This window comes from Condylostylus longicornis, unplaced genomic scaffold (genome assembly GCF_029603195.1).
Source record: "Condylostylus longicornis isolate FDR11 unplaced genomic scaffold, ASM2960319v2 ptg000008l, whole genome shotgun sequence".
NCBI lineage: Eukaryota > Metazoa > Arthropoda > Insecta > Diptera > Dolichopodidae > Condylostylus > Condylostylus longicornis.
In genome coordinates, this window is record NW_026577977.1 from 353925 (window position 1) to 498103 (window position 144179).

A 144179-nucleotide genomic window follows, 5' to 3' on the forward strand; every position below is an offset into this window, starting at 1 on the left:
CGATCCCGCCGAGGCAAGCCTGGGTGACTGGAGGCGGTCTCGAGGGCGGGTCTGTTCATTTTTACACGGACGGATCTAAACGTAACAACAGGGTAGCTGGGGGTCTATTCTGAGCAGTTGGATGTTGGGCTCTCCTTCCGTTTACCGGATCACTGCAGTGTCTTTCAGGCAGAAATGGTCGCGACTGAGGAGATCCTGCGCTGGGTTGGATATCTGCCGTTAACGTCAGTATTTTCACGGATAGCCAGGGCTCGATAAGGGTTTTGGAATCTGAGGTCCAGAACGGTGCAGGTCGTTTCTCAATGAGATGGCAAGGCAGTACGATATAATCTTGGTTTGGGTACCCGGACACTGTGGTGTTCCGGGGAATTGTGAGGCAAATGAGCTTGCGAGACATGGGACAACCTTCGGGATTCTACCTGAAAGGGAGAACCTGGGCATGCCTCTAAGCACGCATAAGCTGCTGCTACGCAAGCCGACAGTGGAGTGCACCAATCTCAGATAGGCAAATGGAACAACGTGTAACGCGACGAGGAAGCTGTGGCCATAGCTAGACTTGCGTCGCACAGGTGCCCTGATATCTCTTCGACGGGGGGATATCAGTGCTGTGATAGGGGTTCTGACGGGCCATTGCCCGGTTTTGCTTCTTCGATTGCGGATATAAATATTAGGGATGAGGGGCGGAAAAAGAGAAATCCGGCGGTGCCACAACGAGTCGGGATGGCCTATGTGTACCGTTAGTGGGGCCGCGTTAACCTAATCTAACCTAACGTACTCAAGTACATATAAATTAAAACGTTCGCATATGTCAAATGTATGCAATAAAAACTTAAAACTAATACGAATTGTACAAAATAAGGCTATCAAAAACCTGTTTGGGTACTAATGGAACCGCCACATGAGGTATACATTTAATCTACTAACAATTTAATAACAATCTACTATCATTGAATATAACAATAAATTACAAGTTCGCAACGCAGATGTATTCAATAATACAATATAAAAGCAAATGTGACATTCACTCTAAATAGTGACGAACATTCATATTATATAAGAAATGCGGGTAAAACTCACATAAATTCTTTCAGAATCAGTTTCAATCACCAGGATGCGGCATACAACAAATCTTTCACTGTTTGTAATGATGTTCCAGATATGATATGATAAAATTAGCATGGTATTAAATCTATGATTGGCATTTAATCTTTTTTTAATGTAAATTTTAATATCAATTTTTTAATAATGCTATTTTGATGTAATAATATTGTAGCATTAAATTTTCCGATTGAAATACATACATATGTATGTATTATGCTGTGTGAAACTGCAAAACATAACTAGCTATATAATTCCATTAGCACCCTTAGCATTTATAAGAATTTAATTTAAAAATTTTCAAAATTTCCTCTCGAATGCAAAGTTTAAAATGATTTTGAAGTACCAATCTTAATTTTGAAATTGGTAAAGATTTTACCAATTGAAATTGAAATTGATAAAGATTCTAACAAATTTCTTTTGTCATTTTGACAAAATATTTTTGAAAATATTATTTAGATTTTTAAATTAATTAAATATTTCAAAAATTTTTTAACATAAATTTGTAATTGCTGTTGTTTTTCTATTCAATCAATTTTTCAAAAAAAAAATAATTATTACTTGACATTGTCTTCGAGACATAAAAAAGATAAAATACTAACAATTTCCTGAAATGGGATCCATCTTGATATTGTTTACAAGACCCAAAATATATGTATATACATATTTATGTATGTATGTGCATATGTATGTTTGTAGGAAAAAAAAAATTTAATTTCTGTTATTATAGTCCATTGGCTTCCTCAATTTCTTGTCTTTATAAATACATTTTCTTCCTTTTTACTCATTTCATGATAATAATATTATGTAAAATAAACCCATTTATATTATGTACATAAATAGATATTATATTACGTTATGTAGACAAATATTAATGTATATACGTATATGTGTGTATATGTATATGAACACGGTTATTTTCTTGTTTGTTTTCATTTTAGTTTTATAATTCTGGTTATTTTTTATTTAAAAATAAAATATAAAAGGATTTCGCATCAGTCAAAAGTTCATCTGCAGAACATAAAGTCTTATCCCGTTTCGTAAGAGAAAATTTTATAATAGTTTTATAATACGTGTATATACATATAATTATAAGCTTGTAACCACATATGTTGTACATAAATTCATATACAAAAGCATAGCTGATAGGTGGAAAAATGCACGATCCTTTTTCCAATTTTTTTTCTTTTTTTGCTATTTTTACAATAATATTATATTATTACAAAATATTCAGAAAGTGTTGCTTATTTGTATAAATAAGAGTGCAAAACTCAGATGCAATTAAAAATAAAGGTTAAGTAAAATATATTACTCTTACATATTACACATTATTACTTGTAAGAGACGCCCACTTATGATACGCTTTAATTAGAATATTTTTGGTTTTTTCCCTATTTTCAATTATAGATATTTGAGAATTTGTCTATACCGGAAGGAAAATAAATATTATATATTTATATTTATTTATTTATTATTTTTTCCTTCTTTTATACAACAGTATGTACGAGTATAAGAAGAAATTTATTGTTAAATTTTTTATTATTTGGTTTCTTTTTCTAATTTTTAAATTTTGAAATCTTAGGTGGGAAGAACTTAAACCCTTAGGAAATTTTATATACATATGAAATTTTGGATTTATAATATTTCTGATTCTCGTTTTTTTCTTTTGTGATTTTTTTATAAAAGAAAATTTTTTAAATATTTTCTTTTCACATTTTCTGTCACAGGCCCTCAAGGTGTTTTTTATTTTTTGCCATTTTTTCTTCTCTTCTTTTTTGTTTTAAATATAAAAGGAATTTAATTTTTTTTTTTTTAGTTTTTATATTATTATTCAGGATCTATAAATGGTTGGCCAAACTGAGTAAAATGTGTTAAATATGATTTGAAGGCAAGTTGAAAAAAAAAAATTTTTTTCTATCAAAGATTAAAAATTTTATTCTTTCTCTTTTTGAATATTTTGGAAAATATTTTGTTGAAAACTTTTTTTTTTACATATATTTTGTATATATATTCTGTGAGAAATTTTTAATTTTATTGTTACTTTTACAATACACTGAAAATAAATAAATTAGATAAAATAATATTGTCGTCAAAGCGCTTTTGTGTTAGATTTAATCGAACAATTAAATCGGGATATTTAATAATTAAAATTGAATTTAGATAAATTGTGTTAAAGAACTGACAAGAACACGTAATTAGATTTTAAATTCTCAAATATATTAGAAATTATCTAAATTCATTATTAATGATAAAGCTTCTAATTATTGCTACCATTAATAAAACGCTGTTTTAGATGGAAACAACACTAAATCAAAGTTAATAAGGTTTTCTTGCAAAAATAGTAGTCAATAGTAGTTAGATTTACATACTAACACATTTTCTTACATTATTTATATAATATATTTTAGATTTGGAAATATTTTATTAATATGTATATAAGATCAAAAGTATTCTAATTCTAATTATATTTACTTCTTAGAAGTATAGTACAGTTGAAACTCATCGCAAGTGATCTTAATTAAAGATAATATATCGCCATAAAATTATTTATGATAGTGCCTTTTAAGCCATCTAAAAATTACTTTCGAAGCATTTTATACAATCACCAGTATTAAAATTCAATTCTTCTTTTTTCCTTAAAAACTATTTTTTTTTTATTTTTCAAACCTACAGGTTTTTCTAAATTTCTTCTAGCATTGATTATTGAATTTAAAATAACTAAGTATCCTGACAATAAGTGAAAAACCTCTGTGATATTTCGTGGGTGTGATATTTTTGGGAAATCTTTTACTATTCTTTTTATCTCGGTTCAAGTGTAGAACAAACATTTTACGTATATTTGATAATATATCTATGAATTTTAATTTTCCTGTTATGACATAGAAATATTTTAGATTTCGTATAAAATTCGAGAAATTATATTATATAATTTTTTTCTGTTTTGTATTAATGCTCGAAGGCTTGGAAATTGTTGTAAATATTCTGGTGGTTGCCCGAAAATTTTACAAAGAAAACAATTAAATTTGTGTAATATAAAATTCATCAGAGAAAACAAAATTATATATTTTTTTAAAAATATTTTAATGAAAGACGAAACTGAAAATTGATGCAAATTCCCGTAATATAAAAAAAAAAAATGTAAAAAAAATCTATTTTTATCTTCTTACGAGTATGTTTTTTGACTGTTCGCAAAGACTTCACTATTGTAAAAGAAAATTAAAATATTTTCTTATTTCTCGCTAACAATTAAATGTTACTATTAATAATTTTATGTTCAGTTTATTAGTAATTTCCCGATAATTTTCTATGCCACAGAAAGTAATTCGATCTTGTGTCCAAGACAATTATTTGAACCCTATACCAAATTTTTGTCACCTGCAACCCTAGAATATATTCCTATCGTAGAAAAAACTGAAATCACTAAGAGCATCAAATGACCTTTTAGAATCAATCTTCATTGCAAATAATTACTAAAAATCCCTTAAAACCTTTCTTAACGAAAGCACGTATACAATCTCTTTAAAAATGTTTTACATACATTTTAGCACAATTACACATACAGATAACTGTGTTATTTGAGGATATATGGAAACTTTTTAAACTAATTTCGTTAAAAATATATTTCATTAAATCTAGATTAATAACTTTAGTTATTAAGAGCTATATAAGAGGAGTAATAAAAGAAAAAAAAATAAACAAAATTGTAAAGAAAAAAAATTAAGAAAAAATCTTCGGTTAAATTAACTTTTCTAATTTATTTAAACTGTTTTCATGTCCTTTTCTAGCCGTTATTTTCGGTTTATATCTTCTTTAAAATATATAGTTATATATATATATATATATATATATAGATTACACATAAATGTACATAAAATTGTCTTTTGTCTTTATTGGTTTGTTGTAGTTAACAAATCGAAAACAGTGGTGTATTGTCTTCTAAATCATATTTATAAGAGATTAAAATTGCATAACTGATAGGCGTTGTAGTTTCAAAAAAATTTTTACAAAATTATTCCTTAAATCTTTTATTCTCCAGTCGTATATAAAAACTTTTTTCTATAATATCAAAGAGTGCACGAATTAGTTTAAAAGAAAGTTACTATAAAATGAAGAGTAAGAGTTTCAACAAGTTGAGTGAATCTGTATTAATAAAATAAAGAAAATATTATCCATTTACAAGCCATCCGCAGCTGGATCATATTTTTTTTTGTGGTTCTGTGAGCTTAGAATAAATATTTCAATAAGTACAAAAATTTACTATAAAGTTTGTTTTTTGTTATTTTTACTATATGGCTCGAAGTATGACTCTCGATTCGAAAGTAAAATGGAAAGAGCACGTTAAAAACAGAATTCTGAGCTGAATATCAAACTTAAAAAGATGTATTGACTGCTAAAAAGGCAATCCGAGCTCAATATTCACAATAAACTTTTACTCTACAACCAGGTTCTTAAGCTGTTTTCAGCCTTACAGTATTCAGCTTTGGGGATGTACCAAAGATGGCAAAAATAAAGTCATACAAATCTTAAGGTTCTCAGAATCATTGCTAATGCGACATAGTACGTAATTAACGGTATTCTGTATCGTAACCTGAATGTGTGTGCAGTCAAAGAAGATATCAGAAAACATGCAATCAATCATCAATCAATATTACTCCATCATAACAATCCCGAAATCCTGCAACTTTTAGATAAGGGTCAAGTGCCAAGCACCTTAAAAGTACGAGACCACTTGAATTCATAGGCTAAACAAAACTACATTTATAACATTGAAATCATCGATGGATGAAGCACCCATAAAGCCTATTTCAAGTCAGAAGAATTGCTACACAGGAAGTACTTTTTTAATTGCAATAAAATGAAAAAAAAAGTGTAAGGCTAAACTTTTTTAATACGAAATACAAAAATTGAAACGCTTTCGTATAATTTTATTCCATAATGAATACTTATTCGAGAATGATACCAAAGTTCTATATTTCTAAACATCGCTTACTGTCAGTGATTGTTGGAAAACAAAATCGTCCCTGACTATAAAGGGAAATCTGTTCGAAAATTTTATTACGTTACGCAACATAAAAAAAATGTTTTTTATTTTTTTTTTTCCTTTTTTTCCCTTCAATTTTTTTTTGTGCCCAGATTGTTAGTATTAAGAGCTCACAACAATGTCTCGTACGTCCACCTATAATCAATTTTCTTCACCATTGAGTTTTATACTAAGTTAAAAAAAAAGGAACAAAAAAAAAGAAAAAAATAAATAATAAAAAAATAAAATTTCATTTGTGCTTGTAGGAATATTCTAATTGTTTATATGTGTGTTCACTGTATAGAGTGTTGCTAGAAAGCTAGAAAAAAAACAATTTTTTTACATTACAGTAAGTTGAGATTTTAAAGGCTAAATCAAAGTATAGATAGAGCAGTTCATTTTATACATTTTATATGCCAACAAATTTATACTCTTATATTTAGTATGTAAATGGAGATCTGTATTAAATACACATACAATATCGCTACTATCAGATAATTTTATTTGAAATGGTTTACAAATATCCCCCGTTTTTTTTTCTCTTTATACTTAAAAATTGTGTATGTATATATAAAAAGCAAAATGATTAATTTCAAAATACTTAAAGCCTTCAATGACAGCATTGATAAGAGACTAAATTGAAAGTATGTACGCAATATATACATACTTATGCTTAAAAAATTTTTTTTTATAAAAAAAAATGTTATATTATGTGAGTATATAAATCCTATATTTATATATTGAGAACTAGTACATTTAAATCCTGATAGCTGTTGACAGAATTAAATTTAAAATATAGAAAATTTTTACTTTGGCAGTCTATTAAATATCATTATTAATAGTATACACATATAGATTTCTATATGTGTATAATTATATGTGTATATGTGTAAATGTATAATTATATAATGCTCATATTATATAAACTTTATTTTATACAAAAGCCGGGCAGTTATTGTTTCTGTGTATGTGTTATTTTTCCTTTTGGTTTTTTTCTTTATTTTTTATCTTAATATCATTAAAAGCCATGCATAATTCAAATATTTTATAAGAATATTCATCAAAATGACAACTTAAATTTAATTGTAATTAAAAAAAAAAAATATTGGCAGTTTTTAAGAAGATAATCGGCTTAAGCGCATAAAGTTTTCTATCATACAGTGTAATAATATAACGTACATATATAACTACATTTATACTATATTAATTTTTCAATTTGTTAGTATAAATAAGGAGGTAAAGTTAAGCTTTAATTTGTAACTCGATTTGAATTAAATTCCAACTTTTAAAATTTTAAAACGATTAATCTCAGTTAACTGGCGATCGTAACAGGAAACGGTCAAGGAAATCGGGGAGTAATATGCTCGGGAGGAGATAGCGCAGTTTTAAAGTTACCACAAATCACAAGATACCACAACTATACCCGTGAGAACATAATATAGGCATTTTTTTTCATAGTCATATACTCACCGTACAACTAGAAGGGTAATAACTACCATAAATGTTTTTATTCAAACGGAGATTTACGAGTGTTACGAGGTATCCTGCTTTCCGGTGAAATGTCAATCCGAGAAAATCATATAAAAGTCTTTAGGAAATGTCAATCCAATAAACAAATTTGTTACCAAAAATCAGATAGGCGGCTAATGAACAATTAAATATACATTTTCAGTGTATAGTAATTCAGAGAACAGTGATACTCACAGTACCATTTATAGGATAATTACAAGCGTAAATATAATTTAATAACCGCCAATTCTTACCTATCCAATTAAAATTCTACATATTTTGTATCATTGAAATTATACGGGAGAAATTCATAACTTGTATCGAAAAATTCTCAAAATTCACAAAATTCATTGAATCAAAACTAATAGTAATGGACAACGAAACAAGTTTTGTCAGTCCTGTTGTCATGGATTATAAGTGAAGGTAATGGAGCTGTTGAAAGAGTTGATTCCACTATCGTTGAAGTCAAAAAAAGCCTCGATGAAGAATATAAAAAGATGTGAAACAAAAAACGCAAAAAATACCTAAGTCATATCAAACTGGAAAAACAGTTTACGCCGCATTCAAGCAACCATCAGAGCTGGTTAAACATCTTTCAAATGGAAATTCTCACTTATCACATAAATTCAACCTAGGGGGCTACCAAACAGTTCTAGAATTTAGTTTCAAAAGTAGTTCATCAAATTATTAGAAAAAGTAAACTCAGATTCCAATTCGGCTATCTTATACAACAATTCTAAGTGTTAATGGCTGTTGTCGATTTTATTGTATTCGAACACAATAAAATCAACTGTCGCAATACTAGTCCTTACATGCTAAAATTTTAAAGGTATTTAAGAAGTATGAGTTTTTTTATTAATAAAAATAATTTCTCTATTATAGCCCTTAACTTACATATTATTTTATTTATTATAAGACAGAAGATTCCATTTATTTTCTATTTGATAACTTATTTTAGTACCAAAACATTTGTGTACGCTGTAGGTATGTACATAAAATTGTTCAATATTTTTTTATTTCACCTCACTTAGTATGTACACATACGTTGCTTTATTTTAAAACGCGTATACGATTAAATTTAATACTTTAATAGCCATTTAAACAAAGAAATTTTTACTCATCTTTAACTTTTTATACACAAGGTATACAATTTTTTAAGAAAATTCGGATTTAAAGAAAAGTTCATTTTGTTCGTGATTGCCAAAAGGAATATACACAAACACACAAACATATTATATAAGTGAAGAAATTCAACAAAAAAAAAAATTTCTCTTTGTTATTTACAATTTCAAAAATTGCAATAACTTAAATCGACTTTAGGGGTTGATTTTGTTTTTGGTTTTTCAAAAAAAAAAAAAAATCTTTTTCTTTCAAAAAATTCTTCTGTTTTCAACGTACCTTCATACATATTTGCTTTTATTACATATTTTTTTCTTATATTTATTTTCATTTTCTTGGTCTTTTCTCAAAATTTATTTATTTTTAGATTGAAATAGATCTAAATGTGCTGAAAATTCATGATAACAAAAAGTACCAACACCAACAAAAAGCAACAAAATTTTTAAGAAAAAAAAAAGAAGAATCGAAAATAAAAGCCCATCATAAGAATTTTATTTCGTGTATTATAAAAACTCTTCCAAGAATATATAAGGAACATATACAAATAGAATAAATTAAATAATAAAGAAACTTTAACAGAGTGAAAATAAATCTGGTTTAGGGATACACTCTGAACGATATAGAAAAGAAAACATTAAATTTATTGAAAGGTTTTTTTCAGCCAGTGTCTCAAAATATTTCTTTATGATATGAAAATTAAATATATCGTATATATGTCTGTACATGGTGTGTACAATTGCATACCAGTGCATCAATGTACTCTGTACGGCTTGTATTGTTAAACATTGTGAAATTAACACTTTCTTCCAAATACTTGAATTGATCTTATAAGTTGTTAAGATCCAATTCTTTTGGTTATGAATTATTCTGGTTATAACCCCCCCCCCCCCCAGTTATACTGAACATTTAACTGCCTGTTTTTTATTGTACTACACAATGCTAGCCCTTCAAAGTCGTTGTTCTTATTGGGTTTTCAACTAATCTAGAATTAGATTCAGACAATTCGTTCGAATTCTTGCCCTTCTATTTTGTTGTTCTGTATTTGTCTTTCAACTAATCTAAAATTAAACACATACATTTTGCATTCTCTGCCAACATGTTTTACTGCCGTGCCGTGTAATTTATGAAATCTAAATAGCGGATCCTTATAACGTTTTGTGAAGCGTTGCAGAATTTTCTAAAACAAAATAACGTCCCATTATAGTTTCGATACACTCTGTGAAATTATTTTTCATGCTTTTGTTTACTTTTAGAGGTAAAATCCAAAATATTTTCTTTATTTGTGAAAATAAAATATTGAAGTGGTGTACATATAACGTTATACTTATTTTATTATACTCGTATGCACTTTATATATACATTCACGAAAATATTGAGAAAAAGGCATATTACCAATAATTTAAGAATATTACCAATAATTTAAGAATACGTACATAATAATATACATTGCATGTATAAAAATTTTTCTCTAAAAATCATTTATATTTAAAAAGAAAAACCAAGAATATTGGGAAAATTTTTAGTAAAAAAAATTGTTTGAATTTAATCATTAAAAGTTTTCTTTAATTTTAATTGTATGCAATGTTCGAGTCTAATTATATTGACTTTTTTCTCTAGATCGCCTATTTTTTAAAAATTTCAAATTTTTTAAATAAAATAAAATAAAAAAAATTTAAATATTTTTGAATAATACGAGTAAAACTCAATTTTTAATTTTATAACAAAAAATCTCATTTTTCATTTCTATTTTACTTACCAATTACTTTCAAATGCAGAAACTGCAAAAATTAGAACTAATATAACGTTCGTGTTGATATTCAAAAGAGAGGATTTTGTATAAAAATTTCGATATTAAAAAAAAATTAATTATGATAAGTATCGGATTGTTTTTATGGGGTATACGATTTTAAAAAAGTATTACAAAACATCCTTATTTCTTATTTTTAAAACACCATTAAATGAAAAAGGATGCAATTTACTAATAAAATAATTCATTAAAAATATTATTCTTATATAGAACAGTAAAGGAAAATAAAAACCTTTGTTTTCCATTTAACGAAAACTTGAATTGAGTTACCAGAAACACAAAAAAAAAAAAATTTAATTTAGGAACAATTTCCTTTTAGGACATTTATATAAGGTAGTTACAAGAATTTCTTTATATTTGAAAATAATTTTAACAGCTCAACAAATAAACGCTTTTGTTTAAATTGTATTATACACTAGGGTAAATTCAATTGATTTCTTATAAAAATTTCATTACAGTAAAAGCGTAAAAACAATAAAATTAAAAAAAAGAAAGAAAAGCAGAAAACATTTTAAAAATTTCATTTCATTTTTATGCCCCATCCTTTATATAGAAATCAAAAAAGAAAAAAACAAGAAAAACCGCACTCCATTAACCTTTAAGTTAAAACGCAATTAAACAAAAAGAAAAATGAAATAAAATTTTGGGGGGGAAAAAAAGAAGGAAGAAAACTCTAAAGAAAAAAGTCACAAACCTGCCAATATTTTTTTAATTTAGCCATAAAATGTTCGTATTTTCTTTTTGTTGTTTCTTTGTATACTTTTTAAAAAGATACGCATAAAAATAAAATCTTTAGAATAAAAAGTTTTCTTAAAAGAATAGACCGGCGTGTGAAATCTTATTTGATCGGCTCTCTATTGAAGTGCCAACCGACAAAAAAAATAAAAAATAAATGATGGGGAATAAGAACAACACATCTTCTTCTATACCTACCTATCTCTCTATTTATATCAACCTACCTACTTAGACTCAACGCACATTGCTACTGCTGCTACTGTACAATAAATGAGAGCAAAAAAAAAAAATATTTTGAGTTGAGATAAATACTTATCACTCACTTATTTTATTTTGTCTTTTTATTGTTTTATTTTTATTATTATTTTATTTGTCATTTTCTTGTCGTTGCCTTTAATGTCCTTTTTTTTTTATTTGTAACTTTTTCCTTTTTTTATTATTTCATCAGTTTGGATATCCTTATTTAAAAATCTTTGAGCAAATAACACACATAAATATACACACACACATTGTAGATTTTAATACACAATTTTTTAATTTTGAGCGCAAATTGTAAAATTAGAAAGTGAAAGTGATTAAAATTAAATAAATTATACTAAATACATAAAATGAGCTATGAAATATAAACTAGAAATAGTTTGAATAATTATAACTTCACAATATACAAACAAATCAAGTCTGCTTTAATTATTTTATCGGCAATATTTTGATAAAGGTTATTTATTATATTGTAACTGTATGAATGTATTCAGTTCCACGGACATTTTATCTTAAATTATTGACGAACCTGATATTAATAAGCAACGTTTCTGATATAATTTCCAAATTTCAAATTTATTAAGGTTTTTTGAAAATACGTTCAATTTGATAAGATGGAAAAGCATAAGAAAACTGATATTTATTGCAAATTAATGAAAATGTGAAAATTATTAATCATTTTTGAGTATTGGATGCAGTTTACAGAGGTACACAACTGTTATACAATAATACCTGAATCTCTTTTCATTAACTTCAACCTTGTCAGCAATTTCACCTCTAAAGAAGTTATTTATGAAATAATAACACTACCCTCACAACTCACTAAGCTTTTGAAAAAAAAACTTGTGAATTCTTGCGACTCCAATATAAATGATAATACGCTTATTATAAAGATTTTTCAACTGTAGAGCTAAGTATGTATCCTTATTCATTTTAAAATAGAAAAAAAAATTAACTCCCATGATACGAGTATTGAGTAAGTAGGAGCTCTACTGTTAACAGTTTAGAAAACTGTTAATTTACAGTTTTTGTTCTGTTAGATTAACAGTTTTTTTTGTTTCTTCATTGAATGAAATGAAGAGTTTATAAAATATTGGAAAGAGCAGAAGTTTTTTTTTTTAAATATACTTAATTGTGTAATTAATCAAAGTTAATTAAATGAATTTTCGCATTTCTTGGGGAATCCTTTACTTGATATCTTTTCGTTCTCTTTAGTTTTAATTGAAAAATTATTGTTAAATTGTCATCTTTTCAATACGGTAATTTCAAATTTTTTTTTGTTAGTGTTTCCGATTTTGTTTTTTTTTAATAAATCCATTGACCATGAAAACATTACTTGTTTTATTTTTTATTTAAATCTTGTCAGAGCAAAACCGTAAATACGAGAAAAAAATAAACTTTATAACCTTAAAATACAAAAGAAAGAATACATAAGAAAAAAATAACAAAATATAAAAGGAATAAACGTAGAATATTTTGTCAACGGAAAACACTTTACAACACTACAAAAAAAAAAATCTACGCACCTATAGTTATTTAGGAAAATCTAATACAATTTTATAAAATGAAAAAAGAAATATAAAATTAAGAGTAGACACTTATATAATGCTACATAAAAAAGAAAAGAAGAAATGAAGGAGTTGGGGGAATGAACGTTCTTTATAATGATAACATTGAATAATGGTGTCTCATTTGGATTCAATTTTGTACCAGAAAATCATTTCTCCTTTTTTTCTTTTTCTTACACTTTTTTGTTTTTGTTATAATTTCGTTTCATCTTTACTATTGGTTATCTTCCGTTACAATATAATAAGAATTTAATTTCTTTCTTTCTTTAAAAATATTTCGTTTCTAGTTTTTCGGGAAAATTGAAACAAAGAATTTTATAGCATGTTTGGAATGAATTTTAAAATGAAATTAGTTTACTAATTTCATTCCATCCATCCGTCTGTCTGCTATTTCTTGTGATTGCTCATAAAACTTTTGCAGCATTTCCTGATTTTTCCGAGGAGGAGCTCCCAAAAGTTTTATAATTTTCTTTTTTTTTTGAAAATGACCATAGCATATTAAAAATGACTAATACAGAAAAATTTGGAAGAACTTTTTCTTCAGTGAATTAAATGGCGGTTAAAATTAATCATTTTGCCGAATAATTTTTTTTAATTTCATTTTTTAACAATTTCTAAGAATAGGTTTTACTATGAAGTAATACGTATTTTGTTCGTTATCCTTTCGCACTTTCGTTAGAAAATGTGCTACCAAACAAACCTTTGATCCGAAATTATTCATTTTACTTTTTTTAATATTTGGTTTTTTTTCCCTCTTTTTTCATTTCGCCTATAATTTTTGTCTTTGAAATTTAGAATGTCTCAGGTCTATTAAACATTTGATAAGGACTTGCAATATTAAAACATAAAGAGAAAATAAAACAAAAGAATAAAAAGGAATACATACCTCAAGAGATAAAAGAGTAAACGAGATATAAGATTGTAAAATTCAAATAGTGTGAACCACAATTTGTATACTCAGTAATAATATTAGAAATTCATTTGTTTTGATAGATCTATCATGGTCTCAAACTGGATTCGAAATTCATTTGGTTATCCATTACATGCGTCATTTAATATATGAACAATGACGAAAAGAATTAATTATAATAAAATAGCGATCTAGGGACCTGTGAAGAATATATCCCAGATCCGAGACAAAAATAACATTTTATTACTAGAAATCAATTTCAAAATTTACTAAGAGGGTATCCCATAATTGACCGGTAAAATAAACATTTTTCTCGCTTATTATTTTTCTCTATTTTTAAATCAAAGAGCGTTGAGGTTCTTTGTGCTCTAATGGATAAATTAAGAATAGTAGGAATATTTTTTTTATCACACTTAAACACTTATACAATTTCGCTATATAAGTAAATCTTTTGAGAACAAAAACAAAATTGAGAGAGAAAAAAAGGTCACTTCTTGCTACCATTTTTTATGGGTATTTAGATACTAAAAGGAAGACAAAATGTTAAAAAAAAAATTTAAAAACTAACATGAAACATTTTTTTTTTTAAATGTAATTTATACATGCATACATATATATGGGTACATGAGTGTGTGTATTATATATATATGTGTTTGAATTTAAATCCATTTTATTTTTTTTGAATTTCTTTTCTGTTATTATTTTTACTCAGTTTTCTTTTCTCCCTTTTGTTCTTTTCACATAAGTTTTCGAACTTGAAAATTATTATTGGATCCTGTTGAAAATTACATATAATATAAATAAAAAGGACAAAAGCATTAATAAAAAAATACAATAACAAATCAAAAGAATGAAAAAAAAATTAGAAAAATTGAAAAGAAATAAAAATTTTAGAAAATAAATTTAAAATGAAATATGAATTAAGGAAGAAAGATTTCTTCGTTCTTCAAACGAACATTTTTTTTTTCTTAAATATAATAAGGCTGAATCTAAACATACAAAATCATATATACGTGAATAAAATATTCATTCATATATATACATCATGCACAAATATATATATATATATATATGTATATCTAAATAATTTTTCATTTTATTTTAAAACATTAAAAATAGCTGAAAATCAAAAAAAAAAACAGTAATAAAATATTAAGAAATTGAATTTAATTTCAAAATTTATGAGGCATTTAATTGAATTTATTTAAAAATTAATTTATTAAAATGTAAAATTTATAATAAAAGAAATTAAAATATGAATATGTATAAGTATACGATAGAGGAGTTTATAACAACTTCTTACATTGTATTTAAAGGATAACAGAATATTATTGATTCTTATATAAAGAAATCTTTTTTCATACAAATTTTATGTATTATTAAATATAATTTTTTATTACAGAGAAAAATATGAATATATTTAAAAGGATATTCAATTACTTATTTTAATAATCTGAATCAATTATATTATTTAAATATTCATTAATAAATCACTATATCAATAGTATATTTTAAAATAAAAAGAAAATGATACAAATTTTATTAATTATTGCAATTATTTAAATTTAAATATATTATACATAAACATATAAATATAACATACATATATACATAGTACGTTATAGTATACGAGTTGTATAAGAATTTATTTTAGAAAGAAAAATATACCAATATAATGTCAAAGGAAAAGGCATATACAAATGGTGAGTTTATGAAAATTTTAAAAAATTTTTATATATTTTAAAAATTTTACGTATAGAACAAGCTCAAGGTACTTACATATTTATTTTAATAAATATGTAAGTTATATATAGAATTTATGTATAGAAACAAAAATGTATTTAATATAAAATGTAATATTAAATTAATAAGGATTAAGTTAAACGTTTTACACATCCTAAAATCAAATCGGATAAAAATATATAAAATATAAATTTTTATAAAATAAAGCCAAGTTTTCGCAAGTAACCCAAATCATTTGTGACGGAATCGCCACGACTCATATAATTACTAATAATACAGAATAAAATCGAATTAGAAATGAAAATGACACTCTCAATTTTAAACAATAAGGTGTTACTTAAATATTATATGTTACTATATGTAACTAATTTAATTAAAAACGAGAAAAAATAGAGTTGAGTTTGTCAACTCTGTGATACCCGTACGAATTTGTTATTCTATGTGCGAATAAATATGCCATAACTGCCTATGGGACAGTACTGTGTTTTTCGAAATCCTGTGTGTGCCAACATACTATTGAAGTTGTATGGCAGCTACCAGAAAGAGCCAAGTAATTTCAACAACTTTTATTGGACACATTTACCCTCCTAATATATTCGTTTGTGTGAAATTTCAATACCACAGCTTTTATAGTTTGTGAGATATAGCCAAATAAATTTTGAAGTTGTGTGGCAGGTACCCCAACCAGTACCCCGATCATGTCCAATTTAAATAGGGTTCTGGAACTTACTACAATAAATCAATTATGAAAATTTGGTGAACTTAGCTCATTAGTTTTTGGTTATCGCTGGGACGGACGGACGGACGGACAGACAGACAAAGCTAAATCGACTAAGATTTCGATGCTGATCAAAAATATTACACTTAAGTCTACATCTCAGAGCATTATTTCTCAGCGTTAGAAACGGTAAGGCAAATTTAGTATAACCTTCGAACATACGTTCGTACGGGTATAATGATTACGGCAGTTTACAATTTTTACGGGTTGTAAAACTTTAGATGAAATTTTATAATATAATTATATACATTATTTATACTGCATATGTTAATTTTTTTTAAAGTAAAGTAAATTCAGTCGATTGAACTGTTATACATTAAAATCTGATAAGAAAATCTCGGACTCAATATATGGCAGCCAAATTCGTTGTAGCTAATTTTACACCTTGCTCGTGTTTGCTTTTTTTATTTTTGAATCAATGTGCGATTGAACTTAATTATGGGGTATAAAAAACATTCATTACGTTTTATTAACTCAACAATTTGATTAAAATTTTGATAAACTATTAGACAAAAAATCTTATTATTTATTATGTAGACTTTTCTAAAGTTTTCCCTTATGATTCGCACCTATACATAACCTGATTATTTTCTAACCAAACTTAGAAAATAATATAATAATAAGTAAGAATAATATTATTCTTGTTTATTACCAATCTGTGTAATATTGTGTATATATGTATATGCACTTGTAAGACATAACAGGAAATTTATTTGCATAGAAGAATTAGAGGACAATAATTATTTTTTTAATATAATTCAAAAAAGCAAAAAGGATAATTTTAGTAATGTATGTATAACACAGCTATAGACATCAACATATGATGCACATGTAGAATATCATAAGTGTAATTAAATACTGCAATGATCATGGAAATAGATATTTTAATACCGTTATATGCAAGAATAAGTCAAATCATAATTTTTAGTTTTTTTATTTTTTTTTTATGTTCGGCTGTTCTGTTTTATCTATTTTAAAACTTATTCTTTTTTATGTATTTTCCAATTCGTGCATAAAATTCCATTTTCATTCAGCATATGTAAAAATACACTTTTTTTCACAGATTTAATTTTTCCATTCATTTTTTGTTTTCTTTATTTTTTATCCTTTGCTTTCATTTTTTAAATATTTATTTTCTTATATTTTTTTAAAATCCTAGAGATTATCAAATACAGCCATGTATTATGTATGAGTATGTATATGAGTATAACATTGATATACTGATCTTTTTTTTTTCATATCCTTTTTAAAAAACGATATTATAGCGACGACTTTAATAACAGAAAACAGCAATTAACTATAAAACCATCTGACTAGTTGTTTATGATTTTCATTATGGTAAATGAAAACTTCTCTTGTTAATTCTTTTCGTTTGTTTGTACAATGTACATACATACATGAATATATGAGTGTATTAATGTATATACATTTACATGTTGGCAAAAAAAAAAAAAAAACTTTGTATATACAAATGTAGGTGCCTCACTTTGTCACTGTTTTTAGTTCCGTCTTTTTTTGATTTTATTCATTTTTTTGCATTTGCTTTTTTTAATCCATTTTTTTTTTACATTGCCAATAACAAAATGTGATTTTAAAAAAAATTTGTTTTGGCAAATTTTTGTTCAATTGTACTTTGTAGAAAATTCAAAATTTTTAAATATAGCTACACATATATCAATAAGATTATTTACTTAAACAGAAAAAGTGACTAGATTAAAAGCAGGATATTTTTAGAAGGAAGTAAACGAAGGCTTATAATTTTAAATAATTTTGACTTATTCAATTTTTATTTAGGAAAAAATCTCATTGGCTCTTGAAATACAAGAAATTAAAAAATTTCGAATCCTTCCCATAATCTACTAATCAAGGTGATTTGATTAAAGAGATCAAATTACAATAGACTGTAATACAAATAATAGAATTACCAGTAATAATAGGAAATTTGGGCTCGAAAGAAGATTAAAAACACAACTTAAGTTGTATTCTTTTATTCACAGACATTAGACTTCGGACACACATTGTTAAATTAACTTGCACATATTGTTCTAAAATTTTCCAATATTGAAATATCGGGAATACCGAAAATAATAACAATTTTCTTTTCTTAAAACTTTTTGGATTCCTGTAAAAAAGAAAAAATTCATGAAAATTTTTTTTTTTTTTAAATAAAGGAAAAAAAAATAATTCTCATTCCTGTTTTGAGAATAACACAAAGCATAATGTGAAATCATTAAAAAGTTGCATTTTTGGAAATGTGCCAAAATTTTGTAACATACAAAAATTATTTGAATTATTGGGACAATCATGAAATATGTTACAAAAAAAAAAAGTCACTAAAAATTATTTTTGAATTATAAAAGATATTATTGGTTGACCTTGCTTGTTCTTATTCCACAATTCCACGGTTTGAACATGATTATAACATGTGGGAGAATCTTAAAATGTTCATTTTTTTTTCATTTTTTAGAAAACTTCTTATAATAAATAATATTCACAATAGATTGTTTAAAAAATAAAATCATTTGTAAATGAAAAAAAAAGCAGTTCCATCGTCAAAATTACATATCAGGACAAACTTTTGAATTTTGTCAACTCATGAAGGGAGATGTTTCTTTTTTAAACTACATATAGATATTAGATTGTATAAATGAGGTAGCAGTGCATTGCAAATATTTTGCATCATGACATCCTCACTTAAATTACCACCATGAAAATGTGTTTCCAGAAGGCGACCGCTTTGCTGCTGATTCTACGTGTAATTAACGTCCTCTCATAAGAATAATGTGCAAGGTACCACACACTCATAGTGCTGAACCAGAGGATATCTCGTTTCTAACTTTAATAATAAAATTTGCTGAATTCCTTGTATTAAATATTTTTAAATTTCTTTTAAATTTTATATTCTAGCAACGACCCACTTCTGTTCATTAAGTTGCACATTCGATCATAAGAATGGACGGCTTTGCACTTCTGCCAAATAAGCCAATATCTCGTTCTTCCGTGAAGTACACAGCTGTCACTAACAACCTTTTTAAATAGACCCAAGTACTAATGCAGGCTCTGAAATTAACATAATAGCAATATTTATTAAAAATAATAATCAACTAATCTATCTAAATAGTAATACATCTAATTAGAACGCTGCATACTCTTGGTGGGTCCTGCCTATAATCGCAAAATTACCTGTACATATCAAATTCACAATTCATTGATTTGTCTTCTATATAGCCAAGGTTCCTGTAAAACAGCTATACTGTCCCCTTTTTCTGGCCGCGAAAGCGGTTTTCAGACCTGTGCTTGAATACCTTTATAAGAATTGGAACAAAACGTTTCCAGGCTCTAGGCAAATCGGCAACATCTTGGAGTTTCAAAATAGCATCTCGCTTCTCGGCAATCATTACAGGGCCATATTATTTTTCTAGTACTAGTGTTCACACTAATATTTTATACGAAGTAACCATCGCTACTATCTTTTTGTTTATTTTTTACAAAAACAAACTCTCGATGTTCAAATTGAATAAGTGCGCCATAGTCCATTAAAATTAACTCAAGTAATTTTGGTACCATATGCATATTCTACGTTCTCTATATATTATATTCTATTAAAATATTGTAAAAATTTTATAATTTTAGAGCCGAAACAATATTCAATCCATTATATTTTAATTATTTTAATAATACCAATATTGTTTTATTAAATTTCATATATAAAAACTCAAACTTTGACATTCTTTTAGAAAAAAAAAAGTATGAAATTGCCCCTCGGAGGCACGACATACTTTCAGTTCGGTTTTTATTAAAATTTTCTGTTTATTTCCTTTCCAGTATTTTTTTTTCTCTTTTTATGTATTTTATTTTCTTCATTCTTGCTGCGATTACAATGTGCACACAACAAAATCCTGAAGGGTTTTTCAACCCAAATTATGCCGTCATGTCCCAACAGCAAAAAAAAAAGAAAAGAAAAGGAAAAACAAACAAAAACCATGGAAAAAAAAATAATAAAAAAATAAAAAAACAATCATATCTGCAGCGATGAAAAACCAAAAAAGAAAAAAAAACAAAAATTATACAAAAAAAATTAAAATAAATAAAGAAAATGTAGCTCAGTTAATTTAAAAGAATTAAAATATGACGGAAAAAGAACTAATAATTTTCTTTTCAGTGCTTTTTGGTTAAAGTATTCTTATAATATTAAATTTGAAAATTAAAGCTCTTTTTCTTATGACATTGACAAAAAACATTCATGTTAGATTTTCAAGTTTTTCACATATTATTTAAGAAATACAAACTCTGATTCAAGGATATGCGGTATAATTACGTGTAATTAAAAAATAAGCACATGCTAAAATAAATTAAGAAAACTTTTTTTTTTCAGAGATACGAGTTTTAATTACATGAAATTTCGCTTGATGTGGAAAAAACTGAAATTAATTTAGTAATACAACCGTATATTTTTAAATAAAATATTTCATAAAATAACAATTTTGTAACTAATTATTTAAAAGTTGAACACCTCGCGAATAGACCTTCTTTAATCACCATTATACAAATTATATCAATTTCGGCAACTTATTCGCTTAAAAGCATGATGCCACAATAAATAAAGACCCCAAAGTACTATGCTATGACGATTACGAAACCAGTATAAAAATAGGCGTTGTTGATAAATCAAAATTACAAAAGATATCAGTCGGAGTTCAATCGCAAAACACGTTTTATACTTTAAGAATTTGAAAATAGGCTTAGTCTTGTTACAACGTACCCTTAATAAAAAAATTAAGCATCAAATAATAAAAGGAATTGATTTCGGTTATCTAGAATTAGATTTTTATAAATTAAGATATTTTTGCTTTCAATTAGCATGCAATAGTCTTAATGTAAACCAATTAAGAAAAATCAAGAATTAACAAAAGCATTCTCATTTTCATATAGCCCACATAATTTTTACTAATTTTATATATTTTGTATAACAAGTAATATATTTAAAATAAATCTCAAATTTCAACACATGGGAATATCTTATGCCAGAAACATACCAAGATTATAGGGTACAATAGGTTTTAAAATACTTTAACATTATCTTACAAAAAAAAAAAAAAAATTTTTTTCTTGACTTTTTGAAGTTCGATTCTATTATCCATATATAATAATAATTTACATTCAATATACGTATGTAAGGACATTTTGAAAATATTTATTTTATATATTATGTATGTACATCAATATATTATTATTATTATTGTGCTATATACATACATAAATAATATTATAAATATAAAAGCAATTGTCCTTAAAAATTGAATGTCTCAATTCTTAAGCAAACTAACGTCACTAGAGATTTTATTCTTTTATCGAATTTGAAAACCAATTCTTAAATATTTGTGTATATATATATTTTAGTACATATTTGTATATATATATAGCTAATTTTATTATATTTTCAATGAAGAAATCCAATTTCTAAGAGGTGATGTTTTAAGAGAAATATGTTTACGTAATAAATCCATAAGGAAATCCATTTTATAAAAATATTTTACATTGCATTAATTTCTCGATGCATATAGGATGGAGGGGCTAGAACTCAGGTCAAAATTTCGTTTGATAGTATTAATGTTTTTTTATATTTTTCAAAAGTAATGAAATGAACTACGTATAAAGTGTTACTTATATTCTCTTTCATTAACACCATTCCATTTGTGTTTCGAAATAATCGATTTTAAAACAAATTTTTAATAAATTTGGCCAAAATTTGAAATCTATAGGAAGCAATGTGAAAAACAAATTTTCCGGTAATTTCTTCATACCTCTGTAGCTCAGCTGATAGAGCGTCTACCTCGAAAGTCTTAGGTTATTGGTTCGAGTCCAGTTCGAGGATAAAAATTTTTTAATTTCTCTGTCTTGACTCGTTCCTTTGATTACGTCATCCGTAAATTTCTTCATACGTTCTAGAGTTGTATGAAGAAATTTCCATTAGTTATTCGTATGGGAATTCATTTTTCGAATGCAAGAGAAAGAGAAAGAAAATTATGTCAAAATTATTTTTAAAAACAGTGAATTAAAGTGAAATAAAGTAAGCTTTTCGCATTTTTTACACCATTGAATAGTTTTCATAATGACACAAAAAAAAAATATCGGGAGACCTACACAATGTGGTCACTTCTAATTTATTTTTGGTATTAGATGCATATATCACATATAAATATTTACAAAATTATTTTTCTGTATAATAATGTACATACATATACACATAACACATATACGTATGTAAGTATAGCTTTGAAAAATAAATTTAAAACAAAGAAAAAATTTTTACGAATTTTTTAACATATTACATGTATTCTGCTGTTGAGCTACATTTAATAGCCGTTATATATGTTTATTATATACTCATAGTAGATATATCCCATGTAAACATTCGTTTAGCCCTATATTCTTAAAATGCACATACTATTATTATACGAATAGATCCTGAAAAAAAATCTAGTTATATAAGCAGCATTTAAATTTTCGTATTCCCTCTGGTAATACTTTAATAACAACCCAATGGTTTTAAAGATTGTTGTTTTTTTTATTCTTAAGATATAAGATATATTCAATAAAAGAAAAGTAAAAAAAAAAAAACAATAAACTTGTAAAAAACAGAAAAATATAAAAAATATAAAATTATAAGTAAAAAACAAAAAAAAAAAAATAATATAAAATAGAAATTATAAAAATACAATAGAATTGTAAATTTTTTTTCATTTTATTTTTTTACAATTCTATTCTCTTGGAAGGACATAATATAGAAAATAAAGAAATGAGAATAAAAGAAAAAAACAAAAACTACTGCTTAATTTCGAAATAAAAGAATGAATATAGTACATAGTATATAGAGAGAATGTGAATATATAAAATAAAATCACAGTCAGTGCAATACCCTCTGTGATGTACGACTGTAAAAAATTCCAAGTAGATTCTATATACTTAGAATATATATAGATAGTCAAAAAAAAATATATTATAAAAAATTATATATATATATATACTTTTTTTATTTGCAACATCTATTAATATAATAGTAATGGTAAATATATTATATATATAGCTTAATATATTATGTATTACAATGTAGACCCAAGTATATTAAAGAATTTAATACTTAAAATATCATCAGATATATACGGCGTTATATTTTCAATATGTTATGCAAATCTTTTAAAAGTAGCTCTCAAAATGTATAACAAATTTAAATTTTTCCAATTTAAATATTTTATATATTTGTAATAAAAATAAAATAAGAAGCTATTCAGTATGGCTTACATATGGATCAACATTGATTTCATAGGTGTTGCATAAAATTGATTCAATTGAAAAATTGGAAAAAATACATAGACATAAGCCCTTGCATCAATAATTTTTTACTTGAGTAAATAAGTTGATTTATCAAAAAATTTTAAAAATTTCTGTTGCACCTAGACTCAAAATGAATATTACTCATAAAAAAATGCATTTTTTACCAATAAGAAAAGTAAAATTAAAAAATTGTTAGTGCAATTGTGTCCGGAGGGCAGGAAACTATTAAATTAGTAAAAAATTAATTATAACTTTATATCATCAGTTTATTATTAAAAATTTTCTTTTTTCTTTTATTATTTAGGTAAATAAATTATACCTCATTAAATTGGAATTAGGTTAATTGAGTCTTGTTTCCGAATTTTTAGCGTATCATCTAATATTATTTTAGGGTTTTATTTCAGAGTTTAACATTAATAGATTACAAAGGAAACTAAATAGAACTCCAATACGTTTAGTGTGAATTGTTTTGAATAATTCTTCAAAAAATCAGTGAAAATTGTATTAAAAAACCAACTTGAACCACATAGAACCGACTACAGTCCGTTTCACATATAGCATACCATAAAACATTTTCAATTACATCATATATTTTAACTGATTGCTATATACACAATAATGGCTGTTATATTCGCGATTCAACTGATATGTGTTATTTTAATTGTATCACTTAATTTTTTTATTAATGTACATTCAAAATGCCTGTATTCAAAAATCTATTTAGAATCTGATATTCGGAAAGCTTGAAACACAAAAAAAAAAAACAAGAATTCATAAAGATTTTAATCCTGTTGTTTTCTAAAATAGAATTATACAAAAAAAAAATAAAATAAATCTAAATGAGTTAAGATTGAAATAAGTTGTATAAGGAAAAGAACTTATATCGTAAGGCATACTGAATTGATATCGTAAGCATGTCAAACTAAAAGCAATTGTAAAATTTATGTATGTATTGAATATGTGAAAAAAAAACCAAAAAGTAAGTAGTTGCAATTCTGAAAAGCTATAAGAAAAATCCTATATAACTGTGATTAACAAATCTTTTACGAAAGTTTTCTATAAAATAAATAATTTTTACCCTCTTTTTTGTAAATTTTTTGTTTTTTGCTATTATTCAGCCTTTTTAAATAACATTATGTATGTACATTTATCATAGTGTATGAAAATACAAAAAAAAACAGCCAACATATTATTTTACTTGTTAAAACTATGGTGGATTACATACGTACAAAATTTCATAATATAGTCTAGACTTTTAATATACCATGTGTAACGCGAACCCTATATCAAATATACGATAGAAAATGTGTACAAATAGACATACAAAATATTTTTTTAATAGCATGTTGAGTAATAAATTTGATGGTATAGTGATTTCGGTTTTCTAGTTTTTTTTTTTTTTTTTGGTACATGAAAGTTTATTGACTTATTAAATTAAAAATCTATGTCGACATTGATCCCATGCTATTTTAAGTAAGAATTTATACATGTTATATAGAATTCAAATGGATGATGGCTATCAATAAAATGATAAAATAAAAACAAAAACAAACAAATAAATATTATATGAAAATTTAGAGAAAATTCGAATGTAAAGTATTTTTTTTGTTCTTTTAAAATGAATTACCACAATTTTCATTTAAAATGTAATTTTAGATAGAAATAATAAATATTATTATAAAATAATTTCAAATGTCAGCCCATTTTTATCTCATTAAAATAATTCAGTTAATACCATGCTGTATTGCATATGTTGCGGAGAAATTTCGAGAAAATGAAGTTGTAAAGAAAGGAAATGCAGTTGTATGAAGAACTTTCCATTAAGTTAATATTGTTATAGTGTAATATGCGCATTACTTATTAATTCAACAACTATACTTTGTATTAATAATTCATAGTATTAGCGTACAATACCTATTTATATATTATAATATGTTCTTGTAATTGTGTGTTTCAAATAGAAGATTGCATATAGCATCTCAATGTAAAAAATACTTAGTAATCATGTGAATTACAGTATAAACCGCAATGTAAAGAACATTTCGGCGGTAATTACTTCATACCTCTGTAGCTAAATTGGTAGAGCGTCCGCCTAGAAAGCGGTAGGTCATTGGTTCGAGTCCAGTTCGAGGAGAAAAGTTTTTTAATTTTTCTAGCATTAACTCGTTCCTTTGATTACGTTATCCATCTGTTCTGCAGTTGTATGAAGAAGTTTCAATTAAGTTAATATATCAAGAAAAGGCCCAAAATAGAAAAAAGATTTAATTTGGCTGCTTTTTACAGAATTTCGAAAGTTATATGTTAACAATTTTAATGATATTTTTCATCATTTATAAATTATTATAATTAAAGCATAAGAAATTTAATTTGATTGTAGCACTGCCAACAACGCAAAAATATTTTCTTAAAACTCAAATTTCCATATTAAATTTTCAATATTCGTTAAGAATCTGTTGAAATTTTCTGTTGGGTATTGAAAATACAAAATTTTTTTTTTTGAGAATCGTTCGCTGTTCTTTGATGTTAAATATTTCTTAACTAAATAATCTTTCTTAAGATCTTATGTTAAATCAAGAATCTTAACTAAAGATTCTTGAATTGAATAAGAATATATGAAAAATAAAGATAATAACGAAATTCTCAAAATGTTCTAGTATTAAACCATTTGAGTTTTTTCCAAAAAAAAAATACTGTAAAACTTTTCAATTTCAGTAAAATTCTCATCAAAATTTTAGATAAAATGCATTTAAATATTCTTTAATTTAAATATTTATTAAAGAATAAACCATTGTTTCAAACCAATTGCACAAAGTAGTGAAAAAGAAAACTGACAAATTATTACAATTAATGACTGACAAATTACTTTTTTAAGTGGGTCATTTAGATAAAATATTACTATAAAATAAAATATATATGTATATAATATTTTCAATTGTTTAAAAAAATAAAACTAATCTAAAATAACTTTTTTTTTATAAATAACAAAAAAAAAATCATTCATTCTTTATATTGAGGTAAAGGATTTTTTATTTCTATGTTGTCATAATTAATATATTGTAGGGGGTTGGTCTTCAATAATTTTCTTTATATACTAATTGCTATCAACGCCATTTTAACTTATATTTCTCGTACTCAGATTTCTTTTCACTGTTATTCATTATTAAGACATCAAGAATGTTGAAACTTGTGCCAGCCAGATTGTTTTGAAACAAAAATAATAATTGATATTTTCAATTGGAATTATATCACATACAGTGTCGGATCCATCATATATATACAAACTAAGCATTTGTAATGAGCGGCGTTTAAAAAAACGTCATTCAAAAATTAAGAAAATAAAGCTAAATTTTAAAAAAAAATTTTTTTAAATTTTGTCCATTTCAGAGCGAAATAAACTTCATAATATTCTACCTTCATACAAGCATTATTTATGAAAGCTGAAAGTTTAATTTCAGGCTTTGATTCTATGACTAATCATGCATTTAGCATGATAAAGTTCCAAGAAAGTGATTTATTATGCGGAGTGCGCTACAGTTATATCATATTGTTGACTGCTTTGAAAGCGAACGCAATTATTGGAAACCGTTTAGGGTCCCGGATAAGTCAGAATCGGTTCTTTATATATATATATATAAATATATGAATAGGATATAATACGAATAGGTTACTTACATATTAATATAAGATTTCAGTTTGAATATTTTCTGCCTTCAAGCTATGATAATTGTATGCACAACACCTTCGAATGGTATACATTAATTATAACAGAATTTTCTACTCTATAATCCGATAATGTTATCATAATAATAACGTTAAACTAAATGACTAACAGTTCTCTATTTTTCTTAGAAACACAGCTGAATGTAAAGGTTCTCTCTCTCTAAACTGCCATTATCCTGCGCAGGATGTAAGCGATCACATGTCAATTATCAAGTAATCCTTGATAATATATTGGAGAATTCGTTCCTATCTGTAGCGGTGTGAAACAATTCTTGAGCCGTTCTTATTCCAGTCCAGTTTTTAATATTTCGAAGCCAGGACATTTGTTTTCTACCGACACCTCGTCTGCCTTCAATTTTACCTTGCATGATGAGCTGAAGGAGTTCATACTTTGACCCTCGCATTACATGGCCGAAATAAGACGTCTTTCTGTATTTGATGTTTTGAAGAAGTTGTCTTTCTGTATGCATCCGTCTCAAAACTTCCTCATTTGATACATGGTCTGTCCACGATATTCGCAACAATCTTCTATATATCCACATTTCAAAAGCTTCAATTTTGTTCATATGCCTTACTTTAAGTGTCCAAGATTCAGTACCATATAACAAAACAGACCAAACATAGCACTTAATAAACCTGAGACGAAGATACAAACTTATGCTTCTGTTGCACAAAATGTTTTTGAATTTTAAAAAAGCATTTCGGCCCATTTCAATGCGGCATTTTATCTCTTTACTACAGTTCCAGTCTTCCTCTAGCCAGCATCCAAGATATTTAAAACTGGAAACCCGTTCAATTGCCATATTATCTACTAGAATTGCAGCATTGTTGTAACTCGTTCTGTTTCGGCTTACGATCATAAATTTAGTCTTGGCGATATTAATTTTTAGATCGTACATTTTACTATGCTGGTGTACTTTATTGACTATATGTTGCAGATCTGCAAGGCTATCAGCTAATAAAGTGGTGTCGTCTGCGTAACGAATATTGTTGATGTATGTGCCATTAACTTTTATACCTTTATCTAAATTATACACCGCCTCTAAAAATATAGCTTCTGCATATATATTGAACAGCAGTGGTGACAAAATACATCCTTGACGGACTCCTCTTTGTATCTGTATTTCGCTGGTGATACCATCGTTGATTCGGATTTGAGCAGATTGATGCCAGTATAAATTTTGAATGCACCTAATATCCTTTTCATCTATACCCGTTTTCTCTAAGACTTCCATTAGTTTGTCATGCTGAACCTTATCAAAAGCCTTTTCATAATCAATGAAGCACAAGAATACGTCTTTTTTAACATCACAGCAATTCTGTATTAGTACGTTAATACTAAATAGAGCTTCTCGGGTGCCTGTTCCGTCTCTAAAACCAAATTGCGTTCTTCCCATGTGATGCTCGCACTTCTTATATATTCGACTATGAATTATTTTAAGAAATATTTTTAGACTATGACTCATCAAACTAATAAGTCTGTGATTATCGCAAGTTTTTGCATTGGTGGTTTTTGGTATTGCGATGAAAGTCGATTTCAGCCAGTCTTCTGAGAGATTTCCAGTGTTGTAGATATAGTTAAAGCATTTTTCAAGTAGTTCCAAATTTTCATCATCAATTAGCTTTATTATTTCAGCTGGTAACTCGTCGGGCCCTGGCGCTTTTTTGTTCTTTGATAGGCCAATAGCTTTGCGGATCTCGTCTTTAGTAATAGATGGTCCCGTCAGCTGGCTATTTTCCAAATTTACGTTTACAGCTGGTGTCCTACTTGGGTCTGAGAATAAATTTTGAATATAGTTTTCCCAACACCTTTTCCTTTCTTCTGGTTCGATGATTATTTGGTTATGTTGATTGACTAAAACTGTGGGAATCGTTTTGCGAAATATTCCAGATGTTTCTTTAATTTTTTTATGCATATTGAAATCATCGTGGCATCGCTGCAGTCTTTCGATTTCATTGCATTCATGATCTATCCAATTTTGTTTGGCTATTCTACATTTTGATACAATTTCTCGATGCAGCCGCTTGTATTCTGAATGGTTTTTATTACGATGTTTTCTTCTTTCATCCATTAATAAAAGTATTTCGGCAGTCATCCATTTCTGCTTGGCCAAAGATTTCTTAGTTCCCAGCACTCTTTTCGACACATCCTTCAGCACTTCTTTTGTTTCATTCCACAGGGCACCAGCGTTCACATTTTCTCTGTCGATACACCTTAGTTGTCTATTGATTTCAGTAGATAGTGTCGATTTAACCGTTTCGTTGTTAAGTCTTTCAATATCTATCCGTGGTGATCGATGTGACCTTCTAATTTTAGCCAGTTTGATTTTAATTTTTGCTAAAAGCAGATTGTGATTTGATGGGACGTCTGCACCTGGGTAGGTCGAAGCCTTCATAACAGATGTGGCGAATCTCTCGTTAATCAAGATATAGTCAATCTGATTTCTCACTACTCTTTCATTATTGTCTTGCGGCGATATCCAAGTGTATAACCTTCGAGGTGGTAAGCAAAACCAAGTATTGGTCACCTTAAAATTTTCCTCTTGGCAGAATTCAATTAAACGATCACCTCTTTCATTTCTGTCGCCTAGACCAAAGCTTCCAACTATGTCGTTGAGTTTTTCAGATCCAACTTTAGCGTTGAAATCTCCCATAATCAGGTTTATGTCATGCGGTTTTGTTAGTTTCAGCATCTCTTTGATATCGCAGTAGAATTGTTCGACTTCGTTATCATCTTTTTCTGCCGTTGGTGCATAAACCTGAATTATGTTTAGCGCTACAGGTTTGGCATTAATTTTTAAAAGCATTATCCTATCCGAGTGCGGTACGAATGCAGTAACACATTCAATAATATCCTTCGCTACTATTACCCCTACACCATTTCTGTGATTTTTCGTTTCATTGCCAGAGTAATAAAGTTTGGCTCCTTCTGTAGCACATTCACCAGAACTTGGCCACCAAGTTTCACTCACTCCTAGGATTTCGATCTTAAGTCTCTTCATTTCCTTGATAGTGTTTGCTAATTTCGATGTTTCATACAGGCCAGTTACATTCCAAGTTCCTATATTTAGTTTCTGCTTATTTTTGTTTTTACCTCCGGGGATTCTTAGCACCCTCGTGTTGCCGGAGACTGAGGGCCATAGGTTTATGTTGTTTTCCATGTGATTTTTTCTAGGGAACGGTACTTCAGTGGTTTCCCCTTGCCTTCTGAAGGGTATAAGTTTTCCTTCTTATGAAACTGCCGCCCCTTTGGGGTCAGACGCAGACCAGGGAGCCGCCCATTCTGGGTCAGCCGCTTCTGGATTTCGCAGTTGCTTCGGGAAGAAAATCTACACGAGGGAGTCTAGATAGCTATGCTATCAGGCCCACTATCCAGTTTTCATCCCTACTCCCTGCACGGTCTATCTATTGGCCTGTGTTACCAGTTTCCAGGGAGAACCACGAGGAGGTTGATAGATCCGGTTTTTCCCCCCAAATGTAAAGGTTGCAAACAAAAATTTATTTATTTTAAATATTTTTTAAAGAGCATATAATAAATTGGCACAATATTTGGCTACCTACAGTACTGATAGGTGGGCTAGTCACCTACCTAGCTATCTATCTGTGACTATAGAAACTAGGGCATGATAAATATCATGCACTAGTCCTATACTCCTTATAGGAGTGAAGAAGGAAAAAAAAAAAAAAACAGTACTGATATTCTTATTTGTCGACTTTTATAAATTATATAAAGAAATGTAAAGTCTATTAAAGTGTTATATGTATAAAAATTCAATTTAAATTTAATAAATTTTCTTTAAATTTAATTTAAATAATATTAATAGTATATTTAAATCTTATTAATAGCATTTATTCATCCAAATATACTTATGTATATATGTAAATATGATCTTAAGAAAATTTTCAATTGCATTCATTAAATTAAATTATAATTATATACAAAAAAATATTAAGAAGTATATAAGATACTATAAAGTATTTTTCATTTCATTCCTATATATTACGAGTATAATATCTTTTCATTAATTCGTAAAATGATTAAAGAAAATTTATATAAATATATATATATATGTATATTATATTATATAATATATAACCAATTATAAAAAATATTTTAGTACAAATAAAATCCAAATTGATTCGATAACCTTGAACGATTTATAAATTTTTATTTAAGTACATAATATTATAATATTATAATTTATATACACATAAATATGTATATTATATAATATATATGTATATTTTTTAATATAAATAAATGAAAATTATGTACAAATATTTATTATAAGCTCCCTATATAATTTTGTTTTTTTTTATTAAAGAAATTCTATCATAACAGAAAAGTATATTAAAATCAACAACAACATCTCGAGAATATAACTTTACTACTTATAGTAATTTTCCCGATTAATTTTTTACGTGCTCACCAAAAAGTTAAACTTGAATATTATGAGTAAAATATACTTGCAACAAAACGAAATTACTAGTCAGCAAGATGTAATTCTTATTAATTAATATAGATCAAATTAAATTATTAAATTTAAATGATACTCCCATAAGGCGGTCAGCGCCTTAGTGCCCTATTCAACATTTTTACAAAAATGAGTTATTATGTTCAATAGAGCTGTAATAGTCTAAAAAATTGTTCTATATTTTCAATATACTTAATTTACTCTTCTTTTCAATCTAATTTGACACAAGTTTTTTTTTAAAGCTTATGCTTTTTAAAAATTTTCTTAAAAATTAAATATTTAACATTTCAATCGCAATTTACTCGAAATGTAATTTTTGCAAGTAGGCCACTAATGCGATGAGCAGCTTAAATGGAATTAGATGTGAAGTTCATGTAATTTTTCAAAAAGGGTATTTTTAAGCTAGATTTTCGTTAATATTAAATTACAATAAGAAAAGTAATTGTTAAGAGCAGCTAACATCCTATACAAATAAAACCCATTTTTACCATAATTAGTATGATGGACAGGGATATTAAAAATTTTATTAATACGAAAACAACTGACACCATTAAACCGGTTAAACACCTGCAATATTAATAAAGTATCAGCAACAATTCTCTACTCTCGAGACTTTCTATTTGAGGGAGTAACAATCTATTTCTGTATGATAGGAGAATAATAGGATTTTCCGACTAAAAGTTCCGAACAGCGTACCTTAAGAAATTTTTTGAACTGTCCCAAATCTAATAATACGTTCACGGAATATATATAATGCATACACAATTTTTGTAAGCAACTCAAATTTAAATTCGTGTCTGACACAATAAAATACTGTAACTGCATTTCATTTATTAAAAGAAAAAATTCGGCAACAAGGATAGCACTGGTTTATTGAATAGTAAAAAGAAAACTTAAAATCTTCAAAATAATATCGGAAAATTAATTTACTTAATCTGATTTCTTCTTTTCTTTTCTAAACTAAATATTCTACAGTAATACTTTTTTTTTTTTTGAAACGTATCGGTAAAATCGGGAAAATAAAACTGAACGAGAAATTTAAAAAAGAAGGAAAACATTGAACGTAAATCCTCCTTTTTATTGCAATCAGCCCGTCACTGTATACTATTATGGAATAAATCGGAAAACATTTTTCATAAAAATTTGTGATTTTTCCTTTAACCTGCCCAGTAAATTGAGATTTCTTATCGTTTTCATTTCAGTTTTTTTTTCTTTTTTTCGTGTTATATTGGTGATGACACATTAAACTGTTTCTGAAAGTTTATGTTAGAAATATAATTTTTCCTTTTTTCTTTTTTCTTTTGCTTTATTTTATTTATTTTTTCTTTTCCCTATAATCTCAATTCTAATCATTTTCCTGTATTTTTTTTTTCTATTGAGTTTCTCTTGTATAATATTCGGGTTCTAGGTTTTTTTTTCTGTTTTTTTTTTTTCTTATAATTTTGCTTACTATATGGAAAGGAATTCATATTTATCCTTCCTTCAAAATATAATTTTATTTTTTCTGCTTTTTCTTAGAATTCATTTCTTTTCTTTCTTTTTTTTTTCATCTTTTACTCTTTTTGGTTCGTTTTGGGTGACCGACCTTATATTTTACGCTTTTTTGCACTTATTCTTATATTTTCATATAAAAGATCTCAAAGCAAAAAAAAAAACATAGAAAAAAGAAAAATTGTTTTTTTATATAAATGTAGCAAAAAAAAAAAAAAAATAACAAACAAAACAAAATATTTATGAAACAAGACTAAAAATTCCGGTTAGATTCAAAGGAGCAGCTATAACATTTTAACAAGAAAAAATCATTTGAAATATGAAAACGAGAAGGAAAACAGGAATCTGATATTTTCTATACGCAATTTCCTTTATGAAAAGGATAACACATTACAACAACATAATTTACAAAATACATCATTTATGTACATATAAAATATATAATAACATACGTACATATATGTAAATTGTATGTATGTTTGTGTTCATATGCATCTTCAGAGAAAATCAGAGAAAAGAATAAATAAAAAGAAAAAAAAGAAAAGCAAAAAACGAAAAAATAATGAAAAATCCTTTAGAAGAAAAAATTCAAAATGAGTAAAGGTCCTTGTGGGACATATAATATAGGAAAATAAAAAACAAAAAAAAACAAAAACAACAAAATACAAAATATTTCATGATTCACATAACTTTTTGTTTTTGTATTTTTTTTCCTGCTTTTGTTAGCCTATAAGGCGCACATGTTGCGTATCATAGCTACATAGTACGTACATATACAATATTATGAATATATATAGAGAGTGGGAAAAAGAATTCCATGGTATTGGCTGAACTTCATGGCGTTGATAACTAGCTGGTAATATTAAAAGTTTCATTTTTCTATTTTTATTATTTTTTTTCTTTCTCACTTATTTTTATTTTTTTTTTTTCTATCATAACTATACGTTTTTTTTTTTTGAAATTTTAGAATTGATTTAAAATAAAATATATAGAAACTTTTCATAACAATAATATTTTTTTATACAGTACAATTCGATTTATATGTATGTGTAAATATTTATAATATTTTTATAGGTAAAAGAGCCCGATAATTCAATAAAATAATAAGAGACAATGGAAAGCTATTGGAAACAATTCAATTAAAATAATTCAATTTAATTTTGAAAAGAAATCATTTTAGATTTTATTCATTTTATCACATAATGGCTTTAATGGTCTCTTGAACTATCAATATTAAGGCTTAGGCTAAAAATAATTTTGTATTTACAGATACAATTCATACAATATAAAATAAAGACACCATTAGTATTGAATTTAATTGACGATAAAAATCATTTTGTATAACTTATATTTTTTTTTGTTCTCTTACTCCACTTATGGGTATTCTGACCTTTCAACTTGATTTTAGAGTCAAGCTTCAGTTTTACAGGTCATTGAGTTAACTATTGAAGGTTATTGATAATAATTATCATAACAATTATTGTTGTCATTCAATGTCAAATATTATGGATACATGGACAACTATTTTTATATCAAATGTATTGTATATCAGGCTAAATAAAATTAGGTCCAATTATAATTGTAATCTGATCAGCATTTGCAACCGAGATACTTCAGTTAAAGGGCCACTGCACAACTGGTAGATATTGATTTTATATATCAATAAATATTTACTGAAGCAAAATTTTCTTTAGATAATTTATTATTCAATTGTTAAGATTAAAATATTAAGAATTTTTTTTTCGTAAGGGACTTCTGGGCCCTCTTTACATTTTCTCATAGAGTCTTATTTCCCATAAAATTAACACGATACCTAGGACCCTGACATTTTGCAGTATTGCAATTATTTCAACCCAAGGAGTTTCCATCTAGATCATAAAGCATCTTTCGAAAAAATTATTAAAAGAGAGTCTAAAAATTCACGCAATTTTCATTAAAACGTAGTAACGAATCAATTATTTAAATTTTTAACCAATCAAATATTAAATCTTCTGCCACTTTCTAAAATTTTAATCAACATTATTTTATTTAAATTTTTCATTTTAAGAAAAATAACGCCCAACAATATGCTAAAGTGTTCTTAAGCGTATCTATTCTATGATCATGTTATACTGTATGGACAAAATTGTATGCGATATTCGATACAGTTTAAGATTTTTTTTTTTAATATAATTGTAACTTTAAAAAATTTATACTATTAAATACATGATATATGATTTATAAGATACATGCGCCTTAATGTATGCATTTTATAAAAGTTAAATAACTTTAATAATATTTGACTTCGATATGGGATTTTTACACCAAAAAAAGTTTTTTTTTGTATTTTGTATTTTATAATTTTTGATTTAAAATTAATAACTAAACTTTTCTTGACAACGTTATGAATTTTTTATAATATGTTACACAAAAGGCTTTTGATTTTTAATTTGGGAATTTTAATGTCATATTTCATGTATAATATTCTGTTTATATACGCTTTACAATGTGATTTATGGTTTTCCTTTTTTTTATATTACACGTTTGTATATCTGTTAATTTTGAGTTCATATATAAAATATTCAAAAATTTTACAGATAGAATCAGTAAGATATCTTTAGTACACGTCAACATCAAAATTTTCTTTTTGGGCTTACATGTATATTAAATTCGAAAATTCAAAATTATAAGATCTTAATGTCTGCATGTTAATAAAATAAAAATTAGTAGTTGGAAAACATGAAAGCCCTTCCAGTTTATGGAAATAAATTCGTTCCTGAACAATACCCAAGGATTTGTTGCGGCAGCAAAGATTGATAATATACATATAATTTAATTATATATGCAATTAAATTTCGAACCTATAGAATTCTTAGTTATAATATTTCCGAACTTTGTATAATACTTTTGAAGCAATACATTTTTGAACGAGGTTGAAACAAAACGGCCTACATTTTGTATTTACGTTTTCCCTCCGGAAATGTATATTTTATGTAGGCTGCTTCTTTAGCTCACTATATTTCGGCTGCTTCTTTATATCACTTTAGATCAAATATATTTCGAATTATGTTACCGGCATTCCTATCCATTCTTGCGCCATTATGGAAAACACCACGGTATACATTCAGTTCTTCCACAACCAATTGCCCTTGTTTATAAATCAACGGTAAAACTCTTCCCTAGATCTCATTGGTATGTTTTAATTTGTTTTGTTGTATAAAAACTGTGTCTTTCTACAAAAATTTCATTGGCTCTAGTTTATTAACTATTTCAAGACAAAAAAAAATTCCAAAATTCATGCGGAAGTACTAAAATTTTCATTTCTTCTCAATTTTTTTATTATATGTATTAGAAAATATACTCTATGTGTACTGAGATAAATTCCAAGGATAACATATCTTTATTACTTAAAATAAATATAAAGCAACAAGTTCGTTTCTCATAATTCTCATTTATTATTTTTTTTTTTTCGTTTCTTTTTTCCAAAATATGAATATATAGAAGGGCATTCAATAGAATTATTAATTCCTTATAATAATTTTATTATAATATTCTACCTTCATGTTTGTATATAACATCAAATTAAAACAATTCCCATTAAAAAAAAAATGTGGGTTGTTTGCATCAAAGACAACAACAAGAAAATGTATATGGAAAAATTAAAATGTTGAAATATTTTATCTTTTTAAATCAAAATAACGTTTAAAACAAATTTTTGAAGACCGCACCTATCTATAATATTTAAAGAATTCTCTCTCTTTCTCTTTTATATTGAACTTTGTTTATGGTAGCTCTCTGTTATTTTAAAACGTCATACATTTCAGTATACATTCATTTATATAAAATACGTAAAAAAACACAACCAAACATACATACATGACGTACATATTTTATTGCGAGGAAAAAAAAAACGCCAAACAACAGAAAAACTTCCTGAATTATTCACAACATTGCAAAATAAATATCATTTGGTCTTCACATACTCTAATATTGTTATTCTACACACATAGTAGTTTAAACACAATTGTTTGTTATATAAATAAAAAAAAGAAAAAAATTCAAAAACCAAAAAGTACAAAATATAAAAATAAAATCGCGAAACTAAGAACGAATTCAAAAACTTTTATGTCAAAGGGAAAACAAGTTATGGGAAAATCTGGATGAAAAAAACTAACCGAAAAAAAAAAATTACAAAAGGGTGGAGAACACATTTAAAACAGTATAGTTAGTTAAAATAAAAATAATCTAAAATTTGCTTACTATATACATACATACATACACACATAAACGTATATATTGAAAATTTAATTTACTTTTCTACTCATGGTTTATTACCCATAGCATATACCAACCACCCAATCATCATAATAAAAAACAAAAAACTTTAACTGTTTAAAACCACAAACTTTTCGTTTTGTACAAAAAAACAAAAACTTAAAATATTGGAGAATTTTTATTTTGATATTATTATAATATTTTCTCTCTCACAATTTTATTATAGCGAGTAGAACGAGTACTCTTTAAAAATATTATTATATTAAATACTTATTGTCTCTCCCTGAAAAAAAAAGCTTTCTCAAGTAACAGTACAAATTACGTTACTAGAACATAATATACATGTATAATAAATTACATGAATTTAAATTGTGCAGAGAAAAAAAACAAGAAAGTATATCGCGATTGAATGTAGAAATTAATTAGAGCAGAATATTAGAGAATATTGTAGAGACTTTATTTTCAAATTGATAAAGAAAAATAATATTTTTAAATTTATAATTTATGCAAGTTCTTTACACTAAATGATTTATAAAAGCTTTCCTTTAAAATATGTAAAAAATTATTTATATAGAAATAAAGCTTAAAGTAAAAAAACTGCGCACTTCTGCAAAGTTCAACTTTCTGCATATAAGTTAATTATTTCTAGCAGACGAATATATTGATAAAAAAGAAAAAAGAATTGTAAACTTATCTAAATAAAGAGGAAAGCAGCATCCAAAAGAGAGTAAAAATTTGAGATTTTATACAATGTTAAAAAAATAAATTTTGCAGGAGTAAAATAAGCTTTTCATAACAGAATTAATGAACATGTATGGTCTCATTTTTTCAGTAAAATTTATGTGTACCAGGAAAAATCAAAAAAATCTCATCTCTTTGCGAAATGTTCTCTCTCTCTCTTCTTGTAATCTTTTTTTCCTTTTTCTGTATTTGTTTTTTGTTTTTGCCTTCCAACTTTCGCCTGTGGAAACATATAGAAAAAACATTTGTTTTTTTCTGTATTTCTTGTTCTTTTTTTTCATGACAACTCCTTAAATTGATGCTATAGGTTTTTTTTTTTATTTTACTTTTTCGAATACTATTTTTCGTATACGTATACTGTGATACTGTAATTGTTTCTGCTTTTACTACACCATATGCATGCGTACGTATTAAACAACACAAATTTGATACATTGAATGTGGAAAACAACTTTTTCATTGTAGTATTAGTTAAAAAATTTTTATGTAGGTATTCGGTTATTATGTTTTTGGTCAAATCAACTTGCAAAACAGAAAAAGAAAACCATAACAAGAACAAGAAAAAAATTGTTATTTAGCATCTCGAATACTATACTACAGGAAAATGTAAAACAAAAGGAAAACTTGTACAGAAAATTTTTTCTTAAAATATGTATAAAAAAAATAAAAGGAAACCCAGAATTCAGTTCTCAGTGAGATGTCACTGAAGTGCACAAAATTTGTAAATATACGTTGTTTATTTGTTGCTTTTTTTCTCGTTTTATTTTCCTAAATTGATTTTATATGTACAAAAACAAATTTTACGTCATTCCTATAATACGAAATTTTTATGGTTAAAAATAAATTGAAGTAAAAAAATAATTTAAGTAAATTTCATTAAAAACTTAATATTAAAATATGTGATTAAAAACTGATATTTTAAAATATTTTTCAATAAAAAATAATTTCCTGAAATAAAGAAAAATTTAATTGTTATTGCCAGTTTTATTTTTTTGTACCGAAATTTTACTAAAATTTCGCCGAATTTTATTAAGTATAACAAAATAATTTTTTTTTTTGGAAAATTGAATTTTTGAGTGTTGTGAATTTTTTATATAAAATTCTGTATAAAATTGAAAAATCAAATATATAAAAAAAAAAGAAAATTTTTTTTTTTTGAAAACTGTTTTACTTTCTAAAATTATAAACACTTATATATGTATGTATGTCATAGGCATATTAATAAAAAAATATTTTATATAGCTAGTTTTGTAATATTTGGCAATCAAAATTTTAATTTATATTGACAGTTTTTTGACATTAAAATTAACTTTTAAAACCTTCCAAACACAAAAAAGAAAAACATAAACGAAAATCTATATACATATTTTCAATTTTACATACACGTATACATACATACATATAAACAACAGGAAAATAAAGAATACTAAAAAAAAAAAAATACCAAAACATTGACTATCCTTTTTTATCACGTATACATACATCATGTACAATTCTGCTGTAACAGAATCTTTCATATTATACAAAAATAGTGTTATAAAATGAAATGTTAAAGAATAACGCAGAAACACCAACCAACAGTAAAAAAAAATTTGTATAAAGAAATTAAAATAAACTTTTATCATAAAATAATAATAACAATAATAAAAAAAATAAAAAGCATTTAAATTATATACTTATATACGTGTATAACAATTATATACAATACATTATAAGTAATAATATAGTATTTGTATAAAAGTATTTTAAAGTAAATGAGAATGTCAGAAAGAAGAAAGCTTTCAAAGTTCATCTTAAATTATGGTTGTTTTTATTCATATATATTATTTATATTTTATATTATATTTATTAAAATACAATGTGCTAATGGTAATCCGGATGCAAAACGATTATATGATGACTTATTAAGTAATTATAATCGTTTAATACGACCCGTTAGTAATAATACTGATACTGTTTTAGTTAAATTAGGTTTACGTTTATCACAATTAATTGATTTGGTAAGTATATATAATTTCAATTTTTATAAATATATAATTATATAACAATATGTATAACATTATCATATATATTTGCATACATACATATTATGTACATACATTCCATACCCCATACTTATAAGTTAAAGTATGTATATGCAAAACAATTACAATCACCAATAAAAAATACCCAATTTACGATACTATATTGAATAGTAAAATGGAAAAAAAAAAACAGGACTAAAAATAAAACGAAAGTAAAATGAAAAAATAAAAATCGACAGAAAAGCAACCACAATAGCACGTTAATTACTAGTTTTTACTTATTTTTTTCGTCCGGTTTTTTTTGTTCTTTTTGTTTTTATTTTTTCATGCCTTTTTAATGAATCAAAGCGCGTTGAATATTTTTTTATTGATTGATTGATTGACTGATGGTCAATAATATTGTGATAGTGATAATTCGATGAAATTAATTGATGAATTTTCTTGTTTTTTTTTTTTTTTTTGGTTTTTGCTCTCAGTTATTTTTTGGATATCTTTTTTGAAAAAAATATATGTATATTGAAAGGTACACGAATATTTATTTTAATTTTTTGCTTTTAACATTTTTGTAACTCTTTGTCCTTTTACGCATTATTGCCATAATGCTATTAGTTTTGTTGCAATCAACAATGTGAAAAACAGTAATTGTAAAGAAAATTAATATAAGAAAATGTTGAATTATAGTGTTACGCAGTTGAATGTGGCCCTTCTCTTTACATGTATAAACACATAATCAAATTATTATACTTGGCGTATAACACAATTAATTATTAAATGATAAGAAATATATAAGTTCTATTGAAAAGAATTGTGTTTAATTATTTTAAGAAAATGTTATACGTATAACAGATATATATATATAAGTTTTGTACATAATTCTGTAACTAGTAAAGTCAAAACGTGTTAAGATAACGAAAAATAATATTCTTATCTACTTGAAATTATTCTTATAATTATACAACAAATTTTTGCATATATTTAGGAGAAATATATAAAATTTAAATTCAGATCAGCTGTAAAACTATTCAGCAATTAAAATTATGTATTGCTAAATAAATATGTATTTTCGGATAAAGACATGGTTATGCTGATGACTGATCATAAATAAATTTAACTAGACTCAAATTACTTATTATTTGATGATAAGATTGCTGAATTATTATTAGGAATAAGTACAAAAATGAAAACTCAAATTTTGCTAATTTTAAAAAGCAATAATAAATCGAAAAAGAAGAGAATCAATATCGTAAACTATAAATTTAAAAAAAAAAAAAGAATGTTCATTCAGTAAATCGATATTCGAAGAAATTTTAAAATTTTGAATTCCCTTCGACTTCCTTAAAATATTACTTACCCTGCTCATGTAGTTTAACCCTTACTTTAAAATACATTTTTTTTTTTCAAAATATTTTGTTATTCTTATTTCTTCAGATTTCCCGCTAGTTACAAATTTTAGTTACAAATTTGCTGCATTTCCGAAAATGATTTTATCCTTTGATCTAATTAATTATAAATTCAAATTTAAATTCAATTTCACTCACGATTTTATCCAGCATGGTATGTTTTAAATAAAATGTGTATTGAATAAAAAATTAAAAAAATATTTCAATAAAAAAAATTAAAACAAATAACAAAATAAAATAAAAATATAAGATAAATTTTAAAACCTTATTTTTTTAATCCGTTTAAAATAATATTTAAATTAAAGCTAAATCAGATAAACTATTTTTCTATATCTCAATTGAAAAAAAAATGTATAATATTACAACAACATTACATATATTACATACATATACAAAATAAAGTTAATTAACCGAAATGTTTTTTTAAAAAAGTGTTATAAAAACTTTTCCCTTAATCATCTACATGCTTACATACACAAATTTTTCCAATATATATGCATTTACTCAGATATATAGTTCCTAGATACTATATCGTTACAAAGTAAAACCCTCATAATAATAAATTAATTATTTTTTTATTTGAAAAATATTTTCTTCCTGCAATTAGTTCTCACAATACGTTTATAATATTTTTAATGAATTTATTCTAAAAATAAAAACTTTTAGATTAATTATAAGAAATTTTAAATTATAGAGTGAATATATACAATGTTTTTTAGTTGAGACAGTAATTTTGTAGAAGTTACAATAGGGAAAATTTCAAACAAGTCTCATAAACCGAACAAAAACATTCTTTATTGATCTTAAACTCATATAATTCATAAAGAATTCTTTTCAATCGCAGGAGTTATAGGTAGCTGATGTGACACTTCCAAAACTTTAAGTACACTAATACAAAATTATATATTCTGAGTATAAAGAACTTAAAATAATCCATACATTTTAAAGAAACTGCCATACGTTATTAGTATAAATTGATTTATTAAAACTTTTACGCTTCTTAATTCCCTAGTTTTAGGAAATTGTTCTTTTCTATACGTACAAAATTTTTCCTATCTCATTAAAATTGGGTTAACCAATTCCAAAAACATATGTAGGTAATTTCAGTTAAATACTTTCTCTCCCACTGGTAAGGATTTTTGAATTTAATAAACAAAAATTTAAAAAGTTCAAACTTTCTTCAAAAATTAAAACGAAACAGAAATTTTAATTTTGTCAGTCAACATTAATTTCTAAGTCTGTTGTCTGTAAAATTTCAGTCAAAATTCCATATTTGAGTATAAGAAGTTACCCATAAAACATTGAAAATGCATTATTTTTTTTAACTTTAAACGCAATTAACTCAAAACAAGTTTTTTCAACTTAGCACAGTTTTCCTTAAAACCACAAAAAATTATCACGTTTTTAAACTAGAAGGAAGTATCTTATTATCCTTGAAGATAACTGTAATTGTTCCTTCCTTGCATATTGAAAAACATTAACTAAATTCATTTTTCTTTTTTTTTTCTCCTTTTTTTTTTAATTTCATTCTTTTCTTTTTTTTCCTACTTTTCGTTTCTCTGTTTAATGGAGCTTAAATATTTGTGTTCGTTTGTATGTATGCATATGATAATGTTGAAAAAAAAAACGAAGAGAAAAAAAAGCATAAAAAAAAAAACAAAAAATGAGTAAACGAAGAGCATCAAATGGAATATTTCTTCCTTGTCATGATTCTTGATGAAATCTAATATTGAAGAATTTTTCTCATATAATATTAAAATTTTCACAGCTAGAATTTTCTCTCCAGTTATTATATATTATATAGCTATGCATATCTCGAGAATATGAATATATAATATTATGAACGTGTATCATTTACATCTAGCGGAACCAACCATGAATACTTACAGTTGTTGTTGTTGTTTCTTTTACTCTTATTATATGAAATATTAGAATACACATATCTTTTTTTTTTGTTTTGTTCCCTTCATACCCAATTTTTTTGTTTTTTGTTCATGTAACTCGCAAGTGTAATATGGGAAAGTAATTTTACATGATAAAATATTCAAGTAAACAAAAAAAAAAAATTTTTTTAAAAAAAAAATAAAAAACAAAACCCGTTTTTTATTGTTATTTTTTGGTTTTTCGGGGAAAAAAAAAAGAAAAATAAAAATCGTAGGAAAATTTATTGCACGTCAAAAGCAACACTAAAAAATATTTAAAACAAAGAGAACTGAATGATGAATATGAGAATTATCCCGGTTAACAGTAGGTTTTTTTTTCAGTTTTTTTTTTTTTTTTAGGGGTTGACAAAATTAATATGGTGAAAATATTGGATTGTTACAGCTATATAGTTTATGCTCTTGTACGAGTGTCCTGAAATTTATGAAAGAGTTGTATTAAGAAAAAATTTTATCATTTGAATTTTGATTTTATAAAAACACTGAAAAAATTTAAGAAAATTGTTCAAAGTTTCTATTTTGCACCTCAATATTATATCGTTAGTCAAGTGAAAAATTAAAGTGCTTTATGAACTCTCACTATCATCGATTTAATTTTGTGTAATTGAAAAAAATCGATTCATTCACAAGTCGTGGAAAGACTTGGTTTCTTAGATTACAAAAATTATTTCAGAAATTTTGGTAACATTATAGATATGTTAATCGTAAAGTTTTTTTTTTTTTTTTTTTTTTTTTGTTTTTTTTTTCCCGAGAGGAAGGGTGAAAAATCTTGAAAGACACTGCCAGACGAAAAGCAGTAGTGTGGAACTTTAATCCACTAAAAAACACCCTCCGCAAAATAAACTATAAAACTAGTTGAAAACGACTAACCATTAATGTTGCTCTAACCTTTTTGATTATTTACAAGCTTTTGATCTGGCACAATAGCGTACTAAGTACTCATTGTTCCAGATAAAAAACTCTAAACTAACTCGAGAGGTCTCGTACGTTTAAGTCTCCTAACAAAGTTTTGATTGTCAACCAATCGAGCCGCCTCGATATTGACATGATTGGATAAACGCATTTTATGATTGGCTGCTTGCTTTTTAATTTCGTCTGTGATACTTAGGATCGTGAGATCCCTGTGTATATCGGCATTACGGACATACCAAGGGGCGTTTACAATGTCCCGTAATACTCTATTTTGAAATCTTTGTATAGATTGGATATGAGTCTGCCCAGCGCAGCCCCATAACTGAATACCGTAAGCCCAGACAGGCTTAAATATTTGATTATATATCAAAACTTTGTTGTATGTTGTCAATTTGGAACGCCTCCCCAAAAGCCATTCGAACTTTCAATATTCCTCCTCTAGTTGAGATCTCTTTTTCTTTATGTGCTCCTTCCATCTGAGCTTCGCGTCCAACGTCATTCCCAAATACTTCGCTGTGTTTGCGGACGGAATCAAGACGCCATTTATTCGAACCGAAAATGAATTGTCAACTTTCCTATTAGTGAAATTTACGTGTACTGATTTCAACTCGTTAAGTTTTATATTCCACTTTCTAGTCCATTTTGAGATCTCATCACTGGCCCTTTGCAATTTTTATGTAGATTCATTTTCATTTCGTAAAGTTGATAAAAAATTTGTGATACGTAATTCAATTAAAAAATATGTTGTATATCAAAATTAAAATAAAAATATTATTTTTTATAAAAGGAAAATCTCAAAAAATAATAAATAAAAATAAATAAAAAAATTTTGTGTTAAAATCAAAAATATATGGTCAAAAAGCAAAATCAAAAAAAAATTTAGGTATTAATTCCTTTCCAATTTTCAAAAAAATTAATTTTGGTCCTTTGAATAAGAATTCGATTGAATATGTGAATAACCTACAAATCTACCTAAAGGCATACAAGTATAAAATTCAATTATTTTATTTAAAGGAAATTTTCGCTATCTATTACATTCAGACTCACTATTATATTGAAAAAACCTGACCAATGGTGCAGCGGTTATGCCACCGGTTCTTTAAACGAAGTATCTCGGGTTCACATACTGGTCAGGTCACTATAATAATTATATTTAATATTATATATAGCTTAATATAAAATTTTATGAAATAAAATGCTTATACAAAAGTTATTACCCATATATCCATAATATTCTACATTACATACAAATAAAATAGAAAATAGTTAATATTAATAACCTTCAATATTTAATAAAAAAAACTACACTACGACAGGCCGGTCATCGTCTAGTTAACTCAATGACCTGTAAAACTGATACTTGACTAAAGTGAAAGGTCCTAATGCTCCCAAGAGGAGTAAGAAAGAAAAAATAAATTACATTGAAAAGCCATTCGTTTTAGTTTCTCAAATATTGCATTTGAAAACGCTTCTTTGTTTAGCGTTTTTTTAATGTTTATGGTCAACTCAATATCGGCCCGTTAATAAAATTAAAAGGTTATACAGTCATGAAACTAATGTTTTTTTTATATACAAAAAATTGCATCAATTCTTTTATAATTTATTTTCAATTTTTGAAAAATTAACAGCTTGTCAAAAAAAGGGAAGAGCTTTTTTCACTTTTATTCTATTAAAAATATTTTGCAATTTACGTTTTTTGTGTTTCATATAAAAAATATTTTAGGATTTAAATATAAACTCTTTAAAGATTTCCGGCTACACTTTACCACATCATATTTTTTATTTTTTTGACATAATAATATTAAAAGCCTTTGGACTTCATATATAAAATTGATGCTGATACACTAACGAAAAATTTTATTAAAAAAATATTTTTTTCTTTTTTTGCTGCTCAGATCAATTTTTTTATTTATTTATTACCGGCCGCATAGCATACACAGTTATAGTAAAGGAGAATATGTGATGGCACCAAATTTCTCATATCAAATTTTTGGCTGAAATGCGTTTCTTCATACTTGGAAAATTATTCTAAAATGCCAATGAATGATAGCGAGATGCCAGCAAAATAATGTTCTTCCGTGTATACAACAATTTCTGCTGAATCGACTTTGCGAAAATTTATATTTGAAATTGTTTTGGCTATGTTACGAATTGATTAACTTTTCTGATATATTAGATTACGGGAACTGGACGTTTACTACGGGCCAATTTCTTAGTATGCAAAGAAATAATAAAGAAATTTCCTCCAAATTTTATATTGTTAGAGTAATGAGCTAGTAAATTTTTTAGAATATAAGGACTCATAAACCAAATTATGACTGATTTTATTTGAACTGGTAAATTTTATGCAACATTTTAACAATGCAATCTTTTATATGCTGACCACATCCGTTTTTTTTTTCTGTTTTTGATATGTTAAAAGCAATGCTTTCAAATTTTTTTTGGAAAATAATAAATAAAATTTTAGGTGGAGGCATGGAAATTTCATTTATTTTTTAAAAATTAATCTTTTACCATACTGTGAACATACAAAATCGGAATACACCGAATTGGTTTTAAATAATGAATATAAAGAGGATGATGAAACCGTCAAATATTGCACAAATTGGGTTTTTATAATGTAATTTCATGGTGCTCTGCACCATTGAAATTCAATTCGAAATTTGCGTTTTCTATATGTTGCAAGAAATGAGCAATACATTTTCGAAAAGTTTATTATTTTGATCAAAAACAAGTAAATAACAAATAAATTTAGTGTAATAATTTATCAACAAATTGATCGAACTACTGAATGGAATATTTTATGAATATTGTAATGGATTCGAGCACGAAGACCTCAGCATTTCAAAAACCTTGGCAGCATTTAACCATCTACCAGTTAAAGCAGCCATCTTTGCAAAAGAAATTTATCCAAACCCTGATAAAAATTCCATTACTATTAATTAATCTTTCCATCAAGCCCTGATAAAAATTCCATTACTATTAATTAATCTTTCCATAAGCTTATAAGCTCAACCAAAATAAATAAAGGATCGGATACCAATTCCGCTGTTTTCCTTCCAAAAACAGATATGCGTAATAAGAACAAGGCAAAAAATTATTATAGGAAGATTTTCAAATAACGAAGTTAAACCAATAGTTTCAAGCCCATATTATTTTATTCGAAAAATAGCATTTTCAATTAAATTAATTAGATAATTACATAAAAAATATTTCTTTATTAATTAAATTATTTTCTTTATTTTCAAAATTCAATATTTATTTTTTATCTTAAAAGTGTAACCACTTTTGCAATTGAATAATTTTTGTAGATTCTTTAATTTTTTAATATTTACATAATTTATAAAATGAATTTTATAAAATTGTACAAAATATAAACTGCAAACCAAAATAAATTTAAACAACAAATACAAACGAAATAAAATAAATCTTTTTCACAAAAAAAAAAAAATAAAGCAATTCATACGAAAATTTTGGTTTTTTAAATCACAAAGTCAAAATAGTAAATATACTATTAACCGTCTATTTAAATTAACACACATTACACACTCACATGTACTTATCTAAATAAAAATGTCGTTATAACACTTATAGGCAGGCGTTAACACACCAAATATGAATTTTATACACTGTACTTAATGTTGTCATCATATGATAATAAACGTGACTTCAACAAAAAATTCAATTTTCTTCGTAAATTAAAATTTTCAAAAAATATCCTTGAATGCATTCACAATTCAAAATTAACAATCAAAAAGAGTAAAGCAAAAAAGTAAATATAAAGAAAAAAATATAAACTAAAAAAAAATTAAAAAAAAACAAAAAAAAAACTTGTTAAAGACAAGACAACAAAAACTGTATATGAGCGATAATTTCAAAAATGACTCTGTTTTTTTTTTCTTCCTCCTTCGTTCAGAACTATCTGCACACATGTATAAAACGTAACATACCTCTAAAATTATAAAGAAAAAAAAAACTTAAAAATACATTAGTGCTATAGGTACCTTTATCTCTTTTATAAAAATAAAATAGATCTTTAAATATCTCAGGCGAATTTACAGAGTGTTAAGGAATTAAAAGAGTAGTCTATGATAGTATTGCTGCAGAATAACTACAAAATTTAAGAATTTCGAAAGTTTTGTTAGAAAATTCTGGAATTCCAAAATTAATAATATAAAATATGTATTTTTTTTTCAAGTATTAAAAGAAGATTCGGATATTGTCCGGTCCCCAGCAGAAAAGAACTTCTTTTAATTTCAAAGCAGCTGAGTTATTAGATTAAAATCGCTGATGATTTCTAGATTTCTCTATGAATTTCAATAAAAAATTACAAAAGATTTTAAATTTGTATGAGTAGAGAAACATGGCACTGTAAAATGAAATTTGAAGCTCTGTTCATTTTCTGGAACCGGCTTAAAGACGTTGGTATCTGTAAAAGCATTTGTTATCTGACTCTTGCCCAACCCTATAATTCTCTTTTCATTGTGGAATATCATGTATGTCTCTTGTAAACATTACTGGCATAGTTTACTTTAGTACTCATATAAATCTAAACGTTCTGTAAAATAACACTATGAATAAAAAAAAAAACCAAAAAAAAAAATAAGAACAGAAAAAACGTATTTTTTTTTTTTATTATTGAAGAATGGTAAACGATATAATCGAAAAGTTAGTGGTGAAGTGCATTTATTGATTTTTAATGACTTTGAATAATTTATTTTGCAATTAAAGATTTTTTTAAATTGATTTTTTTTTTTTTACCTCTTTAAAAGCAATTTAAATTGATAATTGAATATTTGTACTCGTATAGTGCAGTAAAAAGGAAGTTTTATTTTTATTTTCTCATTTTAATGCAAGCAAGCAAAGTATTTTTAAATTAAATTTGATTTTTCTTTGTATTTATATTTGTAATGATTTTAAAAGTTTAAACATTCAATTTAATATCATTAAGATAATTAAATTAAAATATAGGCAATATTTTAGTAATTATAGAAATTTCTGTATAGTATAGGGAATTTTTTTAATTACGTCAGCAAATTTATTGTGTATGTATGCATTTATTTAAGTTAAAATCCTTAAAATTAGAACATTTCAAGCTCGGAATCAGTTTATAGTTTCCTATATGGAGAAAATTACAGTTTAAAATTAAGTATATTAGGTAATTAAATATATATTATTTTTTTACCTGAAAATGAAAAAGAAAGTGAGTAAACTTATTCTGGAGGCTAAGAATAAACATATCAACAATAGTGTAGAAAAAGCTGGAAATGACAGCCGAAAACTGTGGAACGTAATAAATTATACAATTAAAAATAATGATGATGAAATTAGCGACAGTATTTGTAATTTACTCAAACCAAATGGTGAATCAACTAATTCAGATACAGAAACCGCCAACTTATTAAATAAATATTTTAATGAAATTGGGGAAAAAATTTTAAATAATATCAGCACTAATAATATGCCGAATACAGTTCGAAATTCAATAAATCAAAGATCTGTATTTTTAGTACCGGTAACCGAAAATGAAATTGTTGAGATTACTTCAAATCTGAATAGGCATGCTGCACCAGGATCTGATGGAATAACAGTTAGCGACATTCAGCAATTAATACATATTATTAAAAAACCGTTATGTGATATGATAAATTTATGCCTCACTAACGGAATTTATCCTGAATGCTTGAAAAAGGCTGTAATTGTACCCATTCATAAAGGTGGAAAAAAAACGGACTGTGGTAATTATAGGCCAATATCTATACTAAATTCTATAAGTAAGATATATGAAAAGGCTATTAATAAACGAATCCGTAGCTTTGTTGAATCAACAATCGGCTTTGACAAAAATCAATATGGCTTCATAGAAGGAAGTGGAAGTGGTACTGACTCTGCTGTTTCGGTAACACTAGATCATGTATATGACGCTTTAGATGAAGGATATTACGTTGCGGGTGTTTTTATCGATTTAAGTAAAGCATTTGATGTGGTTAATCATAGCCGACTTCTAGAATTTCTTGAAGATTTGGGAATTAGAGGCACAGCAAATAGTTTATTCAGAAGTTACTTATCGAATAGAATGCATAGTGTGCGAATCAGAAACACGAAAAGCGCTGAATTACGTATAAACACGGGTGTACCACAAGGATCTCTATTGGGACCACTTCTGTATTTATTATATGTTATGAATCTTTCTAAATGTAACATGGAATCAAAGTACACAATATATGCTGACGACACAAACCTCATAGCAAAAGCAAAAACCTTGAGTGAATTAGAAAATATAGTAAATAAAGATATCACGGTCTATATGGATTGGCTCAGCGGCAATGGCCTTTGCATGAATGCTAAAAAAACGAATTATGTGGTATTTAAAAAACCAAAAAAAAAATATCATGAAATTACTATAAAAGCCGGGAATGATGTGATACAAAGAACGGAACATGTAAAATATCTGGGCATCTATATAGATGAAAATTTAAAATGGGATAAACATATTAAGCAGTTAAAAAAAAGTATTATTCCAATCACTATGGCAATTAAAAGAGCAGGTGGTGTTCCAGCTAAAGCAGCGAAATTAATATACAGCGGGCACATATTATCTAAAATTCGTTACAATATATGCAACTGGAGTATTTGTACTAAATTTCATATTAATCAAATGGGTGTAGTCATGAACAGAAGTTTAAAAACATTATATAATTCGAATCCAAGAATGGCCACTAAGGAACTATACATAAAAACAAATGAATTAGATATAAACCAGCTTATATATTTCGAGAAGTGCAAATATGTTTTCAAAATAACAAACAAAAAAATGAAAACATCGTTATTGATTCCAACAAGAGATACGGTACATAATTATAATACTGGGCAGAGAAGGCATCTCATGGTACCGAAAGCATGTACATCGATGAAGTTGAAAGGCCTAAAATGCAGTGCAATAAGAATATTTAATACATTACCGGATGACATCAAGAATTGTAAAGGAGTAAATGAATTCAAAACTAAATTAAGAAGATATATAAAAAATTTTAGAAAATAAAAACCAATTTGGATTTTTTATAAAAAATTAGTTTGTAAGATTAATTTTAGTTTTAATTTCTTATACACAATTTTATATGAATTGTCTGAAATTAAATAATAAATAAATAAATAAATAAATTTTTTAAAATTAAAGCATTTCAATTGATTAATTGACGATGTACTCTAGCAAATAAATTTCTGTAACATTTTTATGTTAATAATATGAAATGGTACGGTTCTCATGTGGTATCTTCATATATTTTCTCTCATCGAATAATACATTATCTTATTTTACAATAATACATTATTTTCAATAACCTTAGATAATTAAAGAATTTTGCATTCATGTATAAATTGAATTAAAACTTGGAGCTATCACATTGTTCGCCTAACTCATGTATATAATTTATACATATTAAATAAATATATTGGAATATCATTTAAATTTTATTATGTGACTGACAATATGCGATTTATTATGAGAAAATAAAATTTACTATGCAGTATTTCAAATCTCTAAAAGAAATACAAAAACACTTTCATCCCAAAACCTTTCAAATACCAATACAAACATAAATTCTACATAATATACGAGTATATGAATATAAAACTTGTAACATATACAAAAATATTGCATATAGTGTCTTATTTTAATGGTTAAGGAACTTTATAATTATTCAAATCTAAAAATATTAACATAACAGCATTAACGTCGACAAGAGATATTTAGTATAATTATATTTCACTTTATCGCATTTTTAAAAGTCTAGTCTTCAAATGTAATTATATTTTCCAAGTTGAATAAAATGCAAAAAGCAAAGAAAAAAAAAAAAAGAAACCATACAATTATCATATTTTCTTTGTAATAATTTTTTTTTTTTTTTGCTCTTATATACCTTTATCACAAATTGCTTTTAACAGCCTCTATATATTTCCTCTATTCTTCTTCGTCGCGTTTCTATATTATAAAATAATGGAATGAAAAATTAGATTGACGCAAACTACAAAGATAAAGAAAATATTGCAGGAATATAAAAATATTCATTAAAGAATTTTAGTTATGCATACATAGATGAAATATTTTATAATTTTTATATTCAATTTCATATATATTATACATAAGGGCATATACCCATAGTTTGAACTTATAAGGGAATATTCACTTAAGAATAAAATTTAATAAAATGAAAGAAAAATGCTGAAAAGTAGACGTTTTTTCCTATATAAAATATTATTTTTTAAATTAAATTTTAAAGTTTCATATCTTCATGATTACATAAAACAGGGTCATTATTAAAACATTATTCTTGAAAATATCTCTTCATATTAAATATTAATACTAATACTTAATATAATTCAATAATTCCGCATTTCAAAATATAAAAATTGTTTTGTAAATTGGGATGAACATTATTGTGATGAATATTTAAAAAAAAATTGCATAAATTAAGGCGAAATACTATCATAATACATATTATAAATTTACGTACATACCTATTATTACCGACCGCATTGTATACAATAAGGGAGGTTATGTGATAGCAACAAATTTTGCATACCGAGTTTTCGGCGAAACTCACTTCTCCGTAGTAGGGAAGCGTAAATAAACTATTTTCAGTAAAATTATCGATTTACCTCTCTGATTTTGATGAAATTTTATGTCTGAATTTATTTTGGCTACGTTACGAATTTATCAGCGACACGCAATATTAACTCACTCTTTTAGACGAACTAATTTTCTCTACCTAATTAAAATCTAAAACCATGTTGGCTATTCATCATTTGCCGCATTTTTTTTTTGAAAAGTATACAGAGAGGGTTATTCTACAGCGGGAAACTAATCCGCAACAAACGATGCGGATTTTTTTAATTAATACTTTTAGTAAATTTTTGAGATAAAAGTGATTAACTCAAAAATAAAGTATTTTATCTCAATTTTTTTTAAAATTCATTCATCACTTTTATAATTATTAGAATAAATATAACTTTTTATCCTTTTCATAAACATATACACGTATATATGGTTAAAAAAGAAGCAAAGAAATCAATCAAATTATCAATGCATTTATAATACCTATTATGTGGAAAATAATGAACATTTATTAGACATAGATTTCATCCACAAAAGAAAATAAAATCTGAACAGTATGCAAATCGATTATCCTTATCAAATGTTCATTCTTTTACTTTTTTTCAATATTTCTTTTGTTAATTGTTTTTTTTTGGTTCCTTTTGTTCCACTACATATATCTCGTTACTAGATTTCAAGTAGTTGACATTGTTATAAAAATATATCAAAGTGAATACATTTTAGGATAATAGTGTTAAAATATTATGTATAGGATGCATTTTTCGAAAGTTTACTTTGTCTATGATGAATTCATATAAAATATGTGTTGCTCTTTTGTGTGTGTGTGTATTGCATATAGTAAATCAAATTATTCAATTTGTATTGTTTTTTTTTACAGATTTTCAAATGTAATATACATAGTGCAAAATCAACAAAATTAAAAAATGCAAAAAAAATAAAAATTTTCAATAATAATAAATATCAAAGATTTTGTCATTTGCATTATACATATACACATACTAATAACAAGATTGCATGTATAAGTGACAATATTTTATATAAAGTGCTTGCATATTAGAATGAAAACGATAGGATGAGAGAATTTTCAATTTACTTTCTGTATGTACGAAGATTTGTGAAAATTTTTTACAAAAATTTATTTTTTCATTGTGATAGAAAAAGGATCACCATATATATTCTATATATATGTATATATGGTGGTGTTAAAGAAAAAAGGGATTTTAATTTAATATCGATTTCATTTTATTTAAATTTAATTAAATTTTCTCTTCAAAAAAATGAAACAGAGAAAATTAAAATCTTTTGAATTTGATATTTTAATAATTAATTTTTTTATACATATTAATTCATTCATAATAATTATTCAAAATAAAAATAAAGAAAATAAAAGAAATTAATTTTAATTCATTCGAATTATTTTAATTAATATATTCAAATTTTAATATTGGAAAACAATAAATTTGCATAAAATCGTTGATTTTCAAAATATAAAGTTGTTTTGTTATCTCAATACAATTTGCCACCCCCCTTACTGCATAAATTTCTAATATATTAATTTAAGAGATTATACAGCCAATAGGGGCGATTATAAGATATTTGTTTTCTTTTTAAAGAAATATTCTCTTACATTTTTTCGAAATTATTCGAATTCGTAGACCCGAATATTCGGCAATACGAATTATAAATTGAAAAGAAGGGGTAGATTTCACATATAAATCCCTTTTAGATTTCACAAATAAATCCAGCATGCGTGGATGTAATCACTTTTATCTTACGAAACTCCACTTTTAATAATATTTGAAAAATTTAATATATTTTTTGTACATTTTTTATGTAATTTGGCTTTATTCAGTTAATCTAAAGAATTTTTCATTTAATACTGAAATATTGTAGTTTTATGAGTTAGAATATACTTTGACTAAATAGAGTCGAGGTAATTTTACAAAATGTTATTTGATTCGTTCCTGGATATATTCTTTTGAAATGATTATTGAACTTGTGTTATAATAAAAATATATTTTTATTATAGTAATAAATCAAATTTTATGTAATACGTTGTTATACACAGTCATACACAGTTTACTTTTAAATACACAATATTATCACAATTAGGGCAATGTAGCAATATTTAATAGAACAATAATAATATATATATTTTTAATACATTTTAAAAATTATACATAAATATTTTTGATAAGTTTAACAATTAAAAAGTACTTTAACTTGAATTAGATATTTTTCAAAATTACAAAATATGATTACAAAGATCCAAGAGTTGAATTATTTCTGAGGGCAATTAAATAATCTTTCAATATTTCCTCTATTAAAGTTTCAAGTACAATTTGTTGCTAAAACAAAAAAAAAATAAAAAATTAACAAAATTTTCCCAATTTGTTTTTCGTTAAATAAAGCAACGAAAAAAATAATTTACCTGATCAGTTGGTACTTGTTGCTCAATTAGATTCGAAATCGCACCAAGTGAGTTTCCTAAATTAAAAGGTAAAGCTGAAAGGCCCATAACAGCCACTATTACCAAGAATAATGCTCTTAACTGAAACAAATTTTAAAAGCATGAGAAATAATCGTTTTAAATCAAATTACAAAATAATTACGAAAATCATTTTTGTGAGTAATGTGCCGCCAGTTAACTAAGCTCAACATTAACTAAAAATTTTTTTAAATAAACAACCTTATTTTATATCTTGTCACTTAATTCTATTTGAGTTATATCGACTTCTAAAGTAAATATTTAAGTGCTGGTTAAGTGTAATTTGAATGACAACGGGATTGTTTTTTATTGTGTAATTTGAAAAAAAACTTTATAGCTAATTAAATAAGCAGTGCATCTGTTTTGGGAAACAATTTTTTTAATTCTATCAAATTTTAATTATGCATTAAATTAACTTAGCTTTATTGAAATAAACTATTATGCAATGAAATTTTCATTATTTTATAATTAAGTAAAATTTGCAGTCAGTATAGTTATGAAACTATAACAGGTGTTACAAATAAGTTATACTCGAACCAGTGACTTAACGCTTTGTAGGGGGATGCTGTATTAACTGAACGGCAGAGGTCAATATAATTGTAGTTATTATTATGGCGCGTTCAATTTGAATAGGTATCAACATTTCAAACCTCTCACTCAGGTCTTTTAAAGATAATATTACTCTCTTTCTCTCAGACGCCATTTCGAAGTTTTTAATTTTTAAATAAAAAACACATGCATAGCCAAATTTTTAAAATGTCGCACTATATAGTTCCTTGTCTTCCATCTAAAAAGATTTTTTTCTTGTTTTTTCACTCCTGGGAGAGGCGTAGGGCTAGTGCATGATATCATAGATAGTAATGCCCCAGTTTCAATGCGCTATAGAGTTTTTAACTAAGTAGGTTTAGCCTGGCGTAGTGTTTTCTTTGTATTAAATTTTTAAGCTTATTAATATTTATTGTTTATTTTTCTTCGTTTTTTAATATTGAATTAATTATGAATATATGAATATTTAAGCTATAATATTGAATATAATTTTTATAGTGACCTGACCAGGGTTTGAACCCGAGGCCCGTCGGTTAAAGTACCGGTGCCATAATAACTTCACCAATGGTCAGGCAATCCAAAAAGTTAATTTTACCAAAATTTGAATCAGATTTTAATTTTGCTGGATTTAGTCTTTTTTTATATAGTAAACTTTAACCTTGATTCTTTTACTCTTTTACTTTAATGCAAAACACTAGTCTCCATAATTTGATTTTTAATAAGAATTTTTTATCTCAGAATACTTTATTTATAATAACAACTCATTTTCCTGACATATTTTACAAAACTATATTATGTGTTTATCTGCCATAATAATAGGGATAACCATAATAACCATAATATGGATAACCGTAACCATAACCGTAACAAGAAGCAAGTTGTGCCAATTCTTCAAATGGAGTAGAATTTATTTTATCATCATCACTCTTCAAAATATCAATTTGATTTGCATTATTATCAAAAGTGTCCCCTAAATTATTTGGTCCAAGTAAAGCTTCCTGTAATAATAGAAAAGGATATCAATTAAATTTAATATATAAACAGAACTTTAAATTTAACAGACAGAACTTTAAATTTAATTGAATTTAATAATTTTATAATTTTTACTTACTAGTTGATCAATTATTGTGGAGTCGATATCAGATTCAGTGTTTTGATTCAATTGATTTTCAAAATTAGTGACTACATTTTCTGATTCACTTGAAATTTGATTCGAAAATGGTTGTTCAGCTAAAAAATAATTACAATTAAAATTTTTAACAAAATATTAAAACTCACTTTAACACTTTATTCCTTACAATTAACTGCATTATTCAACAGAGTAGAATTTTGTATTTGTGTTGGCAATGCTGCCAGTCTTGCGATGGTAAACACCAATAATATTGCTGTTTTAATCTAGAATATACAAGGCACAAAAGAAAATACCTAGTTTATATGCTTTTCTTTTAGAATTTTTAAAAACAAAAAAATTTTTTACCAATATCATAGTAAAATTACAACTTTTAACTTTTACAAACTGAACTCCTTGAAATTCTTTTAAATTCTTTCAAAACCTTTTATACTAAAACTCATAGTGTACTAAACAATTATCAAAATTAACGAGCCAGAACGCATGTTAATTATTAAATTACAAATTTAAATAGAGACAAAAAGTCAGACAAATAGTCAGTGTAAATAAAGGTTAATACTATTTGCTAATTAGTTTTAGCAAGTATCGCATAACAATCATCTACAATTCTTAATATTGTTAGTATATTGTGAAATTATGAATTAATTTTTGAAAAAATTAAATAGAAATTTTCATAAAATTAAAATCATAAATATGACCCATAACACAAGGTCGTCAACACGAATATTGTCTAATGCTCTTAAAACGTTTAGAATATTTATTATGTAAGCAGGATTAAAACTCACACTATTACACTAAAAATAAAATATTTAATCTTCAACATTTTAAATAAGTATTAGATTTACTTAATGACTTGATTTTATTCGAATTACAATAAATTAAGAATCGTTTTTAAATTTAAAAAAATTACACTTTTTTCAAAAGAATTTCATTGGAATATTTTTGTGACTCTCATACAAATGTCATCACCTTATCTTTAATCTACTCAAATATTCAATGGAAATATTTCAAATATTATTTGAAAAAAAAAAATTTTTTTTGCATGTAAAGGTGAATGTAAATTTATTTGCTTTATAGAATATTGCAAAATAACAAGAAAATTTAGCTGCCTTATAATGCACATAGTAAAAATACTCAGATAATGCAGTGAATAATTACACAATGTTTTCTATGACTATGTAAACACAAATGTATTCTCTTACAATTTTTTAGTACATTTTTTTTAAAAGAAAGCATGTACCAGTTGTGCAAACATAGACTAAAATTCTAAATGCATTTTTTGTCTGCTTTTTACACTTCACTTATTAACAGAACGATTATCTCCAGAGAAAATCTAACATATTTAAACAAAAAATATTATAAATTAAAGCTGATTATTTTGAATATTGAAATTGTAGCCAATTTCAATGTATTTATAGTGTAATAGATAACAAGTTGAATCCGGTTTAATGCAATTAAACTGCTTATATATTTTATAATTTCCTGAAACACAAATTGTAATATTATTCACTTATCATATTAAAAAGCAGTGAAAATTCTTTGGAAGTACACGCAGTTTATGAGCTGTAGTGCTTCATATTTGGTTAATATACAAATATACAATAATGAACAAATCTATCAAATTGTTATAAATCAATAAGCAAAATAGTGCTAAAAAAATATATATCTGAAATACTGATTATAAAATTAAATAAGTACTGACCCTTAAATATAATTTTAATAAATAATAAAATTAATTCACATTTTCTTTATGTATATACTACAATAATATAGTTACATTAATATTTTTCATTTATATTTCAGAATTTAAAAGATCAAATTTTGACTACTAACGTTTGGTTAGAACATGTAAGTAAAAATTTACCATATTACTTTTAATGTATTCTACTTAAGAATATAGTATACCATTATGACGTCATTGTAATTTTATAGAATTAAACCGTAAAGTTTTTTTTTTTAATTTAATATTATATTAGGAATGGCAAGATCACAAATTTAAATGGGATCCATCGGAATATGGTGGTGTTACAGAATTATATGTACCGTCTGAACATATTTGGTTACCAGACATTGTATTATATAACAAGTAAGTGAGTTTTTAATTAATAATTTAAAAATTTTACATTGATTTTTTTTAAATTATAAAATTTGATTAAAATTTCTGGATTTAAGAAAAAAAGCACAAATTAAAAATCATTTTCGAAGTCAATTTATCCATTTTCTCTTCCCTAAAAAACGTTTAAGTTTATTGTTTTTCAATGATTCAATGTGCTCGAAATTTTTTCAAAAATTTTAACAACTCTTTCTTTCATTTTTAAAATGACATTGATTTTTTGTTATCTATATATTGAAAGATTATAATATTTTATTAAACTCAGACAACAAATCACGGCCCTATTCCGTATTAATTTTGTCTCTTTATAAAACCTTTCTAGAAGGTAGCATCATTCACACATTCCACTTTTGTATAAAATTTGTAAAATTTTGCAAAATTTTGTCAAGAAAATTAAGAAATCCTTGTTTTTCAACATAATTGTTTTCTTGTAGGTCCCCTTGTTTGCATACACAAAATTATTTAGAATAGATGAAAAATAACAAAAAATTTAATTTTATTTTAAAAAAATTTTTAAATTATTTAAATTGAATAAAAAATTAAAAAATTGAAAATATCTGCATATTAAAAGACCGAAAAATAGAAAAAACGGCCAACAAAATAATTTTCCAAAAAAAAAAAAAGAAATATAATTATTTTATCAAAATAAATAAAAGCAGAAACACCAGAGCAGAACAAGAAAAACATAAAATTTAGGCATTTCTTTGTAAAAGAAAATTTATTTTCCTTTTTCTTTTTTTTGCATTTATTTAAAGAATTTTTATGAAAATTCTTTATAATTTTTTCATAAATTTTTTTTTTATTCTGTCTTTTTTTCTCTGTTCTTCATTCATAATCCAAACCACAATCTGAAAATGGCAGGTAATTTAAAAAAAAAAGGAAAATATTCCTGAAATATGCAATTTTTCTTGTACACATTTTCATTATTCCCGTGTATGTTTTGACTCTCACTTATTTTTCTAAGTATTTTTCCTCTTTGATGCTACCAACTGTGAGCATTCATTTCTATTAAAATGTTTTTCTTTTTTGTTTGTGTAAATATTTTATGTTTTCTTCTCTTTTTTTATTCTCTCTTTCTACACATATAGATTAAGTGGATAAATTTTTCTTTTATATTATGTACAATATTTTTCTTAATTTACTATCAATGATTTGTATCTTGAACATAAAATGAAAATATTTTTCGGAAGAAATTTTTTGGTTTTTCTTACAAGAGATATTTTTTATGCTCTTGTACTTCTCTTACAAAAAAAAAACAAAAATTATCACAAAATAGCCACGTTAATTTTCAGTATCAAGAATGTGTATGTAAATATATTAATATGAACGAATATAGATAAATAAATAAAATGACAATAAGTACAGAGTGTCAACTTATGATATCCGTATAGTAAATGCAAGTAGGATTTGTAAAATATATGACAATGTACACTAAAAATAACATGCCGAGCTTTTAGTGGAAAATCGCTTCTCCTTAGCAGGGCAGCGTGAATATACTATCTTTAGAAGGATGTTTATCGGTCTTTTGGTTTGTCCGTTTGTCTGTGTGTCAGCCTGGCTGTGCGAATCAGTATTTTAAATTCGGCTGCCTCGATTTCACGTTTTTCTTCTATTTTCAAGAAAACTGCTGTAGCAGTTTGCTGTTTTTTCTTTTAATGAACTTTACTAAGGTATCGAAATTTTTTATTGGTTTCCACCATTTTTTTTTTCCCCCAAATAAACTAGTCGGTGAAGATATGAAATTGTCGTAACACTCTATAATAAATATTTTTCTATATAACTAGATAATAAACATAAAATAACCAAAATATATAAGTACATAAATTATATTTAGGTTTGACTTATTCAAAAAACACAAATAAATCCAAAATTTATACGAATTTTGTTATATAGTCAATCAAAATATCTATATATGAGGACATTATTAATTTATAAATATTTATACAATTACATTGTATTTTATTTTAATTTTTTTTTACCAAAAATATTATTTAATTTGTAGTGCTGATGGCGAATATGTTGTTACCACATTAACCAAAGCAATTTTACATTATACGGGTAAAGTTGTATGGACACCACCTGCAATTTTCAAATCATCATGTGAAATTGATGTACGATATTTTCCATTTGATCAACAAACATGTTTTATGAAATTTGGCTCTTGGACATATGATGGAGATCAGGTATATAAATACATGTATATATTTGATATTTAACAATTGTATATACAAAATAAATATAATTCAATAATGAGTATATATTTGATTATACATAACATAAACATATACCTATGAATGTAAGCATAATAAATGTAAACATATTTGCCGTTTGGTGTATAACCTCAATCAACATTTTTCTTATTTATTCAATAAAATTTTTTATGTTTAATTTTAGTTGTAAATCAAAAAACCAACAGTCATAGATAATTAAATTTGAGACAGATAAGTTTAAATTTCATTGTCATGCACCTGTAGGAAAATCTAAAGCCTACAGTTTTTTACGAAATATTTATTTCCATTCAGAAATTGTTTATTTCTAACTAAATTAGTTAAATATTTAGTTCTAGTATTTCTGGTTAAATCTTAAAATAATCAATGTTTATCCGAGACGTATGCAAAATTACCTGGAAATAATGAGAGATTATTTAAACCTCTAAAAGGGTATAAAATTTTCGAAGGAAATGTGCATTTTAAATGATATATGAGGGGCTCAGAAGCAGAGTGGCGTAAACCACAATGTGGATTATGCCACTTTGCTTTTGAAAAATCACAAAATTTTTACAAAATCAGAAAATTTTTACAAAACCAAAAGTACGTTTGTGAAAAATAAATAGGAAAAAAGCTATTTCGAAACTGGAAATTAACATTACTGATTTTAGAAGATGTACATAACCGATTGCAGGAAAAAAAAAAATTTTTTTTTATTTGTGGCTTACGCCACTCTGCTTCTGAGGCCCTTATATATGAAATGTTATAAACATTTCATGTATAAATCAGAATTCCATAACAATTATTAAAAGAAACTTTCACATTTTCACAAGCGCCTCATAATGTTACATTTTTGGAGAACAGAAAAAAAATCACATTTTCTAAGAATATAATATTGGTTTTACTTAAGAGAATTAAATCATTTTTAACTTATTCCAGTAAATATTCAGAAAATATTAAAATTATTACCGTAAGGCAATCACATTTTACAAGTTTTAAATTTAAAGAAAAAATTATGCTAGCTACCTTTATATTTACACATGCTAACAACCTTTACACATACGTTTTTAATTTGTTTTATGAAACACAATTCAACTAAATACACTATAGCATTAAGCGAAACCACACAATAAATAAAATCCGTACAGCAATACGTTCTATTTGATGTACGAGTAGAACTTACCAAAATAATATGTGGAATTTTTGATTAAATTCCTTTTTAAAACCAAATTAAAGAAAACACTAATTAATATTTTTAACAACATTATATGTGAATATGCCGCGAATTTAACCCAAAAAATTAAATATGTATACATGTATTTTATAAATATATAATGTGAAAAACTACAATTACATATCCAAAAAAAAAAATGAATCGATTACATAAATAATTGTGGTGGAAATAAATTACTGAATAATGTTTTTCCTTGTTATTTTTTTTTTTTTATATTACACCAGATCGATTTAAAGCACATCAATCAAAAGAATGATAAAGATAATAAAGTTGAAATTGGTATTGACTTACGTGAATATTATCCTAGTGTTGAATGGGATATATTAGGTGTTCCAGCTGAAAGACATGAAAAATATTATCCATGTTGTGCAGAACCATATCCAGGTAAGTAATTTAAAAAATTTTTAAATTAAAATTTCCGAAAATGTAAACAAAAAAAAAGGAAATTTTTCTTTTGTTATTTTGATTATTTTTTTTTTCCTTTATTTTTTTAATAAAAAAATTTTCTAAGTCAAAATATTTTCATATCAATAATTCCTTTAGAAAAATTAATATTTACTTCAGATGCGACAATATATTATATGGTATGAACATGTATGGGGTAGAAAATATATGGTAAATCCAAAAAAAAAATTCTAGTTTATGAATATTTTTCACGATTTTAATAAAATTAGATTAAGATCATTGGTTCTCATAATATTCATCTAAAATCCTTAAAACGTATAACATGGCTAAGCTAAATAAATACCTTTAAAATTTTCAAAATTATTTTTATAAAAAACAAATTATTGTGTATAATATTTATTCGAAACAGTATAATTATTTTTTTTCTGAACTATTGAGATAATGATAATGCTAGTAAGACAACGTGTGTTTAAGAACTCATGAGAATATCTTGGAATAAAATGGCTAAGCTAAACAAATTCATGTAGAATAAAAAATTTTTAATTGCAATCTATAATTTCTATATCTTCTAGAGTACATAAACAGAACAATTACCACAATTATATTTTTAAACTCAAATAATTCGTACATTTGGTAAGACTAAAATCAATTTTTGAAATGAAATTAATTCTTCTCCAACATCTTTCCAAAATCATAGCACTGATTAAATTTAAGAGTTAATTTACTGATATGGGGTTCATTCATAGTACAAAGAGGCTCATTCATAGTAGAATATGAAATCAATTTGGAATAAATTTGACTAAATTAAATTCTAAATACTACTGATATTAGTGATTCAAATCATTCCTCTTAGTTTCTAAATTAATTCTAACTCTGGTTGCAAAATACCAAATTACTTTCAACATTTTTAAATTGCCCAAAATATGAAAAACATATAAGATTATTTCTTATAAGAATATTAAAAAAAAACACACACACACATACTCAACACAAATAAAATTTTTTGATTAACTTATTTAATTATTTTACAAGAAAATGAATCGTTCATCATATTTTTTAACATGAAATCGTATAAAAATAATTATCTTTAATTATCTTAAAATGGTATGCAAAAAAATTAAATTAAAAAAAAAACGCAAAAATAAAAAAAAAAAAAATTATTTACTTTATCCTTTTTGTTTTTGTATTTTTATTCCTTTTTCACTTTCTCATTTATTTTTTTCCCTCTCATTTTATTAATATCTTATTGTTCTTTTTCTCTTTTTTTCTTGTTCTTGTTTTCTCTTCATTATATATTTTTAGATATATTTTTCAACATCACATTACGTCGTAAAACACTTTTTTATACCGTTAATTTAATTATACCATGTGTTGGTATATCATATCTATCAGTTTTAGTATTTTATTTACCAGCTGATTCCGGTGAAAAAATTGCTTTATGTATTAGTATCCTGTTGTCACAGACAATGTTCTTTTTATTGATATCGGAAATTATACCATCTACGTCATTAGCATTACCTTTATTAGGTAAATACCTTTTATTTACAATGTTACTGGTTGGTTTAAGTGTTCTAATAACAATTATAATATTAAATATACATTATCGTAAACCGAGTACCCATAAAATGGCACCATGGGTAAGAAAATTTTTCATAAAACGTTTACCAAAATTATTATTGATGCGTGTACCAAAAGATTTATTAAGAGATTTAGCAGCAAGTAAAATAAATTATGGTAAAAAAATTAATAGTTCAAAATTTGGTCAAGCATTAGTTGCTGAAATGCAATTAAATAGTGGTGCATCAAGTCCAGATTCAATACGTAGAATGCAAGGACGTGGTGGCTGTAATGGTATGCATTCAACAACTGCAACAAATAGGTAATTAATATTTATTTAAATTAATTTATTGTTTTTATATTTAAGAATAATTTTAATGAAAATTAAAATTTGGAAAGAAAGATTGGTCACATAAATTTTACCGCTATAGATAATATTTTCCAAAATACTCGTAGTTCATATTTTTTATATTTTTTCAATTTGCATTTTATTTTACATTATAATAACTTTAAACATTTAAGTCAACGTTTCAAAAGTAAATTTGATTTTCTTAATTGCTTCCAATTTGAAAAATTAAATTAAAATTAAAAAAAATTCATCTGATTTACAAAAATTCATGACAATAAAGCAAATCAAATTTATTTATTTTAAATTATGATTAAAATTTTCAATTTACTAAAAAACAAAAAAAAAACAGAAAAATTTTAAACAAAACAACTCACTTTAAGAAAATTTAACCACCAATATCAACAGTATGCAAACTATTTCTTAACCCAGCTCACTTCAACAATACTTCAAGTACGGTTTTTTCCCTAAAAATAAAAAAAAATAAAATTTTATAACACAGCAGATAAAGTTACTTTGTAACTTTTACATCTATACATACTTTAAAAATTGTCTTTAAAATTAATTACAATATTCCAAAAAAAAAAAAAAAGAAAAACGAAAAAAAAAGATAATAAGAAAAAGGTAACCAAGGGATATAAAACCCATTTCAAAAGGCTAAGGCTGGATATTATTATCCAGTCCAATTGAGGGCGCAGAACGAAAACAACAAAATTTTAATAAAACACCAAAAAAAAAAAACAAAATTCATGTACTTAAATATAAGAAAATGATTTTTTTTTTGAGCCAACGTAACAAGCAAAAATAAAAATTAAAAAAAAAAACGGATCCTTCATAATAATTTCCTTTTCCTTCAATTAATCTGTAATACTTAATACCAAGGTAATAAAACTTTTTAGCTGAATGTTTACTTTTTTCGTGTTTTATTATAAAAAAATAATAAAAAAATAAAAAATCTTTAGAAAAAATAAAAAAAAAATTTTTTTTTTTTGGTAAATTTAGAAAATTCCACAAAATAAATTATCACAATCTTGAGTAGAAGAAGAGTTATGTAAACATTTTAAGTATTAAAAAAAATAAAATAAAAATAATAATAATAAAATAAATCTTTCTATCTCTTTCTCGTTTCCATTTAATTTACTTTTTTTTTCCTCCCTTATATCTTTTTAATTTCTAATAATTTTTTTTTTTTATCCTTGTTTGTTTGTGCATTTCCCATTTATATTTTTTTCTTCTTAATTTTTTTTTGCTTTTTGTTTTTCCTATATAAATAGATTTAGTGGACTGGTTGGTGCATTAGGTAGCGGATTAGGTGCAATGAGTGGTTATAATGGACTACCATCTGTTTTATCTGGATTAGATGAATCCTTGAGTGATGTTGGACGTAAAAAATATCCTTTTGAATTGGAAAAAGCAATACATAATGTTATGTTCATACAACATCATATGCAACGTCAGGATGAATTTAATGCGGTACTTATCCATATTCATTTTATTATAAATTTATATATAAATGATAAAATATATATGCACATATGTATGTACATATGTATGCATAAATGTAAGATATATTTAAGAAATAAATTAAAAAATTTGTGTGTAATCACAATGTTTATACATTCGTTATACAAAAAATGAGGATATGTGCATATGTGTGGGTTTAGTCTTGTATATTTACAATTTGCTATTATGCCAAACATTTTATTTATTTTCGTTTTTTTTTTTTTGTTATAGAGATATATTATGGTATTTTAAATTGCTTTTTTGTGCAAGACGAGAGTCTTGATATAATACAAGTGCTCAAGAAGAGAAATTTTAACAATATTATATGTGTAGGGTTTTGATTCTTTTACAATGAATGAATTGCTTTTAAAAAATTTTAAATAATTTTTTGTATTTTATTCCCACATTTTGCTTCATTTAACTTAAGAAAAATTCTTCTAGATGTAAAATAACCATTCCTTTAATTCTTCATCAATAATTTATTCTCTATATTTAAAATGACATTTTTTGTTCCGCTTCGCCATATGTGATAATTAAGGGCCATTCTACTTATTACTAGTGGATGATTTTTAAAGTAATCTCTTATAATTTCACTCATAACTTCTATGAATTCAATTATCTAAGTACAATTTTTTAAACTATATTGTAATTTCAAACATATTTTTACATCAATTGGAATGAAAGTATATCAAAATTTATGAAAAACTATTTCAAAATCAATTATTCTCTTCATATAGTTTATTTTTTTAAACGAAGAGAAATAATTTTGTTTGCTGTAGTGTAGTATGTACATATATTTGAAGTTCTATGAATTTGCTTTTTGTTATTTTAAATTTAACATTTATTGCTAAAGTAATCGTTCATTTAGTAGCAGAATACTACTCAAAAACCATATTAAATATTTTATCATAAACCACAACCAAATTCATCGCATTCATTTGTGAAAAATAATCATATTTTCATACAGACTCATGTAGGTGAAAACGACGCATCGATGAATATTATACTCGTATGCATAAGATTATATACAGCCCCGGATTTATCATACATGCAAAGTATGCATTTGCAATGGGCGATAAAAAATAGGGGCGCCATTGAAAACTTAAAAAACCCCTAAATTTAAAAAAAAAAATTTTCACCCAAAAAAAAGGATTCCAAGTTTTTTTTTATACATCAATTTGTAGCGAAATTAACTTAATAAAATCTACCTACATGCAAACATAATATTTTGTTCCTACACATATTTTCTATTTGCACCATATAACAAAAAATGTTCATAGAATTAAAATTACTCATACATTTCTTTACTCTACACTACTCTTTCATTCTTATTTTTTATGTACTGTATATGCCTATAAACACAGAATATTATTTCACACAGCTGTATACATTCAAACGTTCATATATATAAGTGAAATCGTCTCATATAATATACATACATATATAGAAGCAATGTACGCAACAAATAAAAATATTCAAAAATACACATGTACACATAATTTATATTGTCTAATATGAATAAGATCAACACTCATGCGTACACATATAATTATCTCATAAAGCAAAATTTTTATTTTGCTGAGATTGCTCCCTATCAACACTCGCTCGTACACATATAATTATATCACAAAGCAATGTTTTTATTATGCTTAGTGGCTACACTCGTTCGTACACATTATATTTAAATTGTTTCATACATGCAAAATTTTATTTTTGCTTAGTTGGCGCCCACTCACCAAACAAACAAACACATTATTATAATGTATTACTTTTCTGTATACTATTGCATTAGTAAACAACAAGAACAAAACAAAAAAAACACAAATTAAGAATGAGAATAGAAAGAAATTAGAATAAAGTTGGGTCAAACCAATGGTTTGTATTGTAGCACTTTTCCCTTCAACAAGTGAAAATTCTGCTTTTAAATACAGTCTATGTATACCTATCAAACTATTAAAATTATTTTCATTCATTTACAAAACTATTTCTAGAATTGCATATATTTAGGATGATGCATTCATGCAGTGTTTGAAATAAAGCAAAAATTAATATAAAAAGGGGTTAACATAATGCTCGATTTTAAGGGTTAATTGTGTGAGTTAAGAGAAATAATTATATTTTTTAATTTCATGGAATTTACCGTTAGCTTTTTGCGTTTATAAAAATTTGGAAAAGCTTGCGGTTTCGGAAATATAAGGTGTCAAAAATTCAAATTTTACAAATTTCAAGAGGTGATAACTTGAGAGGGGGTGGAGATGGAAAAAAATTTTCTTCTAACGAAATGAACTATTTGTTAATGTCTAAAAGCTCCTAAAATTTCAAGCTTCTACAGGCTGGGGTCTAGAAGAAAAATGACATCAAAAATTTGGAAAAAAAGGACTTTAGATAACGGTAAATTTGAACGGCCATTTTGTTTTTCTAAAGTTTAAATATAGTATATCGCGCTAGGGGAAGCAAGCCACTGCCTTTCTGCGTTTGCAAAATTTCAAAAATGCTTATGGTTTCATTGCAACAAATATTTAAAAAAGGCCATTTTTAGGGTTTTGGGGGGGTATAACTTCTAGAGGGGGGGAGATAGGTAAAAATTTTGTTCTACGGAAATAAGTTTCTAGTAAAGATCTATGTACGTATTAAATTTCAGCTTTCTATCTTCAAGGGTGTAGAAGTTTTGTAAACAGACACACGGACAGACGGACGGACGGACGGACGGACGGACGGACGGACGGACGGACGGACGGACGGACGGACGGACGGACAGAGTGAAACTAATAAGCACTTTTTTCAAAAAATTTTTTGGAAAAGTGCTAAAAAGAGAATGAGAGCAATATTCTTAAATGATGGAAAGCATAGCTTGATATTGAGATTGTGTATACCAATATTTTGTTTTTGTTTAACAACAAAAAATTTTGAATGAATTTTAAAATTACATGATCGTTATGAATTTCTACTACTATGTTCTGCTTTCGTTTTTGAAAAAACTGTTATCAATCACAGAATTAAATTTTAATTGATAAAATCTACTACTTATATTGAATTGAAAAAATGTTGTTTAATAATCAAGTGAATGTTAAGAATTTTTATGCTGAATTGATGTAGTGTAAGTCATCCAAAAAATAAGACTAAATGAAATACGCAATAAATTCATAAATTTTACGAATAAAAATAAAAATAATTATAAGAATAAAAATAAAATTACGAATAAAAATAAAAATAATTTTTTACTTTTTTTCATATTCAAATAAGCTTTGAAAAAGTTCATTTGATATAATTTTCATAGAACCTTTTACAATAAGTTTCACTTACGTCAAAAAGTAAATTTTTTGGTTGTTAAAATCAAAAAATCAAGTTTAAGTGATTGATATAAATCTGATCATAACTTCATAAAAAAACGTACAGTTAAATAAATTACCTTGTTTTTGAATTTATAAAACAAAAAATTGAAAGTTTAGTTCCAGACTTTAATTCTATAATTCAGCACAATAAGGTTACAAGAAACTGCTTTATGATGCACAATGTGCAATGCCTATTAAATTTTGTTCACAGTAATAAAATAGGTGAAAAGGTTGAAGGGGGAGGGGGGGGGCGCACTTTTTAGGAACCGCTTAGGGCGACGAATACATCAGAACCGCGCCTGATTATATACATATATAATTGTAACATTTTATTCACTGTGACTAAATTTTAGCCATAGAATTTTTTTAATTTTATTATATTTTGTTATATAAAAAAATTACTAATTTCGATATAGCAGAAAACTATCATGATTCTAATCTTATAAATTGTGATATAATTTTTATACTTTCTTTATTGCAATACCAGAGGATGGTAAAATTCACTTAATATACAGTTTATAATTGTTTTAAATCATAATTTTTACAATGTAATTGAAAACTTAGTATATTAGATATTGTTGATTATTTCATTTTCACAATTCTAATATGAAAAGTTTTTAAAGTTTAGAACACTTTATATCTCCCCTATGTATATATATATATATGTATGATCTGTATAACAGTAACTATATAATAATTGTAAATTGACACAAATGATTTGAAAATTTTTTAAATAAATTACCTTTTAATATTAATAAATTATTAATATATTATTAATTAAGTGAACAAATGATAAGCACAAGCATAGTTAAAAATAAAACATAAAAAGAAATTCATAAAAATAAATAAGAAATTTTTAAGGAGATTCTCGCAAATGGTACAAGAATTTTGTCTAAAATATCTAAATAAATTTTGGAAAATTCGAAAAATATTTTCTTTATTTAAAATTAGAATATATTAGAAAAAATAAACAATAATAAAATTAAATGTATTATGCTCATTTAAAATAACACTTAGAATTAATTCAAAAAATAAAGTAGAAAAAAAAAATTAAATATAAAATCAGTTTGGCGGGAAGAGTACTCGTATATAAAGAATTATTATAGTTGAATAATGGATGGAATAACAGTGGTATTCTTTAAATTCATACTATAAAAATATCTCATCATATATACATATACATACACATTATTGATTGTATATATATGCATAATATTTATGGTATATACTTATATTATGCATATTATATAAAATGTATGAAGATCACTTACGTGTATAAATAAAAGTTAAAGAGAAAAGTAGCAGATGGGCAGCAAAAATAAATCGTGCATGTTTCAAGAGAACTGTATATCCTTATTATCCTTTTTTTTTTTTACTTTTTTTCAATTTTTATTTTATTTTGTGTTTTGTGTTTTTTTTTTGGTTTTATACCGTTTTCAATGTTAGTTTTTCTCTTCTCAATTTATGTTTGTTTTATCATTTCTATTTTATCTTCTGTTTGTTGTTTTCTGTTTTTGTTTTAATTTTCATTTTCATTATTTTTATAATGAAAAAACGGGACGTTTATGTTACAGAGAGTGAAATACGTGACTAGAAAATAATTTCTCTTCTCATCTTTCGTATATATATTGTTTTTTTGCTTCATTTTTATTTTTTATTACACATATACTTACATTTGATGCTTTTATATGAGCCTGTATATATGCAATTTTTTTCTGTAACAATATTATATGGTTAACATGAAATTTGTTCTCATTTTCAACATTTTTTTTTTTCTGTTTCTTTTATTTTTACTTAACTCGAAATTGAAAAAGATAAAAAACTAAACAATGGAGCGAAGAAAAGAAACGAAAAACAAAAAAAAATATAGCAAAAGAAAAACACGAAAATAAAAACAACTAAGTGAATAGAAAAAAAAAAATATTTTTTTGTTTTTTCATAAATTTAAAAAGCATAGATGATTTTCAAATAAACTTAAACTTGATTTTAAGAGCTAAGCATTTGTTCTAATAAAGGGGAATAATATTATATTATATTTAATGTAATGTATGTATACCTATGTACATACACATATATACAATGTATATTACAATGGTAATGTATATTGTATATATCTATATAAATGTCCTTGCGGACAAATATAATAAAATAATAAAAAAAAAAAATGACAATAAGTAATATAAAAATGTTATACATTTTTCTATAATACAATTGCTAGTAATGTACTTGTAATAAACATAACATTGTATTATATAATATTATAATTTAAAATAGATTCGGAAACAAAACAAAAAAAAAGAATAGAATAAGAACAAATCAAGCTTAAATATATGTAACAGGGCATAAAAGCAATTTAATATTTATGCAATAAAAAAACGTAAAAAAAAAATAATTTAACGATAGTGAACATGAATGTTGTTGTGTAAATTACGTAGATAGATTAAGGGTAAAAATGTATAGATATACATATACATAGTATAAGGTAAAACAGGTGAAAATTTATTGTACAAAACAGTATTTAAACACATTTTTGGAGGATCTTAAATTCCAATTTTATAAATAGACTCGCAAAATAATAATAATAATATCCTTGCTCCAAAATATCAGGCATTTACATAATTGGTATGATTTCCAAATAAGCAATCATTCCAATTACAATTGGAATAACATAATCAAAAATTTAAGAAAGATTGCGATTTCCATTACAATTGCATTATGTAATTTACATTTACTGGCTTATATCAAACTTAAATTGAATGAAATTGTAATTTACCTTGGATTTCAGATTTAAAATTGTAATTTACTTCAGATTCTGCTTTTAAATATATTAATAAATTAAATTCACAATATCACTATAGTAAACTCAATATAACACTAACAACCAATATAAATTACAATTATTATGCAATATATATATATATATATATACATACATATGTATTTCCAAAAACCACTTTTAACATTAAAAGAAAAAATCGAATATTCACTAAAACTAAAGCTTAGATTTTCTACATTCTACATGTATAACATATTAAACAATATTATATAAGAAGTCTCTATTTCTCAAACACACATACATACATTAAAAATATTATGTGTCAGATGCCATTACATTAATATACGGGCAAGTTTATTACAATCATGGGATTAAAAAAAAAAACAAAATTTCACATGAGATTAGAAAATAAAAAAATTTCAAAGTTGTTTGGTTTTTATTGTTTTTTTTTTTTATTTGTTCTATTTTAATTTTCGAAGGTTATGAATATTATTCTGTATATATAGTATTAGTAACTATTATTATTTAACTAAGATTTTTTCGTTCCAAAAAATAAAAAATACAAAATTAAAATTTATTTTACAGATATTGAAATTGAGTTCAGTTTAGATTATAGAACAACATACGAATATACATAGACATGATTTGAAAATTCATTAGGGTATTAATGAGCAAAATTATATATGAATTATATATAGATTTTCCTATTCAAGTTTATATAAATATATACTTTGTTATAATATATACATATATATTATACTTTAAAATTTAACAATGTATCTGTGTTATGGTCGAATTAATTTGAAAAGAGATAAGAAGTCAATAAACTATAGGTATATAATTTTATCAATTATAAATTATAATTTAGTTTTTTTTATATACATACATACATATAATATTATATTAGAAAATAAATGAAATAAAAATTAATGACAATACGATGATAAATACTTTATTAAAGATTAAAAAATATACACACATAGTTTAGACATACTAGCGTTATACTCGTACCGAGAATAGAAATTATAATTAAAAGGATTAAAATTGAAAATTAATTTAAATAATGATTAATTATATCATTTTGTTTTAAGTAAAATACTATTAAATTTGAATGCTGATGATATTGCATTATCTATATAGAATTTTCATTAAATTTTGTAATTATTAGAAATTTATTATTTAAGCAAGTATATACAATAAAATTAAGATTACATAGTGATTAACAAGTAATTTTGTTTTTGTTTAATATTTCTGAAGCAGTAGGAATTTTTATTTAAATTTGATTAGGCTTAATGCTAAACAAATAAAATAAAAAACTTGAATAACAAATTAACTTTTACTTTCAAAAAAATAATTTGAAAATTTTGAATAATTGTTTATTATTAAAGAAAAGTTTACTTCTACAAGAAACTTTCAATTGAATGCAAGTACAGTTTGTTGTGTTTCTTTTCCCAAAAGAGTCTTTATTGTTTTTAACTACACACTAACGTTACAAAATTCGGCATACTACCGATGACTTTTTTATTTCAATATTGACAAATTGAAATTCTAAATAATTTTATTTGGTATTGTAAATTAGGACAACGTGACGAAGATGAATGACGTTGTCAAGGCAGAAAAATTAAAAAATTGCCGATAATTTCTTTATACCCTTATAGCTCAGTGTGTAAAAACCAGTAGGTCACTGATTCGAGACCAGTTCAAGGAAAAAAATTTTTTGATTTGCCTTGACTCATTTCTTTGGCTACTTTACGCTTCAGCATTTGTATGAAGAAATTTTCATTGTATACAGTCAAAAAACATCATTTTCGGTGGGGTTTGTTTAATTACAAATAAAATTAAACAAATGTTAACAGATTCAAAAATAAGTTGACAGATGTAAAAATTAAAATTATATTTGAAATCGAGTTGAAAATATACAATCCAAGTCCTATTAAGCCCATAGTCCTCTCTTTTCTGTATGTTGTTTTTAAGTCGGTTTGTATATTCCATAGGCACTATATATGATCTCATTTACTCGAATGTCCTTTGAGTTTGAGGCCCTTAAAAATCCGTTGCAACTCCTTATTAGACAGCAATAATCGCAACTCCTAATTACATAGCATATCGAAAACTTTTTAGTTTCACATCTATTCTGTAATTTCTGATCCTGTACTAAAATAAATAATTATCTTATAATTAAAAATGTTAACTAATAATAAATTTTAATTGTTTTCATTTTATTTTCATTTTACAGGAAGATCAAGATTGGGGTTTTGTTGCCATGGTATTGGATCGTTTATTTTTATGGTTATTTACAATTGCTTCAATAGTTGGTACATTTGCAATATTATGTGAAGCACCATCATTATATGATGATACAAAACCAATCGATGTAGAATTATCAGTTATCGCACAACAAATTTATAATTTAACACTTAATAAAAAATATTAATACAAAGAAAAAACACACCCACACACGTACATAATATTATATTTATAATTAAGTGCAAAATATTAAAATAAAACACATACATATAAGTAATAATTAATTAATAAATCAATTGCTCGTTAACAATTAATTAAAATTATTAAAAATTAAATAAAATAAAATGGAAATTTCGAATGAAAAACAAATTTAAAATAAAAAATAAGTCATTTTTGTGTTCTAAAACTAAAAAATTAAAAATCTTAATTCAAGTATATCTGTACCGCATTTTGTAACACCGACACGAACCACACAATTGCAAAATTTAGTCAATAAGGATTTCAATTAAATCGATTACTATAATCGTAACTTTATTCCTGTGTTCAACACTATGAATTGAAAAACAAATAAAAATGTTATAAATATAAAATTTTTGTACTCTCACAATAAAATACGTTCTAGTTTTAATTCATTTTTTATATTTTCCATTTTTTTTTTTTAAATTTAATGTTTGTTTAATCTGTATAGCTAATTAAGAAATAAAATATTTATAAAAAATAGTTGGAAATTTCAAAAATTAATGGAAATTCTTTGAACTTTTCAACAAAACCTTATATTTTTAAAAAAACTTTGTCAAAATTCACTATAATACAGTTGAACCTGAATAAGGGGAAGAGACAAGGAACTGAACATTTCGTTGTACTAATAGAGATTTCTAACGTTATCCAGCTTTTCACATTCCAAACCTCTTCAAAACCTCTTGAGCTCTAAAAATTTTTTTAAAAAAATCCAATAGAATTTCAGAAAAACCCGGTTGACTCAAATCGATTATTTTTCAGCATCGCATGTAACCCTGATCTTATTTCTTCTGTCAATATTTCTCGATCTTCTTTTTCTTTACTAAATAAAAAAAAAATTACAAGAATAATCACCAACATTTTTCGAGAGCAATTTTCAATCAAATAAAAATAAACCAAAATAAGACAAAAATTGCACTTATTCAATTCAGAAACATTCATAAAAATATTCTTATTATGGAGGCAAAATTGTACTAAAATTGTGTGCAAAATTCACAAATTTTATTGCACTCATAGAGTATACCGAAATTCCTCATAAAGAGGGAGATTTTGTAAGAAAATTAAAGGGATCGGAAAAATAATATAATTTAAAGAAGTTTTTTTTTTATCTAGGTACCTCATATCCTAGTTGTATCCATGTTGTTACTGTAATGTATAAATCGCCCAAATGCTTACTACGTCAATTTTGAACAAATGTACTATTTGATTTTTACAACCATTTTCCAATATAAGATTATTCATTTTTCCAAATATTACTCATATTTAAATATTACTTAAATTTTCTCATTTTGTTTCAAAGAAATTTCCAAAATCGAATCTTTTATAGATTTTCGAACAAATGAGGTACGGAATACGAAAGCAAAAATTCTTCTCACTTAAAAATTACAATTTATACCAACATACGCTACTCACTCACTTTCTCCCATTGGAAGGGTAATAAAGGCCAAACACAAAATCATGCCTTTAATTTTCCGATTTACTATACAATTGAATATAGACTATTATAGACTACTATAGACTACTTTTAATATTTTTTAAAATTTTAATTAACATGGTCAAGTAAAATTAATAATCCATCTTCTTTCCTTGAATTTAAACAGCTGCAGAGCACCTACAAAGTGTGAAATATAAAGAACAGAAATTTTTTTTTTTTGTTAATAACAATTTAAAATTTTTGTTAGAAATGGAAATATTTCTTTACACATTTATTTAATAATATAGCTATTCATTCGTACATCATCAAAAAAGAAAATATTATTCTTCTATTAAAGTACAAATCTATTATACATAAAATTAAAAGAGAAAAATAAAAAGTAAATAATTTCTGGTTTTGAAATATTCATTTCGGTTATTATAAAAAAAAAACACAAAATTTAAGAAAAAAAAAACACAAAACTTTTCTGATGATATTTAATTCTTTGAAGATTGAAACTTTTCCAATTCTCATTTTCAAAAACATTTCCAAAAATATATGTATACATATATAAAATATTATGCGTATCTACATACATACATGTTATATAATATAAAAATTCTCATTCATTTTAGTATGAAATTATTTTAATCTAATATCCTTGCAAAGAAAAAGGATCATCAAAACACAAAAAAAAAAAATATCATTCATATAAAAAATAATAATAATATGCGAATTTGCTCACACATTCATATACACGTATCAGTAATAGTGACTGAGTGTTCCTTTGTTGTTATACAAAATTTCTGATAGTAAATGTATAATCACTCGCATTAAGTAATTTCCAAATAAAAAAAAAATCCAATTTTTCTATAGTTTAGAAATTAGAAAAATTGGGACCGTTTTGATTAGAAAAATTCGGGTCGGTTCTAGCATAATACAATCATTAATTTATTAATGAATCAACACAATTAAGCTTAAGATATAAGCCTTGTTTTTAAGAGGAACTACTTTTCAAGAGAATGACAATCATTTTCAAATCAAAAAATTACGATTTTCCTTGAGAAATTTTTGAATATTTTTTGAAACTTTTAAAATACGATATTAATTTCAACTTTTAAGATTCCTATCGAAATACAAGAAAAATTATTATACATTTATTTTTAACAGTGTTTATAAAACAATCACATACATAATTAGACAAAATAATGAGAAAACCTTAAAATTAACGATTAGCAAGACCCAAGATACTGCCATTATTAATGACAATTTATTCACCTTCCGTTTCTCAGCCTTCTTAAATCTTATTTTGAAAGTCCTATTTTATTCCATGATAAAAGTTCTTTTAATATAAATACAAATCTCGAAATATCAACCAAAATTTTGTCTAACAAATTAATAATCAGGTATAATAAAATTAAACACCTTGTATTTTTATCAATATCAATATAAAAATGATTTTGGTTAAAAAAATTTTCATTCAATTCAAAATGTAAAAAGATAGAAGACAATACGATGACATCTTTTGAAATTTGAATCCTATTGTTTGGTTAATTACATACACGTATATAAAAGCAGCAATTGAAGAAAGAATTTCCCAAAAAAAAAATAAATAAATAAATAAAAAACAAAAATTTATTTTATTTTATTCTTATTATATAATGTTTTAGTTTTTTTTTTGTTGGTTCATAAAAGACGAACTTTTTATAATTCAGGATCCAAAAAGAGATCTTTATCTATATAGATTTGTCTTTTATCCTTTATTTTTAAAGGAAATATTTTGAAGAAATAATAATACACATGTTTGTGTATATAACAGAATACTCGTATATCTGTACTACATTCGAAACGACATTTAAAACTTACATACTTACATACATATTAACCATCTACTACAATTTTGTTTATATATTAAACAACGTAATTTTATATACATATATATGTTTGTATATATCATGCGTATAACATTTTAAAATTATCAATATGAGAACCCATATACAATACATACTTAGGCATAATACAACGTATATAATATTTGTATTTTTCATTATAACAATTAAGAATAATTGTATAGGCTCTTCTAAAATTTTGATTTTTTTTTTTCTTCTTTTATTTTGTAAAATGTATAACATTTTAACTATTTATCATATTTATTATATTAATCATAATGGTTATTGTTTCAAAAATTTTACATAACTATACTGTTACTTTCTAAGTCTATACATAACATTATGCTTGTGTTATCCTTTCTTGTATACGTATAAATTTATAATAAATAGGAAACTAATGAAATATTATGTAATTATATTAACATATTTTAAATTTCCGGTAAGATTTCCAAAAAAAAAAACAAAACAAAACCAAATAACAACAGCAATTTGTAAAAATTTAAATTTTATGTAAAGTAAATTTAAATAAAATTTAATATTAATTGTTTTTATTAGATTTGTTGTTTTTTATAATAATGAAATTTTTTGATTTCATTTTAAATTTTACAAAAATTTTCGAAATTTTAAAGACTAAAAGTACAAGTATATAACACTTAATACATGCAATATGAATATGTATACATGTGTACATGTATGTTTGGCTTACATCTTGTAAAATGTTAAGACATTAAAAGTTTTTTTGTAAATTACATTTTTTGTATAGTATGAACAATTAGGGAAACACTCAAAATGAGTAGCAATAATTTAACTAAGGAATTGAGTTTTTGAAATTTTTTAAATTGAAGCACTTAAAATTGTAAATTTGGGAAAGCTTATTAGTCATTACGGGAATTATGTCATAGTTTTTGAAGATAGCGATAATCAGAGAAAGATTGTTGATCAATGATTAAAATTGAAAAAAGTGAATTTAATAAAATATAAAAATATCCTTTTTTTTTTAGAAATTTATTTAAATTTTCATTTAACTTTTTTATACATGGCTGATTTGTAAAATGAACATTCCATTTCACACGATATACGAGTATTTAATATGCAAGATGAAGTATAACAAAGTTGGGTCAAACCAATGGTTTGTATTGCAGCACTTTTCCCTTCAACAAGTGAAAATTCTGCTTTTAAATAAAGTCTATGTATACCTATCACACTATTAAAATTATTTTCATTCATATACAAAAATATTTCTAGAATTGCATATATTTAGGATGAACGATTTATGCAGTCTTTGAAATAAAGCAAAAATTAATATAAAGTGGGGTTAACATAATGCTCGATTTTAAGGGTTAATTATGTGAGTTAAGAAAAATAATTATATTTTTTAATGTCATGGAATTTACCGTTAACTTTTTGCTTTTATAGAAATTTGAAAAAGCTTGCGGTTTCGGAAATATAAGGTGTCAAAATTCAAATTTTACGAATTTCAAGAGGTGATAACTTGAGAGGGGGTGGAGATGGAAAAAAATTTTCTTCTAACAAAATGAACTATTTATTAATATCTAAAAGCTCCTAAAATTTCAAGTTTCTACAGTCTGGGGTCTAGAAGAAAAACGACATCAAAAATTTGGAAAAAAAGGACTTTAGATAACGGTAAATTTGAGCGGCCATTTTGTTTTTCTAAAGTTTAACTATAGCATACCGTGCTAGAAGCCATTGTCTTTCTACGTTTGCAAAATTTCAAAAATGCTTATGGTTTCATTGCAACAAATATTTAAAAAAGGGAATTTTTAGGATTTTGGGGGGGTATAACTTCTAGAGGAGGGGAGATAGGTAAAAATTTTGTTCTATGGAAATAAGTTTTTAGTAAAGATCTATGTACATATAAAATTTCAGCTTTCTATCTTCAAGGGTGTAGAAGTTTTTTAAACAGACACACGGTCCGACGGACGGACGGACGGACAGAATGAAACTAATAAGCACTTTTTTCAAAAAATTTTTGGAAAAGTGCTAAAAATTATAGGTGTCAATCTTCTAAATGTTACATGATGTAAATGAATTGATTACTATTCCATTTCAGGTAGTTCACTGGAAACATCAAATTTGAAGTAATATTTTGTAGTAAATTTCGTCCACAATATTGCCGAATAAAGATTCAGTATAGTTGTAAAATGTAAGTTATTACTTACGATTCGAAAAAAAAATTTAGATAATAATATCAAATTACATCAGTCCCCACTGGTCCAAATTGAATGGTCCAAATATGAAATTATTTGGCGAACAGATTCATAATTTATATATTGTATACGTACATATATTCTAATAATGAAGTATTGATATTTTCAAAGTGTTGTCCAAAAATTGGACTATCATTTGTTAAATCACAAAGTTGAGCGAATTTGACATTGTCTGTACTAAAAACTATCAATAAAATAAACTATGAATAAAATATTGAAATATTTATATTAAGAAAATTATTATTAAATAATTATTGTAATTGAAATAATCCTAAATACATAGTATCTGTGAAATACTCTACATATTAATATGACAAATTATATATAGATATATTAATTTAAAACTAAGCTCGCATGTAAATCTTCAATTTTGAAATCCTTATAGAAATACCATAGCAACTCTGAAAATTCTATATTATTCTTTGATTATTATTTTTTGTGTATTTTTGTATTTTATATTGAATTTACCTTAAATTTTTGCTTTACACATACAGATAAAAAGTTGCTATTGGAAATATAAAATATTTCATTTCATATGCCTTTACGATATGATAGAAATTTTTCTATTTATATAAATGTAATATACAGGGTGAACCTGTAACTTATTATAATCTGTCGTGGGCAGAGACGTAAAACAATTTTATAAAAAAACTCGTTCCATGAGGCGTCGAGCCCGTGGGGCCCGCAAATTAATATTTAACTTGCACTATTCCAGTTGAAAATATTTGGTTTCGACAAAACGTTACAGATTACTTGAAACATTTATACCATATTACAGGTTCACCATGTATGTAACTTATACATAATAACCTATGTAACCTATACACATAAAAGTGCATTACACGCATATAGCTAGAACTGGATATATCCTTTTTTTTTTTAAACTTTTTATTCTTTAATAAGATTTTTAAAAAAGAATTTTATATAATTTTAAGATCAATTTTTTTTTTAAACTCAACTATTTATATTAAGAGAATTTATGACTTACATGATCTATTCGAAAAAAAATGAAACTTAAAATTAGTATAAACTACTAAACAAACACCCAGCCCCTCTCTCTTCATCTGATAGACTTAATCGAGAAGAATAATTTGAAAAAAATTCCATCTCCTTTCTATTTAACTTTTAAAATTTTTTAAGAAGTAGTTTTACTTGTTTTTGTTTTATTTTTCGTTATATAACTTACTAACAAATGTCATGTCAGAGAAAAATTTAAAAAAAAAACTTATAAAATAAAGCAAGTAAAAAGAGAAAAAAAGGCGCGATAAAATAAATTTTTGAAAAAGTGAATTTAGAAAGAATAAGGGTAAATAGCAAAAACTTTAAGTAGACAGATAAAAAATTATAGATCTCATATAGGTAACTATGACATACACACACACATTCGTAACAAAAATAGTTCATATGACATCCAAGAAGAATAATATCAAAAAGTATTAAAGGTGAATAAAATTGAAAATAACTCAAAAATTTAACATTAGATTTATATTAAGAGTTGTGTCATATTATTCATTGAGTTAGAGTATTTTTGTTGTTATACTGCTTACTCTAAGACATCTACTTTATAATATTTTTAAATACCTAATCTTGTCCTTCAAATAAATCTCAAGAATTAGAAACGTGGTTTACTGAACTCTCAAATATCGGCTATCATAGTTTCTAATTCGAAATTTTGAAAATATTCGAGAAAATTACCGTTACGTATATCAATTTCGTAATCCTATTTAAAGAAGCAATTCAAAATCTCAAAATTTTAAAATTTCTTAAAAATTTTTATTTATGGCTTCCAAAACTGTTCCAAGCTAGCAGATTTTTGTAATGAACATTCAAGACTTCCTGACTATCATATTATGAATTTTTCAAATTTTCCAAGTGCTTAATAACATACTACAATTTTAATATCGCAAAGACATTATAACAGTTTAACACTTTTGAAATGCTTTTGAATTTTAAAGTATAAAGATCAAAGACGGAAAAAGTGTAAAAAGTGTAAAGAAAATTTAAAAGAATTTTTCGCATACCATTCTTGTTGTTTTTTTTTTTGAATGATAGTAAAAGAAAGTTTTCCTTGTGCACATGGCAATTAAGGATAATGCAGGGTGTAATGTAATATAAAAACTTTCCCAGTTTTCTATAATATTTATTTATTTTTTTTTCCCAATTTTATAAAGTTCAATGAATTTTCATGAAAAATAAAAATAATTGAAAAAAAAAAAATAAAAAATTTATAGAAAAACAAACAGAACTTGTTTCTCAACTTGTTTAAAAAATAATAGCAATTTTGTGTATGTATGTGTTCGTATTGAAAAAATGTACTCTTCCTTTCCTTTTGATTGTTTTTTTCTTTCAACATTATATTTGTTGCATTTTTATATTAAAAAAATAAAGTTTAACCTTTAAGGACAAAGCTCATTATAAACTGAACTGGTTCCTTCATCTTTTTTTTTGTTATTTTTTTTTTTATGTACATTTTAACAAAACTAAAACTTTCTTACGATAGTTATATTTAAATATTGTATACATATATATAAATATTTTTTTTATATTAAAAGTATATAATAATATAATTATCATAAAAGCAAAAATAAAACAAGAAAAATTGTTAAAAATTTTTGAAAAAAAAAAATAAAAATCATACCAGTTAAACTTTTCCTTATTATATACATATATATAATATATATATATATATATATATATAACAGTATATAAAAGTTTAAATAAAAGTTGTTATACAAAAATTAAAATTTTGTATAACAATTATTTTTTTTATTATAAACTTTATCATGATTATATAATGTGTATATATGTATTCTGGAGGTGACTGTGTATAACTATAGAAAATTTTAATTAAATTGTTTTTGTTTTTTTCTGTATTAATACATTATTTTTCCTTTAGTCTTATCAAAAATTTTAAAATATTTAAAACAGCAAGATATCTTAGAACACATATAACTTGAACCTCTTCATAAATTTATTGAGTGTAAATAAACTCTTAGGTCCTCAGACGTTGAAAAAAAAAATAAAAATTTATATTATTACTTAGTAATCAAAAGTAACAAGAGAATATTGAGCCGGTACATTTTACGCTATTTCATTTCGAAATTCTTGTCCGAAAATCAATAATGTATAAACTATTGATTATTTGTCGAAGATGTTCGAAATTCACTAATCTTATCCGCTAATCATATATATTGTTTGAAAGGAAAATTTTAAGAAAAATTCACAATATGTTGAAGGTACTATCGTATAGAAAGCCAAAAGTGGAATATTTTTAAATTCTTAATGTATAAAGCAAGGCATAATTAATCATGATCAAATATAGCTAGAGTTGTGGCTGACATTAAAATATTAAGGGAGATTTATAAAAAAATATATAGATTGATGAGATCATGATAAATTTTGACGACGAAAAGCTATGGGAATTTAAAAGCTATTTTGTTCTATTAATAACTAAATGTAGTGATCACTGTAAAAGGAATATTGTCATTCACCAAGCCGCTATTCCAAACAATAATCTCATAATAAAATCGCAAATTTTCTATGTTCAAAATTTTCTCAAATTCTCTCAAACCGAAAATTTCTAATAAGGGTATTACTTAATTATAAAATAAATATCTTAATAACTTTTCATAAGAAAGTTAAAATTTAGACTACTAATCGAAAGTAAACATACAATTACAAAATAATTAATAATTTTATAAATTTATATAAAAAAACATTGTCTTAAAGTCTATAATAGTAGTGGCTTGTTATTTGAATTGCGGAATATCCAACATGTGTGGCCTGTTAAGACATACTCGTAATATTAAATATGCCAATGGAAATTACATTTCTTATTAAGTTCACATGTACATCACTTAATACTTAATCATAATATTATATTTCAAAATTTCAAAAAAAAAAAAATAAAACATTTAAATATAATTTATAACAATCACTTTTGATTTTACAATATAAATTAAGTACCAAATAATGTTCTTCTTAAGTACTATCAAGTGACTGCAAGATAATTTATTACCACTTCGTCTAATATGGATACTAGTAACTCGTATATATTATTCTGCTTTTATAATCAAACTCATCTTATTTTATTCCAGCATCATTCTTGATATAAAAACATAAGCAACAAAAAAAAGAAGCATTTAAAAGTTAAAAAAAAAACAAAAAAACGAAACGCTTTTATCCTTTTATGATTAAATAAAACAAAATTATTGTCCTTTTGAAGTTATTGACTTTATTTAAACGTTAAAAAGGCCCTTTATGTTCATACATCATGCAACCATGAAGTTTTTCTTTAAAATCATATTTTATTTAACATACATGTACATACGTATACAAACATATACTCATATAACAATATAGTATGTGAAAGTATGTACATGTCAGTATAAGGCGCACTTGTTAATGGCATTTTTTTTTCCAAAACATATTTCATACTTCATTGTTTTCCTTATACTTAAAGGATGATAAACGTTTCACTTAAATCAAATAAAATGAATTTATAATATGTATAACAAAATAAAGGAAGAAAAAAGGACAAATATGGAAAGGTAAAATATAATATAAAAAAACAAAAAAAAAATTTTTTAAATAATTCTATAATTTACAGGATCATTTCCATTGAATAATTCAAATTATTTTAAAAAATATAGGAATCATTTTTCTTTCCCTAAACAAAAGAGAATATTAAGGTGTATAGAAAGATTAATTGAGTTTACTAATACACGAAGCTGGAGCTATGGATTTATAATGTTGGTAATATTAATATTTATTATCGAAATTTTGGTTTATTAGCGAAAAAGTTCTGTAGAAAGAATCAAATATCGTAAATATTCGAAATTTTGTCAAGACATCAGCATCTTATTTAATAGCTCGAAATTCCTAAAATGTACAAGGAAAAAAAATTAGTATGTACATGTATATAGAGTATAGAGGGATTCTGTGCTCTTAATTATTTTTCTCAAGACCCAGTTCTTTAGCAAAATTTTGACCCACAAATTTTAGGAAGCACGGTACTATGAAATTAGCTACTATACGAAAACCACCTTAAATTTTTTTTCTTCAATATACCAACTAGTTAATTGCAACAACAGATCTAAGTTTTAAATTGAAACTTAACAAAAAAGCTACGATTATATCGGATTACAAAGTACAAACTTGAAGAAATTCCGAAAATTTCTGAAAAACAAAAGTGAAAAAACAAAAAACAAGAATACGAATTAAATTTTTTTTTTAAATTGCCTGCTCCATTTTTCTCACTTCTTGAATTTACCCGTTTTTTTTTTTTGCCTTATAATAAAAAAGACATTATATAGGATTGTGTTTGTTATGTATATAAGCGCATCAATGTTATTATTTACTTATTGTTGCGAAATAGTAGCAATACACTTTTATTTTATGTTTCAGGATTTTAAACTAGAATTTGAAATATCAATCGCATTATATAACCGACATCCCATTCATACTCTTGATAACAAAAAAAAAATAGGAATCTTCTAATTCTAATATTGGTGATTATAACATGTAACGACTATAAAATAAGAGCCCCTACAAATCCCCCTCTAAAACTATCTCGTGCTTTCCTTTCATGAAAAATTCCTTCAGATTTTTTAATTGGTAGGAGAACATTCCCGTATATAATACGAGAGAGTTCTGTATACCAATCTTTACAAGAGCTCTCACTGATTTATAGATGTTGGAATGCGCATCTTAACTCACATAATAAATATTACTTATTTATTTAAATACTATTACTCTTCTTGAATCAATAGTAATAAGGTGTAAACAAGACTAAAATACATAATGCGCATCCCAATGTTGATTGGCTTAATTTTATTCTCATTTCTTTTCAAATACACAATTAACATACCTAAGTACACACCTATATATAGTATATTTACCTACTTATCTGCATACATACATACGTACATGTATAAATATTTGCTTCGTTTTATCAAGATAAGTGTACATAAGCTGAATAAATGGACTTAAAATGACCCCAAAGGGATGATAAATTTTATCTAAATGTCTTTTTGCTTACTTGTTTTTTTTTTTTTTATTCTGATTTTCTTCACATTTTATCCTTTCTTTTATTATAATTTTGTTGTTGTTGTTTTTATTTTTTCGAAATGTTTAAAAATTCACGCAAATATGTACCAAAAAAAAACAAAAAAAAAACAAACGAATGACTAGAATTTTAGATCAAATGGAATGAAGTGAAAACAGAAAAATTTCCAAAAAAATAAAACAAAAATAATAATAAAACGTTATATTTTTACTTAGTAAAAATAAAAAATAAAGACTAGCATAACATCACCTTATGCGATTACCATTTCTAAATGAAGGAGTAACTAATGTCCCGAAAGGATGCACAACTTTTAGTTTTTTATGTGAAAAATATTTAAGTCTACGATTTATGATTTTGACTTAAATTTACTTTTTTTATTTTTACATTATCAACATATGTATGTATCTATATATGTACATAGATATGTATGTATATAATATACGTATATCATTAATATTTTTCTCTTGTCCCTCTCTTCCATTTCACTAAATTTCTATTTGAGATGACATTAAATTCAACTCTTTAATTTTGATGATTTAAGTAATGGATTTATTTGACTAGATTTATATACTGAATATTAAACAAAATTTTTAATATATAGGTACATATATATAATGTTAATGCATACAGGGTTTAACAATTTGAATTGGAGGTTAGCTATAATAGAATGAAATTTGGTTTATTTTTCGTTTTACTTCTGTATATACTTGATAATCTAATGTAATACTAAAATTTTACAAAATTCAGTTATACGAGTTGTGTGACTAGTATTTGATGCAAAAAAGAATACACTTTCCACGGGAATACCAATTCGATGGATTGCAGAAGCTCTCCAAGGCTTAGTACTTCTTCTTCAATCTAAGAAGCTTCGGTAAATTAAACTTCTTAAAGGTATTTAAATTGATTTAGTCGGGAACAATGTGTTGTGGTGAAATTGTGATTCGCCTTGTATTATTCTTTGCTAGACGGTTGCATTTCAGGCGACACTCCCGTTCTTTAATCAACTAACTGATCAGAAATTGTTGAATTAAAATAAGTCGTATATTAAAAATTTAAATTCACTAGCACGTTAACAATATTTTACAATTATATTACCCATAACCTTGTTAGGACATAAATTAATCGTTGTTTTCTTTCATACATTAGATACTATTTTATAAAACTTATAGTTTCAATTAAATTTTAATAATTTTAAATTAAAAAATCATAATTCGATATGGGAGAAGCAAGATTAACATAATTTTCAATTATATATTGTACATATTTACAATACAACGAATAATGACCACGAATCAATTTCGAAAATTTCATATGACAAAACGCAGTTCTGATCAGTTATAAAATTTACTAAACTATGTAGAAATGTATGATTAATTATTGAATTTTATATTTCAAAATTTCGAATGAATGGCTTGAAGACCCTTTACACATAAATTTTAACTAAAAATATGACTAGAAAATAATTTACTTTTTAAAGAATTCAAGAAGATTTTCTTGATCTTCTTATGGAGAATACAAAATTGAAAATGTTTTTAATTTGAAAAAATAAAATATCGATTAAAGTTCATAAAAAAAATTTAATTTAGTCATTTAAAATTTGCTATTTTAAGTACATAAGTAATACATTTTGATGTACTAATTTTTAAAAAATAAAATTTCCCATCAAAATTGATTTTTTACTTTAAGATTTTAAATGCATCGAATCATTAAAATAAAGGATTAAAATTGAATATGAAAATAACATTTAGAAGGACCTAAGATTTTTAAAAAGGAAATATATTAAAAAAATATATAATTTCTACTCTATTGTGATCACCATACTCGTCATAGCGTTGCATTACTTCGGGTTTCTTGTACAAGATAGCAGAATAAAAATTCACTAAGTTTTGAATAACATCAAAAGAAATCAAACATCTCGCAGCAATATGGTGGCGTACAGGACGCTACGATGGACAGATTTTAGATTAGTCAGGTGCTATTTTAATAATCTAATAAAACATATACCAGTTTTTTTTTTTATAGAAACACTAAATATTTTTTAATTCATAAGTTTTTATAATTTGAACTTCTTCATCTTTACCTTTAAAACCAATATTGACAATTTTCATATGTTATTCGTAATTTGACACTGAATTCAAGTGATTTCATAACACCAAGTAAGTACATATACATATATGAATGTATTTTCATCTCATTTCAAAATTGTATATGATTTTCTTAAAAACTACATATGTATAAATTAAATGGAATTTTTCTTCTCAAAAAGTTTCTTTCATTATCACCTTGTTTTCCAAATTTTAACCTAAATGAAAGTTGTATCCGAAGTCATGACATACATTTTACCATTTAGTAGTCTACTATTATTGTAATACGATATATAGGCAATCAATTTCAAGGATATTCTTATTTTACCTTAAACATGTATACATAAATACCATTACGAATAATATAACAGAAAAAATAGAAAATAAAACATAAGCAATCAAACAAAACTTAGGTATAAACTAAGGTGAAAAAAATTTTCCATGAAATTTAAATTTTTTCCTTTTATTTTCTGAATTATAAAAATTTTTGATTTTTGAACAATGAAAAATTGGAAAAAAAAAATATAGGTATATGAAAATTTATCAAATTTCTTAGAAAACAAAAGTTAAAATATTTTTAATAAAACCCGGCACAAAAAAAAATTGGAAAGCACTTTTAGGTCCATAAAAAATTTTTCCATAACATGAACGTAAAAAACTTTAATAGATTTTTGAAACTTAAATAAAGGGTGTTTGTTTTTGGAAGCTGTTGATTTTGCTGCTAAAATAAAAATATTCATTCGTCTATATTTCGTTGAAAACGAAGCTACCAAGAGCATTGCAAGTAATTAAAGTCACGACGGGGTGGTGTTTTCAACATGTCATTACTGCAAAAACAGCTTTAGTCTAGCTTTTACGGAGCTTTTTGAAATTTGGTTTTTGCAAACGAATGAACTTCTTTTTTAAACCTGCATTTAGAAAATATATTATACGCCAATTTACGATAACTGTTCTTACGATACTTGTTGTTAAGATTTTTTAGGAAAAGTTGGAATTATTTCAAGTTTTTCTTTATCTTTAAGGTTTGATACCCAACATTTATATTGAGTTGGGCGGTAATTTTAATTTTCGTTTTTATTTTATTCATTTTGCTTTTTTTTTTTTTGATAAAGGTACAAAATTTGTCAGGTAAGATTAGCTAAGTTTTACTCTAGAGAAAATTAAAACTTAGAAAGAATAACGATTTCTTAAATTGTTTTTTTTTTTCTTCTTTAATTTTCTTGTTCTTTATGTCTATTTTTCAAAAGAAATAAGTAAAAAAAAAATTCTCCTTCTTTTTATATTTTTTCAAGTCACCGTGTACATTTTGCCGTTTTAAAATCTGAAAATGAAGTAAGAGTAGTTCTCTTAATTTCACTTGTATTCTTAATAACCTGTGTATTAACTAGTTTTCGAAATTTTATAAAATTTTCATATCAACATTAGCCGGCATTTGCTTAAAAATTTTCACATTACTGACATTAGAACTGTAAATAGCATATATAGGTTCGACCTTAAATGTCCTTTTCTATTTCTTCGGCCTTATGTTTTGATTTCTTTCATTGAAATTTTTGATATCGGTGAAAATATTTTTGTACAAATTATTTTGTTTTTTAAAAATCTTTGGTTGACAAAAAGTTTCTTTTTTTCTTTATTTGCTTTTCCTCATTTTTTGTAAGCAGAAAGTTTAATAGTAACGTTTCATGTTTGTATTGAGGAATGTATAATGTTTTGAAGTGTGTGTGTATGATATTTGTATTTTTCTTTTAAGAAAAGGACATCAATATTTTTGTCGAAACAATTTTTTTTTTCTGTATATTTTAAAAAAGTTTTAAGGACCAATTAAATAATTTTCAAAATAAAAACTATATAAAAGGAAGAATTTGGCCCTGGAAAAATCAATATTGAAACATTTACTGTAACTTTAATGTAACCAATTTTTCACCTAACTAATTACATGAAAAAGAAAATTTTAATTGTATAAATTTCGTCTCACAACATATTATAGATCTCATTATATCTCACAATACTACTGCGTTTCAAACCATCTACTATAATTAAAAATTTTTTGTGTACATTTTCTATATTATTAATTAAAAGTAATGATAATTTTTCTTTTACAATTTTAATATTAAAATGTTAAAACTTAATTATTATCAAGTATAAATTCTTCAAGGAATCTGTGTCCCTAAAATAAATTCAATAATTTGAACGAGAGCATTCACAATATTAAGTCAAAAAAAAATTATAGTACGCAAATAACAAATCTTTTCTTATTTGATTTCCTAATTGAAATAAAAAACAAAAAATAATAAAAAATAAAACGGAACTTGAAGCAAAATTTTACGAAATTAAAATAATAATTCCTTTTATATCGTATAATAAAAACTACATCATACTCTCTCGGGTTCTCTCCATTAAAAATAACAAAAGACAAAAAAATAAGAAATTATTTTTCTCATTTAATTCGTACACAAACAATAGAAATCTCATTTAATTAAAAAGATCAAATAACCATTTTCAATTTAATTATGTCATCACTATCATCATCATCATCATCATCATCTACATCGGTATCTATAAAGACACAAGATACTGTAAAATTGCAATCTTTAATCAAAATATAATGTGAAAAATTGCAAAATTACTATTATTTTCAACCCCATATTATAAGAAATTTTGCAAAAACTTTCTTTTACTTTTCACAATTAACTTTGAATTTCCACCTTCAAATAAACCATTCACAATTAAAATATAATGCAAAGATACGAACAACGAATGAAATCGAAATTGATAGAGAATGAAAGAGTAGAAGAGTAGGTTAGGGAGGTGGAGGAGAACGAGGAGAGAATAAAGAAAGTAAAGTAAAATTTTTCTTAAGAATCCTGGAAATTTAAAATTGAAATGATATAGAATTAAAAAAACAAAAAACAAAGAAAAACTGACCAAAGAAAAAAAAATTAAAATTTGAAATGTTCACGATTTCCACCTCACATTTTTTTTTTTATAATTTTTTTTTTTGCTTTAATTTTTTCTTAGAACTGAAGAATCAGCAATTAATTTGCGTTAAATTTTTCCTCATTTCTTATTAAAAAAAAATTTTTTTTCTATTTGAAAATTAATTGGAAAATTGAGAAAAAATATTTTATAACAATTGACCACAAGGTTTTTGTTGTCTTTTTATTTTGATTTCAGTATTTTTAATTTCTTTATGTTTTTCTAATTGTTTTCCGAAAATTCATTATACTTGTATATGTGTGTATAGGATAACAAATTGGCAACAAAGAATAATAATGTTAAAGAAAACTTTTGTATTCTCAAATGAATGATAATTATATTATTCATTGACACAATTCATTGATAATCAAAATTCAAGGATATTACATCCGGAATTTTAAGGATACTGACTAATTTACTCATATATTATTATGATTAGGCAGATATACAGGAAATTAAATGAAAATAAAAATAAGTTTTTTCTTAGTATAATTATTATCGAAATGCCATAGTGTAGTATTTGTGTTTACTTAGCCAACAAAAAGGTTCTAAATCCATTAAGAGTAAAAATTCAAAATTTTTGTGTACGTAGGTTAAAATTGTTTTTGATAAATCTTATGTGATTTTATAAGAACAACATTTTATTTACGCTAAAAGAACTTTTTTTGCGTTGAAATAAACTTAGTTTTCCGATTTCCTTACTGTTTTCTCTGTTAACAAAATTTCCACTAATAATAATACAAAATTTATTGGGAAAGGTAAAGAAAACTGGCGGTTATCATCAATATTTTGATCATTGTTAAGTCTAAACTAAAATTCCATTCAACTCGTTGCAATTTACCAAATAATAACCAAAGGATTCCATAAGAGAATGCGATCGTCTTAAAAAATAATAACATTTGTCTTGAAATCTACCATCAGAAAAGCTGTTATATTAATGTTGCGGTACATAAAGTTGATCTATTGGAATCTCATTTAACGGGTTTTCGTTAAATTCATTTCCATTCTAATTATTTTGTAATAATGACGAACTTCTCAAATTTCTTTGCCATTTCTGTCTCCTTCAACATTTTAATTTTATTTTTTGCTGAATTTTTTATTTTGTTTGTTTTTTTTTTTTTAATTTATCTTAAAATCCAAGTGGAATTTTATTTTTCTTTAAATAATTCTAATTATCTTTATTTAAACACACTTTGGTTGCATAGTTAATCTTTATAACAATTGCTATTTCATGTTCCCTGAACGTGAGGCTGGCTAACTGTTATAATATTGTAAATATACAAAATTGGATACTGTTACAAAAATTTTTTTTGTTTTGTTTGATTTTCTTATTTTCCGTATTATTATTGTTTTTTATAAGTTTATTGTAACAAAATGATAATCACATTTACACATGGGAGGATTCATTCATTATCTGTTTGTTATACTCTATATATTTATTGTTTAGTTGTTATACGTATAGGTATATCTAGCATATTTACTGCTAGTTAACTAGTTTTAAGTTGATTTGTTTTAAATGTTATACACATATGGTAAGTATACATTATTATTTCATCCTTTTTTTATAACCCTTTGTTCGTTTTATTTTTGATTTTTATTTTCATTATGGAATCAGAACGAATACGAGTATAAATGTGCAAACGCAATATTAAAATTCAAGTACATAATTATATGTATAAGATTAGTTAATTTCTTTTTGAAGTATAACAATATTTATAGAAAGATTTATATGTAAAAATAAATTGTGTGATTAAAGATTTTAATTATATAAGTCGAATTTTATAAGGTAAATTTTTATTTTTTCCTCATAGTATTAGAAATTTATTCGATTAATCGACATCAGGTTGCTTTGATAATTCAACAATCATAATAGTTGAAAAATGAAATTAGTTATTATGAATTTCGAAATAAGCCAATTTCAAATACAGATTTAAATACAATCACCGGTATCACATTGAATTATAAACTAATTTTGAAATATAAATGGCGTATAAGGTGTCACATGATAAACTTTAATATTCTCTAAGAATTTTGCTTTTGTACAGAAGAACAGGACAATTTTCACAAGACCGGAGACCAAAATTTTAAATTTTGATAAAAATTACCTTTGACTAAATAAGATTGAAATTTCAATTAGGTTAATTAATTCTTAAAATACCAAATTTTCAAAAATGTTACCATCGCTTCAATATTGTGGGACATGACATTAAAAAATATTTTATTGCATTGTTTATTGGTTAGGCAATATCATATACAATACATTATAATTTACATTAAATTATTATTATTTTACATACATAATCTTATGTATAGTTTATATATTACAGTACTGTTATTAAGTTCCACTATATATAATACATTTTACACAAAATATAACATATATAGAATAAAAGATTTTCGAGAAAAAACTTATATAAAAAAAAAAGGTGAGAATAAAAGGAATGAAATGGAAAACAAAAATAAAATAAAATGAAAAACAAGTAAAAATAAAGAAAATGAAGAAAATATTAGAATTAGAAAATTGAACAAGATCTAATGAAGTCCTTAGAGAGAAAAGTTAAATGTTAGTTAGTTTTTATTATCACAATTATTGAAAGTTTTCTTTTATATATGTTTATAATATATATGAAAATATTTATATGTATTTATATAGTATTTAATATTTTTGTATAGAAAATAAATTTATTCGTTTGTACTTGTTAGCTCTGCCCATGTAACCATACAATGTTGCATATAAAATGTGGTTAAACTTTTGTTAAACTTTTTTTCTATATATATAAAAGTAATAATATACAATAATTATTATATTACATTATATAGTAACTATAAATAAATGCATATATACGCATATATATACGGACATAATACTATGTATAAATTTGTATGAAATGTAAATTCGGAATAACTAGAATTGAAATAATCATACATATTATATGTTTTCATTTTCTATACTTCGATTTTCGTAAAACTTTGAAATATTAGAAGAAAAAAAAATTTACAAAAAAAACTTACTGATATTGTACAATTTTAATAAAATAGCAGGAATGAAAATGAACAAAATTCCAAACAACTTGTGTACAATATGGCGGATATTAAATATAGAAAAAACATGTAGATTTTAGAACTACAAAGACAAAATCACGTTTTCAAAATAAATTAAAGGATTTTGTTTCATTGTATTAATTATTACCGTTGTCTTCCTTTCCTCATTTCTTTTTTGGTATTAAAAATTTTTATTGATATTATTAATCTGATATATAGTAATGTATGTACATTCAGATGTTGCATGATTCGGGGGAATCTTTTTAACCATAATTTGTACATGTACAATTATTACTGTACACATTACTTAATAATCTCTAATTCTCTATAAATTAAAAATTAAAATATAAAACGTTATATGTATTATTAAAAAAATTATTAAAATTTGACATGGTCTATATTACATAATTCATTATAAATAGCCAAGGCAATATATTACTTCAAATTTGCGTCCTCTATATAAAATAAGCAATCCCGATTATAGAAAGCAAATTTTAAAAAATTCAGCAATTTCTTCTTAATTTAGCATGAGTTAGAGTCTATAGTAATTGTTCTTAACATTGTGCAGTTAGGATATCTTGGTACTTTTGTTTTAAAAAATTGTGACACCCATTTCACAGTTACATGCAAAATCTATAGTAAAATTTGCTTAAATTAAGCCTTCAGTTTTTGTAATAACAATTTGTAAATTTTCTAAATTTTATGTATAATAATTTTTAATCGTATATTATTAAAGTTTCATACAATTCCTTATTTCTAAAGCGAATTTCTCTCAAATATTTTATTAATCACATTCCATTCAATCAATTATAAAATATGAATAGACGGCAACATTTTTAATTTAATTTAAATAGCATTTTTAAAATTCCTATTACTATTGCTAATATGCCATTGTTATTGTACAAAAAAATATTCAACAGTACATAATATAGGGTAATAAATAAAAAAATACAAAAAGCTTATTTTAAATTAAAATGCGCTTTATATGTATTTTTATGCGGACAGTTGAAATTCATTTCATTTTCACAATTTATACTTAAATTATGTAATTCATAAGACTGCCATCCTGCAATAATATCTAATTGGAAATTAAATTTTATATAATTGTAACAAAAAAAGAAATTAAATTCTAACAATGTAGTATAACAATCAAGTTACATAAATTCTAATTTTTTCTATGCAGTATGTTTTTATTTCTAACCAGAACAGCTAGATTTGCGAATCTAAACATTGTCGCTTCGATAGTATCTGAAAAATTAATAAATTAGTTAAAATAGATTTTATATTCTAATTTCAGATTAAGCATGAATTATTACTAAATTCATCATGAACATAAATTTCTAAATTTCTAATTCTAAATTAATAAAAACATTAAAATTAAATTATATTTTACATTTTACATTTTGAAATCAGTTGGCAACCAAATTTACTCATACAAAAATATTGTATTTCATATAAGAATTTATGTCCGAAAAACTATTATTCAAATATGTTGTACCATAAATGTTGTGGCATTATTTTTTACTTTAATTTTTTTTCTTTTTGTTTCATTTATGTTACTCAAAAACACAATACCAATAACTAAAGAGAAAATTACAATGAATTTAAAACTATTTATGCCATATACACAAACACAAAAACCCAAAACACAAAAAAAAAAAAAAGTTTTAAAAATATGTGAAAAATGAATGAGGAAAAAATTGCAATATATCTGCCAACATCCAACGATTTTAATATTACATAACACTCTCGTATATAACAAAAAATATGCATAATTTTGAAAATTATACACAATGTAGTTATACTACTACACAAAACATATTATTATATAATAAAATATTATAATAATATGTAGCTACATAACCTACACAATGAGAAGAAAAAAAAATATGGAAAATTTGAAACAATTTTAAGAAAAAGGAAAAACTTTTTTTGCTAAAACTTCTTCCATCAGACAGATCTAAAAACTTGACTCGATTTATTTTATATCTTTAAGCATTTTTATAAAATATTTTCATTGCTTTCTGAAAAGGATTCTGTATACAAATATATGACGGTAAGAATACACAAAACTCATATACAATTATAATATGAAAAAAAAAAAGGTAAAAGATTAAAAAAAAAATTTTTTTTGGCAAAAAAATTTCTTTTAATTTTTGGAAAAAATTTTAAATAAAAATAATGTGATATTAAAATAAGAGTTTGGTTCTGATATTATAATATTAGACACATTCATACATACCTTCTATATTGTATAGAAATCAAGATATTAAAATTTAATTTTTTACATAAAATTTAAATATTATAATTTTTTTAACACATTTTAATAATCAAATATAATAAGATCTGAAAATTCTCTTCAATTTCAAGAATAATACCACAAATTTTGGAATATTATAAATTTTCAACTATAATATTGTCATATCAAAAAAAAAAATTGTTATATATTGCAAGTAACATAAATTATAACAGATTAATACTAGTGTCCACCACCATTCACCACAATTTCATAAATCAATGAATATGCCTTTTAAAGCAAACATTTATTGATTTTGCTTAGTCATTTTCAAAATTATTATATATTTAAAAGTATATAGCAAATAGAACTATAGAGAAAATCATATTTGTACATACACAAAAACTAAATTTAATATTTTAATCAAAAATCATTTTCCATTATTGCAATTTTAGAAACAAAATCACATCACATACATGTATACACGTATGGCAATAGTTTTATCTAATTTCTGATGACTAGCCAAAAATATGCCAATTTATCACTTCTTCATCAGAAACCAAAAAACAAAAAATTTTTTATAATTATTCGAAACATTCAATGTAGATACGAGAAAATAATATTAAAACAAGATAATTTACAAGTTAAAATCACATTATCTTTACATATTATGCACATGCATACATACATACATACATTGATTCCTTTCAAAGTAAAAAAAATATTTTAAATTTTTGTGACTTCAGTTATCTTCTATATAATATATTCGTATTTCAAAATTATCATTAGAAAATTTTCATTTTTCCTTATTTTTATATTCACATATACCCAAGATACCACATATTTATATAAAAACCGTATATAAGTATGAACATATTAGAAATATGAAATAGAAAATTTCACATAAGTATAGAATATGTATTCATATATATAAAATTACAAAACCATGTTATAAATTCTCTCCTAGGAAATTATCCTCAATTATTCATTTAACATCAGAAATATCAAATGTACATAGAAAATAGCCACAATTTCAAATTCGATTATTTTAACTTCTTATTGAATTATAAAGTATAAGAAATATGAAATATGAAAATACACTATAAATAAAAAATAAAAAAAACAAATTTGGTATAATTTATAAATTAGAATTCCCACAAATGTTAGGATTCATTTTAAATTACAAAATGAAACTTACCAAATTCTGCACTTAAATGTTATAGAACATACAGAATGAAGACGATTAAAAGTTTTTAATTTTTTAAACAAAATGCGATTATCGGAATCTGGAACACTAATTCTTTCCGCAACAGTATAATAATTCTCTGTAATTTGCCAATTCCATCGGTATACCTTATTAAAAAATTTTAAATAAGAGCGCTATCATATTGTTTTGTATGAGAGTTTACACTGCGTGGCTTAAGTATCTTTGGTATGGCAGAATGAAATATTCAAATATCACTCATTGAATTTCAAATAAAAAAATAGTTTCCAGTCAAAGTTTTATTTCGAAATTTTTTTCAGACAATATTTCAACAAACAGACCGACATATCTCTAAAAGTAGCTTATTTTTACTCTACCCTATTAGAAAGACATGTGTTATCACCGAAAATTCGACATTGGAAATTTGGTGTCATCACCTAACCTTCTTATTGTATATAATGTGGTCGATAAAAAGATAGATGTTGAAATTTTGGTCTATTGAAATAGTATTTATGTAATATTTTTTGGAACATAAAATCCGTTTCACTCTGTATGTTTTCATATAGTCAAAATTTTGTACAATTTTATGAATTCTTGTACAAGAACTTGAAAATGTCTATATATTTCTTGTAAGAATCCATTTCAGAAAGGAAAAATTCTCTACTCATTCTCATATTTTAATTTAACCAATGGGAATAAATAACTCAATATAATGAATTATTCACATACAAGAAAAAATTCTTTATTAGATTTGAATGCCTATAAGAAATTTGATAATATCCCCAAAGAAATTTTAAAAAATACCACATTGTAAGAACTAAAAGAAAGTTCAATAAATAATCATGTAAGGTACCTAAATTAAAAAGTATGTTTTGGTGAGCTTTACAAAATTTTATTCGAACAGAATTTTGAAAGACACCATTGTGTGTCAACTTACTTTAAAATCAGAAAAAAAATAATTTGGTAGAATTTCAATAATTCTCTCCAATATTCTTTCAAATTAAAAATATCATTAAAATTAAAAATGGCTTCAATTTAATCAATTAAACTTATACCATTTTAATTTTGAAGGAATACAATTGAATTTACTTCATTTGAACTGTCACAAAAAAAAAATAAAAAAAAAAACAAACAAAATTTAAATGTATTTTTTTTCTCTTTTACACAAAAGAATATTGAGTCAAAAAATTATTGTCAAAATTTATTTTATAAAACAGGCTCATCTTTTATAAATTATTTTCTGATTCTTTACAAAGGAAACAAAAGATGAATTAATTTTCAAATTTATTTTGTATAATATTTATGCATGTACATACATATGTATGTATGTATATTTATAAATATTTAATATTACCTAAATATATACCAACTTTTATAATTTTTGGTATTTTTGTCGAAAAGTCCTGAGAAGCTCTTAACACCAATATAAAAATATCATGTGACTGTATAACAATACATAAGTTTTTATGTAATGAATAGCCTGGACCAAACGAGTTGAAAAAAAGGTTTTCTTAATGCTTTAACATGGTATTTTATTTTAAATTATGGGGATGCAGCAATTTGTCTAGCTACAGAAGTATTTGTAAAATTCATTATACGAGTATTACCTTCTCCAGATCAGCATTATTAAATTTATTTTAGCGAGTCTCTTCCCAAAATATTGACCGAATTTAAGCAAACATCGCTGGAACTTAAGGAATACTAATTTTAAAATTTCTTAACCGATATCCTATAGTTGACCCATTTCCTTTCCATAACTTGTTTGCTATACATAAGTAGGTATTTGTGATAATAATGTCCTAAACATTTTTAAGATAATCATTCTTTTGTGTTATATTTTCCAAGCAAAAAATGAAAATTATTTTCAAGGTCATTATTTCAATAGAAATACATAATTAAATGCCAAAAGAAATTTAATTAATAAGTAAGATTAACACTTCCTTAACTTGACAGTAAATTGAATAGATTAAGGTTGAATTTGTAATAAATTTAAAATAGAAACAAAATTGCTTTTTTTTTTTGTAATAAACATGCACACTCATTTTACTCACATAAAATTTATTCAAGCCGTGCAAGTACTCACAGTTCTTAAAGGATTTCTTCTATTATATAAAAAATAATTAAGTTTTTGTGTGACTGTTGTAAATAGTTTGTAATTAGAAAAATAATAATTCTATGCCAAGAACAATAATAAAGCACTAACAGATACTCAAAAATAATGACATAAATTAACAAAAACTAAAACAAATTTATTAATCAGTACTTCAAGAACGAACTCTTGACAAAATACATTTCTTATGATGTCACACAAATAAATGGGAAAACAAAATTTTTTCTTGTAAGTAGATAAGGACGAATCAACTTGGATAAACCAATAGTTTCTGAAATAGCACGTTATGTAATAAACAACTAGTGAAAGTAAGCAAACACAATTTCGATTTTCATCGGCTCATTGTTTCAAATAAATTTCTAATGATGGAGAAATCATGCCTAATCTTACTTCCTGGCACGATTTTAGTGGACTTATTTGAAATATAAACTGCTGGTCAAGAAAGTATTTATGATTTTGATATAATTATTAAAATTATCAAAATATTTTTTGATAATTTTAATAATATAAGGCTTTTGAGCTTATAGCTTTTAATAGAGGAAGCTAGGTAAAAATTTTCTTCTAAAGAAATCTATTTGCATAATATTCAGTTTTCAATTTTAATAGGTGTAGATGTTTTGTAAATAAATTCACGGAAAAACGGCCAGTTTTTCGACACCATTGTAGTTTAAGGTAAGTTTGAAAGTTTTTTTTTCCGAGTTCTTTAAAATAAGTTAATTAAGAATTTTAATTCTTAATAATGTTTGATTTTTCTACAATATACCAATTAGACATTTTAAATTACTGATTCAAACTTTTAAAAATATCAGGTCCGAGATATTGTAATCATACTAGATGCAAACGCATTCATAGTAGATTAATACCATCTTTTATTAAGAATATTCCCTTATAATTATCGAAATTTGTAATTAAATTGGTAATTGAATATTACCTTTATTGTAAATGATTTTCTTGTTCTGTGAAACAAAACTAATCATAGACTTTTAACTAACAATATTATAAATTACAAATAAGGGGAATTGAATAATCTACTCACGTCCATATAATCAAGTAAAAATTTTGCTACTCATGTGACGTCTTTATTCAAACATAATAATTGTAAAGGATTTTAAATCATAATAACATAATTACATGTTTGTGTGTATACTTCCATAATTTATTGATAGATATGGTGATTAGAGCATAAAACATAAATTATAGACTAACAAATATTTACATTTACATATTGGACATTTAAAATACAGGTAACCAAAAGCAAAATAATATGATAAGGAAAATAAAAAAACAAACAAACATGAAAAATAAAAATGTCTCATAGGATTTTCAGTTAAATAACTCATTATATAATTAAGTGGATTATGTACGAATTTACAGTTCAAGTGGTATAATTAATTTGTATAACAGAAGGGGTTTAGAAAATGTAATATAATAAAATATTTATGCTAGGTATTATGTAGATATATTATTTATTTTGGTATTATGTTTCAGAATGAGTTTCTATGAGTTCTTCTTATATAATCACAATGTCTACTATTAAATTGTTTCATGTAAAAAATATAAGTTTAATTTGAATAATATTCGTTCTCTATCGTTATTCTGTAATAATCGAATTGTGACAGGTCTTGCTATAAATAATTAACAATAAAGCAAGAGCGAATATTTTTGTTAAAATTTAAAATTATTTTTGATATTACTAAGTTTGGTAACAACATCCCATTTTCGTGATTAATTGTTGATCAATCCATAATCAGGTATTCTTATAAAAAAAATGACATAATTTATACGAGTGCCCTATAGTTGTACGATGCAATTTTTATATATATAAATACATTCATATAGGTTAATCAATAAACGCGATATTATGAATACTAATAATTATTTAAAATGTTGCATAACCTATAAATTAAAATATTTGTAGAACATGATTACAATTTTATGTCACTTAGTAATTTGTTATTTAAATAAAATATTCATTTATGATTTTATTAAATGTATGTAATTAGAGAATAATGAACTGAAACTATGTTATGTTAAAAGATTTTCAAGGTGGAATTCTTTAAATTTTAACTTTACATATTAACAAATTAAATAATTTTACGTAATAATCTGTAACGAATTCGTTTCTCTTTATATATGTACATATACATATAAATATAATTACAGTTAATTGTGTCAACAAATATTCAACGTTATTTAAAATATTTCACATTAGGGATTTATAATTGTTAAAGAAAATGCTAATTCAATATACATACATAATTTATAGTTTAATTTTAAAGGACAAAAAGGAAAAATTAGTACGAAATCTTCTTTAAAAAAAGTTTGGGCAGCACATAACTAAAAGCATTGGTTTTTCATAAAATTATGAAATTTCCATTACATATTTATTTTAAATTTCTGTGAATGATAGAAAACAGATTTTAGTTAACGTACCTACAGAAAAATGTAAATTGGGTCTGGATTTTCTGTAATATGGTTTCCCTGCAAAGTTTTCCAGATAATTTTGTTAGCAACTAGAACTCAAATTTTAAATTTTAAAAAATTGCGTCAAATAGTTCCTGAGTTATGGCCAAATATGTTAAATCAGCCCATTGTCAAAATTTTGTTTTCGAGTCCTGATATTTCCGAAAAATTTACTGAAATTTTAAGTGAATCAATCAATTGTTTTTTTCTATGTGAGAAAAAATATAAAACTGGCCCGGACTAAAATTCAATTCCAGAAATTTGACATATCTCAAAAGTTGATTAAACTGTTTCATACCAAAAGAAACTCTGACTGACTGTCTGTCTCTGACAGGCTGACTGACTGACAAATATCTCTTTGAAAATAATTTATTTACGCTTCTCTAGCATGGAAAAATACATGTCCGCCGAATACTCGACATGTGAATTTGGTGTCATCACATTACGTCCCCTTATTGTATGCAATGCAGCCGGTAAAAAGTAACATAACAACTGAAAATATTTATTTAGTCGTTGTTCATATAGTTTTTGAGCAAAAGAAGTATCTTTTAGAATAGTCGATTTTATATGGTCTTAGTACTTACTTATATATGAATACTTTAGTGAATTAAACAGTTCAATTATAATATTCGTTTTCGCATAAATTACAGCATTACTCACAATTAGTGGATGATACGTGCTATATAAACTAGTTTAAATTTGTAAAAATTTTAACTTTCTGCTTTACGAAACCTTGATCATATTTCAAATTATATTTATTTATTTATAAATATTTACATAGATGTGTGGTATATACTGATAATTATTACTTTTCAAAAGTTAACAATAGATTTTTCATAGTAAATAATTGAAGTTTATATGCAATTGTCATATAAATGCAATAATTGCATTCAACAATCTATTAAGGATAGCATTTAATTAAAATTTTTGAAACAAATAAATGCAAAGTTTATAAATTAAAACATTCATATCTACTCATTATAATATATAAATAATGAATTTAATATACCCAATACTTAGACTATAGACTATAGAATGCTATATTATATTCACCGGTACAAAAAATTATAAACAACTTCGTATGTACACAAAATTGATATGCACATTAAAAAGAACAATTGCTTAAATTCTATAGCACTTTTTTTTTTTGTATTTTTCAGAATTCATTCTGCAATATTACGTTTCTTCAATTGAAAAATTTTATGAAATTATTTTGCAAATTAAACAAAATTACATTGCAATTGAATTATTAATTTGATTAACTTATCTGTCAACGATACGAACTCAGTTATTTCATAAAAAATATTTTCTCAAATGAATTATTATTCTTTATTTTAAATATTTCTTTTCTCTTTTTATATCTCATTCCTTTTCTTTTCTCTTCTTCTTGTTGTTTGTTCTTTTAATATAAAATGAACGGAAATTAAATCCGGAAATATAATTTGTCGCTGTATAGCTTTCATTTTTATTAAAAGGAAAATGTAAGAAAAAAAAAATTAATATTTTTTTTTTGTTTCATTTTTTAATAAAATTTTCAGTCCTTAAATCATAATTTAGTAAACTTGGTTTTAAAACAAAAAATTGCTAGATCCAGAAAATTATGTTTGTCTGTACATAGGCGAAACTTGGAAGTTAGTGTTTCTGTTTTCGATATTTTTAGCTGTTCTAATATGAAATCAATATTTCGTTTTGCTATTTAAATTTTCTAAAGGAAAATTTTGAATAAATTTATGTTGTACTTTATAGCCGCTGGCATTATTATATTTTTTCTATTAACAAAAATTTATTGTTAAAAATAATTGCATAGCTTTAGGGGTATTCGAATTCAAAATATTGTAGTTGATAGAATTTTAATATTTATGTGTTATTTTGAGTATGTTGTTAAATCGTTTTTAATTAAATTTGAACTTTAAAACAATTAATTATTTTATACACAGAAGATTGCTTTGTTTTGTATACACTTTTTAAAATTTATTAAAATCAAAAATATAACGGTGGCAACCTTTCTATTCAAAGGATGAAATCAATATGTCAACAACATGTCCGATATTGTACAACTTAAAATTCAATGGTAAAAATGAGTAAATGAGTAATTTCTAATAATATTGTGATACTAATATAAAAAATTATCTTATTCCGTAACTAGGTAATAGATTCCAGTATTGCATTACCTGCAAGATTTAATTGATAATCGACCAATTTACAGCGGGGCAAAACAATAAGTGAACAAGTAAATTTCTTAAAAATATACTATACGTAAAACATGATATGAAACTTTTTTTGTATTATTAAAGCTAATAGTGGAATTTCAATGATTCCAGAATGGCAATTCAAATATTATTATGAGAATTGCCATTCTGGAATAATCCATTTTCTAACCAAAAATTGGCACTTAAATAATACAATAAAACGAACAATAAAATTTATGATTCGTGATCTTAATATAAGAGCATACAAGATAAATTTTTACCATTCACTCGACCCCATATACTTTAAAACATTACATTTTATATAAAATTTGTATACATATAAGATATATATAAACTTTTGGTCAACCATCATTTTACGCAATTCAAATTTCAATAAAATTTTTTATATATATTTCACTTTTACAGCTTTCTTTTAAGTTTTTGTTTCACATTTTCAAGTTATTGCATATACCTAGATATATTAGGTATACATACAAATATATAAAACCTCAGATGCAATATAATACAAAGTATATTCTCAGTTTGTTATGGAATGAAACTCTTTTAAATGCAATTGAAACCATGACTTTCTGATTGAAATATAATTTATTTTGTTTTTTTAATTTTTTTACTTTTTTTTCTATTATTATTTTTTGAAATTTCCCTGGAAAAATAAATCGTCCAGTGATTTCCTGAACGACATTCTCTTATTATAATCTCCATCTTTATGCACAAGAAAAAATAAATAAATAAAAAAGACAAAGTAAAATAACGCCATTGAAAAGAAGAAATTTATTTCTGTTGTCTATCATCACAATTTTAATACAAAAAAGGTTCGTTGTCATTTTAAGAAAAAAATCTTCCACATTTATAGTGTTCTTCGTTTCACTATGTCCTTTATAACCAATATCATATAACAAATTATAGTATTTCTTAAAATAAAATAAAAAGCATTGCTAAAAGAAAAAATATGCTTGCAAATAATACATACATACTTGTACATATATTTATATATATAATTAATTTTTTTACAATATCTGTGAAATAAAATGAAAATTCAATTTCTCAATAAGAGAAAACAAAAAGAGCAAAAAGCTGCAAATTCATTTAATTGAAAAAAGGACAACAGCGGACGATACGAAATGAATTGAAAAACTACTAAAAATGCACAGAATGAAAAAAGGCAAATTTAAATAGAAAAAAAAATTTTTGTTTTTCATAAATAAAATACAAAACGTGATAATGAATCTTTGAAAAGGATTAACGAAATATTTTTAATTTTTTACACTTTCAAATGATTACTTTTTCACACCTTTCTTTTTTTATTAATCAAGCTCATTAAAACTACTTCAAGTGTGATAGAAACTAATTATTTTTTCTTAGATATAAAAAAAAATCTTTGGCAAACTAAAGAAAAAAGTGAAATTATTGCATACATACAGGCGACACAATAAACGAATTCAAATAAAATTTTAATTTGAGCTTCGTCTTCACCTATTAATAAACTTTAAGAGTGAAAAGGTTCCTTGTATTCAAAAATACATTCAAGAACGTATTTATTTTAAAAATGTTTGAGAAATTTTTCTCTTCAAGTCTTCATGCATGTAACTAAAATTTTTATTTTTATAATTTAAATTTCAAATCAAAATTAAATTTTATAAAAGTAAAGGTTATTTTAAGAGAATACTAAGATGGCATTCACAAAAAAAAACTAAATTTGCATTTTCAAAATTATAAAATGATTGGGAAACAATGATTGTTTAAACAAAACAAAAATGTTTCTCTTCCTAAGTCAATCAATTATTTAAAACAATTTTAATAGAAATTTATATTTTCTTTGTGTTAAAGAATAATATGTATAGTGTAACATTAAACGCGACCATCCTCTTAAATCAATTGGGAATATTGTGAGAACACAATATAAACAAAAAACAGAAAGGACAAAAGTTAGTTATTTTTTTTTTCAACTTTTTTCTTTTTTGATTTTTACAATATTCAAAATACAATTAAAATAAAATAACGAGAATATTACATACCTATACAAATTCAATGTTTATTTAAGATAAAATTATGTCAAATGTCTCCCTAATGTACATTTAAAGATAAATGAATTTCTGTTTCATACTTATTTTAAAAAGGAATTACAATCTGTATATACTCGTCGTGTATTTTAATATCTAAATAGTAAATGTACATACTTATACACATTAATACAAACATAATATTAGAAATTCATCATTCCTCCTACTTTTTTTCCTCGATCTCTTTTTCTTATATTTTAAATTTAATTTCAGAAAGTTGTTAAGTTATCGGTTTTATCTTGCCTCTTATTTTGTTATTTCACTTTCTTCGTTTTTTCGTTATTTTTGTTTTTTCATCATTCTCCTTTGTATTGTTAACAGTGCCAAATGACATTGGAAATTGCTATTTTCAATCACATTAAATCCTCTTTAGAGTCAAAAATTGAACATTTCAAATATTTTAACACACAAGATCCATTAGAGTTAAAAATTTAAGTAAGTCTGATAGACAAAGAAGAAAAATAATGCAAAAACAAAAAAAAAATTAAATGAAAAAATGTAACACAGTTATCAATATAAAAAGAAGAAAAAATTTTTAACTTCATCCAAAAAGCAAAAAAAATTAAAATTTTTTTTTTTTATTTTAAATTATAATAAATATATGCATCTATGTACAGTAATCTTTTAAAGTAAATTTAAATTAAGAATTACCATAGGTACTTGTAATCTAATCTCTAATCTAACTATAATAAAAGGAATCTTAATAATTTAGCGAATACAAAAACCATTTCGAAATATTTTCTAACAATAGGTAAACCAATGATAATTTACTGAAGAAAACTAGTAAGAGTTCTTATTGAATTAATTTTAAGCTGCCATGCAATAACATTCACAGACGAAGTCATTTAAACTCTGTATATTCATCAGCAAAACTTTTACACTATTCTCTTTAGATTTTTGTTAATAGAGTCTATCTTTATAATAAAATTATTTCATACCCTCTCTCCCTTCTGGATTATAGACCACTAAAGTCGTGAAAATCCTGCTCTTTACAAAATACTGTGTCTAAGTCATACTCAAATTCCAATTCTCCAAAATTTATACAAAATTCCATGATTACAATAAAATTGCAAAAATAAATCGTTTTTAATACTTACATAGAAATCTATATGAATGCAACACTTAAATTGTTAATATGTACCATGGGTTTGGTCGACTACATTTATATTTAACAGAAATATAATTAAGTTGTTTACTAAAATGGTATTCTTGGTTAGTTCGATTAAATTAAACAGTATGTGAACATGTTTAAATTCCATGACAGCATAGCATATCATGGCGCATTTGCAATGACACAGAAAAAATCTAAATTTTGGTAATTGAAAAATCCTAATTATAAACCGCGTTGACCTTACCATTACGTAATTTGTAATTAAATAAAATATTTAAATATGGAAATGAATGATGCGCTTAACAGACATTAGACATTTATTTTTATTAATAGCCCACAATTATTTAGAATTCAAAATCAGCAATAATTTGCAAATTAGTTACAACTGCATTAAAAACCACTTAATTGTCCTTATAGACCTACAGATCGAAATTGACGTTTACAAAAATTTTTAATTTTCAAATAAAATTGTATAATTAGTAAGAGAACAACTTTCTACTTCTTTCGATGAGTGCAGAGTGCAAGCAGCATAGAAAGTAATTGTATAATTGTAAAGATTAAAGAACGAAACAAACATAATTTAAAAATTTACTATATTAATTAAATTTAAGCCATAATCAAGAATTTTATCAGCATTAAGACAATAAACAGCAGTCGCATTTTTAGACCAATTTAAATACAATGGAATCAGCAAAAATAATTCCCCCTATTTAACAGTAAAATTAAATTGGCAACCTTAAATTACACTCAAATTATAAAATGTAGCACTCAAATATATTTCTACACACATGCACACACACACATATATATATATATATATATATATATATACGCAGATATTTTAAAATATGCATACTTTGTATTTTTATATGCATGTCAATTTTTTAAAGTAAAAATTTGTATATATATATATATATATATATATATATATATATATATATATATGAAATAAATGTACCCAATTACACTGGAATCCTTTTTTCACTTGTTCTTGTTGATTCATTTTTCTTTCCCTTTTTTTTCTTTTCTTATACTTAAGATTTTTATCTAGAAAAATATTGCGTCAAATAACAAAATAGAGAAAGAATAAAAAAAAAAACAAAATCAAATCAAAAATAAAGAAGGCAAAAAAAAATGTTTTGAAGACAAAAAGGTGTAAAAGGAATTAAAATATATGCTAACAAGTACAATTTATAATAAGTACCTACATACATATACATATATATTGGGTATACTAAAATTATATTTATATACATATAACATATTATTATTGTAAAGAGAAATACATAAAGTAGAGGGATTCACGCCTAAAGGCGGGCTAGAAACATTTATCTTAAGAAAAAAAGGACCCAAAAAAAAACCAAAAACAAAAAAAAAAATACATACATAAATTTTCTACAATAATGTGCATAAAGACATTTTATATAGATTGAAATACAATTCGATTGGAATTTTACACACAACATAAAGATAGATAGATTCCCCTATTATAATAAACACGCACATATGCTTTTAAATATATATTAAAGTTAATAATAAGAAAAAAAAAAAAATAAAGAATAAGAAAAATATCAACAACAACAACAAAACAATATTGATCCTTTTTTGTGTAATTTTAAATGTATATGCATGAGATGAGAAGAGAATTTTTATGCATAAATTTAATTTGCATAAAGGCTAAGGTTTAAGTATCCTTATATTTATGATATCGAAGAAAATATATATACATATATAATATATATATATAGAAAAATTCCAGCACTTTAAAAAGGAATATAATATTTTCTGTGTAATATAAAATATTGTACATTTATCTTATAAGAATATTTTTATTTCAAAGGGAAATTGTTTATCTTAAATAAATCCACATATTAACAAACATTCAAGTATATTTTTATATAAAATCTATAATATCAGTGTGTTATATAATTTGTTATAAGCTAAAACAATGACAACGATAACATTATACGATGACAATAATATGACGAATGCCACACCTAAGAAATCATTCTACAATAATATTTCGTTTTACTTCTTGATGGTATATGAATTTTTCTCTGCTCCTAGAATTTCGATATTTTTTAATTTTATTTATTTTTTCTAATTGATTTTTCTTTAATTTAGTATTTAATTTAGTAACTATTAATAGCACTTTGCAGCTGAAAAGATTAAATATATTAATATTAATAAATTAAATTAAATATCATTATCAAAAATTTTATAACTTTACTAAATTTTTAGACAAGAGTTTTGTTTTTTTGTACTCGTTATTAATATTATTCTGTTGAGTGCAAAATTAGCAAGAATAAGTTTAATCCATCATTGAAAAATTACAAAAAAACGAAAATGGCATTATATTATAAATTGTTACCAATTTTGTACACAAACAAAAGTCACACGTCATATATACTAAAAATTTGATTTGGTGAGCACATAAACGACCGCAGTATATATTGTCTAGTTGAGCGAAAGTATTACAAAAGATTATAAAAATAATTTTTAAGCACTGTTTTCCAATTTTAAGGAAGTTAGCAAGCATTGAGTAAACATACATAGTTAGAATTTCGCTTTGTGCCTTCTGAGCACCCTGAAAAGTTCGTCAGATAGTTTCGGTAACAACCAGAACTAAAATATGAGATATTCGAGTCCTGATCTTTCCCAAAGGCGTTCAAACACAGATCGACAAGCAGACCAACAGAAGACATACTTCTGAAAATAGTTTATTGCCATAGAGGAGTGCATTCCCACCGAAAACTCGAAATCCAAAATTTGTTGCTATTATAATTAAAACATCTTTTGTTGTATACAATGCGGTCGGTAAAAAGTAATAAAAGATTTTTTTAATAATTTTAAGAAAATTAAAATCTTGTTATTGCTTTTAAGAAATACTGTGAAAACCTTATCATTATTTTTCATATATGTGTACATTATTATATGCTAAGTAGAAGCAAATTAAAAATTATGAATAAATATTCGAAAATATTGCGATAAAATAGTAGATATTAAGTATATGTATACAAATATATACACATATGTATGTATAAACATTAGAAAGAATTTCCGTCAATGTTAGTCTCAAAGCGATTATTTTAAACTTATGCTGCATAAAATTTATGATAGATATTAAATTTATAGAATATAAATTTATAGCCTATAAAATTATATTATTATATATACTGTATACAATATGTATGTAAATTATATATAAAAAATTAATAAAATCAATATATTATACGCATATTATAATGTTCTTACCCTATTAATGTTATGTTCATATAAATTTGTAAGGATATTAAAAAAAACATGTATTTCTTTAATTTTAATATACAAATTTTTTGAAGTTCATCAAACTTTATAAAAAATAAAGGATCTGATCAGATTATTAATCTAATATGTGTATACACGGAAAATAAACTACTTATTAATGCAACATAACTAAACTGAATTCTTATTAAAAAATATTAATTTCTCTCAGAACACAGCTAAAATTTATTGATAAAGTTTAAATAAATGTGAACACTTTAACACATATAAAACTTTGACAAAATCTATTTCTTAGAATATATTTGAGAAATTTTGAAATATAGTTCAATTGTAGCGACACAGGTACAATTTTATATTGGGCTTTCAAAATTAACCATTTATTCTTTGTTACAATTTGTCTCATACATGAAAATTCAGCGAACTCAGCTTATCCTTTCGGAAATATTCCAAACCTCCCCCCTCCCCTCCTACCAATATGTAAATCACATAGTTACCAACATTTGTTATTCGTATAAGAAAATTAAAAAAAAATTAGAAAACAAAAATTATCCCTTCACAATAGTACAAACCCTCTTTCAAAAAAAAAAAATTATTTTGTTTTCTACTAATTCTTATGTAACCAACCAACCAAAATAACAAAGAAATACGACATATATCACATTCTCACTCCAATTCCTATACCTATATGTAATAGAAACCTATGCAAAAAAGAAAAAGGTTTCAATATCACAGACTTAAATTCTGTGATTTAAAGGACTTTCGTCTTTTCTTTTGTAAGTTTTGTTTCCTCATTTTGCGGTGAAAAATCTTTAAAAATTTTCGTTTTTTTATTTTTCCTTTTCATTTACATATCTGATTTCACATACATTTTTATACGAAAAAAAAAATACAATAATAATAATCTAATAAAAAAGAGGTGGAAAAAAATCAAAACCAAACTGCAAAAAGAAAAAAATTTACATTTGAATATTTATGCTTTTTTGTTTTTGTGAGAAAAATTGACACTTTAATCGAATATTTGAACTTTAGGAAAAAAGGACCCCATGGGGAGAGAGAGAGAGAGAAAATAAAGACATAGGATTAACGAATAGATTTATACCTTCAACATTTACAGATATTTATATTAGAGGGTAGTAGGGGTAAGAAGAATTTCAACATTTTAATGGTATGAAAAAATTTTAACAGTATAACAATTTAATTTTAGGTATTGATTGTACTAAATTTATATTGGTTAGATTTTGGCTGGCTAAACTGGAAAAGATAAACCAGTTAAAGCAATTTTCAATCATTACATTCAGTCTTTGAGTAGAATTTTATATAGAAAAACAATAATGTCAAAAAAATTTATTATAAAATTTACCTTGAATGCAAAATACGTATAAAGAAAGAACCACTGCGAATATTATTCGAGAAACTTGAAGGAGTAACAATGTCGAAAGTCAAGGGGGTGTACATCATATTTTATTTAATTAATTCTTTGCAGTCAGCACTCATTTTATACGTAGACGAAATACTAAAGCTTTTTTTATTATGGTCCTAAACTTTGATCCTTGATTTTTTGAATTTTCATCAATCAAGAACAATTTTTATTGATTTTTATAATCCCGTGACAAAAAAAAAAAAATTTCCTTAAGGATTTGATTTTTTTGAAAATAAATTTTAATTTTAAAAAACTATTTCGTTTCGTCTATAATCCTATCTATGAAATTTAATTTTATTTTCATTGTTGGCTTAGGGTAGGTACTTTAAATTTAAAACACAACATTTAATCAAGAGTATTAAATGAGCGATTTCCTTTTATAGGTACTCTTATTTCTTTAACTTTACTTGTATTTTTTTTAAAATATACGGATATATATAGTTAACATGATTTACTCTTATAAAAAAAAGAAACAAGGATAATGTAATTTATTACTTCATTTGAACTAAAGATTTCAATGTAGGCATATGTTAATATATTAAGAGAGGGTACATATATTTATATATATACATATATACCCATGTGACAATCAGATATTAATCAAAATGAAGACATATATATAAATATTATGTAACTATATATATTTATATAATTTTTATTATCATAATATGCGTATATTTTTTCCTATTTTATTAAAGGATAAAAAGTAAGCTCTTATCAAAATATGTATATGTAGTACGTAAAGTAAATCTTTTGATTTTTGCTATACACATAAACATTATAAAATATAAAGACAAAAGATAGAAAGTAGTATAGAGAAATATTAATGCAATTTCAATAGACATTTTTATTAATTTTTTTTTTTTTTGATAGATTTTTTTTTTTAGTTTAGTAATTCAAAATCAGATAGAGAAGGTATTAGTTCTAATCCAATGTAAATAACAATATATATTTTTCACAGAATTGTTAGATTATGTATATATAGAGAACACATATAACAACTAGAAAAAGGAATTAAAGGAGACCAACTTCAGAAAATTTTTTTATGTATAAGCTTAGCTTCGTTTTCCACAACAATATTAATGTTTAAAGTAGTAAAAGAACTTGAATTTTATAATTTACTAGAATTACATAATTATAAGAAATCTATATTAATTTTAGTGTATTATAAAGTATTTTTTCATAAATTGAATGGCTTGATAACTTAAAACTGATTTAGGAACAAGAATTAATAATAAAAGTGTAAAATTATTTGTTTTGACAAAGCCAAGAGCCTATATATTATTATTTGAGTAAGTTTATTTTATGGCAGTTCGATTTTTCCGAGAAAATGAATATCAATTTTTAGCTTGAAAAAAGGAAATAATTTTTGTATGTACTTCTCATTCTATACTTTCAATTTAAGGAAGAGTTCTTATTTAAAACAAATCTGAAAACTTTTTGTTATTACATTTAAATCATAGATTCCAATGAAAAATGTATGAAAACAAAAATAATTTAACTGATTAACAGCTTTTACTAAACGAGTTGATTTTTGGCAAAATAACTTCGATTTCCGACCTACCTATAGTCATGTGAACAAGCTTATTTGAATGAAACTTCGAATTCTCAATTTTTTTCTAAAAAAAAATATTCTCTTTAAAATATTTAACATTAAAAAAATTTACTACTATTTTTACGATATTATGTTAACCCTTAAAATACATCGATACATACATATGCACAAACTATCAAAATAAATACAAAAATAAAACATATTGCTCTCATAAAAACAAAAAAAAAAAATAAAAATTGAAAATAACATATCTTTGGCACAGCGTTATTTTTTCAAAAAGATAAATTGGTACAAATATCAAATTCGACATATATGACACCCTTAACTGTCTCAATATTATTTTTAACTCTCCCTTTCCTTGTTATTCTTTTTCATCTTCTATTCTATTTCAAAATTTTTTTAAGGTTTTTTTTTTTTTAAGGTTTTATATGGTTTTCATTTCATACACTAAATAAATTTTCCTCTTTATTTGTCTTATTTTTTTTTATTTTTGTTTTCATGCTTCTTAGGCCTAGGATTTTGAATTTGATAACTCAAGTTGATGAACGGATTAAATAATATTATTGAATTGAAACATGATAAATCTTTCATATGCCTATATACAAACATTGAAAATTATAGGTATAGGAACGCTTATATCTTGATGTGGACATAAAATTTTTAAACATAAAACAGCTGCATATAATATTAACTGGGGAAAACATTAACTACAAATTGCATCTGTACAAAACCATAACGTAATGAATATGCAATATATTTTTAACTATTTCCATAAAGATACAAGAGGGTTATTATGATTTATCATACGATGCTCATAACAATTTGAACACAATATTGCTGCTATATTGCTGACAGTTTTTATGGCAAACCGTTTATGGGCAAACTAAATTAGCAAAATTTTTTCATGAACTGCAATATAGCGCATAGCTTTCCTTATATATCGGAATATATAGTGTTTAGGAAATAGAACACCACACAATAAAATTGTAATCAATAAATGAAATATCATTATATTTAAGAATTTGCAGACAGTAATAAACTACACAATCAAATGTCTCAAATTCTAACAAGATATAATTTTAAATGATTTATGAATTTGAGCGATGAATTAACAACTAAATTAATGTTGGAATTAATATTGTGAGTTGTACAATTTACACAACATTTCTCATACAATTTTCCAATTTATTTTAAAATATATTTAATTAATTGCTAGTTAATATTAATATGGTAATGATTTCGATATATCATGTATGTAGCCTTGCATACAGGAAAACTTCATTTGATTTTTTATATCCAATTAATCTCTTAAAAATTTCATTCCAATTTCTACAATATTCGTTTACAAAAAAAAATACCAAAATTATTTCAATTACATACATATTTAAACATACACGTATTATTATTTCAATAAAAATAACTATTTAAATTTCAGCATAGCATTTCTGAAGTCGAAAAGGTACATTATACTTTTATTAAATTCCGTTTTGATTTACCTATAAAAATATATAAAATATTTACTTAAATTAATTTATTTTAATCTCGTTCAAAATTTTTAGTAGTAATGTTATTCTTTTGCATCCTTCTTTTCAATTCATTATCTTGCTTTAATTGAATTTTGTAAATCCTTTTCTTATAAAAATCCTTCTCAGTTTTGATTTACAGAGTACATTTTCATATTAATCGCTCTGTACAGAAGGAAAATTTATGATAGAAATTGATAGAAAAAATAGAAACAACACTGACAGAAATAATTTGTTAGATATTTTTTATGAGTCTTAATTGATTTAAATCAGGACAAATCTGCAGCTTTTCCTGAAATAAATAATGTTAGTGTCACATAATATTACAAAAAAGAAGTAATAGAGGCTATATTTACTACATTTTTCGGTGTAGACTACAACATAGAACAACAGACAAGCAAACCTACATGTTAACTAAAAGACACATTAAATTATTTCTTTACTCCAATTTCAGCAATGAAGATTTGATGTTGGTAAAGCTCGAGGAAGGCCTCTATATTGGTCACGATAATGCAAATGCCAGACACACTCTCTGGGCGAGCTCGAAGACAAACGAAAGAGGTGCGTCCTTATATGATTTTATTTCAAATAGAAGTTTAGAAATAGCAAATATTGGCAGTATTCCCGCTATCTTTTTTGCCAGCACAAACAGCTTTGCTGCAATGGTCCAGTTAGATTGGGCTTCTCACCATATGTGGTGGCTGGACTGATTGCCATAGTTTCGTCAATGCTGCAAAACACTATGAAATTTATGACTTCGTGGCTTCTTAAAGTTTTCAGAAGCTGCCTCTCACTGTGCCACGTGCCCAAATCATGAAAACGTTTAAGGCTGATTATCAACCCAAAATCGGACAGCAGGTGCCATGAAAACCGGAAGGGTTTTAGACAGATCAGTCTGCCCACTTTTGGCTTAGATAGAAACCTGTAATCATATGCTGCATGATGGTCTGGTTATCACGAAGTAGTGATAGCAAAACGACACATTTGTTCTAATGGGGATGCGGAGGACCAGATGTATCGGCCACGTCAAAAACTAACAACATCTGCAATTATTTTTCAAAAAACTAAAATCCACCATTGTTCAGAAAATATAATTAAAATGCATTGTAATTCAATTACTCAACCAAAAATTTACTGTCCCGATGAAAACATGCTGTATGCGTAAACATTTTATTGTATTACATATTATGGTTATTTAAACTGCTGATTTGAATAAAATATTCGCAGAATCTTGTTTATCTGTTTTTATTGTATATTAATGAAAAATTTTCACATAAACAATTTAATTAAAATTTTTCTACACTTTCTGAATTCACCTATCGTAGCCGCTTATCGTATATATAAAATAAAACAGAATGGATCAACAATGATAGTAACCTTTAATAAAATAGATATGAACTATAAGATATTAAGTTAGAAATTTCTAAATTCTTTTTATTTCCGTTTAAATTCCATTGTATTGCAACGTGAACAATATCAACTAAAAAATGCAAGATAATATTAAAGCAAAATAATAAAACTACAGAATAAAAGCAATTTTATTTTAATATCCTTACCTGTTTATTCTCATACAGAGTATTTTTAAACCACACGATATACTTTAATTAGCTGACAACGTACATATACATATTTGATGCACATACGGTGATGCTATAGGGTTTATGCACATTCATGTAGTTGTGGAATTGCAATTTGATTCCAAGTCAAATTTAATTTTGTTGTAATGAAAAAAAACTTGTTTTTAGCACTTTTCCAAAAAATTTTTTGAAAAAAGTGCTTATTAGTTTCACTCTGTCCGTCCGTCCGTCCGTCCGTCCGTCCGTCCGTCCGTGGACACTTTTTTTGTTTACAAAACTTCTACACCCTTGAAGATAGAAAGCTGAAATTTTATATGTACATAGATCTTTACTAGAAACTTACTTCGGTAGAACAAAATTTTTACCTATCTCCCCCCCTCTAGAAGTTATACTCCCCCAAAATCTTAAAAATGGCCTTTTTTAACTATTTGTTGCAATGAAACCATAAGCATTTTTGAAATTTTGCAAACGGAAAAAGGTAGCGGCTTGCTTCTCCTAGCGCAGTATACTATTGTTAAACTTTAGAAAAACAAAATGGCCGTTCAAATTTACCGTTATCTAAAGTCTTTTTTTTCCAAATTTTTGATGTCGTTTTTCTTCTAGATCCCAGCTTGTAGAAGCTTGAAATTTTAGAGACTTTTAGACATTAACAAATAGTTCATTTCGTTAGAAGAAAATTTTTTTCCATCTCCACCCCCTCTCAAGTTATCGCCCCTTGAAATTTGTAAAATTTGAATTTTTGACACCTTATATTTCCGAAATCGTACGTTTTTTCAAATTTCTATAAACGCGAAAAGCTAACGGTAAATTCCATGACATTAAAAAATATAATTATTTTCCTTAACTCACACAATTAACCCTTAAAATCGAGCATTATGTTAACCCCTTTTTATATTAATTTTTGCTTTATTTCAAAGACTGCATAAATCGTTCATCCTAAATATATGCAATGCTAGCAAGAGTTTTGTATATGAATGAAAATAATTTTAATAGTGTGATAGGTATACATAGACTGTATTTAAAAGCAGAATTTTCACTTGTTGAAGGGAAAAGTGCTACAATACAAACCATTGGTTTGACCCAACTTTATTATTTTCTTATTCTACATTACATGGTGTTAATTAATTTGTATGGTGTAGTAAAGAAGAATTTTTTATAAAAGTTAAATTATTGTTTTTAATTTCAATCAATTAAAAGAGTTATTTGTATATAAGATAACTTTTAATTTAAACTATTATGAGAAATTTTAGTAGAAAATTTTAAAATTTCCATTATTTTTATTTTCATAAAAAACAATATTAAAAATAATGCTTAGTTAAAGTGTACTTTTTTAATTAACATGATTTTTTTTAAATATTTTTAGCATTTAAGTTGGATTATATGTTTTACAACTTGTATTTAGTGCTTTGCAACAACAAATATGACAACAAAATATGAAATAAGATTGTGTAATGAAAAAAAAAACTTTCAAAGACTTTCTATAAATGATTTCTGATAATAATAAATTTTTAGCGTTAAAATTGGAAGTAAGATTGCCGTGTGAAATGTCCTTGAGATAGTTCTAATAATAATATGAACTATTCACAATATGAAGTAATTAAACAATTGAGATCTAGAGAATAGTTTCTTATGAATTACACATAATGTTATATAATAATATCTTTGCATAAGTACATCAGATATAAATTTTAACCAAAGAGCCAAAGATCATAGGTGCCTTCTGTTTCCTCACGGGACGTATTGCTGCGCTGCTATTAAATTTCAGGTCTAGCTTCCATGAATATCTTTAACTTTACATTTTAGTAACTATTAACTTACAATATACAACTATACTATAGTTATAGAATTAAATATTGAATATTGGTTAACTATACTCGTATAATGTGCTAAAATAGTGTCATTTACAGAAAGATTTCAAAATAGGGTATTATGGGATATTGTAAACGCCCCTTGGTATGTCCGTAATGCCGATATACAGAGGGATCTCACGATCCTAATTGTCACAGACGAAATTAAAAAGCAAGCAGCCAATCATAAAATGCGTTTATGCAATCATGTCAACATCGAGACGGCTCGATTGGTTGACAATCAAAACTTTGTTAGGAGACTTAAACGTACGAGACCTCTCGAGTTAGTTTAACGTTTTTTATCTGGAACAATGAGTACTTAGTACGCTATTGTGCCAGATCAAAAGCTTGTAAATAATCAAAAAGGTTAGAGCAAAATTAATGGTTAGTCGTTTCCGACTAGTTTTATAATTTATTTTGAGGTGGTCGTTTTTTAGTGGATTAAAGTTCCACACTACTGCTTTTCGTCTGGCAGTTTCTTTCGAGATTTTTCACCCTTCCTCTCGGTACAAAAAAAAAAATTTACAGAAAGTCTACTTTCTCCGATTGAGAAGATAGTGAGTAACTATACAAATTTGTATAATGCAATTTTCGAGTGAGAAGAATTAGTTCGCATTGCATATTTCGATTTTTCTTAAAATGTGCACAAAATTTATTCATTTTGCTTTTGAAAGTAAGACGTTCAGTCGGTAATTTGAGAAAAAATGCAAAAATCCAATTGAAAAAATAAGTTATTGGAAAAATGAAGATTAAGAAAACGGAGAATTCTGATTTGAAAACGAATAAAAAGTGAGATGAAAAAGATACAGGATTAGACTGTTAGTATAACTTAAGTTTGGTATACCTTAAAGCACTGATGAAAATTTTAAATTAAAATTTATTTTACATTTTCATGTATAAGTTCTATATAAATATAATATATCAAAATTATTCTGGTTAAAACAATTTCTTTAAAATCCATTAAAATTTTATAAAATTTAAAATAAATTTTGCGTACACACAAATAGTAGCGATTTCTAAGCGTTTCCACAAACATAATTTATTCTTATTCAAAAATAATTTTGAATACATAGGGTAATTTTTTTTTTCTTTTCACTATATACATAAAATGTTGATATACTTTTATTTATTTATTTTTCTATTAAATAACCTTTAACATTTTCTTAATAAAATAAAAATAACAAAATTCTTCCATGACATTTATAGCTACCTAAATTTATTTATATAGGCCAAATTCAAAGGAATCCTCAACGAATATGAAAAAAAAAAATTAAAAAATAACTTCATAAGTATACAACTTACACCTCTACATAAATAGTAAAAAAAAAAAACAAAAAAAAAAAAGATGTCCTTCAGCAATACGTTGCTGTGTCCTTGAGTTATACGAAAGCTATTAATCTTTATACAATTTCAGTAACTGATGTTTTTCGTTTTTATTTTCTCTTGTTTTTCTCTTGTTCTCTTGGAATTTTTATTTTACTTCTATAACGGATAACAAAATCATGTATATAGGTATAAATGTATGTAAATGGTTTCTTGTTTTATTTTTACTCAAAACATAGCTCAAATTTTTTTAAGAAAACAGCAAAAAATAGAGCCATTTTTTTCACCAGTTAAGCGAATTTAGATTTGCTACTTTCTTCATTTTTTATTTTTTTTATTTGTAAGTGAAAAATTGAGTTGATTTATTTGCAGTTTTTGATGCACAATCTTTTTCAAGTCTTATACATATATGTACATAAAAACAAAAACAACTGTACAGCGGAAACTGTTGTGGTTGTCCGTTTAAAACTGCACTTTCACAAATCATTAAAATTTATCCGTAATTCATTGACATTATTACTTACATTATTCAATTGTTGAATTTAATTCTTGCGGTTCTTGATTTAAGTATATTCGAAATTTAAGACTAATTTTTATTTTTCCCAACGAGTTATATATAATATGTCTATGTGTTTTGAGAATATGTGACAATTTATATACATATAATAACGACCTTAATAATTAATAATATTTCAAATTAATTGTAATTAACAATCGAATAAACTGCTAAACTAAACAACGAGTATAATCCACTTACACGTATATTGCTCCCAATTATATGCAATATTTTAACAATATATGCAATATTATACTACCATTAATAATGCTTGAAATATTATTCTTGTTTAAATTAAAGACAATGATTCAAAGTATTACTGAAATTTTGAAAAGCAAATTGAACTTTAATTACGTAATATTGTCTATATAAGATCGGACTTGTTTAAAAAAAAATGCTAGCATTTTCTACAACATACTTTAATTTTTTCCCCTGTTTTGAAAGTTTCCTAACATAATTAAGTAACCATGTATTGCAAATGAAATAAAAAATGTCATATTTTGTTTCTTCATATAAAGCAAATTGCAATAGCACAATAAGTGAGGTTACTGATGGTATCGAATTTCGAGTGTCGATTTTTCGGTAAAAGAAAATTTATCCATGCTTGGAAAGAGTAAATAATTGTAAGGATTTTAGTCAGTCTGTCTCAGTACTCCTGTATATCAAATTTAGTTGAACCGATTTATATCTGCGTATTTACTTTGAAGATGGAGGGCTTTGATCATCTTTTGAGACATGTCACATTTCAGGATCTCGACATTTAATAGTGCCGATTGTACGTTTTTGACTATTTATAAAAAATAATCATTGGATTTTTCAAAAATTTTACGTATAAAATTCTTATATAACAATTTAACAAGTCGCTCAACTTTTTGATGAAAGCAGGTGCCAGCGAATTGATTATTAACCCTGGCCGGATTTACTGTTTATGTCTTGGATATTAAAGAAATTAACTGTGAAACTTTTAAGGAAAACTGGCTCAGAGAAAATGAACGTCCACTGAGAAAAAAACTTAAATTTTTTCTAGGTAGATCAATTAAAGCCTATGTTTATTATTTTTCCTAAGATTTGAATAAGGTGTTTAAGCAACATTTTCATAATCTTATCCTACATATTAACAATGCGTGTGGTTATGTGTTGTTCACATCAGATTTTTCTTTTTTTCTATTTGGTACTTTGGTATTTACGTTTTTTCATTAATATTTCTGTGGTTTTAACTTGTTTCTTTTAAGTATGCTCAAAGCGGCATCATTTCTAGACAATCAAAAAATAAAATTTTCTTTTAAAGTTTTTTTTATTTTCGTTTTCATATTTTTAACATAACATGACATGTACTGTATTAGTTTATAATGAAATTATGTTGCACACGTCCATAAACAACATTTAATCATGAAAAAATGAAAAAAATTCAATCAAAAAATATTACGCCTAATGAATATGAAAAAATTACGTAGGCATCTATAACTAAGGACTTTACTTAAAAAAATATATCATGTTTTCTTGTTATATACAAAAAACATGATTAAGGTTTTAAATAATACCATGGAAAAACAGTTCTGTATACGATACATATTCTAGCATTCTCAACAGTTGCCTTGAAAAAGTTCAAATTTCCCAAAATGTTTGAAATATGAAATTATTTATTATATAATATTAAAATTATTTAATAATTTTAATGTAGTTCAAATTCAAAACAACTGCAATTATTGAATTATTCAGTGTAAATAATTTTACTTAGCAAAGTTGATAATTTTACATGGAATTGAATTTTAAAGTCATTCAGCTTTTTATAACACAAAAATTTATCGAAAACTAATATAAAATCCTTTACTAACAAATTTAATAAAAAAAAATCATAAATATTACCTTATAAAATTGCTTTTATTATACTTAAATAAACCAATTCAAATCTCAAACACGATATTTTTTAAGTTTTCTCTATAAAATATGAAAAGAATGCAATAGGAAAAATTGAATAAAACATTTATATAAAATCAGGAAATATTTTGAAGCTAAAAGGAAGGTAATACAGAAAAAAAACTATTATATACCTGGAAAAATTCTTGCGAGAAATGAATGGAAGATAAAAATATTTTACAAGAATTTTACTTCAAGTGGCCTCAAGCAAATAATGATAATAATATAATCCTTTATAATATATTATGTATATACACTTGCCGAAAAAAAAAATATATAAATCTTATAATTTTAAAAATAAGAGCTAGAGTAACCTATCGGTATTTTATTGTTACATTTTTGGAAACCAAATGAGGTATCCATAATCAAACATTAAGAATTAAATACACTATATAATATTAATATTATATAATATATTTGCATTTCTCAGAATATTTTAACTGATTTATCAAATATGTTAGCTCTAGCATATTATTCTTCAGTACCTGTTTTAGGACTAAATATAAATAATATTTTTAGTGATTTTTTCATTATTGCTCCAATTTGTTTTACATGAAATTTTGAGCAGTGACTCCAGCTAATTATGTTATACCCAATTTTTGATAAAATAAATCCATTATATACATGTTGAGCTGTGTGTACAGAGTACCTCCAGGTCTTTTTATAGCAATACTAATATAGGTATGATACTTTTCTTCATTTTTTTAATTGAACAAAAATTATTATCGTTCTTAAATATATTAGGTTATATAATTTTTTAATTGAATTATCTCTTACTTTTACTGTGATATCATCAAAATCCTAAAACCATTTTTTTTTGCATTGATACTTAACTCGTTGTAGTCCAACCAGCAAGACAAAATTTTTAAGTTCTTTCTTAATATATCTTGTAATTTTGTTAATGGTTTTTGCGATCTATAATTGGTGTCATCTGTATAAATATTAAAGTATGATATAAACTTGCATTTCGATATATTGATAATATGTAATATGTGTAGAAGAGGAGTTAGCAAGGAGCCCAGTGGAATACCTGTGATTATAATTAATTCATCGCAAAATCTGGCTCCTTCCTTTTGAACTATAAAAAATACTGCTTTAAAAAACAATATATATATAAATTATTTTCATTCATAACATATCTTAATATGTACATCAAAATATTGCATATATTCAGGATGAACAAAAAAATTGAAGGGAACATTAACACATTAACACATTGAAAGAAACATTAACAATTTAATACAAACAATTACATTACCGACCGAATTGCATAAAATACAACTTAAGCCTTTACTCGATATGTCATATCGAGTCTTCGGTGGAAACGAGTTTTCCAACAGTAGGAAAGTGCAAACAAAATATTTTTAGCGAGATATCGGTCAGTATGCCTGCATGCGTGGGGAGATATATCTCAATAGACATACGGACAGCCGGACACGCAGAAGTACGGATTAATAATTATTATTTAACATTTACTATTATTAATTGATTTACTATTAATAAAACTATTTATATATGAATATATAGATATAATTTGAATTCTATATAATAACATCATAGATTGTTTAGGTCTCACTATTTGAACACTCTTTGAAATACTGATAGTTTTTTCAGAAACGAGGAACAAACAGCGTATTAAATTATTCGCTCATGTATAATGTTTCTTTAAATTGCAAACACCTTATAAATAGTTGGATAATATGCAAGGAATGTTTAAAAACTCATAGACTTTATAAGCATATAGCAGTTTAATATTTCCAATCTATAAAACTTTATAAGGCTAACTCTAACTTTTTCTCTTATATAATATTGATTGAAGTTATTTTAAGATTGCCACCTTCAAATGAAAAGACGGCAATCTTAAAATCACTTAAATAAAAAATAAAAATTTAACTTAGAAATTTTTGGAGTACATATACACTTTTCTTGACAAAATAAAAGAACTTTCAGTTCAGTTATTTACAGGTTATATTTCCCATTATTACTTATCTGTATGCATGCATGTTCATATATATCAATATATATTATATAAGCATATGAAGTTATGCACCATTTTTATTATATAATAAGTGCATTTAGTGAAAAGGATATTATTAACATTCTTCAATATTAAGAAATTTTTTTTTGTCATATTTTCTATGCATGTTCTTTAAAATACACTATATGTTTAATACTTGGAACGTCTATAATAGTATATTATGTATTATATAATACAATTTACACTATTTTTCGCTAAGTTACTATGTTATTGTATACTGCTTACAATTATTCATTTATTAAAGAGATTCGTACATAATATGCTTATGATCTAAACAAAAATTATTATTAAGAGTTTATAAGAGCTTTAAATTAAAAAATTTTATTGCTTTGAATAATACAAATGTGTGATTAGATATTCAATTAAATTAAAACGCTTCCGAAATAATTAATAATTATTTTTCATTAATAATCAATTACAGATAATTAACAAAGAAACGGCAATAATTTTCTCAATTAAATGTAGTTTGGCCATGTTTTACTTAAATTGTTTAAAGGAAACAAAGTATGTATATTTGATAAGAACAAAATTTTAACTCAAAAATCGCAAGTTTTAAACATTGTGAAAAATTTTAAATTTCACTAATGTATTTTTAATCCCTCATCTGCATTTTTGTATTTAATCACAATTTAATTATCTATAATTCATTTAGCGTTTAAAATACTTAGTATAAAGGAACATACACCTCATTATAATTATTATTATAAAAATTCTACTGAATTAAAAAATAAATGTCATAAGAAATTTATGAAAAAATCTTTAAATTTCTAAGAAAAAAATTTTAATGCATTATTCGTTACTGTTTTCTTTACGGTATCTTAAAAGAATTCCATATACAAAATAGGCTCCTCTATAAATAATAAATGAAATAGCAATGCAAGCAAAGAGTATTGTTACAAACTTTTTTCAATCTTTATAACAATATATGTGTTATACAATATGGTGTTATACAGTATAATAAAACTTACATTTTTAATGTAAAGCCATTATGTTTCTGTTAGCTTTTACCTTGTATTTCTATTTTATATATTACTTTACTTTACTTTTATATTTTGGTTGTGTTTTACTTCTGTTAGTTGAGTGAAAAAAAAAATTAAAAAATAAGTCAAAATTTTTCAAATGCATAAAGACACATTATCCATAAGCATACAAATTTCTCTCGTGCTTTTTTACATTTAAAATGTTTATTTTTTTGAAAAATTACTTTAGTTCAGCAAAATATTTGCAAATTCTAAACTGCAACCAATTTCACATTCTCTAACACGATAGTATATTAATTATAGCTTTAATGACTTTTTGTGATCATACTTATCAACAACAGAAGCTTAAATCTATAGCTTAATATTTCACATATTTGAATGTAAATGGAATAAAATTTGATTTTCTCATCGTATTTCTAACAGAAAGTTAAAATTAAGATGACCAAATAAAATATAAAATTGAAGTTAACAATAATCGTTACAGATATTGAGAAAAAAGCAATAATCTTTCAAGAAAATTAATTAAATTTAATTATTGCAGCAAAGAAATATTTTTTGATTCAGGATACCGGAATATCTCCTTTAGACTAAAGTAATTTGTTGCAGAATATATTTAAATACAACGAAAATCACTTTCGTCCTTGTAAAATACAAAAAATACTTGAAAACTTGTACAATTTATTTTTGAAATTTTTTCAACTTCTAAAATAAGTATACGTTTAGTTTTCATATATCTTTGCGAATTGCATTTTTTGTGATTTTACATCAAAACGTCTTTAGATCTTCCACTATATCAAAAACTGCACCATAGACCTGATTTTGTTTTTCCTTACAAAAAAAACATGTAATATTACAAGAAACTTTAACAAAGTAGTTGAATTTTGCATTAGAAAGAATTCATACATTGAAACAATTTCATTGTAACCTTGTTTCCTTAAAAGTTAAAATATTGATATTGCTTAATTGAATAATAAGTTTATGAAAATTTTCAAGTTTTTCCAAGTGAGTACTCCATATATACTTTCCTTTTTCATCTTATCATACATAATATATAGAATGAATATATGTAACTATTACTTTATGTTATAATAACCGTTTTGTTTGCCTTTAATTAGTCTTTCAAAATGAATAACTGAATTTGCTGGAGCTTAATTTTATAAAAAATAAAGTTGGGTCACACCAATGGTTTGTATTGTAGCACTTTTCCCTTCAACTAGTGAAAATTCTGCTTTTAAATACAGTCTATGTATACCTAACCCACTATTAAAATTATTTTCATTCATAAACGGAACTATTTCTGGTATTGCATATATTTAGGATGAACGATTTATGCAGTCTTTGAAATAAAGCAAAAATTAATATAAATAAGGGTTAATATAATGCTCGATTTTAAGCGTGAGTTAAGAAAAATAACTATATTTTTTAATGTCATTGAATTTACCGTTAGCTTCTTGCGTTTATAGAAAATTGAAAAAGCTTGCGGTTTCGGAAATATAAGGCGTCAAGAATTCAAATTATACAAATTTCAAGAGGCGATAACTTGAGAGGGGGCGGAGATGGAAAAAAATTTTCTTCTAACGAAATAAACTATTTGTTAATGTCTAACAGCTTCTAGAGGGGGGGAGATAAGTAAAAATTTTGTTCTACGGAAATAAGTTTCTGGTAAAGATCTATGTACATATCAAATTTCAGCTTTTTATCTTCAAGGGTGTAGAAGTTTTGTAAACAGACACACTGACGAACGGACGGAGTGGAACTAATAAGCACTTTTTTTTTTAAATTTTTTGGAAAATTGCTAAAAAATTCTCAGCATTATAAGAATGTATAAAAAAAAAGTATAGAGTAAAAATTATATTGAAAACTTTGTAATACACTTATAATAGAATAAGATAATAATTAATAGATGAAGACTATGTATAAAGACAAAATCTTAATACATATTAAAATATTATGCTAGTAGTTGAATTAATGAAAAGATGAGAAGAAATATAAGAAATAAATATTTGATAAAGTTTATAGTATATTTATTCAATGGAAATTCAAGGTAAAATTTATTTAAGCTCAAATTGTTTTCATAATGTAAACTGAAGTATAATTTAACATTGAATAATTACAGTATATTAAATTCATATTTAGAAAGGTCTAAATAAATAAATATGCTAATATAAAATGTGATGCGATATTATCTAACTTATGTTCAACAATTTGTAATTATTAACTAATAATACGAGTTTGTGACGGGGCGCAAACTGAACATATAACATGAAGACATATTTGAGCTATAAAAAGGATCGCTTCAGAGGGAGCGTATTGAGCATTTTAATAAATTGCGCACTACAATCATGGTCTATAATGTCACGATCCATACTTTCCTGATATTGCCTTATAAAACTTAAATTTGTCTTATCATCTGATTGGAATCAAACGATAGGTAAGGTGAGAATTTTCAAATTCCTTAAAAAATGTTTATTGATTATTAGATAATTTGACTTAATTATTTGAATGTCTAGTATAGATAATTTAAGGCAGGTGACAGAGAAGTAATAATACAACCTTTGTATACAACTATTGCAATCAACACAACTTCCGTCCTGCTTATACACATATAAATTTCAAAGTGGTCATAAATCTTACACTTTTTTAAAAATTTTACACTTCTATTATTTCTAATATTTTTTCATGTTCAAATTTTATAAAAATTTAAATTTTCTCTAAATCTAAATTTAGTGAATTATCGGTTCCAATTTCATTCGTTTATTTTTTATTGATAGAAATTTCTGAATGACTTATCAATTTAAATAACTTGATTAGCATTTACAATATTTTTTTCAACATTAATAATTAAATAACTCAACTATAATAATTATATAAATATATAGATGAAAATTATATTTTCTATAAATTATAAATTACATATATGAATGATGTTTAAAAATTTTTACACCGTTCAATTCATTCCTCACCAATTTTACAATTCATTAGCTTCTTTCGATCGTATAATCATCAATTAATCGAATATTTCAACAAATTATTTTACTTGTCAATTTACATTTCATTCTCGTATTAAAATAATTGATTTCACAAAATATATTTTTATAAAAAAAAAACCAAATCACTTATTCACAATAAATTAGTTGTAAAGCTTTTTAAAGGATTTTCAAAGGATAAAATTGTAAAAAACAAGCCTGTATATAATATAAACTTTCATGTATACATACTTGATGTATATATATATATATATATATATATATATATATATATATATGTTTATATAGATGTGGATATAACAAATGAAACGTCACGATTTATAATTGGCTTTCGTTACGAATAAAAGGGAAATAGTAATTTGAACAAAGAACCAAAACCCCCTAGAAATATCCAAAAAAAAAATTTTTTTTAATGAACAGATTGCGATACGAAAGATGATGAAAAATGAATCAAAAGAATTTTATTCATATATACATATATTATTGGTAAATTTAATTTATTTTGTTCAAGGATTTATATAAAAGGATTTTTAATAAGTACTCAAAATCACAATCGCAAAAACAATGAAAATTATTAAATTTTTTGTTTATGTACTTGTACTCGTATATACGACATTCTCGTATGTGAAAACCGAATTAGAAAAAAAAAATCGAATTCTAACTAAAAAATTTAGGTTTTGACTTAAACTTCTAATATAAAAATTCGTTTGTAATAATAAGCCATTAGTCTACTTCTTGATTGACATTGTTTTTCATAAAGATTTAATTCCATACAAATTATAATATATTATTTTAATTTTTATTAATTAATTTAAGACATGGAACGTTATAATGATAATATTATTGATGTTCTAATTGAGGGTTTAAATTTTTATGAGTACTATTTCGTGGTAGTGCACAATGAGTATATTTAAAACAAATATCTTTAAGTGAAGAATAAAAAAGGCATACTTACCTATATATATATAGAACAACCACAATACAGTCCATTTTACGTTCCTTAACAAATCACAAAATACTATACTAACCTTTATCATATTTTTATGAAATCTCCTTAAAAACAGCTAAATCTATCATAGAAAAAATGCTAAACGAGCCTTAGAATTTTTGATATTTGATGTATATTTGTACACATATGGAACTAAAACCAAAGCGATGTATATCAAAACAACATATTTCGCGGATCAACTTCATGTAATAACATATAGCAATATATAGTTACGATAATTTATTTGGTAATACTCTAAAGACTATACATTAATAAATCTGCAAATACAGTAGCCACGCGTTTATATGAACTAATTAAAGCAAAGCCAATTCATATAAACGAAGTTTTCATATAAGTGGGGGTAAATAAAAGACATTATTTTTACGCTAATTGAATGTGTTATGTTTAATCTCAAATAAAAAAAAAAAACACAATTCATAATTTCATAAATAAAAACAAAAACATCCAAAAAACAAAGTTAAACTGATAAATTAGTTACAGTTGCACCTTTTTTTAATTTTTCTATTATACACTGTTTGTCATTAAGCCTTAAAACTTTGCGTATTTTACGAACCATAGCGAAAATAATACTGACCTACAACAATATTGCTTAAAACAAAACCAAAAATTGAAATGTTTATGTATTTTTAAGATCATGTATGTACACAAAAAAACCGTTCAAGAATCAACATGCAGTTTCCCTGATAGCAAAAATTCGGCGATTTTACCAAAGCATAAAGCAAAATACACATGGCTCTGAAAGATTTGCATGCTATCTGGGTATCAATTTCATATTCTTCATATTTTTGGTACCGTAAATTTTTATTTGTATTTATGTGATTACGATTTTAAATAGAGAAAAAAAAAATGTTCATATAAAAGAGTGTGAATTTTTTAAGTGTTCATATAATAGAGTTGTTAATGTTAAAAAATCGCTGTTCATATAATCCCGATGTTCACATAAAGCGATGTTCATATAAACGCGTGACTACTGTATATTTAAAAAAAAAATTGTTGTAATTACATACAACATAATATGGTTTCTATTATAGTCATCAAGGCATACAAGGGCAAACCCTTTCAAATTTTCACTTTTTTTTTTATATAATAAGTTGCGTACATTATTCACAAAGTTTATGATTATCAGAAAATCAAATCAAACAAATTTAAATTGTATCAAATATTTGTTCAAAGTATACACATCGCGCTATCTCACTTTTTTTTTTTTGGTAAAATATTATACTGAAATATCATTTAAAAACTAATTTTAGACATCTAATTTAAATTTTTTAATAATTCCTACATAATAAAAATTGCAAGGTCAAACGAGATCATTATATAGAAATCAAAATTTAACCTGAAAAATGTTGGGTCAAATCAATGGTTTACAAAGTAGTACCTTTCCCGTCAACATGTTAAAATATTGCATTATTTTAATTATTTTCGTTCATATAATTTTAAAATACACAGTTGCAAGTGATTGCAAATATATTAGAATGAAACAAAAAAAATAAAATGAAAGAAACGTTAATATAATGGTCAAAATTTAATGGTGAATTGAATAAGTTCAAATAATTAATTATATTTTTTGGTAGCATAACGCTTTCCGTCAGCTTTCTGTATTTATAGAAATTTTACAATTTCGAAGAAATTTCTTCTAGAAGAAAAACGATATTAAAAATTTGGAAAAAAACAGGTTTCAATAAAATATTAATTTCAACAGTTATTTTATCATATCCATGCTCAATTGGAAAAAATAAAAAGTTAGCCGTAATGATTTCTTCTGCGAAAAATCTGCGAGGTATATTGTCCAACGTGTGTATGATGGATTGATCAAATTTTTAGTATTCGCATGAAAAGTGCTTCCGCCGAAAACTTACACAAATTGCATAATTCTTTAGCAATGATACATTCGTACCCTTGTGAGAAGTTTAATATTTTTGAATTTTCCTGTTTCGAAAGCAAGCTCTAGAATAAATATTATTGGAGAAATCTTAATACTAGGTTAGGTTAGGTTGCGAGACGCCCCAAAGGGTACACTTATTCCACCAAGGCCCGTTGTGATGCCACCGAATCCTCCCTCTCTCCCTCATTAGAACCAGCCCAAGTTCCTTAGAAACCGGTTAAAATCCCTAGCATTTACATTCGCTAGGTCCGTAGCTCGTCCAAAAAAGTCAGACCCAAAAAACCTTCGGCTGGAGTTCGCCAATGCCGGATTTAATAATACTAAATAACAATAAAATAAAAGGACCAAAATGATTTTGTTTTTTTTTTTGTTTTTTCTTTTTTTGTTTTTTTTTTTTGTTTTTTGTCTTTTCTTATCCAAGTTGTATGGATAACTTTATTCGAAATAATTAACACTTGTATTTTCTTTTTGTCTGTCTTTCTGTTAATTTTCAACAGCGCTAGAATAATTTTCAATAATTGATTTTTGTTTTGTTTTTGTTTTGGTTTTTGTTTTTTATTTTTTGTTTTTTTGCTACTATCATCGTTATCAGTTTTGATTTTTTCTTAGTTCAATTATTGTTTTTTTTTTTGTTTGTGTCATTATTTTGGTTTTAATAAGTATTATTTTTTTTTTTTTTGTTTATTAAAAACATTGTTTTGTTTGTTTTTTTTTTCGTTTTTTTTTGTTTTTTTTTTTTGTTAATTTTATGTTTTTATATTGATTATTTTATTATTTTTGAATGGTTTACGTCATTTTCATTTATTAAATTAAAATTTTTAATTTAATTTATTGGTTCATATTTTCTGTTATATATATATATATTATAACACTTTTTTATTGTATTATAATATTATTATTTCACATTATAAGTGTGGAAGATTTAAAATAGTTATATAATATAATAGTATAGTTAGTCTATAAATATATAAATATAAATATTGTTTATAGTTTTGTAATAATATTACCAATAACTTTTATAAATTTTGTTCTTTCTTGTTTATTCGTTTTATGTTTTGTTTTTTTTAAATGTTTTTATGTATATAATATGTTTTATTAGAGAGTGTGACTTAAAAACTAAGTATTTAGAAAAAAAAGTAAGATTATATTGTATTGTTTTTAAATGTATGTAGTTTTACTCGTATATGTAAAAGTGTTATACATTTATTTATTCGTACATATATACTTATTTATAAATTTATAAATATTAATAAATAATTTTATACGTTCATATATTGTTATGTGTTATTTTGCTTTTTTGTTTTTGTGTTTTTTTTTTATAATCTGTAATAAACATAACCTGAGTATTATATTAAAATGTTTTGATGGTTATATATGATGTTGTTTTGTATGTCATTAGGTTGGTAATTTTTTTTTTTTTTCGTTGTTGTTAATACATTTTTATATATAATAATTAAGTTATATTTGATACAAATTAACAAATTTTATATATGGTTGTCAATGATGGTATAGTGTTTGTTTAATTGTTTGATGTTAGTGTTTTTTTTTTTTGTCGTGGATGTCCTTTTAAACATTATAACATATATAGTATTTGTTTTGTTTTATTAATTTTTACTTAAATTTTACATTTTATATATATATATATATATATATATATCCTTATCTAACATGAGAAGCAAATTTTTTTGATAGTTATATAAATATATTAGTTTTCTATAATAGATGTTATACAGTTATACTTTTTTTTATTTTTAATTTATTTTTTAGATTTAAGAATATAATCTTTTACAGATATAAATTGTTCTTTGTTTTTTGTAATAGATTTTTAATTAAATATATAATTTAATTACTATCGTTCATCTTAAAATGATAATAATAAGAGTTACAAATATTAATGTGTATATGATATAATAGTAAAGTTATTTTTACAATTTTATGTTTTCTTTAATTAATTAATTTTTAATAAAGTTATAAATATTAATAATAATAATAGCATAATATTCTGTTTTTTTTTTTTTTTTATAGGTTTAATTATAATTTTATAGTTTTAAAATTTAACAAGATTTTTTTTTAAATTTTATGTTTTTTGTTAAAGAAATTTTTTAACGATTAAATATATAACTAGAAATTTTTTAAATATATTGTTGTATATTTTTGTTTTCATTTATTAAATTTTCTAGTATATAGCAGTTAAGATTAAATATTAAATTAATTTAAAGTATATTGTGGTTTGTTTTTTTTTTTTTATTGTTAGTATTTTGTTTTATTAAAGTTAAAAATTTTTGTTTTTTTGGTTTAAAAAACAAAATTGATGAGAATTATAATTATATAATGTTTGTAAGTTAAATAGAATTGTATATTATTATTATTATTTTTGGTTTTTTTGAATTAATTTAAAGTATTGTTTTTTTTATATTTTTAATTAGAAATTATTAATGTTCGAATAAAGATATACTCATTTTTGGTTTCAAACTACTTGTTTTTGTTTTTTTTTTAAAGTATAAAGATAAATTTTATATAAGTTTTATATTCATATATCTTATATATAATAAATATATATTTTGAAGATATATATAAACGTTTACATATATATATATATGTAATCTTTGGTTTTTTTCTGATTAAAATAATTTTATTATATTGTATATATATATATATATATTGCTATAATTTAATACTTTTTTATTTTCTTTTTTTATTGAAATTTCATATAATTTTATTGTGTTTTTAAAAAAAAAATTTTTTAAAAACAAATTTATTGTATGTTTTTTTTTAAAGAATTTTTAATTTTTTTTTTTTTTTTCTATTATAATATTTCGTTTTTGTTGAAAAGATTTCAATAGCAATATTATAGATTAATACTTTAATTTAAATTTTTTTTTTTTTTTGTTTTTTTTTTTTAATAATTTTTTTGTTTTAATTTTATAAACGTATAATAAATTTTTGTTTGTTTTTTCAATTGTTAATAAAATATTATTAATGTTTATTATTTTAATGAAATATAGAAAGTAATAATATTAATAAATAACAATTTTCTTCATTTTATTTATATAAAATTATTTTAATTTTGATTTAGAAGAAAAGAATAATAATAATAAGTATAGATATATATAATTAATAGAATTAATAAATTGTGATAAATGTACGTATGTATAAAACGTGTATAAATATGTAATTAAATGGTGTTTGTTAGTATATATATATGTGAATATGAATTAAATATGTAAATATGAATGAAATATATAAATTTGAAAGGAAAAAAAAAATAATAAAGAAATTCTTAATTATATGGTAAATTTATGTATATTTTTTTTAAATGAAAATATTTAACATAAATAATATATTATATATACTATATTCATAGGTTATAAGCCATTTCAATATATAATAATAATAATAATAATAATAATAATAATAATATAGTTAATTTTTATAATAAATATAAAGCAAAATTTTTATTATATATATATATATTTGTACATACACGCAATATGTATACATAAGTAATATTATAATAATTATATCATCAATATAATTTCTATATATAATTTTATTTTAAATTTTAATACTTGTTATAAAATTCCTAAACACATAATGAATGCGTATAGTTGTAATCCATATTATTTTTGTTTTTAGAAAACTATATAAAGAATTGTAATGATGATATAAAAATATTCTTATATATACATAGATATATATACATATTTTATATGTTTGAATAAATAACATTAATATTTTATAAATTTTTAATTATATTTGAATGCTATTTATTTATATTTATTTAATTTTTGCCTTATAAATATTATATAATTATATATATTTTTTTATATACTTAAATAGCTGATCACTTATTAATACTGCATATATAATAAATTTAATGTAAAAATTTTTTAATTTGTATATATATATAAATATATTTATGAATAAATATAAAATTGGTATTATATGTTGTTTATTGTTTTTAAATAACTTAAATAATTAAATGTATTTTTTTTTTGTTTTGTGAATAAATCAAAGTTAATTAGACTGTAATTGAAATGTGCTTTATTTATGTTTGTTGTTTTTTTTTTTTGTGAGTTTAATTTTAAAAAAAAAAATTAATATATTTTATTTTATTTAAAAAAAATTGCTTTTTGTTTTTTTTTTTTTGTTTTGTTTTAATTATTGTTATTTATTTATTATACTGAAAATTTTCTTTCTTGCATTCATAAGTTCATTTTAAAAATGGATTATATATTTTATAAATATATTATGTATATATATATTATTTGTATTTTGCTTTGTTAAATAAATTTTTAAAATTTAAGACGCTCCTATAAAAGGATTACATAATATTGGTTGTTTTTGTAAAGAATTGTTATTTTTTGTTTTACAAGTCGTAAGATTATATTAATAAACATAATGTATAGAATATTAAATGTATATATAAATTTAACAAAAAACAAGGAAGGGATTTTTTTTTTAAATTTTTTTCATATTTTTTTTTTATCTTATAATTAACATAAGTAATAATACTTTTTTTGTTTCAATAATAAATATAATATAATTGTTATTTTTTTTTCTTTGTTTGTTACGTTTTTTTTAATACAATATTGTTTATTAAATTTTGTTTTTCTTTTTTCACTTATTGAATTATTAATTATATATTGAAATTCATTTACTCTTTTTTTTTTGTTGTTGTTGTTATATATTTTATATGTATATATGTACATAATTAATTTATTATTAATCTAAAGTTTGCCTAACAATATCTGGTGGCAACATAAAATTGTTTTTTCTTAATGGTATTTCACTTAATTGTCTATCGATTGGCTCACGTGTATCGTATAATGATGGAGATTGACAGATAATCATTAATGTGCCGAATATACATGATAATGTAAATAACCATAAAAAGAAACGATCTAATACCATAGAGACAAATTTCCAATCTTCAACGACCTGCGAAAAATATTGAAAATGAAAATTAAAATTATTAAAATTATTATTTGTTAATATACATATATAGATTTTTTGATTTTAATAAATTTTAATAAATAAATATAACAAATACGCAATCTACAAAAAGAGTTGTTACGATATTTCAAATATTTAAAAAAATATAATTATGATTCGCTTTAAATACATTCAGTTTTTTTTAATAGAAGCTTTCAATACAAATTCCCTGCAACGCATTTAGAGGCATTTTAAGCTAGAGTTTAATCTTTTATTTTACACTCTAGAAATAGATTTTGCAAACAGACATGGCTGCCTTACTTGGATAGAGTTACGTACTTAGCGTTAAACGCCATTAGGGACTCAGGAGCATACATAGTTGCCCCTGTTTTAAAAATGAAATATTCATGACCGACTATTGACCAATACACCTTAAAGAAGCAATTATAGAAATATTGCATAGCAATGTTAGTATTATTATTATATTTTTTTAAACACCTCATTTTTAATCGATAATCGAAAATTCAGAACTTTTTTTAGAATTTATTTGAATAAAATTGAATTGAAAAATATATTACGCAATTTAAAAAAAAAAAAAAACTTTATTTAAAATTTCATCCATTTTTCTTGTATTACAATAAGTATAACTACATTTTCATTTTGTTATATGCATTTTATGTATAAATGTACACTGTGCCCATATAATACTTATAATGCGCTCCATTTTATTAAAATTTACTTAACTGACATGAATGATAGGAAAATTTAAAATGAGAAAATTTTTAAAATTCTCTCGCATGAATATGCAACAGTGGCTTGTAATTGAAAAAAGAATTTAAGAAAAAAAAAGAGTATTCTTTGCTATTATAGCACATAATATGAAAACGTTGCATATAGTATAAATATACAGATTTGCACGTAATGAAATGCTTGTATGTAGAATTTTCTGAATTTTTCTTTTACATTTTAATGCTTAGATGCATTTATTAGAAAAACAAATTTTTTAGTTTTTGTTTTTCTTTTTTTTTTTTTGTAAATATACATTAAGGAAGAAATTCATGTACAATAATCTGATGCAAGTGCTGCCAAAAAAAAATTTTTACCGCAAAATATATTTTGTTCTTATAATTTCTCTGTGTTCTCATTTTTAAAAAGGAATTTAATTTGCATTAAGAACAATAAAATAAGAGACAAGGAACAAAAAATGTATAATAGTATAAAATTCCGCAATATACATAATTTTAAAATTTATAATCACAATTTCCTCGAATTTTTAAATTAACTTTTGTGGAAAATTTTCTATATATGTTACATGTACACACAGATCTATATTTTTATTTGTACCATTTTACAAACAAATTAATTTAAAATTATTTAAAAAATATATAAAAATAGCATTTGAATTTTCAATTTATTTTGGAATTTTAATTATGCATCGCTATCACAGTAAAAAGAAATAAACAAAACAGCCACATATAGAAGACTTTGAATCAATTAACACAGTATAATTATTATACAAAAATTAATTAAGCAATAACTTTCTAAAAATATTTTTAAAAATATTTGAATTTTTCTCCTAATTAACATTATGAATTTCAATTAATTTTAGGAAATATTTCTACAAAGAAATTAAATTAAAGTTGGATTAGTTCCAATGTTATTTTAAAATAATTTTAAAACCAGTTTTATCTATCTAAAATATTATAATAAATAATTTATAGATTCACATTTTAAAAATCTCCAAAAAATTTAACTAAAATAATTACATCCATATTTAATTAACAAATATTTTTAATACCTCGTTATCCTTGTCAGCATCTTTAATATGTTGGGCTATAAAGCGGACAGCTCTTAATGCTTGTAAGACTTCTGGAGTCATATGCCGAGGAAATGTATGATCAGAATCTATTTTGATATTATGAATAATTTGATTAATTGTTTTATTAAATAAATTTTTTTTTGTTCTAGATTTAGATCTTTAGAAAATTATAATTAATTATGCAAAATAACAAATATACATAAATTAATAAATTTCATTGTATCTATAATATTTATGTAGTTTACAATTATGTCGCTGGAATTATTTAAAAAAAAATTTGGCAAGATTAAATCAAAAATATTTATCTAATTTACCCGATGAATGTGGTATATTTTGATTCATATTATCATAAACCATTTCCTGTTGGCCATCTTTAAACTCACTTGGAAAATCACTGATGCTATCCCTAAAATATAACAGAAAAATATTTTGTACTTTAATATATGTGTTTTTCAATAAAAGAGTTTTATATAATGCGAGTTTTAAATGTAAACGATAAGACGGAGGACTTTTTAAGCATTTGGCATGCTGAGAGAAAATGATGTTTCTTTTAGGTACAGTGCCGAAGAAACTGCAATAAAATCAACTTGAGTCCTCCAAGGAAGTGAAGTATCTGGGAGTGATCTTGGATCACTGATTCAACTGGAGGTCTTAACTTAGAGGAGCCGCCGATAGAGCCACTCGGGCTCTATAGACTACGGCAAAGCTGCATGTAAGGACGTAGAGTCTAATTCCTAGGATGGTCCAATGGAACGTACGACCATTGGCCGACCAATTTTAACATACTCTTTTGCCCTATTGCGAAAAATCATCTCCGAAGAGACGGGAACTGACTACGCTCTGTCGTCCAGATTTGAGGCTATTGGTTAGTGTACACACTGGACACTGCCTCTCCATGATCCATCTGAAAATGATGGGCAAGGCGGAGAGTGAAGTCTGCCGTCTCTTCCTGGAAGAGGACAAAACGGTTTGGTAGGTTTACGATTGAGTTGCTTCAGAAGAGACTTTATGACCCCGAATGGAATCTCACGCTTTGAGGTGATTGCTATAATGCAATTTTTTAGGAGTTTAGATATAGTGCTAATGTAGGTGGGGATGGGAATCACAAAATATCCTATGGATCGGCATTAGAAAAAAAATTTCAAAAGTGTTTTTTTTTTTTTTAAATTGAAAAAAGCAGTCATTCACAAATATTCTCCATCTAATATTTGTAATTTTATTTATACAAAGTTCAAATTTCAATTTTCAACAAACATTTTTATTTACTCAATCGTTAATATTGTGTAAAGTAATATTTATTTTCCTTACATCATGTATATTTATGTATTTTGTAACACAAATAGAAGCTTAACTTTTGTTTCATTAAAACGTATGTACAATTCGGTAAAATGCTAATTTTAAAGCAATCACATTTTACGCTCTTGTATAATTGCGAATTCACGTATTCGACAAATTTACGTTGTTAATTGATTTCATAAATTATTATGCAATATCAAAATACTAACAATCTCTGCTATGTTAAATGAAAATTCCATTTCTTTAATGCTTTCTGGTTTTATCCTTCTACTTTATTTTTATCAATTTTTATTCTCAATTTTTTCTTTTCTCTTTTGAATTTGAAATTAGAACAAAGTAACACCGTACAGATTTGTGGTTGTAGAATTGACTTTACGACAGTTCAATTTTATATATGAGATATTATAAGAGAAATATCATAAGAGAAATATCATGAGAGATGACAGATAAGAGAAACATTATATTAAATCACACACATAAACCTGAATTCAATAAAAATAAATAAAATCCTGTACCTATAATATGTGAATTCAATTAGAGTATCTACATATTTGTTCATCAATTTCAAGTTTGTATTTAAAAAATTCAGAAACTGTGCAATAAAAAAATACAGACTAATATTATTTTTCATTATAACACTATCTAAATAAAATTTAAGTAACCAAATGATAAAAACCCTGAATCTGGTTGAGGAAAATCTTACGCACTTAGTATAATGCAAAATGTTAAATATATTAGTTCTGGCATTTTATTTGAAAAATATCCATCTTATGAAAAAAAAGCAGCTACATGACTAAAAACAACATGATATATATGTGTCACAAGTAGTCGCAAATCAAAGTGATAAAATACAAGGAAAAATAACATTGAAATGATTGTAGATAGCTAGATTCTTCACTTAAATATAAAATTTGAAAAAATTTTACAACAATAAGATTAAATTAAAGAGATTTTGAAGTACTGAGTATGTGATAAAGTTTTCTCTTTCAAGATTCTACACAAAAAAAATCAATTTATAACAGTTTTCTGAACATGTATTCATTTGAGTGACGCATTCAAACATTTCAATTTGAATTTTTATTCAATACTCTGGCATATTGAAACTAAATTATCCCAAAAACAAAAAAAACAAAAAATTAACAATATACTCGTAGCTACATACATTATTAAATTCTATTAGCATATTATACAATTCAATACAATTCATTGACATAGTAAAATTCTTGAATTAATAACGTAGCTTGTTTTACTCTTATTATTAAATGCATTTAAAAAAGCATACATGCTGGATAAAATCAATATTTGATTGAAACAATGCAATCAAAAGGTGGTACTGTAAATACAAAATTACACATTCGATGTATGTAAATATAATTTGCATTCTGATGTACCCAAGAATGTATGAGTATTCTATAAAAAAAAAAAATTTAACAAGATTTTCATTTATTCAGATCAACCAAAATTCTGTTTTTAATTGAAAGACATGAAGGATAATATTAAAATATTTTGAGCGAGATTTTTTTCAATATTACAGCATTTAAAATTTCATTTTGAAATATCGCGAGTTCAGAACATGAAAAATAAGAACACGTATGTGTATATTTTTTATAAATGCAAATTTGAATTTTAAATTTTTCCGAACGTGTTTATATAATATGGAAATTTGTAAATTTACATATCTACCAATAATAATTTTGAATATTTTATTTTTAATTTGTAAAAAACTAAAATTGTATATGTATGTGTATAATAAGTAATTTTTTTCAATTTAATACTTGAAATTGCTTTAGAAGGATTAAAAATAGAAATTAAAGTTGAAATTAGTTTTTCTGTTAAGAATACTGAAAAGCGAATAAAATTATCGTGGAAAGTTAAGAAAATACTCTAAAATAAAATAAAATTTATTAAATAATTAACTTGTTAATATATGAATGAATTAATTAACTAATTATTCACTAATATAATTCATAAAATCTAACATAAATAGGCAGATAGGACTGTCTGCATGAATTCGTAGAGGGATGTCTCAGTTTTTTAAAGTCGTCGAATAGCCTGTAGTTTTTACTCATATTAAATATATAAAGTTACCGATATTTCGTCATTGTTTACTCTTTTCGGTATTTCGTCATTGTTACATTATATATTGAATATATAATGCCGATATATATATACGATATTAAGCTATATAATAATATTAAATAGAATTTTTAAAGTGACCATAAGAATAACGTATAAATCACAGAATTGTCAGTTTAAGGGCCCGTACCATAATCACGGAAACATTGTTCATTGATTAAAAATTTTAAATAAATAGAATTCATTATAAGATTATTTAATTATTTTTCTATGAATAATATATTTTATATTTACGGTATATTATATTTTAATGTATACGTACATTTTGCCGAAATTAATCAAATTCTTCGAAATTTTTGTTTTTTATTGCAAATATATTAAAAAATTCCACTATGAGTACCTAAATATATTTCAATTTATTCACACATATTAGTACAAATATTTCTTTAGAACACCATATGTTGGATGCAATATTATACACATATAATACAATCGAATTTTATTATTCCCTATATTAATAATTTAATTCCTATATAATATTGCACATGACAATAATGAAATATTGCAATAAATTTAAAAAAACAAACAAAAAAAAGAAACAAAAATTTTAATCCTAAAAATAAAATGCTAAGGATAATCGGGTTATTTTTTTTTTGGTTTTTGGCCAATAGTAAGTATCAGAGTTGCCGTTCTATATATATAAGATCTTAGTGTGATACTAAATTACGTTATTCATTTTTTTTATTGTTCAGAAAATTCTGTTCGTTTTTATTGTTAATAATTTTTGTGAATCCATTCAAATATTATGCATATCTTCGATATAATATGAAAGTTTTAATTATCTAGAATTATTTTGTGGTAAAACGATTCTTACATGTTCTTATATTTATTTACATATCATAGAATTGAATGTTTAGTGATGACATTAATAATTATAATAGAAATTCAAAGACTATGAAAGGCGTAGTGTTAAAAAATTTAAAAAATACTAATTCCGGTTACACAAATTTAATAAAAACCTAAACAAATAATATAACAATAAAATCTCCTTACTGTATTGAAACTGTATTTTCTTTTATTGTATGGTCGACAGGCGGCTTGTTCAATAAAAAATTCCAAATTTATGCAAAATGTTATAAGCAAATAATATGTAAATAACCATAAGTTTATGTTTTTCTATAGGTATATAAGGAATATACTTATGTATTTTTAAAATATTTATTTTATTATGTTTTGGATACTCGAATTATATATAGAAAAGGATATTTTAACAAAATCAACAAACGAATAAATAAATAACACAACAATAATAAATAAATAATAAATTAATGGTGAAAAAATATAAAAATATTTTCAAATATCATATTTATAATATTCCCCAAAAAAAAAATCATATTTATACATACAAACATACAAATACAATAAATTTCATTTTTTATGTTTTTGCCTTTTGAATAAAAGATTCTCTTATCAGTTCATAATTTATAACAAATTTCTAATAAAAAATT

General features: G+C 24.4%; 3 protein-coding genes and 1 long non-coding RNA gene across 4 annotated transcripts in view; 1 reads left to right on the forward strand and 3 right to left on the reverse strand.

The window, feature by feature from the left end:
- Positions 1–39808: 39808 nt before the first annotated feature.
- Positions 39809–76818, forward strand: LOC129618505 (acetylcholine receptor subunit alpha-like 2). The gene is made up of 8 exons (XM_055533300.1): positions 39809–40560; positions 59417–59461; positions 59590–59699; positions 61729–61909; positions 63392–63551; positions 64875–65451; positions 66750–66948; positions 75323–76818. Exons 1-8 carry the CDS (start codon positions 40315–40317, stop codon positions 75518–75520), a joined length of 1716 nt encoding a protein of 571 aa, XP_055389275.1. The 5' UTR covers positions 39809–40314; the 3' UTR covers positions 75521–76818.
- On the reverse strand, positions 55578–56196 carry LOC129618507 (uncharacterized). The gene is made up of 3 exons (XR_008697807.1): positions 56063–56196; positions 55882–56001; positions 55578–55798 (listed from the first exon to the last, which is right to left on the reverse strand). It is a non-coding gene; the product is annotated as an uncharacterized LOC129618507 (long non-coding RNA).
- On the reverse strand, positions 57192–58084 carry LOC129618506 (uncharacterized). Its single transcript, XM_055533302.1, has 4 exons — positions 57962–58084; positions 57783–57879; positions 57596–57714; positions 57192–57482 (listed from the first exon to the last, which is right to left on the reverse strand). The coding sequence occupies exons 1-4, from the start codon at positions 57968–57970 to the stop codon at positions 57285–57287; spliced, it is 423 nt and encodes a 140-aa protein (XP_055389277.1). The 5' UTR covers positions 57971–58084; the 3' UTR covers positions 57192–57284.
- Positions 76819–132952: 56134 nt separating the features above from the next.
- LOC129618496 (acetylcholine receptor subunit beta-like 2) overlaps positions 132953–144179 on the reverse strand; it is a 58536-nt gene continuing 47309 nt past the window's right edge. Inside the window, exons 9-11 of the mRNA XM_055533293.1 lie at positions 139614–139705; positions 139279–139385; positions 132953–137486 (exon numbers count right to left, since the gene is read on the reverse strand). Coding sequence (XP_055389268.1) covers positions 137271–137486; positions 139279–139385; positions 139614–139705 — 415 coding nt within the window. The 3' untranslated portion in view covers positions 132953–137270. The remainder of the gene's footprint in view (positions 137487–139278; positions 139386–139613; positions 139706–144179) is intronic.

Bases quoted from the DNA above. Each gene is read 5' to 3' on its own strand.
- LOC129618506 (XM_055533302.1), bottom strand. The intron at 57,715-57,782 runs GTAAGGAATAAA...ATTATTTTTTAG, and splicing joins GTTGAATAATGCAGTTAATT to CTGAACAACCATTTTCGAAT. The intron at 57,483-57,595 runs GTAAGTAAAAAT...CTATTATTACAG, and splicing joins CCACAATAATTGATCAACTA to GAAGCTTTACTTGGACCAAA.
- LOC129618505 (XM_055533300.1), top strand. From the start codon at position 40,315: ATGAGAATGTCAGAAAGAAGAAAGCTTTCAAAGTTCATCTTAAATTAT. The intron at 40,561-59,416 runs GTAAGTATATAT...TTTATATTTCAG, and splicing joins TATCACAATTAATTGATTTG to AATTTAAAAGATCAAATTTT. The intron at 61,910-63,391 runs GTATATAAATAC...ATATTACACCAG, and splicing joins GGACATATGATGGAGATCAG to ATCGATTTAAAGCACATCAA.